This window comes from Physella acuta, unplaced genomic scaffold (genome assembly GCF_028476545.2).
Source record: "Physella acuta isolate Inbredline_101_S28 unplaced genomic scaffold, ASM2847654v3 ptg000015l, whole genome shotgun sequence".
Lineage (NCBI taxonomy): Eukaryota > Metazoa > Mollusca > Gastropoda > Physidae > Physella > Physella acuta.
The window spans coordinates 265,430-408,914 of record NW_026731535.1 but is presented as its reverse complement, the minus strand read 5'-3'; the positions used below and the strand labels follow the sequence as shown (position 1 = coordinate 408,914).

At 37.7% G+C, this 143,485-nt stretch overlaps 11 protein-coding genes, 2 long non-coding RNA genes and 1 other non-coding gene across 17 annotated transcripts in view; 8 read left to right on the top strand and 6 right to left on the bottom strand.

The window, feature by feature from the left end:
- The window catches only part of LOC131936456 (uncharacterized), a 4,273-nt gene extending 2,937 nt beyond the window's left edge, over positions 1-1,336 (top strand). Inside the window, exons 3-4 of the long non-coding RNA XR_009386064.1 lie at positions 18-136; positions 1,207-1,336. This is a non-coding gene — a long non-coding RNA (uncharacterized LOC131936456). The remainder of the gene's footprint in view (positions 1-17; positions 137-1,206) is intronic.
- A 21,310-nt stretch (positions 1,337-22,646) lies between these two features.
- On the bottom strand, positions 22,647-22,831 carry LOC131936716 (U2 spliceosomal RNA). Its single transcript, XR_009386086.1, has one exon. It is a non-coding gene; the product is annotated as a U2 spliceosomal RNA (small nuclear RNA).
- A 21,209-nt stretch (positions 22,832-44,040) lies between these two features.
- Positions 44,041-52,682, top strand: LOC131936651 (L-2-hydroxyglutarate dehydrogenase, mitochondrial). The gene is made up of 9 exons (XM_059293697.1): positions 44,041-44,190; positions 45,006-45,136; positions 45,626-45,777; positions 45,954-46,085; positions 46,557-46,760; positions 47,144-47,311; positions 47,806-47,963; positions 50,596-50,727; positions 51,070-52,682. The coding sequence occupies exons 1-9, from the start codon at positions 44,051-44,053 to the stop codon at positions 51,263-51,265; spliced, it is 1,413 nt and encodes a 470-aa protein (XP_059149680.1). The 5' UTR covers positions 44,041-44,050; the 3' UTR covers positions 51,266-52,682.
- Positions 52,683-52,731: 49 nt separating this feature from the next.
- LOC131936617 (THUMP domain-containing protein 2) lies at positions 52,732-57,882 on the bottom strand. 2 transcript variants are annotated; one of them, XM_059293691.1, is made up of 11 exons: positions 57,802-57,882; positions 56,234-56,352; positions 55,786-55,921; positions 54,807-55,363; positions 54,618-54,695; positions 54,178-54,230; positions 53,907-53,994; positions 53,733-53,804; positions 53,527-53,641; positions 53,088-53,208; positions 52,732-52,958 (listed from the first exon to the last, which is right to left on the bottom strand). In XM_059293691.1, exons 2-11 carry the CDS (start codon positions 56,333-56,335, stop codon positions 52,733-52,735), a joined length of 1,548 nt encoding a protein of 515 aa, XP_059149674.1. In that variant the 5' UTR covers positions 56,336-56,352; positions 57,802-57,882; the 3' UTR covers position 52,732. The 2 variants fall into 2 exon arrangements, with proteins under 2 accessions (XP_059149674.1, XP_059149665.1); XM_059293682.1 differs by lacking the exon at positions 57,802-57,882 and adding an exon at positions 57,729-57,741 and having other exon boundaries at positions 53,527-53,656.
- A 91-nt stretch (positions 57,883-57,973) lies between these two features.
- On the top strand, positions 57,974-71,812 carry LOC131936596 (uncharacterized). 3 transcript variants are annotated; one of them, XM_059293671.1, is made up of 12 exons: positions 57,974-58,025; positions 60,199-60,680; positions 61,247-61,306; positions 61,680-61,768; positions 61,919-61,946; positions 62,445-63,318; positions 63,435-63,612; positions 63,829-65,210; positions 65,533-65,584; positions 65,728-65,826; positions 66,734-66,924; positions 67,128-71,812. In XM_059293671.1, the coding sequence occupies exons 2-12, from the start codon at positions 60,242-60,244 to the stop codon at positions 70,318-70,320; spliced, it is 6,585 nt and encodes a 2,194-aa protein (XP_059149654.1). In that variant the 5' UTR covers positions 57,974-58,025; positions 60,199-60,241; the 3' UTR covers positions 70,321-71,812. The 3 variants fall into 3 exon arrangements, with proteins under 3 accessions (XP_059149654.1, XP_059149646.1, XP_059149639.1); XM_059293663.1 differs by having other exon boundaries at positions 57,984-58,025; positions 60,204-60,680; XM_059293656.1 differs by lacking the exon at positions 57,974-58,025 and adding an exon at positions 59,812-59,893.
- A 355-nt stretch (positions 71,813-72,167) lies between these two features.
- Positions 72,168-76,543, top strand: LOC131936674 (isoaspartyl peptidase/L-asparaginase). Its single transcript, XM_059293719.1, has 6 exons — positions 72,168-72,619; positions 73,297-73,439; positions 74,247-74,407; positions 75,016-75,155; positions 75,507-75,617; positions 75,918-76,543. Exons 1-6 carry the CDS (start codon positions 72,433-72,435, stop codon positions 76,118-76,120), a joined length of 945 nt encoding a protein of 314 aa, XP_059149702.1. The 5' UTR covers positions 72,168-72,432; the 3' UTR covers positions 76,121-76,543.
- An 843-nt stretch (positions 76,544-77,386) lies between these two features.
- LOC131936635 (putative ATP-dependent RNA helicase DDX49) lies at positions 77,387-79,558 on the bottom strand. The gene has a single exon (XM_059293696.1). It carries the CDS (start codon positions 79,171-79,173, stop codon positions 77,755-77,757), a length of 1,419 nt encoding a protein of 472 aa, XP_059149679.1. The 5' UTR covers positions 79,174-79,558; the 3' UTR covers positions 77,387-77,754.
- Positions 79,559-84,915: 5,357 nt separating this feature from the next.
- On the top strand, positions 84,916-86,731 carry LOC131936700 (uncharacterized). Its single transcript, XR_009386084.1, has 3 exons — positions 84,916-85,004; positions 85,588-85,733; positions 86,546-86,731. It is a non-coding gene; the product is annotated as an uncharacterized LOC131936700 (long non-coding RNA).
- A 1,905-nt stretch (positions 86,732-88,636) lies between these two features.
- Positions 88,637-100,520, bottom strand: LOC131936688 (palmitoyltransferase ZDHHC22-like). Its single transcript, XM_059293741.1, has 3 exons — positions 100,155-100,520; positions 89,466-89,680; positions 88,637-89,027 (listed from the first exon to the last, which is right to left on the bottom strand). The coding sequence occupies exons 1-3, from the start codon at positions 100,504-100,506 to the stop codon at positions 88,716-88,718; spliced, it is 879 nt and encodes a 292-aa protein (XP_059149724.1). The 5' UTR covers positions 100,507-100,520; the 3' UTR covers positions 88,637-88,715.
- A 2,582-nt stretch (positions 100,521-103,102) lies between these two features.
- LOC131936450 (melanin-concentrating hormone receptor 1-like) lies at positions 103,103-109,242 on the bottom strand. The gene is made up of 2 exons (XM_059293442.1): positions 109,130-109,242; positions 103,103-104,024 (listed from the first exon to the last, which is right to left on the bottom strand). The coding sequence occupies exons 1-2, from the start codon at positions 109,240-109,242 to the stop codon at positions 103,103-103,105; spliced, it is 1,035 nt and encodes a 344-aa protein (XP_059149425.1).
- A 6,548-nt stretch (positions 109,243-115,790) lies between these two features.
- LOC131936679 (putative palmitoyltransferase ZDHHC24) lies at positions 115,791-118,453 on the top strand. Its single transcript, XM_059293731.1, has 3 exons — positions 115,791-116,194; positions 117,537-117,751; positions 118,011-118,453. Exons 1-3 carry the CDS (start codon positions 115,843-115,845, stop codon positions 118,383-118,385), a joined length of 942 nt encoding a protein of 313 aa, XP_059149714.1. The 5' UTR covers positions 115,791-115,842; the 3' UTR covers positions 118,386-118,453.
- A 312-nt stretch (positions 118,454-118,765) lies between these two features.
- On the bottom strand, positions 118,766-123,846 carry LOC131936665 (UBX domain-containing protein 1). The gene is made up of 11 exons (XM_059293705.1): positions 123,705-123,846; positions 122,829-122,882; positions 122,568-122,641; positions 122,185-122,278; positions 121,938-122,069; positions 121,594-121,713; positions 121,266-121,337; positions 121,099-121,150; positions 120,890-121,006; positions 120,005-120,185; positions 118,766-119,790 (listed from the first exon to the last, which is right to left on the bottom strand). The coding sequence occupies exons 1-11, from the start codon at positions 123,755-123,757 to the stop codon at positions 119,750-119,752; spliced, it is 990 nt and encodes a 329-aa protein (XP_059149688.1). The 5' UTR covers positions 123,758-123,846; the 3' UTR covers positions 118,766-119,749.
- A 1,726-nt stretch (positions 123,847-125,572) lies between these two features.
- LOC131936587 (uncharacterized) lies at positions 125,573-137,955 on the top strand. The gene is made up of 2 exons (XM_059293643.1): positions 125,573-125,736; positions 135,292-137,955. Exon 2 carries the CDS (start codon positions 135,313-135,315, stop codon positions 137,305-137,307), a length of 1,995 nt encoding a protein of 664 aa, XP_059149626.1. The 5' UTR covers positions 125,573-125,736; positions 135,292-135,312; the 3' UTR covers positions 137,308-137,955.
- A 2,205-nt stretch (positions 137,956-140,160) lies between these two features.
- On the top strand, positions 140,161-142,871 carry LOC131936444 (apolipoprotein D-like). Its single transcript, XM_059293429.1, has 5 exons — positions 140,161-140,303; positions 140,665-140,792; positions 141,376-141,479; positions 142,079-142,183; positions 142,687-142,871. The coding sequence occupies exons 1-5, from the start codon at positions 140,166-140,168 to the stop codon at positions 142,869-142,871; spliced, it is 660 nt and encodes a 219-aa protein (XP_059149412.1). The 5' UTR covers positions 140,161-140,165.
- Positions 142,872-143,485: the final 614 nt, after the last annotated feature.

Genomic DNA, 143,485 nt, shown 5'->3' with positions numbered 1-143,485 from the left:
TTTTCATCAATTTTCAGGTTAATGACATAATTCGCGTTTGGCTAGTTACGATGTACACGGTGTTGGTCTTCTCCCTGGTGTCACGTGTTAATGTCACATGGACCACTGAGACCACTTAGTAATCTTTTAAGTGAATGTAAGTCATTTGTTGTATCCTGCTGTCTTTGTGTTCATTCTTTTAAGTGAATGTAAGTCATTTGTATCCTGCAGTCTTTGTGTTCATTCTTTTAAGTGAATGTAAGTCATTTGTATCCTGCTGTCTTTTAAGTGAATGTAAGTCATTTGTATCCTGCTGTCTTTTAAGTGAATGTAAGTCATTTGTATCCTGCAGTCTTTGTGTTCATTCTTTTAGGTGAATGTAAGTCATTTGTATCCTGCTGTCTTTTAAGTGAATGTAAGTCATTTGTATCCTGCTGTCTTTTAAGTGAATGTAAGTCATTTGTATCCTGCTGTCTTTGTGTTCATTGCACGGCGTATTCAAATGGTAGAGCGCGCCATCACTGAGCTAGAAGTCACGTGGTTGATCCCGAGCACTGTTCGCTCTATGAAATATTGGTACCTGACTTTCAGTGTTTCTTCCAGGCATCTCTTAGGTGGGGCTAAGACCCCACCCCACCCCCCCCCCCCCCCCTCCGAAGAGAATCTACCGCCCCTCGAACGAAATGGACTTTATATAGAAAATATTTACTTTTAACATGGTCCGCCCCCCCCCCCCCCGGAATTTTAGTCCTTCCCCCCCCTCCCCCTAGAACAGGGGTCTCCAAACTACGGCCCGCGGGCCGGATGCGGCGATCTTTCAGTCCACGGAAAAACGTTAGTTGGTGATGGCTGAGGAACTTTGCACAGAAAAATCAAAGACATGCCTGGAACTAACTGGCCCCCGAACTGAAATTTGATAGTCAAAGCGGCCCTCGGACTGAAAAGTTTGGAGACCCCTGCCCTAGAAGAAAAAAGTCTGGAAGACACACTTCTGACTTTATTGAGCAGCAACAAAAACCGCTAGTTATATCCCTGCCCCATCTGTAAAGGTCAACAGGTCAACTCTACACCATCAGCTATCACTTACTTCATGAAGCAATACGTATCTTTCTTGAGAAGACTGCTCTAAGTAACACACTCATACAAACATAGACGTTCAATACATCATCACACACTTGAACTTGTTGAGTTTTCATGTATTTGACAAGACCCCCTCCTTCACTGCAGGTAGAGCCTATCACCGTGTTCTAAACACCCTGACGTCATGACGTCCTAAGTCAAAGCCCTGTCGGTGGATTTACATGAAAAATAGATGAATAAACAATGCTAAAGGTTTTTTTTAGATGTTGTGTTGTTGTTATGTAAAGGGAGTACCGAGAGGTGATCGTATTCATTCATCCGTGCATCCTCGTTGGGACAAGGAGGTTTACCAAACCTGAGCAAACCAATTACACACATAAAGAGTTCATTATTATTAAACTAAAAATGAAACTTGTTAACCCATAGTTGAATACATTTATTTACATATATTAGACGATACGATAGTTTACAGGGTTAATATATAAGAAACGTACAACCATTTTCTACCACCACTCCACACTTTGAGTACCGGAACCCTCGGGCAGATGAGGCTCGTTAGCTGGGGACGACCACTCTTCTAGGAGAGACAAAGCCAAAATTAAACAACTGCTGCCTTGTAGTTTGTTCTTGGTTGGACAAAGGCTATGGAAGCAAATCCAAAAAAGAAAAGCAGGCTGAAATCGGAGTAAATGGCCTCAATGGTGCATAACCAGTTGACACGTATATTTAATTGAGTTGGAGGGGATCCCTTCCAACACTAAAATTAAGAACGAAGAAGAAGAAAGAAATACCGGTACTCACAAACAACCCAGCCAGATAGACAGCAACATGACAGGAACGGGCAACAGAACAGCTTTTTGCTGACAGCCTAGGGTGGGGATGGGGGGCACAATGCGTTTATGACGGGTTGCATCAGACTTGCTCATTAGGCAAGGCTGTAGAAGGGGGACGGGCATTGAATGGGGTACCAACCAACAGTTATTTAAACGTGTATTCTACTGCAGCATGCTACCGATGATCTGTATCAACAGGGTAGCAGTACCAGGTAGCTATGGCAACAACAGAGCTTGAATACGATCTCTGTGAGTGAATGGTTTACACTGCTGTTCCTATTCGAGTTGGAGAGTATTAGATTGCTTCTTCTGTATGCCATTATGAACCTTGCAAACTTTAAACCGGTTGGAAAATTAAATCATACGGCATAGATTTAAATAAATAAGTGAACTCTCCGCCCCAGATGACTCCTATTGTTGTGGCGAACTCTTTAAAAATTGCCCAGTTTCATAGTTCATTAAGTTTTATAACTCACTAACATAACACATTGTCTTAACTGATATTGTTTCTCTTTACAAGAAAATGATTAAACATAGAAGCAAAAAAATACTGTTTAGAACTACTTGTGCTGATCTAGAATTTCTCTAAGTGCTGCTATGTTTTGGGCGACTCTCGTCTCCCCAGTCGAGATCTTCACCCGATGACAGAGTGCAAGTCCGAGTCAGCAAAGGTAGTTCACAAGTTGATCTCTTTATCCAGACGACGATTCCTCCCCTCCACCTCCACCTCCCCTCCCCCACCCCCGGCCCAAGGGCTGCATGGCACCACCTAATCGTCTAGAGACTGGAACAAGAATGTTCCTGAAAATTCACGCGATGCAATTTGTCCATCTGAAACACGGATGTCCGGCTGCCGGTCTGTCCTCACTTGTCCGGCACGGTCAAAGAGCAATTAATTAGATTACAGAGCCGGCCTTGTGTGGGGAGGTGGCGGGGGGTGTAGGGGTAACAAAGGCAGACGTGATTCAGCTTCCGAGTCTAGGTGTAAAATGTATCGGGAAAAAAACATTTTGTTTACAAACAGGATAGCTTTGAACTATAAACAACTATTTTTTTTTATTCTTGTGCACTTGGTGGAAATGTAAACAAAAATGATCGTAGAAATATTTCTCTGGTTCAAGGGAAAGAAGAAAGCTTAGAACTTGCGGCACCCTAGCATTTCCAGGGGGTGGGGCTGCAGGTAGGACGATGGTTGTGCGGGGATGGGTATCGGGTGGTGGGTGAGGTAGGGTGGGGGTTGGGTAGTGGCATGTTCAGCCTTCTTGTTGTATAACACTGTTTTATGTATCCTAATTAACACCCCCACATCCCCACCCCCACCCCACGTTCTTCCAGCCTTATCTAACTTCCCAGGTTACCTTGGCCTAAAACATCTCCTTGTTACCGAGCCTGCTTATTGAATTATACCCCGCCGCCACCGCCCTACCCCCACCTCCCTTCATTAAATCGGGTGCACTTAATGTCTTTGTTTGCCTGGACATGGGGTTCAAGAAAAAAAACCGCAGCAGACGCCCCTGTCCGTAAAAAAATCATCCTGTCTCCAGGAGCCGTTGATAACAGATGCATCATTACGGCACGGTCATACAGGTGAGTGTAAGATAGACCAGGCTCGTTGCCAGGGGCGTTGACAGGTTTCCTTAATTGGGGTGGGGGGGGGGGGCGAGAGGCAACAAATAACGGTAAAATGTAACCGCTTCATTCGGTTAAATTTTAATTTTATCTAAATGAAAAATATATCTTTTAAATGTACAAACGTCCTTAAAGAGGGGTCTAAGATGGATTCGGGGGTCCGCTTCTAACGCCCCCACCCCCTACCCAAAAGTATCCACGCCTCTGCCCATTCCTCTAGTGATAGAAACTAACAAGACGGTCTCGCCAATTTTTTCCTGTCTGGACACAAGGACGCCCGGCTAGCCCCCGGCCCCAGTTTCAAATTTATGTCTATGAAAAAAATGTGCAAGCAGCATTAAAAGGTTGATAAAAAGCTCACGAGGTTTTTTTTTTTTTTTTTGCGTTATCATTTTAACTCAAAATTTGATTAGGGCGTGTAATTATCTTAATGCTTTCAATAAGCAAGGGCGTCTCCGCTATCATTTTTATGCACCTATGTCGGCTAAAACTGAAGGGAGGTGGGGAGAGACTGTATTAGATGGATGAACGATATTGTTTGGGGAGAGGGGAGTCTTTGTTGTTTCCATAAACCAAGCCTACTCTGAAGTAACAAAAACACGTTTTGAAGTTATTCCGGGATTACTAGCACGAGCAATAATTAACTAATCCTGGATTAATAGCACGAGCAATATTTAACTAATCCTGGATTACTAGCACGAGCAATATTTAACTAATCCTGGATTAATAGCACGAGCAATATTTAACTTATCCGGGATTACTAGCACGAGCAATATTTAACTAATCCTGGATTAATAGCACGAGCAATATTTAACTAATCCTGGATTACTAGCACGAGCAATATTTAACTAATCCGGGATTAATAGCACGAGCAATATTTAACTAATCCTGGATTACTAGCACGAGCAATATTTAACTAATCTGGGATTAATAGCACGAGCAATATTTAACTAATCCTGGATTACTAGCACGAGCAATATTCCCGGGACTGGTCCACAGTTCGGGGTCAGCCTATCATGCAAATTTAGGGCATATTCCTTCATGAGTAAATGTTTCTTTTTTTTAAATTGTGCTTATGTTTATTCCAAGTCTCGTACAACTGTGTATTCTGGTGTGGTTTAAGTTGATGTTTTATCAAAGTATGGCTTAGTATTAAAGAGAACTTACAGATTTAAGGGCGCATTGATTGCAGTCACTACAGTCTAGAAGAGTTTTCTTACGCTACAGGTTTTATACTAGACCACACGCTAAATGTGTTGTTGAATGCAGGTTTTACAGCAGTCTTAACATACAGTATGTGCTTGTTGAATGAAGGTTTTGTAGCAATACAAACATATAGTATGTATTTTTAGAATAATTCTCTCCCTTGACCGTAGTTTACTTAAGTTCTCTCCCCTGGTATATGCGAAATTAAATCTTTTCCCCCTGATACAAGCGTGACATACCCATAAGTTTGACATAACACTAGATAAATATGCCTGGCGTGACGCTAGATTACATGTCTCACATTTGTTTATTTCCTCATTCACCTCCCACTCCCCCCCCCCTCCCCACCCCCCTTACACCCTTCACGCGTGAGGTAAGAAACGGAAAACCCCGACACATGAAATTCAAAGCGAGGTCTAAGGGAGGTAATTAACTTTTGGTTCCGGGTCAGACGACACGCGCGCAGACGTATGTGGGAGGACGACACGTATGTCGGTCGCCCACAGGAGCGACCCCTGGTTCGGATCAAATATTGGTTCGTTATTTTATTCTCCACCCCGCACCTCCGTCTCCCCCCCCCCCCCACGGGCTTATCATGACAACGGCTTTGCACGCGCTGCTCCCTTTACGGTCAACCCAACTCTGGGGTCAGAGGTCAGACAAACCAGGTTAAACGGTTCCTCTCCCGTGTCATTGTTCCTAAATATCCTCAATATCCTAAATATATTAAATGTCCTCAATATCCTAAATATCAAATATCCAAAATGTCCTAAATATACTAAATATGCCCAATATCCTCAATAAACTCAACATCCTTAAAATCCATAAAATCCTGAATATCGTACATGTCCTAATATCCTAAATATCCTGAATATCCTCAAAATCCTCAAAATCCTTAATATCCTATACATCCTAAGTATCCTAAATATCCTAAATATCCTGAATATCCTATCCTAAATATCCTGAATAGCCTATCCTAAATATCCTGAATATCCTATTTCTTTATCCACTCATCAATCCCCTTCCCCGGACCGATCTGTCTAGAAAAGAAAAAAAAACCCACCCCATCCATCTACCCCTCACCCGTGGAACAGACCAGAATATCGTCTCTCTACCCCACACCTACCCCCTCTTTTCCTCTCCCCACCCCAGTCGAACCACCCCATCCCGCACCCCCATCACTAATTTATGGCGGCCCGGGTTAATCCAACGCCGTTACGTGTGTGCCGCTGGTATTACGTCATGGGATGAGTAAGTCACTCGGACACCGTGTACTCACATGCGGCACCCATGCACGTGCCGAGCGCGTCAGCTGACCTTCATGACCGAACATGCGGGGTCATTGGTGAGCGGTCCACTCACGTGACCACTAACACGACAGTCTAGGACCGACACTGAATATTGTTCATGAGCCTACTCAGCTATAACAAGTACCTAGCGTATATCCGGCTGTGCATTTTGTTGGCCGTATAATCCATTTAGATCACTTACCAGCTATCTCAAATTAACTCTACCTCACCTACTAATTGGAATTTAAGTGTAACGATCTAGCACGTATGTCTTATGTCATAAATGGCCATGTTAAACAAATCTGCATGAACTAAAATCTCTCTACGAAAATGTTAACTAAAGCTAACAGCTTTTGAAAGCATCATTAGATTAATTATATCAACAGAAAAATATGCGCGTGAAATTATCTTAAATTAATTCAATCCAGCTAGAGCGTCAACCCATTTTAGCTTTTGTATTCACAGTTAGAGTTGTGTTTTTATAAATATATTGAATGGACTTTCAGCGAAAAAAAACAGCAAAACTATAATTTGTTAATAGCTCAAACCCACAATGAAAAAGAAACACAACAATGGTATATTAGGATAGCGTAGAGACTCCACTATTTAAATACAAGAACTCTACTTCCTCAGTTTAAATAGATTATTTCATTTCTTACAAATGAGGACTACACCAGTAAGATTAAGTGATATATTTATTGTTCAAGTACTTCACTTATATAATCGTGCACATTACTTTTATGACGAGTACTTTAATTATAAGACCGAGTACTTTCGTGGCCTTGAACTCTACTTATATGACCCGGTACTTTAGTTAAACAACACAGACCTGGCGCAGACGATGAAGCTCACGTGATACCCTCACCGTAAATTACAACAACAACAAAAAAAAACACGGCCGCCGGTGAAATTAACTGGCTAGATACACGCGCGCAAGAATTTATTTGTGTCGCTACATCATATCGGCCGCTTACAGCTATTATAAGCCAATTTTTTTATCTTCCTTTTATCGCGATGTACGCATGCGCGAGCCACGCAAAAAAATGGCCCTATATTTGAGATATGGGATGAGACTGGGGATGCTGTATCTTCCACCGTGAGTCAACGTGAATGTGGGAGAATTTTTATTTAGCTTGCACGTTTTGTTGCAGAATTTAATTATAAAATAATTAACGGTTTGGCTTTTTATATACCTAACGACCCAGCATAGTGCAAATGTCAGAAAATTACTTTTAATATAGATAAATGTGTCAATTATTGCTGGATAACATTATACTAGGATTTTTAAAATAACATCAGCTCTCCTATACGTCAATATGTTCTTGTATAACAACACGGCTTTATCTAGGCCTTACTCTCTAAGCAATGTCCTACTTATGGAAGGATATTTGGTAAACAAAAACAATATTGAACAACTGTAATGTACGAGTAGAAGGAGGAGGGGGTAAGATGTGTTTTCTTTTAAAGTAAATCAATGTGTATTACTTTAATAGTGTGCCTTTGTGATTTTATCTCCAAAAAAAAAAAGATTTAGAAAATGCTGCACTCTTGTACTCGATAACGTAAGGACGGTCTTCCACGTTTTGTGAAACCTACCATCAGGTAGTAATAAAACTGTACTTGGGGAGGGGGGGGGCTATAGCAGCTAACCAAAATAGTTTTCTGTATTTTGCTATTTAAAACCCGAAACAAACAATGTCAATGAAATCAGTATGTTATATGTTATATGATAATTTTTGAAAAGTCCACTTGCCCGTGTATTTTAGACGAAAAAAGTCATTGTTTTCTATCTATCTATATACTACTAAAAGTCAAGTTTGTTTACATGTTTGAATATTTATTTGTTTGCCTGATCGAAAATTGTGATATGTTCGACTCTATCTGGAAAGCTGTAAAATAGTATGCAGGTAGAGAATAATTTTTTAATGCAGACAGACTGTTGATCACAAATTTATTTAAAGACGTTAATTAATTTATTGATTTATTCATAGTTAAATTAACCGTATTTTTTTAAAAATGTTAATACTTTGAATAAACTTTGTGGAGATAGTGACGTCCCTTGATGTGTTTACTTTTTGGTTCAATAAAAATGGCGGACCCCATCATAGACTTTGTGGCCCATTCAAAAGTTTAACGCGTTACAAAGCTAATTTTCTGCCGGCTATAACTTAAACAATACGTCCGTTTGCTGTATTTATTACGTTCCAACACTTATATCAATTTTCAACTGTCTTTTTCATTTAGTTTTACGATAAATTTCTCTAGATCTAAAGATCAGATGTCGAAGGAAAGTTATGAATCTAGCTAGCCTAGATCTAGCCTAGATCTAGGTCACTACTAGACTTAATGTAAATTCTACATCTAGAATCTATTTCAGGCCTTAATACATCTAGAATCCATTTCAGGCCTTAATTATTTTATATAAATCTTTGTTTGGCTAATTTAAGATTAAATTTAACTAGACTTAGATCTAGATCTATGCGCGGAGACTCAAAAGTATAGTATAAAAATTCATTTGTGACGTCACGAGTGAATAGCTAAGTTGGTAGCGTAGCCCGCTCTCATGTGGGTGGCACAGGTTCTAGACCAATATGTCAATGAAATTTTTTTCAATTTTTTTTTTTAGATGTGAATGATAAAGTTGCCTATCTGAACTTGGCAGGATACAGGGCAGGTGAAGTAGAGTTCATCTGTTTCTTTGTCCTAAGCATATGAAAAGATAGTGTGGTCAAAGACATGCTCGGCTGGAATCGTTTTTTAAACGATAAAAACATGTCTGAGACTTGGCGGGACACTGGGCAGGTGAAGTAGAGTTGAGTAGGTCACATGTGACGTCAGTATATGAAGGGATAGTCCGAAATCGGTGTTTTCGGTGTTTTTAAAAGATAAGAAACATATTTTTGAATGTGGGGTCTGTTTTTTGTGACGATAAGTGACACTGCAGTAGCGTAGCGAGGAGGGGGGGGCGGGAGGGGAGGCGGGGGGGGGGGGGAAGGGGAGGCGGGGGGAGGTGGAGGGGGGAAGGGGGGGGGCGGGGGGAGGTGGAGGGGGGAAGGGGGGGGCGGGGGGGACATATGTTGGGGCGCCAAAATGGTTTGGAAAAATAAATTGAAAGGTTGAGGGGGGTTCAAATCGAAAGTTTGAGTGGGGGGGGGGGGGTGCACATCAAAAGTTTGAGGGGGGGGGGGTTGAAAATCGAAATCTTGGGGGGGGGGGGGGGGTTAAAATCGAAAAGTTTGTCCCCGGGCGCCGGGAAGGGTCGCTATGCCTCTGAGTGACAGACGTGATGTTTTTTTACGGATGACCCCCGAAACCCACAGTTATCCAACGGATGACGGGTATTCTAGTATTACTTAAAATGTTAAGGAAGGCTAAATCTGGCAAGTTAGGCTAGCCCGAGCTCCAAGTTTGGTCGCGCGCTTGAAAAAAATCCGGAAAGGTTTATTGTGTTTGGATGCGAGGGTTCATTTTTCGCTGCACCCCGGGTTAATTGGGTTTCTTTAATGATTGACTGCCGAGTAGCACTGGGGGTCACATATATTTTTCCTGGGATCTCATTTTACCCAGTTTTTTTTTAAACATGGGATGGAATCATCAAGAAGTTTTCTGGTTCAGGGACGGGGTACATATTTCCTCCATTTAGTGGTTGATGGGGGAGGGGGTGAGTCATCGCAATAGCTATGAGTTGCTTGATTATATTACGAAATACTTAAAGCATAATATATTCATAGAAGTGATTTTTCTTTGCTAAAAGTATTAGACAAGTAATTGATTAATTTTGATTAATCACGCAGCTTTGAGTTCTCAAAGATACACGTCAAAATATGTTTTACATTTATTTTTATTTTATATTTCATTTATACAGTAGTTTGTTTTTTATAAAGTTATTTTAAATGTAATTTTTTAATATATCTCTTTTTTTGCATATATAAAATTATTTTAAGACGAAAATATTTTTAACTACAATAATTAAAATGGTGAAAAATAATCATTGAACTGATTTCCACGTTTATCCGACTTTTATTTCTAAATATTTTCTATACTAAAAAATGCTAAATATAGTTTTTTATATTTAAAAATGCTTGCATATTACAACGCTGAGATGTGTTTTCTTATTCTAATATCAAATTATTTTCATGTTCAAATAATTCTTAAAATGTACATATTTAAAATAATTCCTGAATTAGACAAAACCCTCCCTTCCTACAACTCCCCCCCCCCTCCAATCACCGGAGAAATAATTATGATATTAATTATATACTAGCCTTATATAACTAAGAACCTCATATACCTTAGGATAATTATCTATGTCTTATTTCTGATTCTCCGACCTTAACTTATCCATGTCCCTCGTCCATAATTTTACTCCTATTCGACATATCCTTGTCTTTTCTTGATTCTCTCCCATTATCCCTGTCTCATCCCTGATTCTCTCCCATTATCCTTGACTTATCCCCGATTCTCTCCCACAGATGTATCCCATAGTCTTATATCCCCTAGCTGTCTAGAGTGACAGGAATGAAGAACACGATCTAGTCCATAATAGATGAATCCCGCGTGTTTTGGAAATTCCCAGAGAATCGCCTCGAGATAAAATAATTCAATTATTTAAACTTTGATACAAAAACAAATCGATCATTCGCTTCCGGTTATAAATCTCCCAACCTCAAAGGTTTTTGTGTTGATTTTCTTGTACGACTTTTTGTTTTCGGGATTTAGTCTACGTTTTAAATGTCTATTTTATAGTTCAACGTCTTTTTAATGTCCAGTGGGGTTTTTTTTTTCATTACTATTTTAATTCCAAGGACATTTGAAGTTGTTTTTGTTTTGTTATAAAGTAAATCATCACACTTTCGTCAGATAAAATGGCTTCTAAAACCAAATGTAAAAAACATTTTTACGTGTTTGAGAAGACCTTCATGTGCCAAGTTAGAATAAACATTAGTAGTAATGTAAGACTACTTTTCTTTTAAAACTTATTCTAAGGGTTTTTCTTTCAGACATTTTTCTCCACTGGGTTGATGGGAGGAGGGGGGGGGCGCTTGAAATTTTCTAGAATGTGAGGCGGGAGGGGCAATGTTTAAAAGTACTTATTATCTATATAAATGTAATGTTGTTTCTATTTCCACCCCTCCCAATCAATGTCTAACTCTAATATTTTGATCTTGGAATTCTTGGTTTCTCTACTGATTAGATCAAAGACTGTCTTAAAATTTTGAAAACTTCACTGCATTGAGAAATAAAACAAATATAGAATATTTTCTTATAATAACTTTTAAATGCGCTGATTTTTTTTTTAAATAATAAAACTTGTTTTCCTTAATAAAATCATTGTTATATTACCGTTTATCTCGCGAGTTTTACACAATGATACCAACATCTTTTGTCGCGCGAATTTAACGCTATGATACCAGATATCTTTTGTCGGATACATATTGTCTTGCTTCTCTACAGACACCGCCAATCCTGGGAATATGTCCTTGACTTTCCAAACTCTCGAATCGCCATCAATCTCCAGTTATTAAACCAACGCGACAAAAATGCCAACAAGACAAATGTCACCACACCCTGAATCTGGCATCTGGGATGTCGGGGTCAATGGGTGCAATTGTCCTCCACGACCCTCCCCTCCCCACAGATTAAATGAGGCCAATCGTTTATTTTTTATTTATTTTTTTAAATCGTGTTTTTAAACGCCTTCCTGAAACCACAATTGCCTAGACATCTATCGTCTACTGGGCATTCGACAAAAATACAAAACTCCCAAAAGCAAAATCATTATTGCTTAGATTTTTTTTATCTACATTATCCCAATCCTTTCTGTCACATTTTTGTTTTTAAAAAGCAACAATAATGTGAAATAAAATTGGATTTCTTAAAAGCTTTCTTTAAAAACACACACGATTCTATAAATATCATTTTTCATTAACCCATAATCTTCCATTATCATTGCCGGTGTTATTTTAAAAATAGAATTAATTGTTTCGTAAATATATCGTGAAAAAATTGGGTCAGTAGTGTTACAGCGAGAGTGCACATAAAGAGATTAACAATATGGGTGACGCGTGCTTACAAAATGTCCTAGTATCGACCTTGACCCATGGCTAGTCATATCGACCTTGACCTCTGGCTATTCTTATCGACCGTGTTATGTTGCTAGTCATGTGGGTCGCGACCTGTGGCTAGTCATATCGACCTTGACCTGTGGCTAGTCATATCGACCTTGACCTGTGGATAGTCATATCGACCTTGACCTTTGGCTAGTCATATCGACCTTGACATGTGGCTAGTCATATCGACCTTGACCTGTTGTTAGTCGTATCAGCCAAAGGTTAAGTATATATGTGTTAGATCGTGAAAAACTAAATAGAACGACACATTTTGGACAACTTCTAGAGCTACTAGAGTAGCACCACAAGAGTAGCACCACCAGAATAGCACCATTAAAGTAGCACTACAAGATTAACACCGATTAATGCAGAGTTTCAGCTTCAAGTACACCGATGTGTACATCCAATGCCCTATTTGATGTGTACATCCAATGCCCTGCATGATGTGTACATTCAATTCCCTACTTGATGTGTACATCCAATGCCCTACTTGATGTGTACATCCAATGCCCCACTGAAGATACCCCGTCAATTACAGCCAGACGTAACACGAATTGGTGTATCGACCATCAGAATGAAGCTGTTTGGCCGACCTATTCTAGTTCTTATTTCACGTCTTTTACGAGCACAGAGGGAATTCCCATACCAAGCACTCACACACACACACACACATACACACACTAACAGCAACACTCAAACAAACCTAAAAAAAACATCCCACTACAATGACGACTCCTGATTTCTCCTCACGTTTTCCCTACAACATGAAAACGAGGTTAGTGCGAGCTGTGATGTCATGGGCCAGGGGAGGTAACGCTGAATAACCTATTGATTTGATGCACAAGTTTAGCCAGGCTTGATTTTTACACAATTATACATCGCATAAAAAAAACTTTTAACGCCTGCTGTGGATTTAGATCTAGGGTGTTTGCTGTATAATAAAGAGAAATGCATATCTTTTAGTTAAACAGAAATTGTAATGAATAACATTCAGTAAATCAAGCATATTGATATGAGCTTTTTTCTTTCTACATTCCTTATTACATTTTGGCCATAACAGTTTCTTTTTGTTTTTAATGTCACTAGACTTGTATTCGTATAATTTAATATTTGACATCTTTTATGTTACGATTACGATTCGAATAAATGTTAGATTTATGTTAAAGACGAGTAGTTCCAATTTTTTAGCGCAATTTCCATACGGACAATTGCGATTATTAACTCGTCATTTCTGGATGGATGAATGAATGAATGGATGGATGGATGTGTGTCCGCAGCTTTAAGTCGTATCTCCTCCTCAACGAAGCAATATCGAGGACTAGTTCCAAAAGCAAATATGTTAAGCAAGTTCCGAGGATGATTGTGGGCCAAAAAAAATTCCGGAATTCCTTCCTGGATTTCCTGGAAAAGCCAAAAAACCTCGAAAAAATGCAGTTTTTGGCGCATGTCTCGGCAACCAGATTACTTAGCGACTTGAAACATTTACCAATCGATTCCTGCCATAATTTAGAACAATATTGCCGAAGAAAGTTTTCAAAAATATCCTTTCGTTCGGTCACAAAAAATTAATTAAGAATTTTTAAACTGAGCATCGTGTAGGCCTAGGATGATATTTTTAATTTAAACTGAGCATCGTAGGTTTTTAGCGCAAAAAAATATCCTTTCGTTCGGTCACAAAAAATTAAAAATTGTTATGGATAACATAAGGAAATTGCGCTTAAATTGTCATTAGACTTTTTATTAACTTGTTTTTAACATATTGACTTTTCTAGTATGTTGCTGTGGCTAAAACGCGAATTCGAATACCTGTAAACTATATCCTATAACACGAATATGGGTACTAATAATTTTTGTCCCAAAACACGAGTACGGGTACCTATAAATGTCCTAAAACACGAGTACGAATACCTATTAATGTCTTAAAACACGAGTACGGGTACCTATAAATGTCCTAAAACACGAGTACGGGTACCTATAAATGTCCTAAAACACGATTACGGGTACCTATGAACTATGAACTATTACGTTTTAAAAACACAACTCGGTTAACTCATCTTTCAAACGTCCCCTGCCATCGTTCAACATTTCTGCTGGCTTTCAAGTTGTCTTTTGTTGTGATGGGAACCTGATCCCCGTGACGTCATCTGACGAAAGCTTACACCGACATTCGATACCTCGAGAATGCCATAATTGCAGCGTTTTGAATATTTTTGTCACGTTTCTTTTCAAACGCCGATTAAGTTTTTTTTATAAAACCTTGACCTTTACCCCACTGTGGTGGTGTTCTAGTAGTACGGCGCCAAGCCGAACTTCATTATAACCGGATCAGTTGCGATGAATTGGGGAGGGGGGGGGGGAGACAGAAATGGGGGGGGGGGGGACTGACCGGTGTGTCCATCAATCTAGTGTCACGTGACGCAACACACACACACACACCGGTGACCTTCTGTTAACCCTTGAGATGCCAACACTCAGATGACTTAACCCCTGTCCTAGATTTGAACCACAGTAATGTAATAGTGTATTAGGCGCGATTCACGCAGTAGTCGTGTCTTGGTTTTTTGTAAGCTAAAAGAAAATTGATGCGGTTGTTTTATCTACTTAGAACTCAGTAATCAGATCAATACAAACAGTTTGTTTGTTTTCTAATACATATTCTAGAACGTAGTAATCAGACTACACACACGTTTTTATTATCTACTCAGTAATAAAGCAATCAAGCTAGGGAAAAAATGGTTTGTTAGTATTCTAAAAAAATCGATCGATACAAAATAACGACGGGCGAATGCTAATAGTCTTACGATTCAATGAGTTTTTCAAAACTTGATGAGAAGCTGGCGTCTAGGAGGTACGCAAGTACCGGCTGTCTCCAATGATGTTTATTTCAAGCCGATTCTTCTAGAGAAGATTAAAATTATTTTTTTCCCCTCTCCACGCTGTAATTAATAAAGATATTAAAATCCCAAACCGCCTAAAAAAAAGTTCAACCGTCGGCATAAAAAAATATTCAATTAAAATTAGAGTTCATAATTCCCTTAATACCCCTCCCCCTCTTTTTCTTTTTCAGCTTTTTTTTCTAATTTTTTCTTCACTTACAATATCGCTTTCGATCTCGTTTATTTAATTAATAAACTCAAAAGATAAAAATTCCTATAGATCTATACAAGCAGTAGCATTGTATCTTTTGTATGATGTTCTAGTTGCTGTTGAGTGTAAGAGGTTATCCCCCCCTCCCCCCAATTCCAGGCAACCTCAGCGTGAGTCATTAAAAGACATCAGTTAACGTCCGTCCCATCAGTGCCGGACAAGCAGACGGATGGCTAGTGGCAGCAGAACCAATCGGAGAATCCCTGACCTGCATTCCATTCAGTTGAAATGTAAAGAGGGAGAGGAGGGGGGAGGGGGTCATGAGCTGTATTTCACGTGCCGAGAGTGATCAAGTTAGTTTTAGAGAAACCGTCACAATTTGTGACAAAACCAGTGTGACGTAAGCCTTATTTCATGCATGTAACAAATGAAGCTTTAACCATAACAGCTTCATTAAATATGTATACATATATATATATATATATATATATATATATATATATATATATATATATATATATATATATATATATATGTAACTGGGGTAGGCCTAACTACCAGTTACAAATGATAACGAACGAGAAGCCGAGACACGGTGTTGGTCTGATGCAACCGATAACAGGTGGCTTATTGGGTCGGGCTGATAACAACCTCAAAGCCAAGGCGTGCTATTTTGGGAAACGGTATTCAGACGGCCTGTCAACTTTGATGGATAGGACGCAGATGTTATTTTACGGTCTGTACGTTTGAACTACGCAACTGGTGGTCGGAGATCGAGTACAAGTATCGATTACGGAGGAATACAAGTACGGAGACAAGTACGGATACAAGGCATAAATAGGAGGGCACGGCAGGACTCGCTCTCTCTTCCGTCGTCGTCGCTTGCTTTAGATCAGTCAGTCTGTGTGACATACTCAAGTTGGTTATATTGTGTTAAGAAGGACAATAGACATGTGGATTCAGTTATATGAAGCCTAGTGAGGACTGTTAGGGGTCAGTTGATTCAGACTATTATTGTGAAACATCTCTGTTGATTCATTGTGTTATATTGAAACATTTCTTGATTCATGTAATAAAAGGATCAATAGCGAACCTGCATCTTCGAGTCTTTCTACTGTAGTCGATGTTGTGTAGCATGAGTGGTTCAACTCGTTACAATTGGCGTTGTCGGGCAGGATAGACTCGGGAAAGGTCACATTGGGCGTTGCGAACAGGATAGATGCAACTAGCCTAGGTCACATTTGGCGTCGTCGGCAGGATAAATGTTCGCTCGTCACAATTGGCGCTGCGATCAGGATGAATTCAACTAGACTTGCCGTTTAAGGCACCTATAGTCAACCTTGTGCATAACTGTGTTTAGTGTGTGTGTGAATTCGGACATTCAGGAACTGTGAAAATTGAGGAACGAGGAAAATTTTTTCATACACACACGGTAAGAAAGAACTCTTTTTTTTTAGTACTTAAGGAAGAAAATGTCTACTCTGGACGAGAAGCAGACCCATATAGTGGTCCTACCCAGAGAGTCCCATATTAACAAATTTTACGGGGACGGAGATCCAACTTTAACCAACAGGTTCAGTGAAGAGGTCAAAGCGGCCTGGGCCTCGAGACATATGTCACCGGAGGAAAGATTAAGACTGCTGATGGGCAGTATAGGTGAAACGGTTAGGGCAGAGGTTAAGTGCCACGATAGGACCGTCCAATCAGATCCAGATAAGGTGCTAGATCTGATTATGGAGACCTTTGGGGAGAGACGGTCGGGAGTGCAACTGCTATCGGGATTCGTGGGCTTAAAGCAGAGAATGGCGGAGAGTGTGATGGAGTACTCACACAGGATGAACAGGGCCTTTGATTTGGTAAAGGGCAAATCACCGGACATTGATGTACGCCTACTGAGGGACCATTTCATCGAGGGGCTAGCAACCCCGATCTTAAGGAGAGAGTTGAAAGAGGAGGTCCACAGAGACCAGCAGTTGACCTTCCTTCAGGTCAGGAACTCAGCGATCCGCAGGTCCGAGGATGAGGACCAATCGAACTGTTCGGTGGACAAAGTCTCTGTGCCTGAACAGAGACAATCCCCACCCACAGGGGCCGACACGATGGAGACCATGATGGCTCAACTGTTGGCCCACCTAGAGAAGGTTGACCAACGCTTGAAGTGGTTGGAAAGCAGGTCAACAGCTGAGAATCAGGAAAAGAACGGTACAAAACAGGGACGGGTTGGACGGCCGCGTCCTGCCAAGCCATCACTCCAATGGACGGCAGACGGTCGACCAATTTGTTTGTCTTGTTCACAACCCGGACATATGGCACGGTACTGCCAGGGAAACGGTCGTCCTCTGTAAGGCAGGGCCAGGCTACAGAGGGGCGAGGTTATGGCCCAAGAAGCAAAATGATGGGAGTCTGTCCCGAAATGGTGATTACGATTGGGGACATCGCGGTGAAGGCAATTGTGGATACAGGCTCCCAGGTGACGACAATCACGGAAAATTTTTACACCAAATGGATGAAAGGAAAAGACCATAGGTTGAGGTCTGACACAGGCATGCGCCTAACGGCAGCTAATGGACTAACCATTCCATACTGTGGTTATTTTCTGGCGGATGTCGTGGTGGCAGGACATAGGTTGAAGCAGGTTGGGGTGTTCGTTACGAAACACAACCTAGAGACAAATGTGTCAAATATACCTTGCCTGTTGGGCATGAATATTCTTGGCCAGTTGCCAGAATTTCTTACAAATATTGTCGGATCGACCACACCAGGTCGGGGATCCAAGTTGGCCAGGTTTGCCAAGACCAGAGGAAGGATATCAGTCCCGGCAAACACGGTCAAGGCAATCACATTACAAATTGGTGATAGAAGCGTGAAGGGTGATGTGATGATAGAACCATGTGGCGCCGCACTGAGGGCAGGCGTCGTGTTACTGCGGACATACACATCAGCGGAAAACGGACTAGTTCAAGGGTTGGTAGCTAATGTTTTGGATGAGGAAATTTTTATACCGCCTAACACTCTGGTAGGAGTACCACAGAACGTCGAGGTACAAAGGTCGGCACAGTGCATCGAACTGATCAATACCAGTAGTAATGAAGTAACAGTTAGGTCGGTCAATGTGACGGCCGAGGTGAAGAAAAAGGGTGGCCGATCATATATATTCCCGGAAACTGAAGACCCAAAATTAAATGAATTACTGAATAAATACAGGGATGTATTTGCCTCGTATGAGGGTGATTTGGGGTACACGGAAGTAATCAAACACCAGATACCCTTACTACAAGACAAGCCGGTGGCGCAACCTTATCGAAGATTACCACCGAGTCACTACTCGGCGGTGAAGGCACACCTGAATGATCTACTAGAAAAGGGAATTATTACAACTAGTACAAGCCCGTATGCGGCACCGATTGTAGTGGTAAAAAAGAAGTCAGGGGAGATAAGACTGTGTTGTGATTACCGGAAATTGAACAATATCACAAGAAGGGATGCATTCCCCTTGCCTCGTATTGATGAATGTCTTGATGCGTTGGGGGGAGCAAGATTTTTTTCTACCTTGGATTTGGCTAGTGGCTACCACCAAGTGGCCATGCACCCCAACGATCAACATAAAACTGCATTTATTTCTCCACTGGGACTGTACGAGTGGACCCGTATGCCGTTTGGTCTAACTAATGCACCTGCTACATTCCAGCGAGTAATGCAGAGTGCTATGAGTGACTTTCTATTTCAAATAATGTTGGTGTATTTGGATGATATTCTAGTTTACTCAAAAACTTGGGAGGACCATCTAAAAAGATTAGAACAAGTGTTTCTCCGTCTTAGGGAGATAGGAGTAAAGCTGAACCCAGACAAATGCTGCTTTGGTTTGAAATCGGTACATTTTTTGGGTTACGTGATTTCGTCGGATGGCATCGCCACTGACCCAGATAAAATTGCAGCTGTTAAAGAATGGAAACAACCAACAACTACGGTAGAGGTCAGGTCATTCTTGGGCTTTGCTTCCTATTATAGAAAATTTGTGCCGGGTTTTGCAAAAATTGCCGCACCATTGCATGACTTGGTAAACAAAATGACAAAGAAACACAGTAAGGAGAAAAAGAAAGGTAAAACACAACTGATAGGTGAATTATGGACTGATGAATGCCTGAACTCGTTTAAGCTATTGAAAAAGGCTTTGACAGACGCGCCGATATTGGGATACGCGGACTTTGACAAACCATTTCGGCTCGAAATTGACGCCAGCTCTAAAGGTCTGGGAGCTGTGCTATCACAACAACAAAAGCAAGGTTTCAGGGTTATTGCGTATGCCAGTCGAGCTCTGAAGGGATCAGAGAGAAACATGACAAATTACAGCGCCATGAAACTAGAACTTTTGACATTAAAATGGGCTGTGACTGAGAAATTCAGGGACTATCTATTAGGTGCTAAATGTGTGGTATACACTGACAATAACCCCTTGAGTCACCTAAAGACAGCAAAGTTGGGATCCATCGAACAGCGATGGGCAGCAGAATTGGCACTCTTTGACCTAGAGATAAAGTATCGCCCGGGGCGGTCCAATGGCAATGCGGACGCCTTATCAAGGAATCCTTACGAGAGACCGGGTGATGAGGAGGAAACACTGACAGGAATATGTGAGGTCAGAGCGTCAACAGATATCCCTCATGGGGTACAAGTGATGCAGAACGGGCAGACCGGGGTGGAGCACATATCCACGGAACCCGAACATATGGACAGTAGTGATTTTAATTGCCTTAATCACCAAAAGATAAGAGATGCCCAGAGAACGGATAGTGGCTTACAACCGCTATTGAAACACGTCCAGGAACAAAAATTCCCAGGAAGGAGGGAAAGAGAACAATTTGGTCGAGAAACAAAGAAAATACTGAGTCAGTGGAACCGTCTCAGTATAAAGGATGGTGTTCTCATGCGGAGAATTCATGACCAAATTGATGGCACAATACACCAGGTGGTGGTGCCGGGACAATTACGAGGAGAAGTGCTAAGGTTGGCACATGACAGGGCAGGACACCAGGGTCAGGACAGAACCCACAAAATATTACGACGGAGGTGTTACTGGCCCAATATGGAAATGGAGGTCAAACGCCATTGTGAGGCTTGCGTGAGGTGTCAGCATGCGAAAATGCCAGTTGTCAAAATGAGACAGCCATCAGGACACCTACTAGCGACAAAACCACTAGAGATTGTGGCTATGGACTTTACGTCGTTGGAGCAATCATCGGATGGGACGGAACATGTGTTGGTAATGACTGATGTATTCACCAAATGGACTGTGGCGGTGCCCACACGAGATCAGACTGCCAAAACAGTGGCAAAGGTCTTATTACAACATTGGTTCATCAAATATGGCATACCAAGACAATTACACTCTGACCAAGGAAGGGCTTTCGAGTCAGAAGTAATTAACCAACTGTGCAGCCACTACGGGATCAACAAATCTAGAACAACCACATTTAATCCGAAGGGAAACGGACAGTGTGAACGGTTCAACCGCAGCATGCATGATTTGCTGCGTACGCTAGAACCTGAACAAAAAAAACGTTGGCCTGATTTTCTCCCAGAGTTGGTATATCTATACAACTGCACACCCCATGCCACAACCGGCTTTACGCCATACATGTTGCTGTTCGGACGAGAGGCTCGACTCCCTCTTGATTTGTTCCTAGGAAAAAGGGAGAGTATGACTGGCTCATACACCGCACTGGAATATGTGAATGAACATATGAGAAGAATTAGAGAAATGTACAGGGTAGTACAGGAAAGACTAGAACATGAATCTCGGCGAAGGGAACCGCCGATACAGACGAAGGACCCGCCACTCAAACTGAATGACAGGGTATTACTGCGTAGCCACCCGTTAGGCAGAAACAAAATCCACGATCTCTGGGGACAGGAGATATGGCAAGTCGTGGAGATGCCTAAAGCAGCAGGTGGCCCCTTTAAGATAAGACCCATCGATCACGCCAAACCGGATCGGTGGGCGAATATTGCTCAATTAAAGAAATATTGGAATAGGCAAGAAGAGCAAGTACACACAAGGAAATCCAAGACAATTAGGGAACCGGAAACTATAACGGAAAGTCACATACCCATTCCGGAACCATATCACCATCAACAGAACAACAGCGATACGCAAGGGGAGGATACCGGCAACAATGAGGATCCCGGTCCCTCCAGAAGCAGAGAGACAGTAGACCATCAGATAAGTGGTCCGCGGAGAAGTTTAAGGAACAGAAGGAATACGAAATTTTTTGTCAGCAACCATCAATTCTTTCATGGTCGCGCTGGTATGAGAACAGACTGTTCAAAGAGCTATAGAAGTGAACTGGTGAAGGCACCAAATGGAAAGGGTGGATGTGAATTCTAGAACTGTTTTGTGTCTCAGAAAGATGGTGTAGACACAGTTGATATGTGAAATAGGTAGAACTGTCAATCGTATACGAATGGAACGTCGTGGACAGTGAGTGGAACAATAGATTTTTTTTTTACGACTGTGCGATTGACTTTGGAGGAGTGCACCTGCCAGGCGTTGTTTGTGGTTGAAAACACACAAAAAAAGCAGGGGTGGATGTAACTGGGGTAGGCCTAACTACCAGTTACAAATGATAACGAACGAGAAGCCGAGACACGGTGTTGGTCTGATGCAACCGATAACAGGTGGCTTATTGGGTCGGGCTGATAACAACCTCAAAGCCAAGGCGTGCTATTTTGGGAAACGGTATTCAGACGGCCTGTCAACTTTGATGGATAGGACGCAGATGTTATTTTACGGTCTGTACGTTTGAACTACGCAACTGGTGGTCGGAGATCGAGTACAAGTATCGATTACGGAGGAATACAAGTACGGAGACAAGTACGGATACAAGGCATAAATAGGAGGGCACGGCAGGACTCGCTCTCTCTTCCGTCGTCGTCGCTTGCTTTAGATCAGTCAGTCTGTGTGACATACTCAAGTTGGTTATATTGTGTTAAGAAGGACAATAGACATGTGGATTCAGTTATATGAAGCCTAGTGAGGACTGTTAGGGGTCAGTTGATTCAGACTATTATTGTGAAACATCTCTGTTGATTCATTGTGTTATATTGAAACATTTCTTGATTCATGTAATAAAAGGATCAATAGCGAACCTGCATCTTCGAGTCTTTCTACTGTAGTCGATGTTGTGTAGCATGAGTGGTTCAACTCGTTACAATTGGCGTTGTCGGGCAGGATAGACTCGGGAAAGGTCACATTGGGCGTTGCGAACAGGATAGATGCAACTAGCCTAGGTCACATATATATATATATATATATATATATAAAGAATGAGGCGACGAGGCATTTCATGCATGTAACAAATGATGCTTTAACCATTACATTTTTTTTTTTTTTTTTTTTTTTTTTTTTTTTTTTTTTTTTTTTTTTTTTTTTATTTTTTGAATGGGCCATTCCCGGAAGAACTGCAATACCGGGCCGACCCGTGGCGAGAGCGGAGCAAGCCCCGGGCATCCCGCCGAGTACCAAAAATCAGTTTAATATCGTAGTGACTCAATGAGCCACGTATCAGATATTAAGCTGATAAGAACAGATACTTTTTTTTTTTTTTTTTTGAACAGATACTTTTTTTTTTTGCGTTTAATGGTGAGCATGTTAAAATAAATACAATGCATAGCATTACATAAAAGAGGTTCAAGTAAATTTCTTACTGTTTCCTTTCCTTATACAAAACGTCTAAGGTTAAATTACATTATACAATATTCAAAGCTCTATTTATGTCTAATACAAAACGTCTATAGTACATGTTACTTGTTATTTTGCCTTCTTTGGTTTTGCATTTTGGGCATCCGGATGCAGGTTTCTTGTATGCTCCCGTATTCCCTCTAGTGGGAGGGTTACTGTGCATATGTTACAATCGTACATTTGTATGCTGGGGTGGTTTTCTTCGTAGTGTCTAAGTATGTTCGCATATGGTTGTTTGTCTTCACAAACTTTGCACTGCTTGAATTTTAGATGTCTTGAGTATTCGTGCGTATCCAGTTCCCATTCTGTTTCGAATTGTTGGGTGCAGAATTTGCACTGTGTTATGTCGTGAGTTATCCTTGTGGGTTTAAGGCTTTTTGTTATTGGTTTAGTTTCTGTGGGGCTGTCTTCTTTTTTTCTTTTGGAGCTTGTGTTTGTGTCCATTTCTGGCTCTGTACTGAGTTTGTTTGGTTTGCTGGCCATGCTTGGGGATGTAAGTATTACCCCTTTAGGGCTTGGTTGCGGCGTGGTTATTGTAGCAAAGTTGGGTATAACGATTGTTGATGTAGTAGGTTTGATGATTGGTGGTTTCGTTGCCTTTGTATCGGGGCTAGTTGGCCTGCTTGGTATTGTTGCTGGTTGGGCGGGTGGCGTTGGTTTGTGAGCTGGAGGCTGTTTTTTGGGCGGCGTTTTTGGGTTAGATGCTGCGGCTTCGATTGAGGGGTGTTGCTGACTGCTTGGCATGGGGTCTTGTAGAGCGGATGGCGCTGTAGATTCAGTTGGTGTTTGATCGCTGGGCGTTGATTCTAGGTTGAGGATATGGCATTGATTGGTCCAGTGTGCTGTTGATGAGCAGTGTTGGCAAGCTTGTTTTCTGTCTTTGATGGCTATTAGCATGTTAAGTGTTTTGTTTTTGTAATTTATTTGGATGTAGTGAGGGATGTTTGTTGGGTTGTCGGTGTATAATGAGAAATTGCGGTTGGTAGTGAGGGGGATTGTGTGTATAGAAGGTTCTTTGGTACTGTAGGGTTGTAGTGCTTGTATGAGTGTGCGATCGCTTAGTGTGGGTGGGACCCATCTAAGGGTTCCGTTGATTCTGTTTTTTTCGTGTAAAGTGTAGTAGAGTGTGTAGGGGCCGTGTGTTTTGTGTGTATTATGTAAGGTGGTGACGTCGAATTCTGATGAGGAGAAGTACCAGGTGTCAGTGCGTCCGTAGTTGAGGAGTAGGATCTGGTGATCACTTATGAGCTGGCGTAAGATGTGTCCTCTTAAGTTTGGATGACCTTTTGAGCTTATGGTGACTTGTATAGTAGGTGACTCAGCAGGAAAGAGTTCCGGGCAATCTTCGTTCGGCAGGTTCAGGATGGCGGTAGTGGCTGAAAAGGGTTGGGCCCTGGATTTCATTAAACCACCCGAACCGTAGTCCGGGTGGCTCCTCCCCAAGTCTCTCGACCCAGGGGGAACATCCAAGGGCGCAACCCCTTTGCTGGCGTTGACAATATTTGCATAAGTCATAGAACTTGAGTATGACATTATAGGATGTTGGTATAGGTTATCACTTGGTCTTAGCCAAAAGGCCGAGAAGCGATCACTTTAAACCATTACAGCTTCATTAAATCTAATATATAAAGCTCAGTTCTGTAACGTGTGGCAAAAAAAAAAAAGTTTGTCGTTGACAGTTCTACGGATTTAAGTGTTAGATTTTTTATCGTGCTCAAAGTCTAAATTTACGAGTCAAAAAATTACCATTGAAAGTCTTTAAAAACAATTTTCATTCTATTTACTTAGAAGAATAATTTTCAATTATGAATGCGACATAAAATTTTTAAAAAGTGTATCGACGTTTATAAAATTTCTAAAATTGTGTCGGAAATGTATTGACTGCACAGTTACTTCCCTTTAATAAAAAAAATTCTTAAGAAGAAAGAATTAACATTTTATTACTTTGTTTTTGGTGTTAAGAAAAAAAAAATAATTACATAATTAGCGGGGATTGATTAAGTGCAATGTCGTTAGGTATTTTTAACACTGCCTTTTATTTATTCTATACACTGAACATACTGTTCAATAATAATTATTTTTTTTAAATCAATAACATTTAATAAGCCAGGTCCTACAAATCCTATACGTTTATTTCTTTCCATTTACGGATAAGCTTGGAGTATTATCATTTTTGTTCACTAAATTGAAACAGGCGCGTCCGCCGGCGCCCCTGCACGGTTCGATTTGGCACCCTGGGCTATCATGTGAGCGCTATGCTGCATAATTTTGTTTTGAACAGTGCGATAGACTATGGATAAGAAAGGTTACTATAGTCTTTAAGTGAATCAAATCCGGGCGTCCTCCGGCACCCCGACAGGGTGCTATTTGGCGCCCCGGGCCTTCCGGTGTACACTATGGTATCTACGTTCGCGTGAGTTCAAAAGACTATAAATAAGTTATGCACTATAGGCGTTTACTAAGTTCAATCAGGCGGTGACGTCATGGTGCGTCCTCTGGCGCCCAGACAGGGAGCTTTTTGGGGTCCCGGGCCTCCCGTGTTCGGTTTCACGCCTACGTTCATTAAAGTGAGTGCAAAAGACTATGAATAAGTTGGGGTACTATAGTCGTTTATTAAGTTGAAGTAGGCGATTCAGCCCCGTGAGCACTTTGCGTTTATATTCGCGTTTGTGTTTTCTTTGTGTTTAGGTTGGGTTTGCGTTAGTGGTTGCGTTTTGATTTGGTTCGTTTTTGTTCTTTCTTTTTTCGTTTTCGTTTGTGTTTTATTTTCATTGGGTTTGTGTTTGTATTTGTGTTTGAGGTTGGTTTTGCGTTTGGATTTGGTTTGTTTTCGTTTGTTTTTTCTTTTGTGTTTTTTTTCTTTGGGTTTGTGGTTGGTTTTGCGTTTGTATTTGGTTTGTTTTCGTTTGCTTTTTCGTTTGTTTTTTTCTTTGGGTTTGTGTTTGTGGTTGGTTTTGTGTTTGGATTTGGTTTGTTTTCGTTTGCTTTTTTCTTTGTGTTCGTATTGGTGTTTGTGGTTGTGGTTGGTTTGTTGTAAGTTTTTGTTTTCGTTTGTATTTGTAATTGTGTTAGCGTTATGTTTGCGTTTTGTTGTTTTGGTTTTGGTTGGTTGTGGTTTGGTTGGGCAATGCCGGGTTTATGATGATTACTAAACACACAGGTAATGGTCTTTAACAGAAAGGTTTTTCACAGAAGCCAGAGCAGGGCCTGGCCGGGACGGCTAGTCTAATATATAAAGCTCAGTTCTGTAACGTGTGGCAAAAAACAAAAAAGTTTGTCGTTGACACTTCTACGGATTTAAGTGTTAGATTTTTTATCGTGCTCATAGTCTAAATTTACGAGTCAAAAAATTACCATTGAAAGTCTTTAAAAACAATTTTCACTCTATTTACTTAGAAGAATAATTTTCAATTATGAACGCGACATAAAATTTTTAAAAAGTGTATCGACGTTTATAAAATTTCTAAAATTGTGTCGGAAATGTATTGACTGCACAGTTACTTCCCTTTAATAAAAAAAAAATTCTTAAGAAGAAAGAATTTACATTTTATTATTACTTTGTTTTTGGTGTTAAGAAAAAAAAATAATTACATAATTAGCGGGGATTGATTAAGTGCAATGTCGTTAGGTATTTTTAACACTGCCTTTTATTTATTCTATACACTGAACATACTGTTCAATAATTTTTTTTTAAATCAATAACATTTAATAAGCCAGGTCCTACAAATCCTATATGTTTATTTCTTTCCATTTACGGATAAGCTTGGAGTATTATCATTTTTGTTCACTAAATTGAAACAGGCGCGTCCGCCGGCGCCCTTGCACGGTTCGATTTGGCACCCTGGGCTATCATGTGAGCGCTATGCTGCATAGTTTTGTTTTTAACAGTGCGATAGACTATGGGTAAGAAAGGTTACTATAGTCTTTAAGTGAATCAAATCCGGGCGTCCTCCGGCACCCCGACAGGGTGCTATTTGGCGCCCCGGGCCTTCCGGTGTACGCTATGGTATATACGTTCGCGTGAGTTCAAAAGACTATGAATAAGTTATGTACTATAGTCGTTTACTAAGTTCAATCAGGCGGTGACGTCATGGTGCGTCCTCTGGCGCCCAGACAGGGTGCTATTTGGGGTCCCGGGCCTCCCGTGTTCGGTTTCGCGCCTACGTTCATTAAAGTGAGTGCAAAAGACTATGAATAAGTTGGGGTACTATAGTCGTTTATTAAGCTGAAACAGGCGATTCCGCCCCGGGCTAGACTCTGAGCACTGTGCGTTTATGTTCGCGTTAGTGTTTTCTTTGTGTTTAGGTTGGGTTTGCGTTAGTGGTTGCGTTTTGATTTGGTTCGTTTTTGTTCTTTCTTTTTTCGTTTTCGTTTGTGTTTTATTTTCTTTGCGTTTGTGTTTGTATTTGTGTTTGTGGTTGGTTTTGCGTTTGTATTTGGTTTGTTTTCGTTTGTTTTTTCGTTTGTGTTTTTTTCTTTGGGTTTGTGGTTGGTTTTGCATTTGGATTTGGATTGTTTTCGTTTGCTTTTTCGTTTGTTTTTTTCTTTGTGTTCGTATTGGTGTTTGTGGTTGTGGTTGGGTTAGTTGTTAGGTTTTTGTTTTCGTTTGTATTTGTAATTGTGTTAGCGTTATGTTTGCGTTTTGTTGTTTTGGTTTTGGTTTGGGTGTGCAATGCCGGGTTTATGATGATTACTAAACACACAGGTAATGGTCTTTAACAGAAAGGTTTTTCACAGAAGCCAGAGCAGGGCCTGGCCGGGACGGCTAGTCTAATATATAAAGCTCAATTCTGTAACGCATGTTTGTCGTTGGCATTTCTACGGATTTAAGTGTTAGATCAATTATCGTGCGCGTTTGTCTAAATTTATGAGTTAAAAAATTACTATTAAAAGTGTTGGGAAATCATTTTCATTTTTCAAATTATAGTAATAATTGTCGGCATGTTCATTAAACACAAGTTTTAAAAAAAATATCATCTTTTACAAAAATTCTAATTATGTTTTTATTTAGTCCTATAGCGCTTACTTCCCTTTGATAAATTAGGCAAAACACAATTACTTCCCTTTATGAAACCATAGCATTAGTTGAAAAGCATTTACTTTTTAATTACTTTGTTTTGGTGTTGGGAAAAAAATAATTACATAATTAGCGGGGATTGATCAAGTGCAAATGTTTTAGGTATTTTACGGATAAGCTTGGAGTATTATAATTGTTCATTAAATTGAAACAGGCGCGTTCGTTTAAGTGAGTGCAAAAACTATGAATAAGTTGGGGTACTATAGTCGTTTATTAAGCTAAAACAGGCGATTCTGCCCCGGGCGTTTATGTTCGCGTTAGTGTTTTCTTTGTGTTTAGGTGGGTTTGCGTTAGTGGTTGCGTTTTGATTTGGTTCGTTTTTGTTCTTTCTTTTTTCGTTTTTGTTTGTGTTTTTTTTTGTTTGGGTTTGTATTTGTGTTTTTGGTTGGTTTTGCGTTTGGATTTGGTTTGTTTTCGTTCTTTCTTTTTTCGTTTTTGTTTGTGTTTTTTTTGTTTGGGTTTGTATTTGTGTTTTTGGTTGGTTTTGCGTTTGGATTTGGTTTGTTTTCGTTTGCTTTTTCGTTGTTTTTTTTTTTGTTGGTATTGGTGTTTGTGGTTGGGTTTGTTGTTAGGTTTTTGTTTTCGTTTGCTTTTTTGTTTGTTTTTTCTTTGTGTTTGTATTGGTGTTTGTGGTTGTGGTTGGGTTTGTTGCTAGGTTTTTGTTTTCGTTTGTATTTGTAATTGTGTTAGCGTTATGTTTGCGTTTTGTTGTTTTGGTTTTGGTTGGTCGTGGTTTGGGTGAGCAATGCCGGGTTTATGATGATTACTAAACACACAGGTAATGGTCTTTAACAGAATGGTTTTTCACAGAAGCCAGAGCAGGGCCTGGCCGGGACGGCTAGTCTAATATATAAAGCTCAATTCTGTAACGCATATGTTTGTCGTTGGCATTTCTACGGATTTAAGTGTTAGATCAATTATCGTGCGCAGTTGTCTAAATTTATGAGTTAAAAAATTACTATTAAAAGTGTTGGGAAATCATTTTCATTTTTCAAATTATAGTAATAATTGTCGGCATGTTCATTAAACACAAGTTTTAAAAAAAATATCATCTTTTACAAAAATTCTAATTATGTTTTTATTTAGTCCTATAGCGCTTACTTCCCTTTGATAAATTAGGCAAAACACAATTACTTCCCTTTATGAAACCATAGCATTAGTTGAAAAGCATTTACTTTTTAATTACTTTGTTTTGGTGTTGGGAAAAAAATAATTACATAATTAGCGGGGATTGATCAAGTGCAAATGTTTTAGGTATTTTACGGATAAGCTTGGAGTATTATAATTGTTCATTAAATTGAAACAGGCGCGTTCGTTTAAGTGAGTGCAAAAACTATGAATAAGTTGGGGTACTATAGTCGTTTATTAAGCTAAAACAGGCGATTCTGCCCCGGGCGTTTATGTTCGCGTTAGTGTTTTCTTTGTGTTTAGGTGGGTTTGCGTTAGTGGTTGCGTTTTGATTTGGTTCGTTTTTGTTCTTTCTTTTTTCGTTTTTGTTTTTTTTGTTTGGGTTTGTATTTGTGTTTTTGGTTGGTTTTGCGTTTGGATTTGGTTTGTTTTCGTTTGCTTTTTCGTTGTTTTTTTTTTGGTATTGGTGTTTTTGGTTGGGTTTGTTGTTAGGTTTTTGTTTTCGTTTGTTTTTTCTTTGTGTTTGTATTGGTGTTTGTGGTTGTGGTTGGGTTTGTTGTTAGGTTTTTGTTTTCGTTTGTATTTCTAATTGTGTTAGCGTTATGTTTGCGTTTTGTTGTTTTGGTTGGTTGTGGTTTGGGTGGGCAATGCCGGGTTTATGATGATTACTAAACACACAGGTAATGGTCTTTAACGGAAAGGTTTTTCACAGAAGCCAGAGCAGGGCCTGGCCGGGACGGCTAGTATATATATATATATATATATATATATATATATATATATATATATATATATATATATATATATATATATATATATATATATATATATATATATATATATATATATATATATATATATATATATATATATATATATATGTATGTATGTATTTAAAAAATGAGGCGACGAAGGGATGCCATTAATAAGACAAAACAAAAAGCTCTGCATGGTCTAATTAGAGGCGGCGCCACACTGCAACAAAGTTTACACTAGCTATCCTGTGGGGAGGGCGCATGGTGTGCAGGTAAGGTTCCTCTTTCTTCAGGTAGCCTCATGCGAGTGCCCTCACGCCACACTGCCTTCTAAAGGTAGCCACATCTGAGTTACAACACGCCACACCTCTGCCTTGAGGTAGCCACAACTTACCACACACAACACCTCTGTCTTGAGGTAGCCACAATTTATCACACACCACACCTGTCTTGAGGTAGCCACAACTTACCACACACCACACCTGTCTTGAGGTAACCATAACTTACCACACACCATACCTCTGTCTTGAGGTAGCCACATTTTACCACACACCACACCTCTGTCTTGAGGTAGCCACACCTCTGTCTTGAGGTAGCCACACCTCTGTCTTGAGGTAGCCACACCTCTGTCTTGAGGTAGCCACACCTCTTTCTTGAGGTAGCCAGACCTCTGTCTTGAGGTAGCCACACCTCTGTCTTGAGGTAGCCACACCTCTGTCTTGAGGTAGCCACACCTCTTTCTTGAGGTAGCCACACGTCTTTCTTGAGGTAGCCACAACTTACCACACCACACCTCTGTCTTGAGGTAGCCACAACTTACCACACCACACCTCTGTCTTGAGGTAGCCACACCTCTTTCTTGAGGTAGCCACACGTCTTTCTTGAGGTAGCCACAACTTACCACACCACACCTCTGTCTTGAGGTAGCCACAACTTACCACACCACACCTCTGTCTTGAGGTAGCCACACCTCTGTCTTGAGGTAGCCATAACTTACCACACGCCACACCTCTGTCTTGAGGTAGCCACACCTCTGTCTTGAGGTAGCCACACCTCTGTCTTGAGGTAGCCACATTTCCCCCCAGTGAAGACAACCTCGTGAATCATCTCAGTGCTAATGATAATGGCACGTGCGTAACTGGTTAATTGCGCCGAAGGTCTCGCGCGAGGCGTGAGACTGACGAGGCCCCCTGGTGTGGGGACGGATCCCGCTGGCGGCAATGAATTGGGGTGTGGAGGAATCTCGTCACGTGACTCAACTAGTCATTTTAGGATTTCACACGCGCTGTAGTCTTAGTAGGCCTACTCAACTTGCGACTTTTTCTTTTGTGTAGTACAGAGTTAACTAGTTCATTGGTTAGTAGTCAACTTGCGACTTTTTCTTGTTAACTAGTTCATTGGTTGTTGTAGTGAAGTTAATCAGTACTGTAGTCAATGTACATGTACAATAGTTTTATGAAGCATATTATGTCTATCTACTATGTCTGCCTGTAAATCTCAGTTCTATGACTATAGACTTCACTATTAAGACCTAAGTACTATGTTTATAGACCTCAGTACTATGTCTATAGTACTACGTCTGTCTATTTAAGTGTGTTATATCTATAGACATAAGTCTTATGTATATATGTTTTGTGCTAGATCTATGTCTAAAGACCTTTCTGCACTTGATCAATTCTCCCGTGAACTTTGAGCACTGTGAAATAACCATCGTGTCCTTACACAAAATCTCGTTACATAAGCTCTAATTAGTTAATATATAACTCTAATTAGTTGATAGGTAAATAAAACTATCGAAAAAATAGATGATTAGAATCTTTTTTCCATTCAATGATTAATGAAAATGAAATGATTACTTGAATTCTATTTGTATATTGATCTAGATGCCAAAATTAAAGATTTGAAATTAAATGTAAAAGACGTTCATGATTATTATGCAGAAGTACAGAAAGCTGGTATTAAATAGTTGAATCCAGGAGGGCGGGGTAGTTTTGGTATACTGAAGTTTAGGTTATGTAGGCCTATACGTGTGTTGAACAGGGAGTTGGAATATGAGTGTATTCAACAATAGGATAAGATGTGCGTGTATATTTTATCAAAGGTTGTGGGTATTTTAGCGAAGAAGTGTGGTGTGTGTATTTAACAAAAGATTGTGGTGAGTGTATTTAACAAAAGATTGTGGTGAGTGTATTTAACAGAAGATTGTGGTGTGTGTATTTAACAAAAGATTGTGATGTGTGTAATGAATTGAAGATTGTGATGTGTGTATTTAACAAAGGATTGTGGTGTGTGTATTTAACAAAAGATTGTGATGTGTGTAATGAATAGAAGATTGTGATGTGTGTATTTAACAAAGGATTGTGGTGTGTGTATTTAACAGAAGATTGTGGTGGTGTATTTAACAAAGGATTGTGATGTGTATATTTAACAGAAGATTGTGGTGTGTGTATTTAACAGAAGATTGTGGTGTGTGTATTTAACAAAGGATTGTGGTGTGTGTATTTAACAAAGGGTTGTAAGTTTGTTGAGTACTAAACAGAACCTTGAACCGGCACCCAGGTATGATTTGTGACAGCCGAGTCCATGATTCATGAAGGCACCTCCGTCTACCGGTGGGGGGGGGGGGGGGGGGAATGTTATGCACCTCCGTCTACCCGTCACACGGTGTGGGGGGGGGGGGTGTTATGAAGACCCAGACAACCAGAGGCGTGGAATGTCTGCAATGCCAGACCAGTCAGTCTCTGACATTCATGTATGGGTTATCTGCCGCTCTAGACTGGATCTGAACCTGTATCTGTAGTATCGCCGTCAGATATCTGAGGCACTCTTTTTATTTGCTGGGCGGAATTTCGGAAATATTAACCCGGATATTTTCAAGGTGTTGTGTGGGTATTTTGGGGAACGGTAGAAGGCATGAATGGAGGGGAGGGAATATCTGAATATCTGGTGCATCGTTCTTGGAAATTTATGTCAGAAATTTTCAGGTGAGAAAAATGTAAAAATAAAACTAGTACAGAGATGTTAAGAGAAAAGTCAATGTCTTGTTGGATACATAGCATCGAATTGCTGATACAAAATTAATAATTCAACAGACGGACAAATAAATAAGCTTTATTTTTAAACTATAATTTCTTCCCTTGGAAGTAAAATTTCTATTCATTTATTTTTTCATTTCAGTTGTCTGATTTACGTGGTATTGTGTTTTATAAAAATGGAAAACTTGGTTGTATCTTCCCATTTTTATATTTTACTACTACAACTACCACCCAAGTACAACCGAAAATTTGGTTATCAATGACACCCCCCATGATAGATAAAAACACCTTGTTGCCTCATAGATTGTCATAACCCCACGCAAACCTACCCCGTCTGACACTAGGGTTTATGGAGATCATTCAGGTCATTACAAAGTCAATACAGCAGCAACGGTAAAGCCATTGTCTTAGTTTTTATGTGTGTATCGTTAGCTTAGATCTGATGCTTTTACTGATGATGTCGATAGAACACAGAGCAAGGAGGAATTATGGCAACATATAACCGACATAGATGTGATGTATCTGTCAGAGCGCCAGTGTAAAAACGTGTGGATTACGTCGTGAGATGGCATTGTTGTGATGGTGTATGTCATGTTTGATGCGGGGACAAGACATCTTTATACCTGCGGTAAATCCAGGTGAGGGCAGGTTATCGGTGCAGGTATTTGATGTAGGTTTCTGGTGCAGGTTTTTATAATGTTTCTTGTGTAGGTTTTGGTTTAGATTTGGTGTAGATTTTGGTGTAGGTTTCTGGTGTAGGTTTTTGGTGTAGGTTTCTGGTGTAGGTTTCTTGTGTAGGTTTGGTGTGGGTTTTTGGTGCAATGTCTGGTGCGGTTTTCTGGTGCAGTATTCTGGTGTATATTTTTCTCCCCATCAAGCTTCTGTAAGCTCCATAGAGTCAACTATATTGTTTAAGCTAAATAGAGGCAACTATTTAGTGTAAGCTCCTTAGAGACAACTATATTGTGTAAGCTCCATAGAGGCAACTATATTGTGTAAGCTTTATAGAGGCAACTATATTGACTTCAGACCCCCTTTTCTTTTTGTCTACATTACCGTTTTATTCCTGCATGGAATGCCTTTCAACCTTAATGAATAAACCTGGGTAGATGTATACAGAAAAAAATAACACAACTGTCACTGTTTTGCTTTTCCTTCTTATCTTTTTTCTTCTCTATTTATAAAAAGCTTATAAATCGTATCACCCAGACAGACGAAACGATTCGTTAATTAATTACAATGTAATTTACACTTGTACACTGGCCAGCGTCACATCTACACGACGACGTGGAATTAATTAACTAATTACACTAAGTAAACAAAGCTCAACCTCCCCTCTGGCCGACCCATCGATTTGGCTGGAGATAGATGTCGGCTGGGGGGGACGGGCAGATCACGTGACCGGCGTCTGGAACTAGTGGTGAAACTAACTGTTGACCCCCTCATCACGTGACTTCCTGCCTGGGCTGGCATAGATCCTACAGTGTGTGCATAAGTCTAACCACCCCCACCTCCCCCCTCTGTTGACCTTCACCTATATTTTAGGAAAAATTTAGTTCTTATGACCAGGGTTTCTTTCAGGCAACTCTCCTGGGTCATCTGGTCTACTTTTTGTTCTGCCAGGTTGTGTAGACTGGCGAGACCGACGCTATATCCAGCCACCCCCACTCCCACCCCCACCCCCGCATCTAATTGGTGTCAGACTGGGTTCAAAATAACACGATAGCTCATTTGTCTGTTGATGTTAGACTCACTAACCAGATGATGCATCCACATAGGCATACACATCCATTACATACTGACATTAGACACATTATATATTTAGCCGCATTATATACTAGACACATCGTATACAAGACACATCATATACTAGACACGTTATGTTTAAATCACTTAGACATAATTATACATAGCTAGACGTTTTTAACCAAGTACACACATACTTAGAAGTAAGATTTATACTTCTCAATTATCGTTTATTCCGGTGACCAGGGACTACGAAGTTCTTCACTTTCTCCACCCTTCACCTCCCCATTCTCCGTAACCCCTCCCATAAAATGTTAGAGGGTCATCCATAAATGACGTCACGCTTTTTAAATAATTTTTATTTCCTCTCCACCGTCACAAATCGTCACAAAACTATTAACCCCCCCCCCCCTCCCCCTCCCATGAGTATGACGTCATTTATGGACGACCCCTTTTTATCATTATTAAAAAGTGAGTACCCCTCTGAACTGTGTGGCATAAAGCACATCTTCCACACCAGCCACGGGACATCTGAACTTAGCCGCACTACGAGGCTGGGGCGAGAGCGGCTAATTAAGACGTGCACGTTTTCAATTAGGCGCACGCTCCACGCGCGAGCCGCATCTTTACACGTCAATTAAATCAAACGGCTCATTGGAATAATACCTAGTATTTTATTTTTGGCGATTTCCTCGAGTTAAACATTGTCGTCACTAATGTGTACATCCCGCTTTCCAATGTTTCCTTCCTTCACACATACCCCCACCCCATCACACACAATTAGCACCCCCCCCCAATACCCACCAGTTGCGTGACGCCTACAACAAACGCTTGCTTAAACTTTTAAAAAATTTAAACTTTTTTTCCCTCTCTTTTTTATTTATTCATTTTTTAAGTCTAAACCAGCGCCGCAGTCGTTCCTGATGAAAAGCCTTTAGAAGAGTGATAAATTTGTATTAATTTCAGGAGAGAATTTTTTTAAATGCAAATCAAAGATTCGTCATCGGCTTGAGCTCCGAGTCCTGTGTTCCTATATCACCCGGCCACGACCGCGGTCACAAATCAAATGAACCATTACTTGACGTCACAAAATGACATCATTATGGAATCGATGCACGCGCTTTTGGGGCGTGAGTTACGCAACAAGCGCGTGGCTTTTTTATAGTAAGGCGGGGCGGGGTAGAGGGGAGGGGGATGGAAGGAGACGAAGGCGATGCTGTAAGTTTTGTCGTCCATTCCTTCAGTGCCATCGCCCGTGGACGATCCGTCTAGTCAAGGGCGTGGTTGATTAGCTGCACTCACACGAATTATCTCTGACTCATGAGCCCGTTTCGTTAATTGAATCCGGCCAAGTGAAGAAATGGGCTCACCCCCCCCCCCTCCCCTACCACCCCCCCCCCCCCCCCCCTTGCCCAAAAGAAACCTGATGCCTCGATTAGTCTCTTTAATAAAACCGGCTCCTCTCTAACAGTTCCTTTCGCCTGTCCCAGGGGACAAAAAAATCCCGTCCGTCCGGGGAAAAATGGACCCCTGGTTGAAGCGGAAAGGAAATGGGGGTCTTATCGTTGGAGGGAGGGTCGAGTTGAGCTCTTCTACAAAATTACTCGTAGGAGGGTCGGGATCTGAACGTGGGTCGGGCCTTAAATTGAATCTTAATCCAGTTAAAAAAACTGAATTGGATTTATTTTTTTTAATAGTTTCAAGTGGCAGCTGAAGTTTGGGACGAAAAACTTCAGCACATGGGGGCTTTAGACATTTTTTAGGCTTTTGATAATCTGTTACGTTGTCTAGGGCTTATGGGCTTGTGTCATGTTGGGCTGTAGGCTTTACGGCAATGTAGGTTTTGTTCTAGGCTCCAATATAGGCTGTGCCGTATGTTGCGACCTCCTTTCAAACCACTTAACAAAATCCACAAAGTTCAAAAGTTTATTGAGATCACCTTTATTCACAAATCAGTGTAACGTCTCCAATCCTTGTCGCTACAAAAAAAAAAAAAACAATCCTAGGCCTAACTATTGTTCACCCCAGCTTTTTTTTTACCCACATTCAATCTTGGGCTAACAATACATCAACACCCCGGGGTTAACTCAACTCTCACACGCACTCTCCCATACGATCGCGACTATTCTAATGTATTCTAATCTAACCTACCAATGCCCCGTAACACCTAAGACGCTACAACATTGTTCCATTATATCAGTAGCCTAGGTGTTCAACTATTCACTGGGCATCACGTCACATATAGAAAGAATCTGAGCAAATAAACTGTCCACTTAGGCAATCACTAGCCCTCTTCCTTGGACGTGGGGGGAGGGGGGGGGGGGGTAGTTATGTTTAGTTTTCAAGAGAAAATAAACGATAATTGAATTATATATGTATATATTAGATGTGTGTGTGTGAGTGTGTGTGTGTGTGTAATTGTGTATGTACCCATATTTTATCTATGATGAATGAGGTGGGGTATAGATGACAGCCATTTGCTGTCTGACACGCTGACAGCCAGCTAGAACTATTTGCTGTCTGACTGATACGTTGACATCCAGCTAGAACTATTTGCTGTCTGACACGTTGACAGCCAGCTAGAACTATTTGCTGTCTGACACGCTGACAGCCAGCTAGAACTATTTGCTGTCTGACACGTTGACAGCCAGCTAGAACTATTTGCTGTCTGACTGACACGCTGACAGCCAGCTAGAACTATTTGCTGTCTGACACGTTGACAGCCAGCTAGAACTATTTGCTGTCTGACAGCCAGCTAGAACTATTTGCTGTCTGACACGCTGACAGCCAGCTAGAACTTTTTGCTGTCTGACTGATACGTTGACATCCAGCTAGAACTATTTGCTGTCTGACACGTTGACAGCCAGCTAGAACTATTTGCTGTCTGACACGCTGACAGCCAGCTAGAACTATTTGCTGTCTGACACGTTGACAGCCAGCTAGAACTATTTGCTGTCTGACTGACACGCTGACAGCCAGCTAGAACTATTTGCTGTCTGACACGTTGACAGCCAGCTAGAACTATTTGCTGTCTGACAGCCAGCTAGAACTATTTGCTGTCTGACACGTTGACAGCCAGCTAGAACTATTTGCAAGTCGACATTGCTAATCATCGCCCCATCTCTTTATACTTGTGATTGATGAGGTGTCAAAGTATTACTCACTTCCTGCCTCTATCACTGCCCGGGACTAATGAGGCACACGCTGGTACTACTACTCGCCCACCCCCCGGGGAAGAAGTGTTTGGGGTGGGGCACGGTGGGTACCTAAGTGAACAGAAATTATACGACAGAAAACACAGCTCTTTAAGAATGGTTTTGACAGCGATATTCTTGGCCTTGTTGAATAATTTAACATCTCTGTTGAAAGATGGTCCAGAGTGTCAGAATTTGAAGAGTCTGACCTGATTTACGTCATAAAGGTCACGTGACCGTGTGGGGTTGTAGACACAAACTGGAAGCGGGCGATTGTGGACGTGAAATTACTGTATTACATTTTCCTGGATGGATTTCTAAAATATTGACGCGAGATTAAATAAACCGGGAGTGATCTCCCCTAAACTTTCTCGAATATTCTTATATAAAATAACAGGGTATGGGAACTCGGGCTATAGACATGATTTTTAATCCATTTTAAATACTTAAAGTTTTAAAAATAGAATAAAATCTCGTAGACAAATTAATTGCACACCAAGTGAACGCCAAATAAAAAAGCGCATAATAGTGCGCAATATTATTATTACTTTTAAAATTTACATTAGTTTTTTGAGAAATCGGAAATAGCGTAAAGTACTACTTCCAGTCAACGGAAATGACTCAAAATTTAATAGAAGGTAGAGAATTAGATATTTTACTTACGTATGAAATTTCATTTATCTATCTGAAATAGTACTCAAGTTATAGGCTTTTGAAAAATTCAAAGTAGGAAAAGTACCACTTCCGGTTATCGGAAATCGCTCAAAAGTTGATACGGATCTACGATTTTGATTAAATACTTATATATGAAATTTCATCAACCTAGCTGTAACGGTACTCAAGTTATCGTGTTTACACACGGACAGACAGACAGACACACAGACACACAGACAGACACACAGACATACGGACAAGATTGCAAAATTATGCTTTTCCGTATCGGTGAGGTGTGAAACGTCGAGATTTGTAAAAATCTCGACATTTTTTTTTTTTGCACGATTACAAGACTTTCTCTATACTTCGTATATACGAGAAAGTAAAAAGTACATGTACGTTTTTATAACATTTTAATTTTGCGCATATTGGTTGATTCAAATACGTTATTGCTTTGGCTAGTGCTTGTAGATAAAAGACTAACAACAAAATGTTTAAAATGTGTGAGAATTCAGACAAGTTGAAATAGAAAAATAAATTCGCCAAATGTTTTGACATAATTCTATATTATTGAACGCTGTTTAATTAAATTAGTAAGTTAATCTTAATTCAAATAATTCATTCGATCTTTGGCCATTTTAAGAACCTGCAGTACTTTAGTTTATATTTCGTCAATGTAAATCTTAAACCCGTATTTTTTAACGGGTTCACTAACTAGTCAGGGCCACCGTCACGTGTGCGTCTATTTTTAGCCTCCCCAGTGTTGACAGCTGTAGAGTTCAACCAATGAGAAAAGCAAAACAAACTTCCAACCCACGTTTAATGCTCAGTAAACCACTTTTTCCCTCCCCGTTTTATATCACAGTGGTACAGCAACACCTGCACGGGGATGTAACATTCGTAATTCATTGCTGGGCCTCGTTACGCTTATTTATTTTATGCTACATTCGTCATTCAGCATCGTGGTTCGTGGTTTTTTTTAATTTAATCTATTGAAACGTGTTTTGCTTCATGTCGAATGTAGGAGTGGTGATTGAAAATTTAGATTTTTGACGTTGTGGTAACTTCGTGTTTGTTGGCATTTTGTAAAAAATTTCCCGCTCCACAAAATACATCTGTTAGAGTTTTGATGGTCAGCCATGTTGTGTTCAAAACGAAATATTTTAAACCAGCTCTTATTAATGACGGTTCTCTAACAGTTTTTCATATTTCTTAAACTACCGTGCTAAAAATATCAATTGAATTGTTTCCCCTTTCTTAGTCTCAATGGGATCAGTGTTTCTTCCAGACTTTTTTCTCCGGGGGGGGGGGGGGGGGGCACTTGAAATTTTCGGGGGGGGGGCGGTAGACTTTCTTCGGGGGGGGGGGGGGCGGACACTGTTAAAAGTATATATTTTCTATATATAAATATATAAATTTCATTTCGTTCGGGGGGACGGTAAAAAATTTTCGGGGGGGGGCTAAGCCCCCCCCCCCCCGAAGAGATGCCTGGAAGAAACTCTGAATGGGATATAACCAATAAATAAAATTAATAATTAAAATGAAGTCACACTCGTAGGGGGGAGGGGGGTCCGTAATTTTGTGACGGTGTGTGATGAGTGGGAGGGTAGGGGTTCCGGCTTTTTGTGACTACGTGTGACGGAGGGGAGGGGGGGAGGTAAAAATAGTCCCAAAAAAGCGTGACGTCATTTATGGATGACCCCTTGTACTACTACACAAATCATTGTTAGTCACTTTTTAATACTAAAACTTTAATTAGCCTGTGCGAATGGTTAAGATGAATTCCATCAAACAATTATCGCCACACATCGTTTAACGATTTGTTTCAAACGTCCGAACCAACTAGCATCAACTAAGTGTGACTGTGGCGTCATGTGTGAACGACCCCAGCATCAAAATATAAACATACAGATGTTGGTGGTAGTTCACCCTCCTCCATTGTCGCTAAAATGACAACCATTTCACATGAAGTTACAGCAGCTACCGAATAACCACTCATGTTTGTGTGTTTGTGTATGTGCGTCGCTGATCAGTTGTAATCGACGCTGATAAAAAAAAAATTAGGACTTGAACGTTTTGAGTTTAGATCGCAGGCTCGGGTCTGTGCCTGAGTCCACCCAGCTCTAATGGGTACCTGAATCACATTAGGGATACTAAAGGCGGTTGGGAATAGTGCAGACCACAATATCCCTTAATATGCAGTGGTCGCTGAAACAGGTAGGGGTCGGCGTGGTCGAGTCGGTAAAGCTCATGGTTGCTAAACCGAAAAGTCTCGAGATCGAACCCTCGGGCAGATGAGGCTCGTTAGCTGGGGATAGCCACTCTTCTAGGAGAGACGACTCCAAAATTAAACAACTGCTGCCTTGTAGTTTGTTCTTGGTTGGACAAAGGCTATGGAAGCAAATCCAAAAAGAAAAGCAGGCTGAAATCGGAGTCAATGGCCTATATGGCGCATAACAAGTTGACACGTAACGCTTAATTGTGTTGGAGGCGTGGTCGAGTCGGCAAAAAGCTCATGGTTGATAAATTCGAGTTCAAACCCACTGGCAGATAAATCTCGATCCCCTTCAACACTAATAATTAAGAACGAAGAAGAAGAAGAGCTGAAACAGGTGAACACTACTTCACCTAACCTAAAGGCTGTAATTTTAAAACGGTATCTTTTGTGTTTGCATTGTTTCTGTGTTTGCGTTTTCTTTTGTGCTTGTGTTGTGTTTGTGTTTTGTGTTTATTAAATAAAATTATTTTGACAGTGTAATATTACCTCTCGTTATTAAGAGAAAAATACAAGTGGGTTTCTTTTCTAATATAAAAAAAAATTGTGTTTTTTTAACCCAGTATAAAAAATAATCAGGTCACGGATAATGATTCGTGTGATAATCAGATCAGTGACAACACACATGTAATATTTATAGTCCCTCGTTGAGAATCACTTCCGGTTCACTGAACTATTTCCATCCAGCCGATAAGAATGGAAGCTGGACGGAAGCGGGCTTGTCCTCATTTAGCTCCCAGGCGGGCCATGATTGGATATATACATCCAGCACTGGATAACTATCCAGCACTAAGCCAGTTATGTGTACTGGGTGCAGATGAGATAAAAAGTGTTGTTTGGTTCCACGGAGACAAGTTTCATGTTCCTGTTTGTTAAATAAAACAAACCTTCCACATACATGCAAGATACGCTCTATTTGCTCAGATCAATGCTGTAAGGAGTGTTTTCAGCAGCCAATAAATGCGGTGATGAAATTAGTACCAAATAGAGGCCGATATGTAGAACCATAAAATCAGCACCAGAGGCCGCGATATGAAGAACCATAAAATCAGCACCAGAGGCCGATATGGGGTCGTCCATAAATGACGTCACACTCGTAGGGTGGAGGGGGGGGGGTCCGTAATTTTGTGACGGTGTGTGATGAGGGGGAGGGGGGGGGGTGTTCAGATGGTGTGACGTCACTTTTTTTGCATTATAAAAAAGCATTGTTAGAAAACGAGTTTTAGCCGTCATTTCGCGTTTTAGAAAACGGTTTTAATAAATTATAATAGGAATTGATCAAAATATTCTATGTTGACAGAATTCAGACAAGATTTTGGAAAAACATGGGGTGGTTGTGACGTCATTTCAGGGGGGGTCTGGCTTTTTGTGACGGAGGGGAGGGGAGGAGGTAAAAATCGTCCAAAAAAGCGTGACTTCATTTATGGATGATCCCTATGTAGCACCATAAAATAAGCAGAGACCGACATGTAACACCGTAAAATATGCACCAAACATGTGGCACCATGAGAAACAACTAAAATCATTTTATCATGAACAGCGAATTAGTTGATAGATTTCAATAAGGGTCGTCCAAAAATGACGTAACACTCGTAAGGGGAGGGGGTGGGTCCGTAATTTTGTGACGGTGTGTGATGAGGAGGGGCTGAGGGGGGGGGGGTTCAGATGGTGTGACGTCACACTTTTGCATTATAAAAAAGCTATGAAAGAAAACGAACTTTTATTTCGCGTTTTAGAAAACTGTTTTAATAAATTGTAATAGTAAATTATTTAAATACTATATGGTGACATAGTTCAGACAAGATTTTGGAAAAATATCGATGTTTCAAGAAAAATTCAACTGCAAATTTTGAGGTGGATTGTAGGGGGGTCTGGCTATTTGTGATAATGTGTGACGGGAGGGGGGGGGGAGTAAAAATAGTCAAATAAAGCGTGACGTCATTTATGGATGACCCCTTAGCTAGAATAAATTAAGCGGCAAAATGTATGCAGTGAAAAAAATTCTTAAATTTGCATACAAAATCTTTATAGGTCTATATTTATTTTAGACTCCAATGTTTTGCTTTTTTTTACAATAAATGTTTTAATCATTTTATATCATGCTCATTATAACAAGAATAAGGAGTTTCTGTTTGGGAACCTAAACAATACACGGAAAATTAAGCTTCTAAGTAGTTATATAGAGAAGCTCCCCACTGTGCCTATGATTTTATCGTTGACTTCTCGCTGCTATTAGAAACTACTGCCTTTTTTTAATGATATAATTAAATTAATTTCTTCTTTACGAAATTGATATTTTTATAGTAATTTATAATGTGGATAATTGGTCCCTCATGCAGATTTTTTAAAATCATACTTCACTATTCTGAGAGAGAAAAAATAAAGGCACATTTTTTTTCGTATTTTCAGTAGAAGGAAAACCATTTCTACATGTATATTTAATAACCTGACAATTTTCCGTCGTTGTTTTTAATTAATTGATTACAAATTATATAATACATGACAACGTGTACGAAATTAGCATTAGTCAAAGAGAGACAACTCAATTATTGACCTTTTTTTAAACAACTGATTATTACCTTCCTTTAATCTTGTTACAAAAGACGAGAGAAGATCAGATTGTTACAGTATGTTGTTTACAACAATTATCTTTATTGTCCTGGATATAAAAATGATGTTACACTGTTTTTGGCATTTAGTTAGACTTCTCATCTCATTTGTAACAATAAAGCACGTAATGGCATTCATATGCAACGACAACGAACTGCAAATTTACAAGATCAGGAATAGAACTACTTGAATAGGCATATTTATCGATAAGATAAGCCATACCCAAAACATACGTGAAGCTGTCATGATCATAATTCAACCCTAAGCCTAAATGCATACCCTAACTAAACCTAGCCGTTACCTAAACTAAAATAAGCTACTGTAATTATTAATTAAATTAAAAACGATCTGCTCCTGTTAAAGTTAAACAACTTAAGAACAACAAAATGTGGCCTTATCCACTCCCACAACTCCACCTTATACATTCACAATAATGTAATTTTGCATGCTTTAACATAAAGTTCATAAAGCCTGATATTCTAAATGTGGAACGACCTTGTTCACTTAGTGTTTTGTAGTTAGGCCTATGCTACTTAGGCAAAAAGATATCGTAGGCAAAAAAATATCGCTAAACTCTATCCAAGGGAGATAACAACCAAATTGCTTTTCATTCTGTACTGAAAACATGGCTGCATCAAGTAAAATTTTTCGCAGTGTTTATAGCACAATTCGCTGTAAAAAGCATCTAAATATTTCTAATTTTAGGAATGCCTCAAATGAGATGTTATATATTGTCAACGGACGATGCATGTCAACAGATGCACGGTAAAAAATAGTCTTGAGATAGATTTTACATAGGCCTGCTTCGAGAACTTAAGAAGTGCTGATCTACAAAATTCAAAGATCTTCTTTATGACTTTAGTTAGGTCAGGCCAACTCAGTTAGTGAGTTACTGACTCAAGATCTAGATCTCTAGATCTAGATATCTAGATCTAGGTACTTTAGGCCCTAAGTTTAACTTAAAATCTTAAAGTAGTTAAAAGATATCAAGATTCTAAAAGCCCCAATAAATAATTTAGGCCTGCCTAATTAGTAGGCCTAATAAATTAATAATAATTAAATTAATTATGAAAAATAAAAGAATAAAATAAAAAATTGATTTAACTTTAGCTTTAGGCCACAAGTTTAAATTTATTAAAGTAATAGATCTACTAGATCTAGATCTAATAGTAATGCTAATACTACTATTCTTCAGACTAAGCAAAGCAACAAGACTTAACACTTAAGTAAAAAATTAAACATAGAATAAGAAAATTAAATTAAGATAGGCCTAGGCCTAGTATTAAGTATAAAGTATAAAATAAATAGAGTCTAGATTCTAGATCTAGACAGCCGCAATTAAGTTTATTAAGAACTTTCTAGAGTTAGAGCCAGAGAGTCAAGAGTTAAATTTTTTTAACTTTGGAGTTTTGGCTCAGATTCTCAGATCAAGAATCTTAATTAATCTTAATCTTTATTAATAAGATAGTCCAGTCCCATTATACTTAGAGCCTGGAATCTGCACAATGGGAAAAGCTGTAGGTCTAAGCTATCCAGCCTATACACCTGTATGCCTAATCAATCAGATATTTTTCAAACAGAAAGAATGAACAACATGAGTATGATTTGGTCATTGTCGGAGGTGGGATTGTTGGTACAGCCACAGCGCAAGAGTTGTCAGCTAGACATCCACAACTCAAGTTGGCCATTTTGGAAAAAGAAAATGATTTAGGTTTGTATTAGATGAACAGTTACTGCAGTAGATTTGTCCTGGTATCTTTTATTTTACATGCCATAAACAAACAAAACAATTTTAACACTGTAATAGCCTATTTACTGCTCTATTATATTGAAATATTTCATGTTCAATTAGTGCGCAATTGTTTTTAGTCATGCAACTCTGTTGTATTTAAAAAAATTGAATACTGAAGAAAAAAAATCATGGATCGCTACTTAAATTCTTGTAAAGGTATTCAATACATGATTTAGTGACACACATTTATCTTTTTAGTTATTTGAATAATAGTTCCCTATTATATATTTAAAGAAAATCATTAATTTTCTTCTTTTTAGTGTATTACTACATAAAAGATTGTTATTAAAATGTTTTGTATGCATTTTTTTTTATTAATAATCACATTTTCCAAAAGGTTTTATTTTGTTCATAACTGGAACCTTAAATTTACTCTCAAAATTTTAACTTTCCAATTTCCATTCTCAGCTGCTCATCAAAGTGGCCATAACAGTGGTGTCATACACGCTGGTATCTACTATGTCCCTGGAACATTGAAAGCAAAGTTATGTGTAAAAGGCATGGAAATGGCATATAAATATTGTGATAAGCATCAAATTCCTTACAAAAAATGTGGCAAAGTAAGATTATGCAAACAAATCTTTAATGAAGTTATCAAATTACACATTTTATTAATTAATTCAATATGTATAAAAATATCAATATTCAAAATTGTCTAAAAAAATGTAAGTAAGGTTAGCAGATATTTAGCTAGTTGATATTTTTCTAATAAATTGTTTGTTTCAATGTCTTGTAGTTGATAGTTGCCACAGATCCTAGTGAGTTACCCAGGTTGGATGTTCTAATGGAGAGAGGGCTGAAGAATGGTGTGAAGGATATTAAAATGATTGGACCAGAGCAGATCAAGGAGATAGAACCCAACTGTGTGGTACAGACATTGTTTCTACATTCACAAAAACAATTTCTTTTTTATTTTTAAGGACTTATAGATTGATAACTAGCAACCTAAAAATACTTCTAAATTCACAAAACATTTTTATACAAACAGTAATGTCCTTCAACTTCTAAAGTCACAAAACAATTTATTTAACTTTAAATATCATGGATTGATATTTACAAGTTCATTAAAATTCATGAAACAACTTTATTTTTTATTTTAAGAAGATATGGATTAATAATTACAATGCAGGATGGAATGTTATAAATTATGAAAATTGATTACACTTTACAATACTTTAAACCTATTAGCACATCAGGTTTTATGAAAAAAAATTTAATTTAATGTAATTTTTTAACTTTGCCGATATTAAATGTAAATACAAATATGACTAATTAGTAACACCTATAAAATAGATTAAGCTTTAATGTTTTTCAAAATATTTCACTATTGCTTCTGCAGGGTCTCAAAGCTATTCATTCACCTCACACTGGCATTGTGGATTGGGGCCTTGTGACCAAGTATTATGGAAAAGAGTTTGAGAAACGTGGTGGAAAAATCTATAAAAACTTTGAGGTGACCAAGTTTTTAAATAAACAGGAGAGTAAAGAGGGAAGCAGCACAGGCCTGACACACAGTGTGGAAATACACGGCAATGGCCCTCAGGTATTGGTTTTACTCTGTTCAGTTGGTGATGATTAGGATTAACTGCTTTAGTACCCTTTTGAAATTATGTTCACTATTTAGATGAGGTTATGTTCACCTTTTTTTATTACCTTTGTACATGTTGTTAGCACTATGCCTAGTTTCCTTTACTTCCACCCAACTTTTATCACGTACTCCTCAAAGCTGGATTGACTTAAGAGATGTCTTACTGACTCTAGCCCATGAATCAAACTCAAAAATTTTGTGTTAGCAGTAATGTGCTCTGCCACTTAATCATACTACCATATTACATGTTCTAAATTGTTCTTATTTAAGCCTGTAAAGGGATGGAAGCGAGTGTAAAAATACTATTTCTTCCATATTACAACATTTTTATTTCCTAGAAACCAGTGGTGACCTGTCGCTATGTCGTGACCTGTGGGGGCTTGCATTCAGACAGACTGGCGGAGAAGTCCGGGTGCAATCCGGAGCCTAGAATTGTGCCTTTCAGGGGAGAGTACCTCTTGTTAGCTCCAGAAAAGTGCAACATGGTCAACGGAAATATTTATCCTGTAAGCTATTGTAAAATATCCTGACAACTAAAATATTTAAGAATTAAACCTTAAAATATAGTAGACACCATTTTAAGGAATAGATAACAAATCAATGAGCATTTAATAACATCAAATTAACAGTGTTTTCTCTTAATATAATACACAATGTCAAGACTTTAAGTTCACAGATTTCTTGTTCAGAAAATAAAATAAGCAGAGTTTCTTCCAGGCATCTCTTCGGACTTACCCCCCCCCCCCCCCCCCCGAATGAAATTAAATTTGTATAATTTATATAGAAAATATATACTTTTAACAGTGTCCACCCCCCCCCCCCCCCCCCCCGGAGAAAAAAGTCTGGAAGAAACACTGAAAATAAGTGTTTCAGAAGTAACATATTGAGACAGGCTTTAAGTATACGTGTTTATAAAGTAATTCAGTCGCAATAACACAATCTGATATTGAGAAACGGTTAAATATGTTTTAGAACATGAAACTTTTGTGTTTGTGAACAGGTACCAGATCCACGTTTCCCATTCTTAGGAGTCCACTTTACACCACGTATGGATGGCAGTGTCTGGTTAGGACCTAATGCAGTTTTAGCTTTTAAAAGGGAAGGTTACGGATATACACAGTTCAGCTTATCAGATTTTACTGATGCTGTCAGCTTTAGGTAAGGTTGGCTGTTTGAAGTTTTAAAATACTGATTGTAATTATAGGAAAAGACAAGTTTTTTGGAGAAAATATTTCACAGATGAGTATTGTAAGTCACCTTTTAGATCTGATGGTCATTGAAGCAGAATGAGCGAGAGTTCAGGTGTCTCTTTGTACTTGGTGGTTGAAAGAATAGTGAAAATAAAAAGTAAAGCCCCCACCCCCTTTCAAGCCTAACTATTCACTGAGAAGATGAAGATTGTATGTTTCCTGTTCCATAACCTCGCTATATGAAGAGATTGTGAAGTCAACAGTATGCCAAGGCATCTGTACTTTCCCTAATTTGAGGTACCCTTCAGCAGGGATGTGACTTTTCCGAATTTTAGCGGAAATCCGATTTTTCCGTTTCAGTTGCGTTTTTTTTCCTCCGCTGATTTTATTTTCGCCGAATTTTTCCGTCGACTTTCAATTTTTGTTGATTTTTTACGAAGTTTTAAAAATTAGGAAAAAAAAAACGGAAATGTCTTCTACGGAAAGGGCCGACATGCTCATTCCACTTATTCGTATTTAAATTTAAATCGACAACTACTGTACTTAGGTCAAACGGACACTCGAATATGCACATTTCTTTTCGATTGGTCGATTGCGCTAGGTATGACGGTGCTTGATCAAGATTAAATGTAGATTAAGATTCGGAATTTCGGCAGACTTACGAATTTTTCAAAGCACAATTTTTTAGTCCAAATTTTCCGCTGATATTTTTAGTTAACTATTTATCAAAAACACGGGAAAAGGTAATCTAAAATAATGCAGTTATTCAAATGAAACTTACATCTCTTAAGCCTGGTAATCTAGCTATCGATATCGCCTAATTTACCTATCGGTATTTTAACCCGCCTAAATCTAGAGTTACTCTCTGATTCTATTTTATTTCGCAATCTCAATTTAATATGGAAATCCTTGCTAAAATTGACTATGAGGACTAGACTAACCCTCCCCACCTCGTACTAACGGTGGCTCTTGTGACCTCACCTTGACCCCAAGTACGTGTTCGGTACTGCTTGTGGGGGAAAAAAATGACGTCACAGTCAATTTCAAATAGCTGTTCCTGCAATACGTATGCTTCGTAGGCCTACAGATTTAAAAAAAAAAATACTAAACTCAACGTGACTACGATCGTGTCTTGTTTGTGGAAGAAAAAATACGTTCAGAGGTCTTCCATAAATAACGTCACACTCGTAAGATAGTGTAACGTCATATTTTTGCATTAAAAAAAGTAATGTTAGAAAGAACTGCATTTTAGCCGCTATTACGAGTTTTAGAAAACTGTTGTAAAACATAGAAATTGAATAAGATACCCTATGTTGGTCGACCTCAGTCAATATTTTAGAAAAAAATCGATGTTTTAAAAAAAATTCAAATTCAATTCGAAGGGGGGGGGGGGGGGGGGCTGAGGTGTGATGTCATTATAGGGGGGGTCTGGATTTTGTAGGACAGAGGGGAGGTAAATATCGTCAAAAAAATGTGGATGACCCCTAACAATTTACAGCTATTCCAAAAAAACATAAATATCGATGTGGCTTGGCTATCAAAATGATTTACTTTCGTTCACACGTCAGACCCTTTCTAATTTTAGCTAACCTGGTCCAGTCATTTTTCCATCACATGAACCTAAAACTTTCAAATTGTAACTAATCTTAATCTAGGCTCTTTACAGTTAAAGACAAACAAATATTTTTACCAATCCAATCTTTAAAAGAATATAGGGTATTAGGCCCCCTATTTAAAATTGAAAACAGGAGTACATCTAGAATCTACACCAGATTAGTAGGCCTACAGTTTAAATTAGCTTAATGGTAAAATAAAACTTAATAGCTACTTTTGGTACATTGTAATTTTTAAAAAGTTGTTTATTAGGTAAACATTAAATTGCAATTAGACAAGACTTTCAATGTTATTTTAGAGTAACATTAACTTCTTGTATTTAGAATATTAACTTCATAAAACAATTTATTAGTACAGTAACAGTATGAAGCTGCGTAACCGCGATAAAAAGTAGATAAAGCATATTGAGTTATTATCCGAAAAAAATTTCCTAATTTTTTTTCCTGGTCTGGTCACATCCCTGCTTCAGAGCTGTATGGGTTATGGGGTGGCCTTCAGACTCAGGTCTGGATGGAGATAGCAACTTTTGTGTAGGCAGTTGTAGCTCTATCACCCGACCATGCCGTCCCATATAAAGGATCAGTGTGGTCAGTGATATGCCCACTTTTAATCATGCTCTATACCTCCCAACAGTACTTATCACCTGATGACCATAAATTTGTTTAAGATTGTGAAATAATTGTTTTTGTGTGAATTCTATTTTTAAAAATAACATCATTTAATTGAGCTAAGTTTCAAATTTTAGGCAGTGGGGGGACTTTGCAGCGGAATTGGTGCGTAATATTAGACAATTGAAGTCTATTTTATGGCTGCTTTATTTATTTTTCCAGGCCACTTGCTCACTCTATCCACCTCTACTTTTAGGAATATTAACCTTTGCTCTTTATATTCTGAGTTTTTTAAATTGTTTAGGTTAAGTCTATCATTTTCTGAAACATTTCTGAGATAAGTCTTAGTTTATGAGTTTTATATGAATTCATTTTCAGAGGGCTTAGAAAGTTGGCAATGAAACATTTAAGTTATGGTATTCAAGAAATGTACAAGGGTATCTATATCAGAGCTCAAGTGAAACAATTACAGAAGTTTGTACCTTCACTTAGACCACAAGATGTTAGTAGGTGTGTATTGAAACTGAATTAGATGTTATTATTCACTAAAATACAACAAGTAGTTCTGGGTACCAGAGGTTGGTATTTATATGTTCTGGTAGAGCTTATTGGTAAATAATTATTTAGGTTGTCTCACATAAAATGTAAGGAATTCATTTTTTGTTAGGTAAAAATGTAGGTTTGATGCATTAAATAGTTGCTCATAACTATAAACTAGAATTTTTCACACTTCTTTTACATAGGTTTTTATGAGTGTCAATTTAAAAATAATTTAGGTTATTTTTAAACCAGGCATTAATAAGGAAAATCCCAAGTCTATAAATAGAAAAATAGCTGATTTATTCTATACAGGGGACCAGCTGGCGTGAGAGCCCAGGCATTGGACCGTGACGGCAAGTTGGTGGATGACTTTGTGTTTGACAGCGGATCAGGTGACTTGGGCAGTCGAGTTTTACATGTCAGGAATGCTCCATCCCCGGCTGCAACATCCTCGCTGGCCATAGCAGAGATGGTGGCAGACAGAGTGGAGGAGCAGTTTAAACTGTAAAGATGGGGGCTAACAGGATCTGCAGCAGTTTAAGCCTTAAAGATGGTGGATAACAGGGTTTGCAGCAGTATTAAACTGTAAAGCATTTGGATTTAAAAGAGAAGTCTTTCAGGGTATTACTTTAACAGAATTATATATATTTACCATACTGCTGTTGTTTTATAAAATTTATATGAAAAAATTGTTTTGGGTTGTAAATGTATAGGCACTAGATAGCATTCTAATTAATTGTAAAAATAAGAAATTTATTTAGGATTTTTTTTATTGCTCATTAACATACTAAAGTTTCAACAAATAAAGAAAACAATGCTATCATTTTATAGTATATATTTTTTAAATTTGTTCACTTTTTATAATATATATATAGATGAAGCTCCATCTTTTTAAAAATTTAAATAATCTTCAAGAAGATATTACTTTGAGCACCTTAGTTTTAATGGGTTTATTATCTTTTTAAAATTTTTTGCTGTGTATTTTATTTAATGTATGGGCTGTTCACTTGGCTTTGGATGCAACATTTTATAGCTTTGCCATTTATGTTTGATATGATAGAAACATTTTCTATTGATCCAACAACTGACTTTGTTATATGTATGTCTATTTTGTTTTCACAATAACAATGTTATTTTTATTGCTTTCAAAAGGCTGTTATATATCAATTTACTGTATGCAATTGTTATCCAGCATAATATCTGTTATCTTGTAAGTTATTTCAAAGTTTTGCACCATTTTGTAATACTAAACAGGTTTTCTTATTCTTATATTTTTAATGAATTTGGTTTTTATTATATGTGATGAACCCAGTTTTTCTTCATGTGAACTTAAAAGACTATAGATCTAGATTGGACTTGCACTTAGTTTGCTTAATTTATGTATGGACGTAGACTTACATAGAACTTGCAAGTCCTCTCCCACTTGTTTGTATGAAAACTCCGAGTGGTAGTTTAGATCTGACAACTTCCCTCCACTGGGATTGTGTCATTTTATTTCACAAGCTGTAATTCAGTAATAGAACATTACTCATGGTGTTACTGATTTTAAATGTTGAGGAGTTGAAATATGGCGACTTGGTTGTGTTGGTAAATTTCTTACAAATCATCTTTTCAAAGATGAGTTTTTGCTCAAATACTTTTCTAAGTTAGACTACTTATATGAGTTATACTTACTGCCGCATATTTATTAGTTATATAAATTTGTGTAGGCTACAGCTGATCTATTTTTTTTAATGCACTGCCTGGTTTACAAATTTAACTTAATTTATTCACTTTTTTTATTTGTATGATCAGCAGTGAGTTGCTAAATGGATGGGGAAAAATGTATTCAAATTTAAAATTATTTTGGCTATTTGATAAATTTTTTTATTTATTGCAATTAAACAGAGGGGAATAAAAGTCATCTAACACACAGCTGGTTTTGTTTGTGAAGCATAAATTACCGGTGTAAAAAAAAAATAAGGTGTGTGTAAATTTAAATTTTATTGAATACAACAATACAGGCTTCGGTCTCTCCAAGTTTAACATCGTGAGTAGACAGTACAGTCAAAGGCAACAACTGATGGTTAACTTCTTGAGCTTGGTCAATGGCTTCTAAATTATCTTGGTTAAACTTCTCAGAGAGTGGTAACTTCAGTAGCAACATTTTTTTTATGTCTCGACTTACTAAAAGCACACACCTTCCTCCTTGTCTCAATACCCTAAATAAGAAATTTTTTAAAATGTAAAATCCGTGCCTTAATCCATCTTCTGTAATTCTTAACTTTTTTAAAAAGGCTTATTTATCCCAGAATAGAAAACAAATAGTCAAAATTATATTTCAAGATTACCTGCAAACTTCTCCAAGAAACTGCATGTAGAAAGATTCTGTGTTAATTGTCAACAAATACTTTAGGTTAAAAGGTGCATCACAGATGACAATGTCTATGCAATTATCTCTGAAAGGCATTGCTGAAACATGCAGTGTTAAACATTACAACTTGACAATGTATTATGTAGATATCAAAGTTTTTTAATACTCAACATTGATCAGAATTTCTAAAATTTCGAACAAGCTATCACTATCTTAAATTATAAAACAGTATTTTATTGCATGCTTAGTTGTTAAAGTAAATTTTCAGAAACTCTTTATCTTTTGTAATAAAAGATCTATGTCAGAAACATTTTTTTCAAACAAATTACTAGAAAAAATCTTTTCAAAGCTTACTCAGTGTACTTGATATATTCTAAGCATCTTAAAAATGTGTACCATACTTTATAAAAGCTTACTTAGACTGTCAGCCATCAATATGGAGATATTATGTTCCTTTTTACACAAGTGTAAATTCTGAGTGGCCACTTGAAGCTGAGATAGATCAGTATCACCTCCTATGTAGCTTGCTTCCTTAGTGTAAAAATAGTTCAACATTATAATCCAAATAAGTCAAATATCAAAATACAGCTGTTTTTTTTTCCACAACAAATACCAAACTCACCTGGAATTCTAAGCCAGATTCTAATAAAATGGTTGCTCTTCCACACATAGGATCTAGTACTATATCACCAAGCTAGGGTAAAAGCAAATGTTTTAGCTCAGATAAATAAATGATTATACAAAACATTTTTTTTGAAAGAAAAATACGAAACAAAACATGGCAGAGGATTTTTACCTGTACATGAGCCAGATGATACATGATCCATGCTACTGGTGCTCTCAGTCCTGAAGCCACAATATAATCTCTTTTAGACAATGGGTATCTATTTGATGTAATGTAATGTGACATCTTGCATCATTTAAGTTAACATAGTTGTTAATTTTTTTAAACAACAGAGTTCAAGATAAAACATGTCAGTAAAGCTGAATAAAAAAATTATTCACTTGCTTTAAGCTAGCTGACCATTACAATATACAAATGAACTAATGCTTATGACTAGATTTACCTGGACATGGGGATACCTGCTGTAACATAACCATCACTTATATGCACACTAACCTAAAAACAGAAATGTTTCCATTAAGTACATAAATCCTTTATTCTAATTAAATCAGGGATACTATTGAAATTACCACAAGCCTGTTTATAAAATCATTTAACTTAACTGGAGCATTGACAAGTTAATTCCATAAATAATAATCAAACCTCCAATAATTAAAAACAAACAACAGTTAATAAGAGTCTTAATCTACAAAATGATTCAGTTTTTCTTTTATTCTTTTAACAATGAGCCAATAGAGCTTGTTTAAATTTAAACCAATGTAAGTGTAAGGATAAAAAAAAAAAGTTTACAAAAAAAATTATTTTAATATTAAAAAGACAGCAGCTAAAATGAAATATGAGAAACCGCAATATGGTTTATGGTTGTCTAAAAGTAAAAGAAACCTCAATATCAGGGTGTCTGAGATTAACCCTCCATCCAGTCACTCTTGCCACTCGCCACCCTATGTCTTTAGAAAGTTTCTGAAATAAATGGCATAACTGTTTTATTTTTAAAATCATAAATTTTCATTCATCCCTATTAAAAAAAAATAGTTTTACAGCTTGTAAATAGAAGCAAATAAACATGTTTACCTGTGTATTTAACCATCTGCTGACTTTCCCAGAACATTTAACACAAACACGAAATGTTAAGAAACCTGGCTTGTCATCAGAACTATGTGGTACTGGGTTAGTAACCAGCTTCTCACTGCATGCTGAAGAGTTCTTATTTTCTGCTCCGGTGTTGACTTCTGTGACCAGGTTTTTAGAAAATGTTGGATTTGACTGTATCATTTTTTCAGCTCTTGTTTGAATGTCCAACCCACTGTCTGAACATTCACCGGATTGTTGTATTACATCATTTTCTAAACATACTTTTTTATTTGGTGGTTCCTTCACGCTATTACTTTCCATATTTGATACATTCTGTTCTGAACAGATCTGTTTATCTGAATGCAAATGACCTTTTCTCTCTAGAAGATTTCCCTCATTTTTATCTAACTGTGCTTTGTTTGAATGAAAACTGTCAACTGCAAACAAACTGTTTGGAACATGAAGGGCTTGTAGCTGGTTTAAAGCCAAATGAATAGCAGAAAAATTGTCTGGCCTTGAAAACTCACTCATTAATTTGTCCAGGAACACTTTTTTATCTGGAAAAAAAAGATTTAAAACTAATCCAAAAGAAAATGACAAATGATTTTACTTACTAAAAAAAATGTAAATGTTTCAATTACTGTTATTGAGTTAGGCCTACATTTTTAAAGAGGAGTGATTCCTAACATTTTTTATCGGACTTTTAAAGTATAAAAAAGTATTCTCCCCTGAAAAATCATGCAACATAATTCATAAAAAATAAAACATTAACATTAAAGATGCTGTACTAGGCCTCCTGTGCAGGACAGTAGGCTACACAATTGTTACTTTTACAAAGTGCTAAATGTAATAAAAACTTCAAATCCTAAGCCACATAAAATGTTTCCATATTATTACATTTTATTATTTTGTATACAAATGAAATATTTCCTTAAACAAATGAAAATTGTATTAAAAAATTTTTTTTTACGTTTCTTACTTTGGATAAAATTAGAATTGTCGTAGTCTGTAATGGCTATGAAAGCTCTTTCAATGGACTTCAGGGATAAGATCTTTTCTAAATCTAATTTCTTGTATGGGATCCGAACAAACACTTTGCCATCTCGTCGATGTGTCTAAAACAAAACAAAAAGATATTCAAAATGTGAAATATTGTGCTGCTTCTACTAAACAGTATTAATTGTGGACAAAACTATTTGAAACAGAGGTTTTATACTTAATGGGATGATGGGTTCTCAGATCATTACAGGAGTGGAGTCAACAGCAACAATTTAAGTTTAATATTTTTTATCCGTTTATCCACAATAGCACACCGGTGTCGCAACATCTAGCGTCTTATTACAAACATTTACATGTTATTTTTCCCACACGTACTTCCAGTCATTCCCTTACAGCTCACACCACAACATGAGCATTAACTCAATTACTTGGGTACAAGCTGTTTTCTTTTGAATTTCCATTTCAGCAAAGGCCTCTGTTCCTCTACCTGCAGTGATGTATATCCTTACAAAATTCTCCAGCCTTTCCATATTTTTAACTTTTAGACCTAAAAGAGATTAAAATAAAATGCAGATAATATAGGCCTCCAAAATCTTGAATAATTATAATTGGATAGAAAAATATAGTCTTACAGTATATACACAGTTCTGGCTAGATGTAGTAGTCTGTAATACGAGCCGACCTGTGGGTCGTCCATAAATGACGTCACACTTGTAGGGAGTCCGTAATTTTGTGACGGTGTGTGATGAAGGGGAGGGGGGGTTAAGAGGTTGTGACGTCACACTTTTGCATTATAAAAAAGCAATGTTAGAAAAGGAATTTTAGCCGTTATTTTGTGCTTTAGAATGCTGTTTTAATAAATTGTAATAGGAATTGATTAAAATATATGTTGACAGAGTTCAGACAAGGTTTTTGGAAAAATATCGTATTTTAAGAAAAATTCAACTGCCATTTTGAGGGGGGGGGGGGGTTGTAGGCTGAGGTATGACGTCATTATAGAGGGGGGTCAGGGGCATTTGTGACAATGTGTGATGAAGGGGGAGGGGGTGGGGGTAAAAATTGTCCAAAAAAGTGTGACATCATTTATGGACGACCCCCTGCTGAGTAGCATTCTCCGCTATTTAGTTGTTTTATTTTCTACTTTTCAGTAATTCATAATTTGTGAATACAACACTATCTCCCTTTCCACCCCCCCCCCCCCCCCCCCCAACCCCAGTGAAAGCAGCTGTCCGTGATGACAGTTTACAGATGACAATGAAAAGATCAAGCAGAACTTTTTACCTCCCCTTAGTTTCAATTTGTTTAAAAACTAAATTATCTGCCCCTAGTATATGAGCCCAGATAGCATTGCACATTGCTTAATCCTTCTCTAGGATTGTTAAGGCACAATGCAAAAAAAAAACAACAGAATAGCGACTAGGAACAGGCTGGGCATAGGCCATTAACATTCACATTTTATTAATTAGGCCAATATGAATAATCTCAGTCTGAGTATATCATTATTATTCATGGATTAGGCCCTATCTGTAGAATGTTAGTATTACTAATGAGCATAGGCCATTAACATTCACATTTTATTAATTAGGCCAATATGAATAATCTCAGTCTGAGTATATCATTATTATTCATGGATTATCTGTAGAATGTTAGTATTACTAGACTTTAACTAGATGTAGATTCTAGTAACTATTAAAATAAGCAAATAGAATAATGGCATAATAGAACAATAGATTGAATAGATTCAATAGAGAAATAAAAGACTAAAATAATAGGATTTACTGATTTAGGCCTAAAATCTAGATCTAGATTTAGCTAGATCTACTAGAAAAAAAGAATCTATCTAGATCTAGATCTAGATACTTAATAAAAAAAATTTTGATCTAATGGTTTATATTGATTTTTAAATTGTATAGGCTTATACACCCTCTAGATCTAGACTAGATCTAGATCTAATCTAGTCTAGAATTCTAGATCCATAGGTCTTTTAGACTTTTACTTCTCGGCTAAAACTAAATGAATATCCTAATTTTTATATATTGGTAGGTTAAGCTAGAATAAGAATTTTATTTTATGACTACGAATCCACAAGTGTTTTATTGGATTCGATTTCCCGATTTTAAAGGTAACGATACTTATTTTTTTCCGGCTCTTCAATAATAAAGATAAATATATTGGATCCTACCATTACAGACAAAACGTTGAGTTATTTCCGACGATGTGGTAAAACAAATTATAATCATTCATACATTAAATAACTCATTTTATTAAGTAGCTGCATGAAGTTTGTTCTTTCCATGTAATTGCACTGCATAAGCAGGAGTAGATGCACACAGGAAACTCTTTAACATAGATTAATGCTTGAAAATTTAAAAGCAACATCCATGGGTTCAAACAATTTTTTAAAAATTATCTCCCATCTTGAAATAATTAAAGGTGGCGCTAGTTTCGTATGTTATTTTTTAGGCCTATATTGAGAAATTAACTCAATGTTTATTTCATAATAATATAAATATCTAGTTCTAGCATTTAAATAGGCCCAATATTTTTATTAAATCTACATGCACACAAGTAGTCACAAGTTTGAATTAAAAAATAAAGTTTAATAGGCCCCCTAAAGTAGCCTAATAGATTAAAATAGATCATGGACATGGGCTCAGAGCTAGATTTCTAGATCTTCTACTCTACTGACTACTGACTGTTTCTCTCTCTAACCTAGTCTAACTGCTATGTCTACACTCTACCTACTCTTCTCACACTACTTAACTGTACTAGATCTAGACTAGACTAAGTAATTTTAGATCTAGATTTCTAGAATCTAGGTTTATCGGGCTTCTAAAAGTTTTAAAAAATCCTTATGCCTCTGTTCATACTCATAGGCTCAAGCTATAACTAAAATTACGGGAGAACGTTTATACCGGTGTTCGATAATCATAATGGAATCTTCTGTAAAAAAGGGATGTTAGGTTACTGGTAGTTAAGTAAATACACACATGGCTGACTAATGTCAATACTTACCCTGTCCCAATACTATTTTTACTAACCATACGCCTAACCCTAATTTCTAACCATAAAATTAGTCGAGATTACAATACTACTAACAACCCAACACCCTTTTTTAAAGAAGATTCTATTATCGGACACCTGTATCTATAATCATCCAAAAGTACGTTTAACAAAAAAGCAAACAATGTCTTGACCTGATGTCTTGTCCTCAAGATTTTATCTCTGTCCGTGCTACCTTTATAAGTTAGTTCATTTGGGTCTATAGTATCGATTTAAAGAAAAAAAATAATAGGTGCTAATCAATACTATTGTCTTCTTATTACGCACTATTCTTTTTAAGGTATAAATTCCAGTTTCTTTGCCTCTGGAGAAGAATTGCATGATCAGTGTAACATTTTACATAAACTTAAGCATTTTTCTTCACAAGAATATTCGCATTCATGTTTTACCAAATGGTTTTAAAAACATAGTATGCATTTTAGCTATGACTAAGGACTATGACCAACCTAAGTCTTAAGGTTTTGTAGCACTCGTGGTGGAATGCTAGCTTTTTTCATGAGTAGCACGGGAAACAAATACTCTTATATCCATTATGTCTCTTTGTCTATCAGATTTGGTTTTTAGAACATGGTTTGCTTTTTAACTATGATCAATTTAAGGTTTTATAGTACTTGTGGTTAAATGCTAGCTTTTTTTTTTCATATGAGTGGCATGGGAATCTCAGTACTCTGCATCTCCATTTTGTCTCTTTGTCTATCATATATGGTTTAGAATTGAATTACCCATATAATAAGAAATTTGGCTATGTGTGATGTAAGAAAATATTTTTTAAATATGGCCCAAGGCTATTTCCTGTTGGTTGGGAATAGCCATATTAGGGCTGTTCACAGTCCAATTTCATTTCACGTAAAAGCTTTCGACAACCGTGGATTTTATTCATGTTTTAATATGTAGGCTATGTAGTCATTTTAGAAGTTTCAGCTTATAACAAACACTTCAAGGCACTTTTTAGAAGAAAAAAAATTCTGGCAAAGGATAATGACTATATTTGCAAAAAATTATTGTTTATAAATTGATTTTTTTTTGTGAGAAACAACTTTTTTTTCCTAATAGAAGAGGTGTAAAAATGAAGTTATTTAAATATTGATTTAACTTAAAGAAACTCTATTTCATACACCCTTTACCATTAAAGTCAGATGTTGTTCAATATTTTTTAATTAGAATAATCCTTATTAAAACATTTATGTGCCAGTACCAAATTTTCAGTTATGATTAAAGCTATTTAAGGTGGCATATTATTTTTTCATCATACTTACTCATAGGCCTAATTAATAGTTAATAGCTTGCTATTGCTAATGAATGTAACAATTTTAAATTTACTTTTTTAAAGTACAGATGCTGACCTGTAAAATCACATCAAGCTAATAATTGATATGGAAAAGACTGGAACAGAAACTCCGTCTAACAAACAAGAAGAAACATGTAAAATTGAAATTACAGATAGTGAAGAAAATAGTAAAGAAAGCTGTAATGATGACAATTCTAATGCTGTCACAGACGCACCAGGTGCTAAGGATGATATTGACATTGCTGATGATGAGAGCATTTTAGTCATAGATGTTGAACAAACAGATCAGCTAGAAACACTGGCTAATGTGTCTTATCAAGCTGATAAGCTAGAAACATTGGCTAGTGTATCAGCTAGTTCAAGTATTTTGAAGACAACTCCAGGCATGAAGAGTAACCAGCCATCAGCAGTGACTAGCAGTTCATCCTCCACATCAGTTAGCCAAGTCTCTTCATCTTCACAATCTTCCCAAACAAGCATTAATGCAAAGGAAAAAACAGTTGATATCCCTTTGGCACCCTCAGGTATCAAACTAATTTAAATTTTTTGGTCGAGGGTGGGGGGTGTACTGTAAGAGGTATTCAAACTTAACAAACAGGCACCTTATAATTTTTTGTTTTTAAAAGTGATGCTTTCTTGGCTCTGAGAAAATAAAACTGAAATGTAACTTTTTATTTTTTTAACTGCACAATAAAAACATTTGTATTGATATCAGCATTACTTTGTCACATTTTAAAAGTAATGGTTTTATAAAAATAAATCTGTTAAAATACAGTTAATTCATTTTATTTAGATGTAGTTCAAGAAAATTCCTTTGTCACCAATGTTCTTTTAAAACTCAGCTTGATATGGGTAGAACTAGAACTTGGCCTTTTTCAATATTTTACTAAAACTTGTGTTTAAATTTATAAATCTAGTGACACTATTTAAAAACCTGAAAGTTTTAATTCTCTAATCTTGTGTAAGGTTAGGGTGAGAAAGGATAACTCAGTTCAAAACCTTGGTAACTAAGGTGTCAGTGTAAACTGAGTTATTTAATAACTAAAAATGTATTTTGAATGTCTCAAATGTCTTTATCTTTCTTATTCAGATAGTTTAGATGCTATAGATGAAGACTGCTCTGAATATTTGAGAGAACCCTTCAAAAAAGGTATAATTCTTTAATAAAATTTGCTGTAATTTTCTAAAAATCATAGATTTCTGTTTTATAAGCACTGTAGGTATTTTACTTCTCTACTATTTAATTTTGATATAAATGATTATCTTATGTTTTGCCTTAATTTTTCTATTATCACTATTGTTTTTCCATCTTATAATAATGATCTTGATAGGGAAATATTTTACCAACCCAATGGCATTTTTCTAGTTCATCACAGTTTTAAAGTTCTACACAAATATTTTTACTATAAAAGTCAAGTTTAAAATAAGTTGCATTTAGAATTATTTTTTTTATATTTGAATTAGTGAAATGTGCAGACGCAGAGAGTTTATAATAAACATCATTCATAATTGGTTATTTTAAGGTTGGAAAAGAGAGATAGTATGGCGTAATACATCTGTAAAAAATAAAACATTTGATGTTTACTACTTTCCTCCACGTGGCAAAAAACTGGTATGTACACTAATGTACAGTGTAAACTGTTGAATATAATAACTTGTAGTATAGTTAAATGTAGCAGAAAATGAGTATTCTATTATTATGTTTTCTCTTAAATTATTCAAATTGATGCATTGATTTGTAAGGGTTGTTTTTTTATTCTAGAGATCTATGGTGGAGGTTGCTGTTTATTGTGAGTATATTTTGAATTTGTAGCATTGACATTTTTAACAAAAGCTTAGATGTTTGTTCTTATTAATTAAAAAAAACCATAAATGTCGACATGAAAACATATTTTGTGGCATAGACAAAAAAATCTACATAGTGATATAAAAATATCATCTGAGCTGTCACCTACACAAACAATTTACTCACCAATCATGATGAAAAAATACTCACCTTTATTTCCATTGTGAGCTCCGTTCAGGTCATAAGAAGATTAATAACTATATTTCTATACAAACCTAATATGAATACATTTTCACTTTGTGTTATATATTTTTTAAAGTGCTCTTGTTCCTCTCATTCTCAGTACATTTCACTTCTAAAAAGAGTTCTTAGACTTTGCTCTTATGATGATTACTGCTGTAGAAATTATCTAAAGCATCTTAAAAATAGTGTACTGATGCTTTCACAGTAAAGCTGTTTTTATTTCCTTGTTCAGTAAAATACTTTGCTTTTTTTTTTCCAGTGCTGGAGCATAAAATTGTTGATCTCACCCTGACACATTTTTCTTTTAAACGCCGAACTCTGTACAAACCACCATTTGAGATTGTACGTACCGCAGGGAAATCGACTAAAAAAGTGGCAGAAAAACAGTTGTTGGAGAATAACCCCGCACCCAAAAAAAGGGGTAGAAAGCCCAAGTCATTGACTTTCAATTCAAGTGCTGACTCATCAATCCCGACAGTACATTCAGAAACAGCTGCTGTTGAAACATCTGAACCTGTGTCTGATGTATCCAATGTTTCTGCCCAGCATTCAGATGCTCAGCTCACAGACAAAGAAACGCCTGCTAAACCGAACACCACACCAAACACTTCCACAATTCAACAAAAGGTTCATCCACTTTACACTCCTGGTAAAAGAGGAAGGCCAAGAAGTGTTTTCAAAATTAAACAACCGACTCATCCACCTCGTAAAAGAGGAAGGCCAAGGTTAGAAGACTCAAGGCCAAAAGTAGTAGAACCAACGCCTGTATTGGCAGAAACAAAACTTAAACTAGCAGCACCAAAGCCTAAACTAACAGACTCAACGCCCGAAGTAACCGATTCAGTGCCAATACAGACAGATTTGACACCTAAGGTCATAGAGTCAACGCCTAAAACTAAAGGTCCTACTTTTAAAAAATCAAACATCAATATAATCAAAGCTGGTGCTGGACAGACACAGCGACAGAAACGCAATGATGATGAGTATTTTCAGAATATTTTGGGGGCTCCATCTCAAGTTATAGCATCTTTTCTTCGACAAGAACCTGTAAAACGACAGATGGAAGGCAGCAATGGCCAACCTGAAGCCAAAAGACAGTGCCTATCACAACCATCACAATCTGCAGATAACTGGTATTGATTTATTTTAAAAAATTAAGTATTGTTATAGTTAATATTAAATATTGTTTATACTTAACAAGAGTGAATAACCTTTTTACACTAATGAGATGTTCTGTTTGTTATTTTAGCATAACCAAAGAAATAGAAACACAGACAGTCATAAAGGAGTGTGCTGAAAAATTGTGTTCCACACGTTGTCCAGGACTAGAAGGCATTATGCCACAAAGGCTATGCAGTGTTTGCAGCTGTTTTTATCATTTAGAATGTGCCAGAAAGAGCAAAAATTTTACCAACTTTATGTGTTTTGTAAGTACATACACAGTAGATCATTGTTGTTTATGAAAAAATCCCATTGGACAAATCTCATTTAAAATGTTAATTAGATTCTTTGATTAGATGTTTTTTCAATAAACTAAACACAAGTTGTTTTTGTATTTTTAAAAAGACCCATACTTTAGTACCCCATATTTGTTAGTTAATTAAAATTGATTGTCCAATCTTTATTTTTTTTGTTTTGAACAGAACTGTGCTAACAGAGCAGTGAAAACATCAGTATCAAAACCTCTTCTACATCAGACAAGTATGCCTCAAACTTCAAACCAGATTCTGCTTCCTGTTTCCATGCAGAATAATCTCCCCATGTTCTCTGTCCCTAACCTCATGACCTCGTTACCTTTCTATGCCACTACAACACGACCTGGGAATATGCCCACCACTCTAATATCAACACCAGGTCCGCATGGGACTACTGTAAGGCCCAGTTTCTTCTACATACCATCCTTACCCCCTCCACCACCATTAGCTCCCAGGCCTAACTATAACCTACCTTCAAATGAACCAGCAAATGAGAGACAGCAAGCACCTATGCTACTTTTTCTACAAAATCCTGATGGGAAAACTTCAAATAGCCTATTTTCCAATACAGCTTTGACAGTGCCAGTGACTTCTCTTCACACTGCTAATCAGGCTTTGGCTGCACGCTCTGAGTCACCTGAAGCCTCTGCTTATAACAACAGACTTGGTTCGCAACACAAAGAGGCACCCCGTCCAGTTTGTAGAACAACATCTCTAGACTCGTCCAATGACTCAGATGACATAGACTTCTGTCCACCAGTTTCCTTTGGTAAAGCAGATACCTCTAATGCAGACGCACCTAGTTTTCCAGCCTGTGACACTATTCGCTTGATTTTAAAAAATTCAATTCTGTCAAAAGGTAATGACCAGGCAAAAAATCAGGGTTTGTTCTCTGGGATGGAACCATTACCTTGCTCTAGCTCTGAATCTTCTGTGGGTTTAAGATCATTCCCCATTAGAAATGCTGTAAATAATGGATCTCCTATGGCCTGCAATGACTCTGTAAGACAGTTGAAAAACTCGGATTGTTCTGTTGATGTTGTGACTCCAGAATCAACGGCTAGCAGCGGGTTGTCCCCCTCAACTTCAATGCCTAATTCTGTTTCATCCTTCAAGATACTGAGGCAGGAGATTCAGGATAAAGAAGACCTGAATAAGATATCAGTTTTTGAGAAAAAGTCCTCCATCGCTCAGATGCTGGAACTGCCTCCCAATGTGGCAGAAACTCTAGATCTGACCAAACCTTTGGCATTAAAGATAAACCAAGTTGAACTTGTTGTGCCCCCAGCTTGGGTGAAAGACTATAAGATCATCCTGCCACCTCGAGCTTGTGAACTCCCAAGAAATCCTTCGTGTGAATTGAATATTTTTGTATCTAATGACTTGAACACACTTTCTTTTTCCAAAAATCTTGAATCCAACAAACAATTTCAAGCAATAGTTCGCAAGAGACAACAGAAATCATTCCTAAGGTCATTTAAAATGCTGCAGTCAAGTTTTACTATCATGATGAGGGTATTTAGATATTTGCCCTTTCAAGATCTTCTCAGGTAATTTTCATTCCTGTTAGTTGTACTTTTTAATTTTATCTTCTCTTAAAAATCATTTGCAAAACAATCTAGTGTTATGTTGGTTCAAGTTTCAACCATTTGAGATTTTTGTGTAAACAATGAACACACTTATAGCTAATTTAAAAATCATACACAAAGCTATATGTGATGATAGTTAGAATACATATGCCATTGAGTGTTAAAACTGAAAATCCATTTTGATAATATCATTGTGTCCCCTTATTTTTCTCAAACCTCAATCACTTTCTATTGGTTCTTACATTGTGCAACAAGTTCATTCCTTTCTTGTCAATTATTTCAGAGCAAGTAGAGTTTGTAAACTTTGGAGAACATTTGCTTTACAACCAGCTTTAGTAAGTACTTCCTTTTGTTAAAGCTTTAGGCCCATTCATTTCAAATTGTCTTGTTTTTAGAATTTGTTTAGTAAATGTAATTGTTGATATGTGCATTAAAATAAATGACAAGGTGGACTTCTCTAATCGACCAAATTTTTCAGTGGAAATTCACCTATTTAAATGAAACCTATGATGCGATTTGTGTGAAGGACTGGAAGGCAGCTTCGGAATTTCTCAACAGGATGGGAGTCAAAAAATTAGTAAGTGTTGAAACCTACAACATTGGTTCTTCATGATTCAGTCAGTAGTCTGTCATTAGCAGCTCTGCCATCCAATTAAAATATTTACAGTTTGAATTTCGGCCTTATAAAGATGTGTTACTCAGCGACTAGTGAAAACACGCTTGTTCCACATCTTAGTATTTATTTGTAATGTTTGTATTTAGGCAGGTCAAATTAGAAAGTTAGACACAGAACTCAATGTTACTGCCAATTATTCTTTGACATACAATACCTGTTATACCTATTCCTTTGAAACCCCTGCTGAACAAAGAGCTACAGTTACACCTCTCCACCACAGCCCATTTTGTTTGAACCCAGCAACCTTTGCTTCTCCACTTCACTGTCCAACATAGCTTTGGTCGTCCCACTTTCTATTCCCCTGGGAGTTCCAGTCCAACACTTGACTTGTGATGTTGCCCATTTCACTGGGGCATGCCTGATTCATCCCCACTTCCTGGCTTTAAAATCCCTGTCAATAGGCTGTTGCTTTGTGGTTTGCCACTTTGGCATTTTGTCTGGCTACCTAATCTTAAGGGTTTATCATAAACATCTGTCTGTGAATGACTGTAGCCTGTCAGTATTTGCGGTAACCTTTCTGGTCTCTGAGCCCTACGGCAACACTGCTTTAGCATTTTTTGTGAAGGTTCCTATCTTGCTCCATATTGAGTGTAGTGAGTTAAAGGCACATCTAGCCTGGTTGATATGGGTTTTGTATGTCCTCGTCCGCTCCCCCAATTATTCTTTACTTACTTACGTATTTGGGGGTAGTCAGCCCTGAGTTTTTAAAAAAACTTGTTCTGTTTTTAATAGAAATAATAGCTTAAAAAACAAGTGATACTTTATTTACAAGCTAAAATATGTTTATGATATGAAATCCATTTTTTAGAGTATCAAAGGATTAGACACAAATGAACTGGATGCTAGTGATGGTTGGACTGTAATACAAGAAGCTCTCCCTATCATCAAAACATTGGATCAGTTGTACTTTGAGCGTGCTCCTGCATCTGTCTTGGACAGGCTTACAGAGAAGATGCCTAACTTGTTCCACCTGACTGCTGGTGTGATCATAAACAGCAGGTAAATACAAAAATTGATTTAAAACTGTTTTTAAGGTATCTGTCTTAGTCCTTTTTTTTCTGAGGCTACAAATGCTTTCAAACAAAGGCTAGGTTGGTGGTTGGTTTGGTTAATATTTGCTATGTTGATATGTCATTGCGGTTTTGTGTATACAATAGTAATAGTTTACTAACAGTACTAAAAAAAAATTATTATATTCCCAGGGATAATGTAACTAAAAAATCAGCTCCTGAGGCGTCAGAGAAATCAATTGAAAACATGACTCTGGCAGTGGATGCTGTGTTAGCTGGTTCTCTGACAACTCAGGTAGCCTCAATGCTTTATAAAGTGTCAGAGCTGGACCTTATCCAATTGACTCGCCAAAAACAAGGGTTTGAACTCACAGAGGAAGAGAAGAGAGCTGTGTGCTTGTGTTGTTTACGTCTGAGCAGCATGGGCTTCAATGTGACCAGCTCCACCTTTATTTCTAAATGCCATGAAATGATAGCCAGGAGGTTCACAGGCAAGAGATCAAACAACTGCCCCATTCTAATCCCTGACAGCTTTGGCAAGGAAATGTACAACCAAAACGCACCTCTGTTGGCCACACATGTTTTGTTCAAGAGCACAGACACTCTGAGGGACAGCCTAGTCAAACATTTCTCATCCCTCCAGAGGCTGTATCAGAGCTTGTGGATTCGCCTCAATCCTTTAGCTGACCAAGTATTGACTTTTGATGTCTCTGTTTTTAAAATAAAAACCGTTGGCCCGATGGTGTCCAAAAAATTGAAAACTGCTGTCAGCACGTTGTCGCTGTTTTCATTTTTTCAACTCTTTCCAGTTCAGGTAGTTTTACCTGCAGGAGAGACACCACAGGTGTTCCATCCTGACCTGATCATGTCACAGACTAAAGACGGCTTTGCTTCAGATCATCTGGTCACCCAGTATTTAAAATGTGCTGTCAAAAAAATTACATACAGACCATTGGTTATTCTATCTAATGGAAGTGATGAGCTTTTCAGTGAAAGTTTCATTAATGATTGTATTGAAAACTCCATTTATTTATTTCATGTGCCCTCAAATGTTGAACAGTATGTTTTTCCTGGTAGTTTTGGGGGTATTCTCAAATTTATAAAGGGTCAATATAAAACTGATTTCTCAGATCCAAAAAGGTTTGTCAACTTAGCTATAAAAGTCTTAACTGCCAACAAAGGCCAGTTTTATGAAAGTTTGAAGCTTGCCATGAAGATCAGTGGCGCATACCCTTTCAACCCACAAGCACCCAGCAAGTTTCAGAAGTTAAATCTGGAAAAGCCTGTGGGTCAGCAGACGGAGGCAGCCATGAGTAGCTGGACTTTTGATGATGTCAGCAGTCAGATGAACAAGATCATCACAGATGACCTGTATGGGCCCAGCAGTGCCAGCACACCCACTGTGGGCGCAACAAATATCAAAGACATATTTCTGGAGATCAGTGAGACTAGTGGTTCAGAGAGTGAGGCTGAGGTTCCAGTTGCCAAGAAAACTCTCAGTTCTCAAGCAAGCAATAATAGTAAGGTAGACAGCTTGAAGACTGTCCAACCTGGCATGGGATCTGTTGGGGTCCAATTAATTGAGGACAGTGACTCAGACACCTCTGAAAGCATCTCACCTGGTCTGACACCTGTTGAGGTTACCCCTCCTAGCCAGACACCTGTTGTTCCTAAACAAATTAACAATGGTAAAATAGAAAACTTGAAGAACACTCTAGCTAGCCAGAAATCTATGGGTACTAAAAATGAGAAGAGTAAACCAGACAATGAGTGTGTACCAGCTGGGAAGAAATCTGTTGGTCAGTCTGATGAGGAAACATTTGAACAAGATGGGGACATGAGAGAAAACAACAATGTCTTGAAACGTTTGGCCAAGCAGAGGGTAGCAGAGAAGCTGGTGCTGCTATCTAAGAAACGACTGTTGAGAAAGGGTATGAAGGTCACCGCGCTAAAACGGCCTGTGAAAAAACAAGCCAATTGCGTTGACACCAAAAGTAAACAAAGTCAACCGGTTAAAGATGAATCCAAGACTGGGGCAACTCTAAATGTTAACAAGAAGAGTAAGAAAAGCACTGAGCAGAAGATGTTTGAGTTGTATCAGTCAGCTAGGAGCCGGCAAACTACAGGCAGCAATGAGGAGACTGCCCAGAGTGTAGACAGTACTGTCATGCAGAATTTGGAGGACACCATCAGTTCTGTCATAGCCCAGAGCAGGGCAGAATTTAATGAGAAGGCCCAGAAGGCGCAAGCTAAGAAAAAACCTGACAAAAGTCAAAAACCTTCAACTGATGGTCATGATCACATTGAGGTCAAGGCCATTAATGATACAAGTATTATACTAAAGGCACGCAAACTGAAAAAACCTGTGGCCAAAGAGGTGGATGAAAGTGAGGAGGAAGAGGCAGTCGAGAGCATGGATGAATCAGAAAGTGAATCCCAGCCACAGAAAAAGAAGAAGAATAAGAAGAAGAAAAGAAAATCAGAGTTGGTTGAGAAACAAAATGGTCATGTGGATTCTGAGAGTGCTGGGGAGGCTGAGAGTCCAGTTAAAAACAAGAAAAAGAAGAAGAAGAAGCACAAGAAAAAGTCAAAAAACAAGGAGTCCGAGTCTGTGGTGGAGCCGGGGAAAGAGAATGTTATCACTGAGTATTTGAACCATGACGTTGAGATCACCATCCCCACCAGCAGTGTTGTTGTCTTAACTGAGGACCAGGAGAGGCAACACTTGTCTTATGTTTCTTTGTTAGATCACGACTACATCAAAAGAAGCGACAGCATCGTTCCCCTAGAGCCACCATCCAAAACACCCAGCCTGACTGACGTTGCGTCCCAAGAGAAGGCCAGTACTGAGAATGAGAAAAGTAAAGAGAAGGGTGAGGACCAGAGCTCAGACAGCAGCAGTGAGGAGAAAAGTTCCAGTGACTCTGACAGTGACAGCAGTGAGAGTGACAGCAGCGACTCTAGTGACAGCAGTGAGAGCGCATCCTCCAGCGCCAAAAGCAGCGACAGTGACAGCAACTCGGAGGCCAGTGAGAGTGAGGCTAGCAGCAAAGACGGCAGCGATGAAGAAACTAGTCCTGCCAGCAGCCCGGCCAAACCCTCCAGGTCTGGAAAAAGGAAACGGTCCAGCAGTTCGGAGAGTTCCAGCTCAGAGGAGCCTGCCTCGGGAGACAGTGAGAAGGAATCTGAACTGGAAGAAGATGACGATTCAAAATGTCAAATGTGCATGCGGGCTGCCCCGCCGCACTTTAAAGATAAGACCATTGATTGGGTGGACTGTGATGGCAACTGTGGTCGCTGGTTTCATGTCATATGTATCATCAGGTCTCAGTCCAAAGCTGACCCTAAGCATTATGTTTGTCCGTCATGTAAATATGACCACTGATTGGGGTCTAAAATGGGCGGGTTGATATAGGACAGGTCCTTGTGTGGACCTCACAGCTGCTGCTGTTTACAATACTCACATTGTGGCTCCTATGGTGGCCTATAGATGGGCTGCTGACTGCTGGACAAGACTGTCTTCAGACTACCACTACTGGTATGATCAAGATATAGACAGAACTCATCAAAACAGCAGCTAAATAATCAAGAAACAAACACTTTGTAAAGTGTGTCTAAGCTTGCTGACTAGACTTTGCATCTGAGAATAATGGATGTATTTGTAGAATACATAGGATTACAAATGTAAAGTTGGATCTGAATTTTTTTTTAAACCTTGTGTTTTACTGTCTCTATAAGTCAAACAACCTATAGACAAGTCTTCAAAGCTCCAGCTTATTTCACCTTTGGTGCCAATCTGGAAATTACATGAACATATGTAAATTTTATGAAAATAGGATTGGAAATTTTGTATCTTCTTTTGTATTTGTTAATGTCAGCAAGTTTTCAAAGTGTAATGAATATGTCTGAAGGATAATGTTTTTAATGCTATCATTAACTAGATCTTAAGTGTGCTACTTATCTGGACAAAAGCTTTTGTTTCAATTGTAAAAATGGTGATTCTTTTTCTTAATTATTGACATTTTAAATCTAGTAATCTGACCTGTTATTTTTATCTTAAAATATCCATAAATATAATTAGTTACATCTTGATAATTAGATGCTTTGTTTTCCAAGGATTGTATGAGAAAGCTATTTGACTACTGCAAAAAAATGGTGGTTTTTTTCTGTCAGCTTTTGTTAAGAGGTAATTTTTATTTGTGAGAAACTGAGCAACTTTTGTACATTTCTGTATATAATTTACAAAGACATTTTTAATTAGAAAGATTTGAAGATTCTTAATCCCTTGTAAATTACCCAGTGTCAAAAATAGATCATGTCTAAAGAGGGGAATTTTTTTAAACAGAAGAAATGCTACATTTATGGAACAAATGTATTGTGAAAAAAATTAAAACATTTTTTTTTTATCATCCTGTATTTAAACTCAAGTACACTAATAATAAGAAAATGCTGAAATTTTCAAACTTTTTTTTTTATTGATTTTTATAGATCAAATGAAAAATGTGTTTATTAAAATCACCAAAATGTATGAATCATTTTTTGTAAATTACAATCATTACTGTGTTTTCATTTGAAAGAATTTTGTCATTATATCTTCAGTTGTTGGAAATATTTTCAGTCACATCTACAAATTAGCAGCTTTTCCCACTTCTAGTATGAGTGCATGCAAGGACTTTATATGTGAACACTTTTCTATTGAGTAAAAAATTAACTTATTGTGATAAAATTTAGCATTTTTAAACCATTTCATACATAAATGTATCCACTTTGTTGACCTTTTTCTGTTGAAAAAATACTGAGCCTGTACATAGATGAAATGAGTTTTTCAACCTTGTTGACATGAGACATTGCCATAATAAAACATGTTTGACACACACTGAACTTTGTTGTGTTCGTGGTCTTGTTAGTTAGCTACATCTGCTCAGGTTTATTTTAAATTTCTTTTCCTTGGGAATATCAAAGTAAACGTGCTACTTTCATTGATTTTATGAGGTCCTGTATCTAATAATAGTATCAGCTCCCTAGTATAGCTGTGAGGTAGGTTTTACTACAACACAGCTGTTTCTCGTTACAAGGTGGGGGGGGGGGGGCGAACACAGCTCTGGTTTATAGAGGTCACTTGACTGACGTTGTGTTATCCATAAAGATGTACTGCGGCACAGCTGTTCTACTTCTCGTGTGAAAATATTTTCTTTAAGCAGACATACAAAGAGCAACAATCGGTCTGTGTTCCTTCATTATAAGCCTGCATTACATTTGGTTATACGGCAGGCATGAGATAGGTTGTCATTAAACGGTTCCGCTTCAGGACTATAGCACGATAACAAAGTTCTACTTTCCCTTTTTTTTCTTTAAAACTTACACAAGAAAGTTTAATTTTGACCGTACCGGCACTGTGTGTGCTGTGCTGGTCTTGACTCTAATCTAGGTTAGAAAAAGAATACAAGTTACTACTTGAAGTTAACCAACAGCTTTGTTGTCAGCTGTCTGAGCTAAGATGGAACCAGCTATCATAGTACACGGCGGAGCTTGGGCGATACCCCCGGAGTTCACGGAGAGGAGCTTGGCGGGGGTGAGGGCGGCCTCGCTCAAGGGCTACAGCGTGCTGAAGGCTGGGGGCAGCGCGGTGGATGCCGTCGTTGCCGCCGTCACCGTCATGGAAGACGACACCGTGTTCGATGCTGGTAGGTTATTTATAGTACAGCTCTGTTTCACGCCGGCCATTTAACACGCCATGCTTTTCCGGTGAGGGGGGCGCACTGCCCAAAGCACGTCTACCCCCCCCCCCCCCCCCGACGATGTAGAATTTATTTGTAAATATATACTTTAACCAATTCCGTCCCGAAAAAACTTAGCCCCTCCCCCCAGTGTTTCTTCCATACTTTTTTCTCCGGGGGGGGGGGGGGGGGGCACTTGAAATTTTCGGGGGGGGGGGGGGGGGCTGTAGACTTTCTTCGGGGGGGGGGGGAGGGGCGGACACTGTTAAAAGTATATATTTTCTATATAAATTATATAAATTTCATTTCGTTCGGGGGGGCGGTATAAAATTTCGGGGGGGGGGGGCTTGGCCCCTCCGAAGAGATGCCTGAAAGAAACTCTGCCTCCCCCCTCCCCGGGGGGGCACTTGATATTTTCGGGGGGGGGGGTGGACATTAGTAAAAGTGTATGTTTACTATAAAAATTCCATCTCGTTCGGGGGGGGGGGGGGGGGGGCGGGTAGACTTTCTTTGGGGGGGCTCCAAAGAGATGCCTGGAAGAAACTTCCCCCCCCCCCCCCCCCCAACCATATTGAAAAAAAAATTTATTAACAAAATGCCAATAATCAAATGATGAAAATACACAAAATAATCCTATCTTGTAGGCCATGGAGCTGTCCTCAACTTGAAGGGTGATGTGGAGTTGGATGCCATTGTGATAGATGGCAGCACACTCAGCTCTGGTGCAGTGGCGGGTGTACAGGACATGGCAAATCCCGTGCAGTTAGCTCATCTGGTTATGGAGAAGGTATGCCTATCACTGGGTCACGCTCATGTAGTAGGTTATATACTATGGCCGTTTGGGTAGGGTTACAAGTTACAGCCTGTTATGTTGGAGCGACAGTAGCCAGTGTTTCTTTAAGACATTTTTTATCCAGGGGAAGGGGTGTGTATACTGGCTTATGTATTTAAATTGTATTTTTTTTATTAAGTTCGGAGGGGGGGGGGGGGGGGTTGGACGTACTTCGGAAGAAATGTCTGAAACAGTGGCCCTCCAGAAATTAAAGGTCATCCATAAACATCGGGCTATATTTAGCCAAATCTATTAAAATGTTCCTCAACTTTTCTAACCCTCAGAGGCTTAGCGACCCTTACCGGCGCCCGGGGACAAACTTTCAATTTGCCCCCCCCCCCCCCCCATATATTTTTTATATTTATAATGCACCCCAGGACATATGTACCCCCCCCCCCCCCCCCCCCCCCCTCGCTACATCTCTGCTAACCCTAATTAGTTTTCTCAAACATTTTCATTTTTAAGAAATTGGGAATGTTCATCATCACATAACCACCACTACCACCTCCCAACACTTTCAAGTAGGCCTTCCTGATATGGAATGTCCCTCCCCTTACTTAAGCTTAAATAGTTAAAGTATTGAAATCACTCAGTGCCCTAGCAATTGGTCAATAGGTTCAGACTGAGTCAAACTATTTTCATCATAATTTGTGTTCAATGTGCATGAAGAGCAGGTAACAAACTAACTTATGAAAGTTTCCTTGTGAGTCTGCCAGAAAAATTAATTTATATACTGATTGAAACACGTCTCCACAAATACAGACAGACCATTGCCTTCTGGTAGGACTAGGAGCCAATGCATTTGCCGAGGAACAAAACATTCCCAGACTCAACAAGTATGAGCTCGTAACAGATGAAGCAAGGGCTGAATGGGAGAAATACGTCAAGTTCTCTACAACAGTCAATGCTTTGTTCTCAGCTAGGTAGGCCTGTAGATTGAGTTGTATTTTCTTGAAATACCTCTAACACATTAGTGTCTTATGGGTTGTTTTAAACAACACTGTGCTTTTTAAACCATTAACTCCTTCATCCCCATGATATAGAAAGCCAGACTCTTCCCCTAAAACAAAGTTACACCTCAGCCTACTAACCCCTCAGAGGTGTAGCTAGGGGAGGCCACCGACCTTAGAGGTGCGCTGAAACAAAACCTGTTAAAGTGATAGGGATTTGGTGAAAAAAAAGTACCCCCCCCCCCCCAATAGAAAAGTCAGGGCGATTTTTTGACAATGTTAACAACTGTACTATACAAATGAGGGGGGGGGGGGCAGAAAGTTGAAAGTTCGCACCGGGCGCCAGAATGGGGGTGCTACACCTCCCCCCCCCCCCCTTCTCAGAATAGCAAGTTTTTTTTCTTTAAAACGAGTTCTTCCACACAAAACACAACTTTTTAAAATGCAAAAGTTTTTCATCACACTTTCTGAACATGCAAGGCCAGACGCATCACCTGCTAAGAGTGTGAAGTCTTTTATGGTCAACCAGTTCATCCCTGCTTAACACTAATTTAACTATAATTATTGTTTGTTTTATAAAGACAAGAGACGATGAAATACCCTGGCTGTGATACAGTTGGAGCAGTTGCAATAGACAGTAAAGGAAACCTAGCTAGTGCCACCTCCACAGGGGGAATAACTGCCAAACGTCCAGGGCGTGTGGGAGACACACCTATTATAGGTAGACAACTATTGCTAGCTGTAGTAATGACAGAGGGAGGCGTGATCAAGCACATGATTACTAACATTGATTAGATGAAGTCGAGTTCAATCCACAGGCTTGTATAGTATATCACTGAGTTCACTCAGCCATGGCAAGTACCTGACATAGGTCAGGAAAGTAAAGGGGGCTGGGCATAGTGCTGACCACACCATCCTTTCATAGGTATAACTTAGCATAGATATAAATCATAGTAACTTGAGTAACATATTAAAATTTAAATCCTCTCCCCCAAATACCATCATACATTATTATAACAAGAGCTTGACATTTTTTGATACTTAACAAGTTGATACAATCTGTTGCCTACAGGAGCTGGTGCTTATGCTGACAATGAGATAGGAGCATCTTCATCTACTGGGCACGGGGAATCCATCATGAAAGTGAGTCTCACACGCAGAGTTGGAGAACTCATAGAAAAAGGTATTTTTCAATTTCCATATAACTATTACTCATTTTACTATGACTGATAGCAAATGAAGATATTTTAAGTGTAATGCTTTAACTTCTTTCAAAAAGGTTTTGACCAGTTATAAGAAGAATAATAGAGTACACTTTGTAAAATGGTTGTTCAAAATATTTAATTTACACTTTCAAGTGTGATACCTAATCCCAACATTGTTTAGCAAGATTGTAAATTTACTCTATTAACACAATTATGCTTAGGTTAATGCTTAATATTTTCCTATTTCATTAGTAACATTTATTACATCACTGTAATAGGTTTGACAGCTGAGCAGGCATCCCAGGCAGCATTAGACTACATGAAAACAAGAGTAGGGGGTGCTGGGGGTGTAGTCACCATAGACAAGGCAGGCAGTGTAGCCCATGCTTTCACCACCAGCAGAATGGCCTGGTCTCAGGTCACTCAAGAAAAACTCTCCTATGGAATAGATCCAGGAGTTGTGTTTAGTGACAGTCTGTGAGTGTGAAAGCACTGGATTCATTTATTAAACAAGCCAAGAATGTTTTGTATTGTTCAATTATGCACTTACACAAAAGAAACGTCAAAATCGTAACCACCAGTATTAAAGTGCCTACACTTAGGGATCACCCTTTTGAGTCTTCCTCAAAAATTCTGAAATTCAGACCTCCCCCCATCCCCCATATGATGTGGACGTCTGCAAAAATGTATTCCTTCTGAAAGCTGTCTTTCAATATATTATTTGAAAACAATGTATTGTTCATGAATACTCTGCAATACTAATAACTTATACAGTGATTTATTCTTTTTGATAAAGTGTTATCAAATAATATTAAATGTAGAATATGGAGGAATGTGTTTAGAAAAATATTTTGTTTAAAAAGTATAAAATTAAATGGAATAAAGATCTAACTCTATGAAAAGCATTATATTTATATTGAGTTTTTTCATGTCCATCAAAAACTTAAGCTCAATATAAAATATTTGTATGTTCACTATTGCATCTAAGGGCATAAATTATGTAACACCCGGAGGGGGTTGGACTTAAGTGTCTGTGATGGTAACAATCATATGTTTGCATTTCTTAAAAATAATTATTTAAACTGAATTGATCAATATCCAACATGGATCAAGCTTAATATATATTTAAGTTTTTAGAAAGAAAATGCCATTTCAAGTAAACAAATTTGTAAGGTTGAACTGTGGCATTGTAAGGGGGAAAAGGGGTGTTCTGAAATTTAGTGATGATGGGGTAGGTAACCCCTCTGTAGAGGCGTCATACATGGATGACTCACCACCTTACTTAAGTAGCGATCAAGACACTGTGTTTGAAATGTTGATAAACATTCATGAATAGACAAAAATTGAATTTGATGTAACTTGTAAAGTTATAAGTTATGATTTAGTATGAGTAAAAGAAAATCAGTTGGGTAAAATTGTGGGATGACATTTTCTGGCAGTCCAGATCACCAATTGCTAACCAAAAATCTGCCCAAAGATGACAGGTACCTGACCCACATTAAGGAAAGTAAAAGCAACTGGGCATACAATTGATAAACAGATGAACTCTACTTCATAGGCTGCATTGACTGCGCTGAAACTACTCAGATTTCCAACATGAAAGTTAAAACCCAATAGCAATTAATAAAACTGCTCACATACAAAACAATTTTTTCATGCAATTTGAATCTTCAATGACATAAGTAACAGGACAAATAAGCCCACTCTTTCCAATTTATAAGTATTTATAAAAACGCAAGAAGTAAGCAATTATCTCATGTAAATTTATTAATAAAATGTATTTTATTTAACATACACAAGTTGTTGAATAAAACGATGTTTTTGTCCAATTCAAGTTTGTTTAATTAAATTTTAATAATGTTTTGATGATCTAAGAAAATTAACAGAAAAAAATAATCAACAGTGGATAAAGCAAATCTTGTGATGAAAATAACACTTATTTACTTGTACTACATTTATACCCTTTTTAATTATACCTAATAGTAGTGCCCGTTCAGTCACAATAATTAAAATATTTATTGTACACACTCTTGATAACCTAGCTTAAGCTGCAATTGGGTAACTTCTTCAGATTAAATAGCCAACAAACATACAAATTATAACTGTTTTCAAAAACTATTTATCAGTAACAGCACAAGCAATATTTTTCTTTTTAGAAAATCTGTTTTTGAATTTTTCTTTTCTTTGTTGTTTCTCTGCATCTTTCTGTTCTTTTGTTTTTCCATCCTTACGTTTGAGAATCTTTGCTAACCTTTCCTCTTCTTCTTTTTCAGGATCCCTTCCCTCTAAAATAAGCTTTTTTCTTTTATTAATCTGTCTTTTCTCACCAAAGTCTCTTTCATCCAAACGTATTTCTGCTTCTCTTCGAGATACAGCAACTTCAGTAAGAAGCTTCATTACTTCTTTCTCATCAGTTGTATGTTCTGTCAACTTTGTGTTTATGTAGGATTCAATAGATTTCGTGAGATGGACATCAAACTGGGTGACGAGAGTGACAGCCATGCCACCACGACCTGCTCGAGCTGTACGACCCACACGATGAACGTAATCTCTTGGACGATTAGGTACGTTGTGATTAATGATCAGGTCAACAGTTGGAATATCCAAACCTCGACTGGCAACATCAGTTGCAATCAAGATTTTGACTTGATCGGATTTAAATTTTGTCAGACCAGATAGACGAAATTTCTGTGGTAACATTGAGTGTAAAGAAACACAAGGAAATCCTAGATCCTCACACATCATTGCAAGAATCTGTGCATATTTACAAGTGCTTGTAAAAATGATAACTGAACTTTTTGGATGTTCTGTTGTGTAAGTATCTAGGATATGCATGAGATAAGCATCCTTAACATCTGCATTCATTAGCACATAGCGTTGATCAAGTTCATCAACAGTCATTACATCAGCAGACTGAGACCAAGAAAACACTTTCTCTTTAGAAGATTCTTGAAGTTGCCTAATGGCTGGGGTCATAGTTGCACTAAAAAGAAGTGTTTGTCTTTTTTCTGGCAACTTCTTAAAAATGATCTCCAGCTGTTCTGCAAACCCAGTATCTTCAAGTAACCTATCTGCTTCATCCAGGACTAAAAATTTGATTTTCTTCAAACTAAATGTATCACAACTTTCATAATGATCAGCCAAGCGACCAGGGGTTGAAACAACTATGTGAGGTTTAACAGTTAAATCCTGACCTTGTCGAACCATGTCCATACCACCAGTAATGACAGTTACATTAATGTTTATTTCTTTACCCAACACTTTAAATTGATCAGCTATCTGAAAGGCAAGTTCACGAGTAGGTGTAAGAACAAGTGCGTATGGACCATACCGATCTTCTGAGAGTTTTTGTAAAATTGGCAAAGCAAAAGCAGCTGTTTTGCCACTGCCAGTTTTGGCACACCCCACACAATTTTGTCCCTCCAGGATAGGTGGTATGCAATTCTTTTGAATTGGTGAAGGTTTACTAATCCCCATCGCCTCGCATTGTTTCCCAAGCCACTCATCCAGACCTAAATCGTCAAATCCTGCCATTGTTAGATCTAGAAATTAAATAACTTCACAATATAAACAGTTCCACAACTAAGACAGTACAACAGTAGTTTTGTTTTCGCAAGCAGCCATGTGTATTGCCGAAGTGGTTTATGGGATAGGTAAACAGGAAGTCAGCTGTGACATATCGAAAACAGATTATTCTTTACTTGTAGATGTATTGTAAACTATACACTCCCTGTTTCAACTTTGATTTTGTTCGTGGTCTCGTTAAGCTTGGATCTTAAAATGTCTCTTTTCCACTGTAGATATCTAATTTTAGCAGACTTCCATTTGTAACCAATAAATACGCCAAAGCCAAACGATAATAAACACAAAAATATAGTGTCCTTTCCTTCTAACGCCGCGGCACCCATGGTGATGTTGAATACTAGATTCTACTTCGATAACCTTGATAATCGAATATTCCTTACAAAGGGAAGTAAACACAAAATAATTTTCGCACCAGTTTCGCACCGAATTAGGTTTGCCTAACTAACTTTGTTACTCAAAATACATTTTATTTAATTAAAGATAACTAATGTTTTTAAAATTGAGTTAAAAACCGTTTATAATAAACCTTTTTTTTCTATAAAATAACTAGCCTTTTTGGCTAGGCTTTGAGCAATTTAAAGCGATGTCCAAATTTAAATGTTAATGCACGTGTCGTATGTAGAGTATGTGTTTTAAGAAAAATTAAAGAGCATTAGGCTACATATTACATATTATTGATACGCTCAAAACAATAACAGCACGTGTTTTTGAAAATTAACCCACACATTAAATACCATTCCTTGTTATCACGGCAAAACACCATAACAATAAACATCAGTCAAACCATTAAACAGAATACCGCTTGTTACGTAGTTTCACTCTCTCGGTGAGCAACATAAATTAATATACAAACATAAAATATTGGAATAGTAAAATCAGTACAGTAGCGTAGCTAGGGGGGGGGCGGGAGGGGGGACATATGTCCCCGGGCGCCGACCTTAGGGGGTGCCAAAATGGATTGGAGAATAAATTGAAATGTTGAGGGAGGTGCACATTGAAAGTTTGAGGGGGGGGGGGGGGGTGCAAATCGAAAAGTTTGTCCCCGGGCGGCGGGAGGGGTCGCTACGCCTCTGAATCAGTATCATGTAAGAGTAGGCCTATATAGATTTTTACATCGTAATAGCAAACATTTGCAAAGCGTAACATTAAACGTAAACTATTTTTTAATATAAGAAATTGTAACAGACCATGTATACATACATCACGTGTATACTACAAAAATAAAAGCGACCAGAACGTATTACATGTTAAATAATATGCACAGAATTATCACTAATATTAATATTTATAATACCCAACTTAAAATAAGCTGATAACTAAAATCCAAAGTTAATTTTATCCAAAAAGTGACAGGTTTTACCTGGATGTTACCCAACACTGAACCCACCCGGTCATTAGACCCCAGATCAATTAGCTCCTCTCAATTACCACCCTGTGTAAATACCCCACTAAAGAATACATATTATAACAATAACCATCTCCAGTTCCCTAACCCTATTTTGTAATTGAAAAACAAATGCTTATCCTTAATCTTCACGTTATCTATATTCTTTATAATATCGTTATTGTTACCGTTACCCTAACCGGTGAGTTACCGTTACCCTAACCAATGGTAACTGTCAGGGGGGGGTGACAGGACAAATGATCTCAGGACAAATGATCTCAGACAAAATATCTCACGGACAAATGATCTCAGGACAAATGATCTCAGGACAAATGATCTCAAGGACAAATGATCTCACGGACAAAGGATACCAGGACAAAATATATCAGGACAAATGATACCATGGACTATTGATCTCAGACAAAATATCTCAGACAAAATATCTCACAGCAAAATTTTAATAGTGTATTTAATAGTTGATCTGAAATGTTTTTTTATACACTGTCATACGATTTTGTTTACTATGTTTATATTGTTTATAGGCCTATATACTAATTGTGAGAAATGTTAGCCGTATACATTTGTCATATTGCACTAAAGATTTTAAAATTGAGATTACTAATATAGTATGCGAAGATTAAAGACATTTTTCAATAGACAGCGTAGGTGGGCTTGCCAAAAATGAGACAATCCTATTATGTCAGGTGGACGAAACTACATCAAAAGGGAATGAAATAACAATAAAGACACACCTTCGTATCAAGGTGGCCGCCCGCTTTGATGGCAGAGACATGCCTTAAGGGAAAGACATCCGCCCTCCATGGACAATACAACTAGCATCTAAAGTCAATAGTTATGCGTCGGTCACACCTTAGTGATCAGGTGACCAATACTTATTTAAACGACAGCAGTAATCGCGGAGCTAAGTATGTGTAGTGTGCATGCAAACAAAGCAGCAGTAGTGGTGATTACTCAGCTATGGCCTCTTTTGTTAACTGGTGAATTTATAAAAGCCATAAGTGGAGCAGCAGACAAAGAGATTTGGAAATGTGCAGTTAGAAAATGTCGCGCAAGAGTTCACGTAATATTGGAGAGGTGTGATCATAACGGTGTACCAGCAAAGAAACGTAAACGTTATGTTTGTGTTTGTGATCCAATAAAAACAATAGTTTTACGTTATGAAAATGAAGACATATTCACACTTTTAAAAAAAATATTTCGCGTGTTTTTGAACATTAATGTTGTATAACTACCGTTACTTTATTTGTTTTATACATTATAGTTTATTATACCTTTCAGGCTAAAGGAGTAATATTGTTTTAATTTTTACTTTTTCACACAAATGCTATTACAAAGGTTAAGTTTAATAAATCTTTTGATGCTTTGTTAAGCTTAACAAATTCACTGTATTCACAATTTTTCTTCGTAAAAAAGTAAACAAAACCATATTGACAGTAAATTTTAAAAAGTTCAACTAAAATCATCGAACATACTATTAAAATTTTGCTGTGAGATATTTTGTCTGAGATATTTTGTCTGAGATCATTTGTCCTGAGATCATTTGTCCGTGAGATATTTTGTCTGAGATATTTTGTCTGAGATCATTTGTCCTGAGATCATTTGTCATGGAACCTATATGGGGGTAATTAATTTCCTGCACTTTTTGGGTTGGTGTAGTGTTCTGTGAGGTGGGGTAATTGGACTGGTGGTAATGACGTTGTTTAAATTGACACGGGGGGGGGGGGGTAATTGATGGGAGGGGGGTAATATCAAGATTTTTTTTAAGCACCTCCTACCAAATTGTGTAACGTTAAGTAACCTCTCATTAGGCCACAACACCTCTGTATTTTTTTTGGGCTTTGCACCCCACCCCACACAAACCACGACCAAATTTTAATTTAATACAACAAAGTAGGGCCTATGGATTTTTAAAACAAAATCGCATCGTTTTAAAGACTGATGTTTACAATAAATCCTCAAGATAAGATGGCCAGACAAATGTCAATGGAAAACCAGTGGCAAACCACAAAGCAACAGCCTATTTAGAGAGGGATATTAATATATACGAGCCGCCCGCGGTGTATCATACGCCGCTATTAAGTTGTTTTATTTTCTACTTGTCAGTAATTCATAATTTGTGAATTCGACAGTACCAATGCTGCCACTGAAAATATTTGCTTTAAATACTATCAGTTGGTCGTTAAGGACGACCCCCCCCCACCCTCATTTCCCCCCAACCCCTACCCTACACCCCCCCCCCCCACCCGTGAAAGCAGCCTCCTCTTAATTACCTCCCCTAAGTTTAAAATAGTTTCAAACTAAATTATCTGCCCCTAATAGGAGTCACTAAACCCGGCTCTATGATTGTAAACATTTAGCGTGAACCACAGCTCACCAGACCATGTGGGGGTGGGGGGGGGGGGTTGATTTATGCCTAGTGAAGAAGAGAGGGGACTGCAAGGCGCGCTTACAGCTTGTTTTCTAGCGTCTCCGAGAAGAGAATTATATAAATAGATAGATAGATACACGAATACACACACATAATTTATCATCAGCTGTTCATGTGATAAGGACACTGTTAATAATTACAATGTTGGAAGTGGAAACTCTGATGTCTCAAGTATTTTGTGAAGATTTTAGGACAAAATTATTCCAAAGATATTTTATTGACGCATCAATCTTGCCAGCATAGCTCGTCGAACAAATAACAAAATTCACCCAACAATCAACAAAATTCATCACGCAATAACCAACAAGATTCATTCCACAACCAACAAAATCCGTCAAACATCTAATATTCCTTTCACTCAACTAGTAGTCTTGATTTACGTGTCAAGTTTGAAACTAATAGGTTCGGTAGAAGTGTTTGAGAATTCGCTCGTATGTTCCGAACAGTCAAAAAAAAAACAGCAGACAGAGGAATCCAGTTAAATAAAAGCTTTTAAAAAGTACAATTCTAACTATATTTAAATACGAAGATAAATTCTCTGTTTTTAATGCACTTTTCATTCATTCCCCCCTTCTCCGGGTTCTCCATAAATCAAAACATTTGTCAGGATGAAGATGCACATGAACCTGATAATAAAGATTCATGTTGACTGTGTTCAACTTTACTTGTTTTCACAGAATAAGTAGAAATTATGTAATTATAGATGTTATAATTAATATATTGCATTTATATAATTTAGAATATGCATTTAGCAATATAAGAGTGTATCTACATAAAGACACTCAAAAGTAAGTTAGTTACACGCAAGACTGTAATTGACTACATTACAACACATGCGTTTCTTATCACATTTGAGTTACATCATTTTTTTATTGCATCCCACTTCACAAACTAGGCTTGACTTTAGTTCAAGGTTATCTTCTGCGCCTCTCGTGGTGTTACCTGCACGCGTACACTACTTGCTACTAGATTCTAGTGTTTGTAGTAAACTGTACTGTAAACATTTTTTAAAAATCACCTCATTGATCTGATATCGATTGCTTAACCTTTATAATTTTTTTGCTTTAGAACGTTTAATTGTAGGCCTACGTTTTCCGGGTTAAATATTAAATTGATGAAAAATAACGTTTCTAAATGTGTTGTTACATTATATTTAAATTTGCAAACCCAAAATGTGAATGCTTACAGTAAATTCCCATATCCCTCTATCGCTTACATTTTGACACGCAGCTAAGGACACCTAAAGGTTACAACTAAAACCTACTTTAAAAAGTGAATATGGCCTTCCAAGTTTTATACTTTTGTATTTTAAGTATCAGTTGTTCGTCTTACAAGCAAGGCTAAGCCGCATTTGGAAAAGTTGTTTTTTTTTTTTTAAAGCAAGAATGAAATTTTCTCCAACATATTTGAATACAAATAATTTAATGTAAGGGGCTTCGAATGTATCTAAAAAAATATAACCAGTGATTAAATTTTGTCTGACTGTCCTGATTTGAAAAAATTTCAAGTGGCTGTCAAGCTGGTTTGGTCGTGAGGGGGTTAATGGGAAAATATGTAGGCCTATAGCAACATACAAGTTCAGAAGAAAAATACATAAAAGGCATTTCTTGTAAGTGTATTTAGAGTCATTTTCCCACTGATTGTGGGTTTAATAGTATTTAGAGCAAATTTAGCGAGTTTGAAATCCCTGAAATTCCGTAGATTTTGAAGTCGGTACAATTAATAGGCTACTTGATAAATTCGTAGAGCTTAAATACAAGATCCACCTGTTCGCTTAGATATAGGTTACTCTACTGCGATCAAAGTACACCCACCTGTAGGATTAACGGTTCAAAGGTTAGACGTCCTGTTATCACCTGACGATATATCGAGACCAAACGATCTTGTATCGTCATTTGACAGTGAAGGTCGACTCGCACGGTGCAATCAAATCTCCCCCAGCACAAGGTAAGAGAAGCCACGATTCCTCTAGATATAGATCTAGATCTAGTTCTTCTTTTCATACATCTTCATGATTTTGGCAACCTGATTACTTTAATCACGACGTTAAATCGTAGACATGATACTTATACTTATTTCAAACCTTTTTTTTAAATAATCAGACAAACAGCTTAACATTTTAAAAATTCTTAATTTTGGTGGGTAAAAATAATATTGTTGCATTTAGGAAAATTAATTTACAATAGTATTTACAAGTTGAAATAGTAGCTTATCTTCCCTCTTTAGTCTTTTAAATTTGATGTAATTTGCTATTTGATACATTTTAAGACATAGATGATGATAAGAGGTATCTAATTTGGCGTTAAACAGGTAAACAATGGTGTAGGCAAGATTTTATTATGAGGAAATGGTGTTTCATTAAATTTAATGACATTCACAAGTTCGCCAATGGCTTAATGTGAGACAGCACATTTTGGGGGTCCATGGTGAGGGTTCTAAGACAAAACCCTTGACACGCCACCTGTGGTAAACTTTAGAAACTACCTTCCCCTGTTACTAGCATTGGCACAATTTTTTTCTCTGTCCTCAGCTTCTACAATGGCCCTTGAAGGTACTCACTCTACAACCACCGTTGCCCTAGTTGTCGCAGCTAGCGCTGTTGTCGCATTTTTGGTGGGCTACAAACTCGGACAGAAAGGTTGCTGTTCAAAGAAATGATCTTTTAGCCCGTTTTAGGTACGTTGACTTGACTTTATAAATAGTGTTGCTGATAAAATGTTATTTTTTAAAGTGTTGTTTGACTTAAGAATTAAAAAAAAAAGCTTTAAAAATACATTTAGGATCAACAGAATTTGTATTTCTTTGGTCACCTTTATCTACTTATCGCTTTAAATTATTGATTAAAAAAGCTAACTCTGGATACAAGGTTTTTCATCCGCCTCAAACACACACAAATATTAAAAAGCTTGATTGTGATTTAATCTTATTTAGGCTAATTTAAATTAATGAAGATTTAAAGTGTCACTAAATCATAGTATATATCAAGTAGTGAGACCATTCTAACAAAATAAATTGTATTACTCCCTAAAAAAATTTAAATAAAATTAAAGTGTATTAGGCCTACTCCATACCCAAACTCCATCTTTGTATGTGTAGGTTATCAGCAACGTGCTGCCCTGTCGTGGACCTACATTTTTAATCTTTCTTTCCTACCATAGATATTTTAGATATGTAGACCCTGGTAGATATATCAGCGTTGTGTAGCCCTATTGTAGCCCTATCTTAGTTCTACGTGAAGTCCAACACTTAAATTAGAGAGATTTATCGTAGCCCTACGTGTAGCCCTACACTTTTAACTCTGCCAGATGTACCAGTGTTGTGTAGCCCTAGTGTAGACCTATCCTCGCCCAACGTCGTCCTACACTATTTAACTTTCCCCGATGTAGCAACGTTGTACGGCCCTTATTTAACAGAGCCGGGCGTAATGATCCACCCAGCGTGGGCCATGTCACGTAGACTTGTCTAATCTTGGGATTATCTCTTCACAGGTCAAGCTGCTATTGCGTGGATCGAGTATGTGGCACATGAATGCAGAGGACACACGAAATGATATCTGTGATATAAAAGCTCTATGACAACGTGTGAATGATTGCAGGCGGATGAATTATTTTTATGAATGAAATACTTTCTTCGATATGTGACGGATGGTCTAATACAATTTTTAAGTAAAAATATTTGATCGATTTCTTTTTATTTGATTAGTTAGTGTTGTTGTTATTCAATGTGCTGGGTGTTTTTTTTTTACTTCGACATGAATGACATACGGCATTACTTGCTGAAATTGTGGGCGTGGCTCGAAGATTGTCCTACACCCTGTGGTTAGTGGTTCAGCTATAAAATTACGTCACACTCAAATAGGTAGGGGATATCGTAATTTCCTGACGATTGTGAGAGGGGAGGGGGGTGGGGGTCAGATAGTGTGGCGTCACACTTTCGTATTTAAAAAATACTAATGTTAGAAACTGAATTTTAGGCGTTATATCGCGCTTTAGAAACTGAGTAAATTCAAATAGAAAACATTATCAATAAACTCTGTGTGCTTACCGAGCTAAGTCAATATTTTAGAAATAAATCGATATTTTAAAAAATAAATACTGCAATTTTTTAGGGTGGTTGTAGGTTGTGTGACGTTATTTTAGGGGGGGGGGGTCTGGCTTTTTGCAACGACGTGTGACAGAGTGGAGGGGTGGGGTAAAATCGTCAAATAAAGCGTGACGTCATTTATGGATGATCCCTTAGCTGAAATTTAAAATCACGGGAAATCTCGTTTAGCGGATTAACTTTACTTTCTGATATTTAGCCTGGTAGTTAAGATCACCAATATCCCCCCCCACACACACACACACAAACAAACACACAATTTTCCTGCTGCACTGTTACGGTAGTTAACTAGTCAGAAAATGTCTATAAATCGATAATTTGTGAGTTTCTGCTTTGCTGTGTCGACCGTGACAGATCGCTGCTGGGTTATTTCCCCTAGCACACAAGGGAAATAATCAATAATTTACACAATCAATAGAACTTTCAGATCGAACTCCTCACTTGAACAGGGTATATTTAGCATAGATTAGCTGATAGTTCTTGTCAAATTTTTCTGACACTTTCCCACATTGTTTAGCCGTTGCTCCTCTGTAGACCGGTCAAATTGTGTTTGAGATCGTCAATTATTGACGTGCGCGATTTTAGAATATTTTACCCCCACCCCCTGTGGCCCTCGTCACAAAAGGCCAATCCACCACCACCCTTAAAAACCACTATACTAACGAAAAAATAACTTTTAAAAAATAATTTTGTCATTAAGAAATATATAATAAACGCTGCGTCAGATATTTTAAAGCTCCCCTTCTTAAGTAACGTAACGCCACTAAAAATTAACTTATATCGTACCTTGATTTGTGACGTCATGTGGACACAGCTATATCTGGACCAAATTCGAATGTTCTCGTCTTTGAAATCAAATCAACATTTAGATTTATCTTTTAAATGTATTTCTGCAGCATGACATAACATTTATAAAAGTGAACAGTAGATGAGTGTTCAGTATTTTGTAATAGTTCAACGATAGGTATAAACATTTGATAAAAATATGAATTTTTGTGATACATTAACACTTAACATTTGAAACATTTGTAAAAAATTATATACTTAAAAAAAAAAATTTCGCACCAGAATAAGTGGTTCCCTTTGGCTTCTGCAATTTAATTATTTTAATCGGTACTTCAACCGTTTTGGTTTAGAGCTTATTGCATAGCATAGTGCCGGATAACAACATTCCAGATCATATTTCACTCAAATTGATGCTTGATCAAGTTCCTCGGTGGTGTAGGTGGAGGGCACATGACACCAGCAGCGTCACAAGGCGGGATCTCAGGGTGGTGACACCATTTGGGGGGGGGGGGGTCGGCACCAAATCGAAAAAATCGTAAAATATACTGTAAGTACAAAGTTTTTAAAATTAAAATAATAAAATGGGTGAGATAACACCAAACCGAAAATGTAAAATTGTTGGGGTTGGGGGTGAAACCCTCATTTACCGCACCGGGTGACACCCGACGACCTAGCGACGCCACTGCATAATACTTAACCCATCTCGGTATAAAAACAAACACGCCTGTCATCAATTAAAGCTGAAACTTAAACATAAACACTCTCGTCTGTTTAGTCGTCTGCGAGATGCGGTCTCACAGGCAGGAACAACGTTAGCACAAACTGCAACGGCGTTCCGAAAACGGTCTTGAAATTGTCGTACACAGTTCGCTTTTGGTAGAGTGTTATCCCTCTGGATGCCTCGTAAGACGTCTGCCCTTTGAGTATGATGTACGTCTGGCAGCTGATGAACCCCACGGAGGCGAACAGCGAGACGGTGCTGAGGTACATGTGGACCAGGATGCAGAAGTAAAGCTTGGGTGCCTGTCCGGTGACCGTCTTCCACATGGCCACCAGGGGGATGAAATAGGTCAGGTTCTCCTGCTGGAAGAGCCAAATGAGGTCATTGGTCAGGTGGTTTCTTTTACCAATATATATATATATATATATATATATATATATATATATATATATATATATATATATATGCTTATATAGGCCTAAATATAACATTTTAGCATAAAGCAGCAGTATCCAATATAGCAGTCAGTCATTGGGGTGTTTTTTTTAATGATGCCTCAGACACACACACACACACACACACACGAATACACACACATATTTTATCATCTGACTTTTTTCTCCGAGGAGGGGTGGACATTTGAAACTTTCGGGGGTGGGGCTAAATTAATTCTCCGAGGGTGGGTGGCGGACAGCGGTAAACGTGCTTCTGGGGGGAGGGGGTTGGTTCGGTGCTCCATAGAAGAGATGCCTGAAAGAAACACTGTTTATCGTACGTGTAAAGATGCTTAAAATGCTGACCTTGCTCAAATAACTACTCTGCATGTAGACAGCGTAGCTACAGGCGCAGATGACGTAGAGGAGAAACAGAACAAAGTGCCTCTGGTTGTAATGGCCGACACAGGACCCGGAGAAATAGCAGTGGTGGTCCCGTCTCAGCACGCAGTGCTCACACAGGGTGCAGTGGTGGGACCGGGGCGGGGCGTCTTGGTTACAACGTGAGCACCACTTCCAATCTGGGGAACAACAGCAACATTTAGAATAGAACAACAGCAACATTTAGAATAGAACAGCAACAACATTTAGAATAGAACAACAGCAACATTTAGAATAGAACAACAGCAACATTTAGAATAGAACAACAGCAACATTTAGAATAGAACAACAGCAACATTTAGAATAGAACAACAGCAACATTTAGAATAGAACAGCAACAACATTTAGAACAGAACAACAGCAACATTTAGAATAGAACAACAGCAACATTTAGAATAGAACAACAGCAACATTTAGAATAGAACAACAGCAACATTTAGAATAGAACAACAGCAACATTTAGAATAAAACAACAGCAACATTTAGAATAGAACAACAGCAACATTTAGAATAGAACAACAGCAACATTTAGAATAGAACAACAGCAACATTTAGAATAGAACAACAGCAACATTTAGAATAGAACAACAGCAACATTTAGAATAGAACAACAGCAACATTTAGAATAGAACAACAGCAACATTTAGAATAGAACAACAGCAACATTTAGAATAGAACAACAGCAACATTTAGAATAGAACAACAGCAACATTTAGAATAGAACAACAACATTTAGAATAGAACAACAGCAACATTTAGAATAGAACAACAGCAACATTTAGAATAGAACAACAGCAACATTTAGAATAGAACAACAGCAACATTTAGAATAGAACAACAGCAACATTTAGAATAGAACAACAGCAACATTTAGAATAGAACAACAGCAACATTTAGAATAGAACAACAACATTTAGAATAGAACAACAGCAACATTTAGAATAGAACAACAGCAACATTTAGAATAGAACAACAGCAACATTTAGAATAGAACAACAGCAACATTTAGAATAGAACAACAGCAACATTTAGAATAGAACAACAGCAACATTTAGAATAGAACAACAGCAACATTTAGAATAGAACAACAGCAACATTTAGAATAGAACAACAGCAACATTTAGAATAGAACAACAGCAACATTTAGAATAGAACAACAGCAACATTTAGAATAGAACAACAGCAACATTTAGAATAGAACAACAGCAACATTTAGAATAGAACAACAGCAACATTTAGAATAGAACAACAGCAACATTTAGAATGAATGTTTAAAACAGCAACATTTAGAATAGTTGTTTAACACAGCAACATTTAGAATAGAACAACAACATTTAGAATAGAACAACAACATTTAGAATAGAACAACAGCAACATTTAGAATAGAACAACAGCAACATTTAGAATAGAACAACAGCAACATTTAGAATAGAACAACAGCAACATTTAGAATAGAACAGCAACAACATTTAGAATAGAACAACAGCAACATTTAGAATAGAACAACAGCAACATTTAGAATAGAACAACAGCAACATTTAGAATAGAACAACAGCAACATTTAGAATAGAACAACAGCAACATTTAGAATAGAACAACAGCAACATTTAGAATAGAACAACAGCAACATTTAGAATAGAACAACAGCAACATTTAGAATAGAACAACAGCAACATTTAGAATAGAACAACAGCAACATTTAGAATAGAACAACAGCAACATTTAGAATAGAACAACAGCAACATTTAGAATAGAACAACAGCAACATTTAGAATAGAACAACAGCAACATTTAGAATAGAACAACAGCAACATTTAGAATAGAACAACAGCAACATTTAGAATAGAACAACAGCAACATTTAGAATAGAACAACAGCAACATTTAGAATAGAACAACAGCAACATTTAGAATAGATATTTAAAACAGCAACATTTAGAATAGAACAACAGCAACATTTAGAATAGAACAACAGCAACATTTAGAATAAAACAACAGCAACATTTAGAATAGAACAACAGCAATATTTAGAATAGAACAACAGCAACATTTAGAATAGAACAACAGCAATATTTAGAATAGAAAAACAGCAACATTTAGAATAGAACAACAGCAACATTTAGAATAGAACAACAGCAACATTTAGAATAGAACAACAGCAACATTTAGAATAGAACAACAGCAACATTTAGAATAGAACAACAGCAACATTTAGAATAGAACAACAGCAACATTTAGAATAGAACAACAGCAACATTTAGAATAGAACAACAGCAACATTTAGAATAGAACAACAGCAACATTTAGAATAGAACAACAGCAACATTTAGAATAGAACAACAGCAACATTTAGAATAGAACAACAGCAACATTTAGAATAGATGTTTAAAACAGCAACATTTAGAATAGAACAACAGCAACATTTAGAATAGAACAACAACATTTAGAATAGAACAACAGCAACATTTAGAATAGAACAACAGCAACATTTAGAATAGAACAACAGCAACATTTAGAATAGAACAACAGCAACATTTAGAATAGAACAACAGCAACATTTAGAATAGAACAACAGCAACATTTAGAATAGAACAACAGCAACATTTAGAATAGAACAACAGCAACATTTAGAATAGAACAACAGCAACATTTAGAATAGATGTTTAAAATAGCAACATTTAGAATAGAACAACAGCAACATTTAGAATAGATGTTTAAAACAGCAACATTTAGAATAGAACAACAGCAACATTTAGAATAGATGTTTAAAACAGCAACATTTAGAATAGAACAACAGCAACATTTAGAATAGATGTTTAAAACAGCAACATTTAGAATAGAACAACAGCAACATTTAGAATAGATGTTTAAAACAGCAACATTTAGAATAGAACAACAGCAACATTTAGAAGAGATGTTTAAAAGGGGCTTTTGTTTCTTTAAAAAAGTCGGTTACATTTTGTATTGTTGATGGCATGTGTAAATCACATCAGCTATTGTAAGCGGCATTCTTTTACAATAATTTAATGTACGACTGCTGAGGTTAAATGTTAGATGCAGAATAATAATCAATACAATTAATTTTTTTCTTATAAATAATGGCAAAAAAAGTTAAAAAATAATGTGATGATTTTTTTTTAAATAACATGCATTATGATTTATTATCTTTATATATATAAGTCTCTTCTGGGAGGCGCTAGAAAACAAGCTGTAAACGCGCTCCCTACCACCCCCACCCCTACATGGTCTGGTGAGCTGTGTTCACTCTAAATGTTTACAAGCAGAGCCGGGTTTAGTGACGACTATTAGGGGCAGATAATTTAGTTTGAAACGATTTTAAACGTAAGGGGGGGGGGTAACTAAGTGGAGTTTACTTTAACGGAGGTGGGGGGAGGAGTGGGGGGGGGGGGTATCGTCCTTAACGAGCTACTTATAGTGTTTTAAAGAAATATTTTCAGTGGCAGCGTTGGTAGTGTCGAATACACAAATTATGAATAACTGAAAAGTAGAAAAAACAACAACTAAATAGAAGCGTATGATATGCCGCGGGTCGGCTCGTTTCATATAATATGCGTTATCATTTATCGTTTCAATGTTTTTCAAAGTACCATTATATAGCCCCTATATATATATATATATATATATATATATATATATATATATATATATATATATATATATATATATGTAACTGGGGTAGGCCTAACTACCAGTTACAAATGATAACGAACGAGAAGCCGCGACGCAGTATGAAATCTGACGCAACCATAACAGGTGGCTTATTGGATCGGTCTGATAACAATCTCAAAGCCAACGCGTGCTATTTTGGGAAACGGTACGAGAAGTTTCAGAGGAGCTGTCAACTTTGATGGATGGGATGCAGATGTTTTAGTGAATCGGACGGTACGTCAGAAACTGCGACATTAGTATTCGGATACATCGATTACAAGTATCGATTACGGAAATGGAGACAAGTACGACTACGATTTCAAGGCATAAATAGGAGGGGACGGCAGAACTCGCTCTCTTCCCGTTTCGAGGCTCTTACCTCTTTCATCGCTCGCTTAGATCAGTCAGTCTGTGTGACTATGTCAAGTCGGTTATAGAACGGGTTAGCCGTATTGTGTTAAGGAGGATTATAGACATGTGGATTCAGTTATATGAAGCCTAGTGAAGGACTGTTAGGGGTCAGTTGATTCAGACTATTATTGAGAAGCATTCCTGTTGATTTATTGTGTTATTATGAAGCATTTCTTGATTCATGTAATAAAGGATCAATAGCGAACCTGCATCTTGAGTATCTATACTGTGGTCAATGTTGTCTAGAATGAGTGGTTAAACTCGTTAACACGTGGCACTACAGGCAATTAGGTCTCATTACATGTGGCGTTGCGAGCATGGTAACTGTTGGCTCGTTACAATTGGCGTTGTCGGCAGGATAAATGTTCGCTCGTCACAATTGGCGCTGCGATCAGGATGAATTCAACTAGACTTGCCGTTTAAGGCACCTATAGTCAACCTTGTGCATAACTGTGTTTAGTGTGTGTGTGAATTCGGACATTCAGGAACTGTGAAAATTGAGGAACGAGGAAAAATTTTTCATACACACACGGTAAGAAAGAACTCTTTTTTTTTTAGTACTTAAGGAAGAAAATGTCTACTCTGGACGAGAAGCAGACCCATATAGTGGTCCTACCCAGAGAGTCCCATATTAACAAATTTTACGGGGACGGAGATCCAACTTTAACCAACAGGTTCAGTGAAGAGGTCAAAGCGGCCTGGGCCTCGAGACATATGTCACCAGAGGAAAGATTAAGACTGCTGATGGGCAGTATAGGTGAAACGGTTAGGGCAGAGGTTAAGTGCCACGATAGGACCGTCCAATCAGATCCAGATAAGGTGCTAGATCTGATTATGGAGACCTTTGGGGAGAGACGGTCGGGAGTGCAACTGCTATCGGGATTCGTGGGCTTAAAGCAGAGAATGGCGGAGAGTGTGATGGAGTACTCACACAGGATGAACAGGGCCTTTGATTTGGTAAAGGGCAAATCACCGGACATTGATGTACGCCTACTGAGGGACCATTTCATCGAGGGGCTAGCAACCCCGATCTTAAGGAGAGAGTTGAAAGAGGAGGTCCACAGAGACCAGCAGTTGACCTTCCTTCAGGTCAGGAACTCAGCGATCCGCAGGTCCGAGGATGAGGACCAATCGAACTGTTCGGTGGACAAAGTCTCTGTGCCTGAACAGAGACAATCCCCACCCACAGGGGCCGACACGATGGAGACCATGATGGCTCAACTGTTGGCCCACCTAGAGAAGGTTGACCAACGCTTGAAGTGGTTGGAAAGCAGGTCAACAGCTGAGAATTAGGAAAAGAACGGTACAAAACGGGGACGGGTTGGACGGCCGCGTCCTGCCAAGCCATCACTCCAATGGACGGCAGACGGTCGACCAATTTGTTTGTCTTGTTCACAACCCGGACATATGGCACGGTACTGCCAGGGAAACGGTCGTCCTCTGTAAGGCAGGGCCAGGCTACAGAGGGGCGAGGTTATGGCCCAAGAAGCAAAATGATGGGAGTCTGTCCCGAAATGGTGATTACGATTGGGGACATCGCGGTGAAGGCAATTGTGGATACAGGCTCCCAGGTGACGACAATTACGGAAAATTTTTACACCAAATGGATGAAAGGAAAAGACCATAGGTTGAGGTCTGACACAGGCATGCGCCTAACGGCAGCTAATGGACTAACCATTCCATACTGTGGTTATTTTCTGGCGGATGTCGTGGTGGCAGGACATAGGTTGAAGCAGGTTGGGGTGTTCGTTACGAAACACAACCTAGAGACAAATGTGTCAAATATACCTTGCCTGTTGGGCATGAATATCCTTGGCCAGTTGCCAGAATTTCTTACAAATATTGTCGGATCGACCACACCAGGTCGGGGATCCAAGTTGGCCAGGTTTGCCAAGACCAGAGGAAGGACAGCAGTCCCGGCAAACACGGTCAAGGCAATCACATTACAAATTGGTGATAGAAGCGTGAATGGTGATGTGATGATAGAACCATGTGGCGCCGCACTGAGGGCAGGCGTCGTGTTACTGCGGACATACACATCAGCGGAAAACGGACTAGTTCAAGGGTTGGTAGCTAATGTTTTGGATGAGGAAATTTTTATACCGCCTAACACTCTGGTAGGAGTACCACAGAACGTCGAGGTACAAAGGTCGGCACAGTGCATCGAACTGATCAATACCAGTAGTAATGAAGTAACAATTAGGTCGGTCAATGTGACGGCCGAGGTGAAGAAAAAGGGTGGCCGATCATATATATTCCCGGAAACTGAAGACCCAAAATTAAATGAATTACTGAATAAATACAGGGATGTATTTGCCTCGTATGAGGGTGATTTGGGGTACACGGAAGTAATCAAACACCAGATACCCTTACTACAAGACAAGCCGGTGGCGCAACCTTATCGAAGATTACCACCGAGTCACTACTCGGCGGTGAAGGCACACCTGAATGATCTACTAGAAAAGGGAATTATTACAACTAGTACAAGCCCGTATGCGGCACCGATTGTAGTGGTAAAAAAGAAGTCAGGGGAGATAAGACTGTGTTGTGATTACCGGAAATTGAACAATATCACAAGAAGGGATGCATTCCCCTTGCCTCGTATTGATGAATGTCTTGATGCGTTGGGGGGAGCAAGATTCTTTTCTACCTTGGATTTGGCCAGTGGCTACCACCAAGTGGCCATGCACCCCAACGATCAACATAAAACTGCATTTATTTCTCCACTGGGACTGTACGAGTGGACCCGTATGCCGTTTGGTCTAACTAATGCACCTGCTACATTCCAGCGAGTAATGCAGAGTGCTATGAGTGACTTTCTATTTCAAATAATGTTGGTGTATTTGGATGATATTCTAGTTTACTCAAAAACTTGGGAGGACCATCTAAAAAGATTAGAACAAGTGTTTCTCCGTCTTAGGGAGATAGGAGTAAAGCTGAACCCAGACAAATGCTGCTTTGGTTTGAAATCGGTACATTTTTTGGGTTACGTGATTTCGTCGGATGGCATCGCCACTGACCCAGATAAAATTGCAGCTGTTAAAGAATGGAAACAGCCAACAACTACAGTAGAGGTCAGGTCATTCTTGGGCTTTGCTTCCTATTATAGAAAATTTGTACCTGGTTTTGCAAAAATTGCCGCACCATTGCATGACTTGGTAAACAAAATGACAAAGAAACACAGTAAGGAGAAAAAGAAAGGTAAAACACACCTGATAGGTGAATTATGGACTGATGAATGCCTGAACTCGTTTAAACTCTTGAAAAAGGCTTTGACAGAGGCACCGATATTGGGTTACGCGGACTTTGACAAACCATTTCGGTTAGAAATTGACGCCAGCTCTAAAGGCCTGGGAGCTGTGCTATCACAACAACAAAAGCAAGGTTTCAGGGTTATTGCGTATGCCAGTCGAGCTCTGAAGGAATCAGAGAAGAACATGACAAATTACAGCGCCATGAAACTAGAACTTTTGACATTAAAATGGGCTGTGACTGAAAAATTCAGGGACTATCTCTTAGGTGCTAAATGTGTGGTATACACTGACAATAACCCCTTGAGTCACCTAAAGACAGCAAAGCTAGGATCCATCGAACAGCGATGGGCAGCAGAATTGGCACTCTTTGACCTGGAGATAAAATATCGCCCGGGGCGGTCCAATGGCAATGCGGACGCTTTATCAAGGAATCCTTACGAGAAACCGGGTGATGAGGAAGAAACGCTGACAGGAATATGTGAGGTCAGAGCGTCAACAGATATCCCTCATGGGGTACAAGTGATGCAGAACGGGCAGACCGGGGTGGAGCACATATCCACAGAGCCCGAACATATGGACAGTAGTGATTTTAATTGCCTTAATCACAAAAAGATAAGAGATGCCCAGAGAACGGATAGTGGCTTACAACCGCTATTGAAATACGTCCAGGAACAAAAATTCCCAGGAAGAAGGGAAAGAGAACAATTTGGTCGAGAAACAAAGAAAATACTGAGTCAGTGGAACCGTCTCAGTATAAAGGATGGTGTTCTCATGCGGAGAATTCATGACCAAATTGATGGCACAATACACCAGGTGGTGGTGCCGGGACAATTACGAGAAGAAGTGCTAAGGTTGGCACATGACAGGGCAGGACACCAAGGTCAGGACAGGACGCACAAAATATTACGACGGAGGTGTTACTGGCCCAATATGGAAATGGAGGTCAAACGCCATTGTGAGGCTTGTGTGAGGTGTCAGCATGCGAAAATGCCAGTTGTCAAAATGAGACAGCCATCAGGACACCTACTAGCGACAAAACCACTAGAGATTGTGGCGATGGACTTTACGTCGTTGGAGCAATCATCGGATGGGACGGAACATGTGTTGGTAATGACTGATGTATTCACCAAATGGACTGTGGCGGTGCCCACACGAGATCAGACTGCCAAAACAGTGGCAAAGGTATTAATAGAACATTGGTTCATCAAATATGGCATACCAAGACAATTACACTCTGACCAAGGAAGGGCTTTCGAGTCAGAAGTAATTAACCAACTGTGCAGCCACTACGGGATCAACAAATCTAGAACAACCACATTTAATCCGAAGGGAAACGGACAGTGTGAACGGTTCAACCGCAGCATGCATGATTTGCTGCGTACGCTAGAACCTGAACAGAAAAAACGTTGGCTTGATTTTCTCCCAGAGTTGGTATATCTATACAACTGCACACCCCATGCCACAACCGGCTTTACGCCATACATGTTGCTGTTCGGACGAGAGGCTCGACTCCCTCTTGATTTGTTCCTAGGAAAAAGGGAGAGTATGACTGGCTCATACACCGCACTGGAATATGTGAATGAACATATGAGAAGAATTAGAGAAATGTACAGGGTAGTACAGGAAAGACTAGAACATGAATCTCGGCGAAGGGAACCGCCGATACAGACGAAGGACCCGCCACTCAAACTGAATGACAGGGTATTACTGCGTAGCCACCCGTTAGGCAGAAACAAAATCCACGATCTCTGGGGACAGGAGATATGGCAAGTCGTGGAGATGCCTAAAGCAGCAGGTGGCCCCTTTAAGATAAGACCCATCGATCACGCCAAACCGGATCGGTGGGCGAATATTGCTCAATTAAAGAAATATTGGAATAGGCAAGAAGAGCAGTTACACACAGAGAAACCCAAGACAATTAGGGAACCGGAAGTTATAACGGAAATTCACATACCCATTCCGGAACCATATCACCATCAACAGAACAACCGCGATACGCAAGGGGAGGATACCGGCAACAATGAGGATCCCGGTCCCTCCAGAAGCAGAGAGACAGTAGACCATCAGATAAGTGGTCCGCGGAGAAGTTTAAGGAACAGAAGGAATACGAAATTTTTTGTCAGCAACCATCAATTCTTTCATGGTCGCGCTGGTATGAAAACAGACTGTTCAAAGAGCTATAGAAGTGAACTGGTGAAGGCACCAAATGGAAAGGGTGGATGTGAATTCTAGAACTGTTTTGTGTCTCAGGAAGATGATGTAGACACAGTTGATATGTGAAATAGGTATAACTGTCAATCGTATACGAATGGAACGTCGTGGACAGTGAGTGGAACAATAAATTTTTTTTTTTACGACTGTGCGATTGACTTTGGAGGAGTGCACCTGCCAGGCGTTGTTTGTGGTTGAAAACACACAAAAAAAGCAGGGGTGGATGTAACTGGGGTAGGCCTAACTACCAGTTACAAATGATAACGAACGAGAAGCCGCGACGCAGTATGAAATCTGACGCAACCATAACAGGTGGCTTATTGGATCGGTCTGATAACAATCTCAAAGCCAACGCGTGCTATTTTGGGAAACGGTACGAGAAGTTTCAGAGGAGCTGTCAACTTTGATGGATGGGATGCAGATGTTTTAGTGAATCGGACGGTACGTCAGAAACTGCGACATTAGTATTCGGATACATCGATTACAAGTATCGATTACGGAAATGGAGACAAGTACGACTACGATTTCAAGGCATAAATAGGAGGGGACGGCAGAACTCGCTCTCTTCCCGTTTCGAGGCTCTTACCTCTTTCATCGCTCGCTTAGATCAGTCAGTCTGTGTGACTATGTCAAGTCGGTTATAGAACGGGTTAGCCGTATTGTGTTAAGGAGGATTATAGACATGTGGATTCAGTTATATGAAGCCTAGTGAAGGACTGTTAGGGGTCAGTTGATTCAGACTATTATTGAGAAGCATTCCTGTTGATTTATTGTGTTATTATGAAGCATTTCTTGATTCATGTAATAAAGGATCAATAGCGAACCTGCATCTTGAGTATCTATACTGTGGTCAATGTTGTCTAGAATGAGTGGTTAAACTCGTTAACACGTGGCACTACAGGCAATTAGGTCTCATTACATGTGGCGTTGCGAGCATGGTAACTGTTGGCTCGTTACAATTGGCGTTGTCGGCAGGATAAATGTTCGCTCGTCACATATATATATATATTTATATATATTTATATATATTTATATATATATACACACCACAATATAAGATGTAAGTTTACCTGTTTTAACGACGTGCTTATGACTCCCACTGACGCCCCGAGTCACCACATTACGGCTCCCGTCCCTCAGACAAAACCAGTGCCAGGCAGTTTGAGCAAACAGCCAGAGGGTGACCGCCTGAGCGCACCTGTAGCTGGTGCAGCTGCTGTTGGAGCACGCCCGCCCGTCCTGGACGAGGTGGTGGGAGGGGATGAGCACGAGCAGACCCTCGAGCACCAGGGTCAGTGTGTTGACCCACACGAAGGACACGGCGAAACGGGTTATGGTGGAGTCCTTGGCTTGGAAATTCCGACTGTTGTAGTGGTCCTGGAGCTTTTCTTTCAAGGATCTGTTTGGGTCCGTCTTCGCCATTTTTTAAGTTTCAATTTTTTTTAAACTTACCAAACAGGCTTTGAGGTGTTTGCAGCTACTTTCATTATATTCCCCCGTGTAGAATTAATGCTCCAGCGTGGCTGTTTCAAACACGAACAGCACCGAGTGTCTCGAGGTTAGTTGGATCGATATTTGGACCTGGGTGGAAAACTGCAGACCATTTTAAAAAGGTTGTCACGTGACCAGGAAAATTCCCCCCCCCCCTCCCTCTTTCTTCGCTCACACCCAAACACGACCATCGGTTCATTAAAAGTATGGACGTGTTGTGTGAGTGTGTGTGGGGGGGGGGAGGGGAGGGGAGAAGCTCACAGTCATAAACAAGATATTTTAATTAACTGTCAGCTGCCAATTTAAAATATTTTTTTTTAAATCTAGGATGTAAGTATCTGTTTCAAATGTAATCAAAACTAAAATTAAAATACAGATTATTAATACGAAAGAAGAAGCTAAACATAGATTATTCCATGGTTTTGATGAAATATGTAACGTGATTCTTTAGACCGCATACTCTCTGGCTATGTTTTTCAAAGAAATAATGATTATCCCACCATAGAGGACACGCAGTGTTTCTTTCAGACTTTTTTCTCCTGAGGGGTGTGGGTGGGGGGGGGTGGACTAAATTTTCCGGGGGGGGGGGGGGCAGACACTAATAAAAGCATATATTTTTATATATTTTTTCTATAAATTCCATTTTGTTCGATATTCTTTTATTAGAGTTGTGACAGTATGATTTATGTAGAGAAAACAAATATTTTAGTTATTATAATCCTCATCAATATTTATCCCAAAAAAATTTTGATTTTGAAAAAGGGGTCATCCATAAATGACGTCACGCTTTTTTGGACGATTTTTACCTCCCCCCTCCCCTCCGTCACACGTCGTCACAAAAAGCCAGACCCCCCCCCCCCTAAAATGACGTCACACCTCAACCTACAACCCCCTCAAAATTGCAGTTGAATTTTTTTTAAACATCGATATTTTTCCAAAATCTTGCCTAAACTATTACAATTTATTAAAACAGTTATCTAAAACGCGAAATAACGTCTAAAATTCGTCTTCTAACATTGCTTTTTTATAATGCAAAAATGTGACGTCGCACCATCTGAACCCCCCCCCCCCCCTCCCCCTCATCACACATCGTCACAAAATTACGGACCCCCCCCCTCCCCCTACGAGTGTGACGTCATTTATGGATGACCCCAAAGAACTGTTGTTAGCTGTTCAGTGTAACCATAACAATAATCATGTGACTTTATGTCTATTAATAGAACGCGCGGGCTTGTTGAAACCTACCTTATGTTAGCGAGCTAAATAAACTGACATATTATTAACGGCACACTAGACAGGTTTCCACTGAAATCAACAGCGCTACACATAAACACGAGAAGTTTGTCCTAGTTACAAATAATTTGCTGAAGCTTGAAAGAACAAAAAAAAAAAAAAATCACCATCCGTTCCGCTTTACCGGCTTTTACCTGGCGCGGTACTAAAAAAAAAAAATAATAGCTTAGCTAGGCTAACTTACTTCGAGTCAGGAAAAATCACAACCGACCCAGTTTTCGATGGTTCACACATACACACTGCCGGGTCTATCCTGAAAGTAAATTGAAAGTTTCAGCGTGATACACACAGCGTTATTGTCCGCGAATCAATCGATAATTACGTGAACGTGCCTCCATAATCCCGTTCTGGCGGTTCTTAAACAGTGCTGAGGATTCAAGCACGCTAAGTCGCACACGAGAAGGTCACGCAGTTCGGGGGTACTGTGACATTGTTCTGGGGGGAAGGGGGTCGTACGTAAATGACGTCACGCTTGTTCTTCTTCTTCCGATTTTATCCCACTTCCCATGAAGGTCACTCATTGTAGCAAAAACTCGGGATACCCTAACATGACGACACACTTCAAACATCCCCCACCCCCAACTAAACAGCAATCTAATTTTAAAATATTAATTAAGCATGTTCAGTATCAGCTGGTAGTTATATATATATATATATATATATATATATATATATATATATATATATATATATATATATATATATATATATATATATATATATAACCACAACATTGGTTAGCTGTTTTACCCTACAGCGAGTATCCCAGATACGGTACTGTCACCTACAAAACGGGAAACTACCCCAAGTGTTGTAATGCAGTAGTCGACTGCCTATAAAAACAGGATAAACCAATCAAGATGATTAGTTTGCTGAAAGAAAAATAAATACACTTTAACAAACTTCACGTATAAATGACTTCATGTTTATTAAAATGAATTTCTTTTAGAACAGAGCTAAACAGACAATACGGTGTTTAGTTTTGTTTTCTTTTTGCTTTTTTTTTTTTTTTTTTTTGTTCCGTATGTTAATGTTAATAGTTTAATGGGAGACAAATACTTTTGTGTAACACTGTTCAGAGATATTTTTGTTACTCTAAACAGTGAAACCAAGGGAAAGACAAATGTGGAATGAAGCGTGAATATTCTCTACCTCTTGGTTGATGATGGCGCTGGTAAAACAGTTATAAAAGTTTTGTTTTTTTTAATTTTTTTTTTTTTTTTTACTTTTCGCTTCAACATTTTCGACCACGTCGTACGAGAGACTTGTAAGTCTCGGCAAACTTAGAACTCATCGTGATGTAGATGAAGAAGTTGACGCAGGCGTTGACCTGGTACATGACAGGGACCAGGAACGAAACCAAACAGTAAAAATTCCAGGACAGCTTGCCTAGGTAATACGCCAGGTAACTGTGGAGGACGTACTCCGGTACCAACACCATGAAGCTGACGAGACAAATAACCAACAACATCTTTACGACTTTTAGCTCCTTTTTCTGTTTGGATGTTTTGTTTGACAGTTCGTGAGTCTTTATGCGATTAAGTTGAAAAATAATCAGACTTGAACAGATAAAGATTAAGATGATTGGCACTGTGGTCGTCGTGTTGTTTACAAAATAATTCACATAGTCATCAATAACTTGCTTATTGTTGAAATAAAAATCTGTTGGTATGACAACGGCAACGGTCTTACTCACAGTTGGAACAAACACCCATCTGTAAGTAAAACGGTAGTAGTAAGGCCAAACAGGAACAGACCCGAACAGGTATAAACCAAGCAACATCCATTTGACTCTGTAAGGTGTGAATATACGAGATACGTGAAAGGGAAATAACACGGCGATGGCTCTTTCAACTCCTATAGCTGTGACGTGGAAAATTGTGATGACAAAACACACAGAGTTGGGCATTCCGATAACCAACGTTATAAAAGTTTCAAGCGTTAAAGCGAAATAAGGATCAATATGTTTAATCAGACTAGGTAGGCGTACAAAAATCGACGTGAAAGAATAAAAAAGATCCAGCGAAGACAGAGACAGCAACATTATGCTGGTGGTTTCCTTCAGGTTGTGTCGTGACAAGACCAGCAGGTTTAAAATGTTGACCACAACTCCAAGGACACTCAACGGTATGCCTAAAGCAACGTTGAGACATATTTCCAGAATCCACATGTGGTAGTTGTCGATGGGCAATGAATCGTTGATCTCCATGATGGAGAAACTTCAATACAGTTCACAATAAACCACTCAATTCTACCTGAAAAAAACATTTATATATATATATATATATATATATATATATATATATATATATATATATATATATATATATATATATATATATATATATATATATATATATATATATATATATAACTTTTTATCGACTAAGATTAATCTATTCGTAGATTATGCAGCACTTTCCTCCATATTACCCCAATCGTCCCCTCCCCTACCCAGACACGTTCATACCCTTGGCATAAAGCCGAGATGTAGTAAATATATAGCTCTATTATCAATTACGTGGTCGCGGCCAGGATAATTTTATGTCGTCTCATTTTTTTCCCGAAACACTGAAGCATTCCAGTTGACAAATTTATAACCGCTTCAGAATTGTGTACAATAACAATTAGCAATTCAAGATTAGTGAGGTTTGAGAAATAATACCGACGACGATATTGAATACTTAAAATGTTGAATTAAGTTGCAAGTACCCATATACCTTCCTACCGATTTTACATTAAATACAATTTCCAGGTTAATATCTGTTGCCGTTGATGCCTCAGGGTTAATTTTATTTTTTTACGATAAAAATTTATTGATAAATTGCGACAATTTAAAACAATAACTTGTCAGCTGCAAGATATCATGGATATCTTTGTGTGGAAGAAAATGTGTCGTTTTTGTTTATCCCTTTTTGTCGAGGTGTAGTTAGAAAGTGAAATAATAATCTATGTGTTTTAGACCAAGAATTTAAAAAGTTAATGCTTCAACATCGGGGCTACATAAAGTTTCAACAGCTTTATTGCAGAAAGTAATGGGTTGTTTGTTTATTTGTTTGTTTTTGTAAAATTTAATTTAAAGAAAACATTTTTAAAATGTAGTGTCCATACTCGGTGTTTTTATTTTAGTTTTTAGTCACAATTATCTCAAGAAATTATTTTTCTTTGTTTTCAGTGGTTTTTTAAATTTAGGTTTTAGTCACATTTATCTATAGAATTTTTTAAAACCTAATGTCGTACTCATTGTTGTTGTGTTGTTGTTTTTTTTCGTCACATTTTTCTAAAGAAATTCTTTTAAAACTTCAGGTCACCACTTCTAATTGACAGGGCTTTTTAGTTTAAACTACTTGCGTATATAAACGTTATATTGCATTGGGTAAACAATTCTAGCAACTAATTATTTTATAGACATTCGAGATATATTTCCGTTGTAGAGTGAATTATTGTTTTAAAAGTGTGTTTTTCATAATTTCCCGAAAGATTCGTAAGTAGCAGATGAAGTACTCAGTGCTCTTTACACACATTTGATATCCTAGCAGATGTTTTGTTATCCATACAACATATTTTACCTCATAGCAGGTATTTCTTGACAACTCATGTTATATCAAAAATAATAATTTTTTTATCCCTGCAACATGTTTTAAATAAGACAAGATATTCTTTAACAGAAAAATTTGTTTTTTACTATTTTATTCAGTTATTTTGAATTCTAAATGTAATTTATAGAAATACACTTAATTTAGTAGTTTCTAGCAACTCATTTCTTTTTTTCTTTTTTTTTCTTTTTTTTGGGGGGGGGGGGGGGGATTTACTCTGATAAACGTAGCATTGAGGAGTCCAAAATAAAAAAAAGTTCGATTTTGGGTTTTTAATCATTAATATTTTCTTTGATAAGATCAATATTTTAGGTCATAATTTTAGGTTATAATTAGTATGTTATACACCCTTGCTTGAAACGTAATTTTAGTTTTAATTTTTTCCTCTTTAACAGACTGTAATAGATCGTTATTTGTAATTGACATAATACCTTGATTAAAACAAAACAAAATGTTGAATGGATTAGGCCTATATATTTAAAACAATAAATAATTTAAAGTAGAGATACAATAGCATTATCAGGTAATACGTTAACTTTAAAATAGAATATTCTTTGAAAGAGCTAACTCTTAAAAACAGAATAATCATTAAAATAGTTAAACCAAGGTAAAATCACGATATAGCGTCGGAAATTATTGGGTAATGTTCGTTGAGTTTCGGTAACATTCATTACTGTAAACCATAGTTTATTTGACCGTTGAAAGAAAAATAAAGTCAAGTGCATTAAATGAATGTTTTAACTTAATTTAATGTTTAACTGACAAAAAATTAGCAACAATTAGTAAATCTAAATATTATTAATAAAGTCGAGTGTAGTAATTAATGTTTTTTTAAGAAACACAGAAAAAACCTGCAGAAGATTTGCGACAACCAGCTCTAGATCTAGTTCTGTTAGTAAAATAAGACGATTAGATTTACTAAAGTTAAAAAAAAAGTAGTAAGAAGAACTAGAATAATGTTTAGTAGCAGCAATAATTAGCACATACACTTAAAATTATTAGAAATATAAAATAAATAGCAAAACAGTATTTAAAATACAACCAAAATCAATCCTTGCACATTTTTAAACATTGTGTATTAAAAATAATATGGCGGCAAGTAAATGATGGTTTACAGTATTTCCGGTGGTTTCCGGAACGGCTCGACTGACTACGCCATGGTTTTACTGTTTTTTACTGCTATACAGTTCCGGAATAATAACCGACGCTATATCGTGATTTTACCTAAACCAATATTATAGGAACGATAAATCGTGACCTTTTTCCGTATTTTTGAAGATATAATGATTCAATTTGCCCAGACATTCTTTTATTATTTCGATTGTTAAACCCAAGTTTATTAGCTAAATTCTCACACTGTTTCAACGTGAATATTTTTGTTTCACTACCAACACTAAAATGGGTTAATATATAAATATTTTTTAAATCAGTGCCCGTAATTAATACGCAACACTTTTAACACTACAAAAAAAAATGTTCCATAAAATTACTTTGAACTCGAGTGTAACGTTTTTGTCCTGCACACCGGGAAACTTTTACTCTTTTCGGTTTTTTGTTGACGTTAGAGCAGAGGCTTACGAACTATTCGATCTGTGTGTTCAGATACCACTTTATGTTCTTGGAATTCTGGGGAATATTTTCAACATCGCAATATTATTTCAACAAAAGTTGAAAAATTCATCATACGTCATCCTGACGTCACTGTCTGTCTGCAACTTATTTTATTACGTCACAACCCTCGCCATGAGGATGGTGAACGTCCTGACGTCTGCCACTGACCACGAGTTCACGTACGGGTTGTACCTGGTGTCCAACGACGTGGGTGTTGTAATCAACGTGTGTCATCTATCAACACTAGCCATCCTGCAGGCTACCACTGTTTTATACCCTGCTACTAGACACTTGCTAAACCCTAACACGACTAAACTAATAGTGGTAACTCTAAACATTTGTATTATTCTAAATCTCTCTTGCAACTTGCATCGCCAATCTTATACATGGTCTTTTCTTTCAGAAACCAGACATTTTGAACTAGATCTAGTGCCTAACATCAACTTAAATTATAACAATGAAAATTATGTTTTACAACACCTAACATATCTCTTCATAAGTCTCGTGATATTGACACCTACCATGATATTGATTGTAACTTTATTTAAAATTAAAATATTACTAAGAAGGAAATCTAGAAAGCTGCCAGATTTAAAGCGTAACAAGAAAGTAAAAGTTTTCAAGGCTCTCCTTATTGTTTGTTCGCATAGTTTTATTTATTTATTAATTTCAATATTTACACTACACACTGGATGATGTATTATGTAAAAGCGTTTCTAGCGATTGACTATTTACTATTTAGTACTAGTATTACTTCAGATAATTTTCCGTAGTTATATATTTTCTTTGCCTTTTTGAGATGCTTGTTTTTTTTGTTTTTTTACATTATATCCATTATTGTCAAACTATGTTTGCGTGCGTGATTGTTCATGTAACTAAAATCAGATTACTTTATGGGGTAAAACCAAATCAAGTAAAAATTGTATCGAAGGCATGTACAAATAATATCAGGTGGTACCAAAAAAATAAACGTTAAAGAAACGACCAATTTCAGATCCATGTTGGTTTATTTTGCTTCGTTCTGTTTTAATTTTATACGAACTTCTAATGTTTAAGATAATCCACCTCCATATTCCTGAATCTCTTTTATCAATTTAAAACTGTAGGCTCTAAAGTTGTTTTTTTTATTACTTTTTTTACGGAGTATACAGAAAGTATTGTAATCGTGCAAAAAAAATCGATATCGAGATTTTGACGAATCTCGACGGTTTACACTACACCCCTCTGAGTCGGAAAAACGTGTTTGCAAATTGGTACGTCTGTCTGTCTATAAACACAATAACTTGAGTAACGTTTTAGTTATGTTGAAAGTTCATATGTAAGTATTGTATTAAATTTGTAGTTTTGTGTCAACTTTTAAGAGATTTTCGGTAACCAGAAGTGGTACTTACTACCTTTTTGTTTCTCAAAAGCAAATAACTTAAGGACCATTAAGTTAGGTGGACGTGATTTCAAATTTTGAAATATCTTTGATGTCTTTGATAGAAGTTGTACTTTAGTTTATTTCAGTGTAAACATAATAATTTGAGTACTGTTTTAGATAGATTGACGAAATAATTTCATATATAAGTATATGATATTATACCTAGATTACTTTTAATTTTAAATTGACATCAGATAACCAGATGTGGTACTTTACTGTAATTCTTGTTTCAAAAATACTAGTAAATTGAGTACCGTTTTAGTTAGGTTGACAAATTTATACACCTATGTATAATCTATTTTTCTCTTAATTTTTATTTTATTTTGAGTGATTTCCGGTGAGCGGAAGTAGTGATGTACGCTATTTTCCATTTCTCAAGAAAGATCACTTCTACCAGCGTGATTTGTTTCAAACCTTTCAAGATTCAATGATAATGCACTGTGGCATAAAATGTGACTTCATTAAATGTTTAATTAACTTATTTTAAAAATGTATTAAAGTTTCTTTATAAAGTAGTATTTTTCCGCTCTATTATGCACACGTTGGATATGTTCATCTGGTGCAAAATTACTTTTTCTACTCGATTCTATTATATTTTAATACTTTAAGTATTAAAAAAATTAATAAAACAAATCCCAAAAGCCTGATTGTACTGGGAGTGCATACTTTACTGTTAAATTGGAATATTCGAGAAAGTTTAGGAGATAAAGTTCCGGCTTTATTATGTACAAAACCATTAGTCATTTAGCCTTAAGGACTGAAAGGTTTTATAACATTACCTAGTAGCCTATAATACTCCACTTTCTAAATATTTTTTTAATTTAAGTTCACCATTATACACGAATGGTTTGTAGCTTCTTTAGAGTTTTTATTTTACGAATTTAGTTTTCAACTACCAATGATTTTGATTTAACTTTAACAATGATTATTCGCTATTTCGCTGTGCTGATCAATCATAATTTAATTTGTTTTCTCTATTTTTCTTAATTGCGCAAAAGTATATTAACATTTTTTATTTTCTTGTTTAATAGGTCTACGATAAAAACAATACACTTGCATGTTTTACTCAATTTTAAGACAAGCTTTTTGATCGCCGGGTTTAGCTGTTCGATAAGTTTTGTAAATCATGAATCAATATTCTGCTAGCGTTCTATAAGTTATGGGACGCGTATTTTAAAAAAAAAAATTGCTAAAAATGTATTAATACATTTTTTAAAACACAAATTATGTTTTATTTGGAATTTGAAATTTCGACTATTGTATTTGTGTGTTTTGTAAAAAAAATTAATTTAGAAAGAAGATATAGCGCCGGCTTTGCTAGACTTGTCAAAATCTCGGAAAAAAAAAGAAATAACGCGCACACAAAAATGATTATTTTCTTAAATATTAACATTGTAAATGCAAAATTCATTTGAAAATTGTAGCAGTACCATATTTCTATCTAATAAAAAAAATTAATAGTAACATTTTTTCTACATCATTATATCAATTGTACAACAAACGTCCAATTTATTCAATTTATGTTTTGAAATGCCTCTAAATATTCTTGTAATTCTGGGGACCATTTTCAACATCGCCATAATAGCACGTCACAGACGAAGTGTTACATCAGACGTCATCCTGACGTCACTGTCGGTCTGCAACTTGTTTTATTACGTCACAACCCTGGCCATGAGGATGGTGAACGTCCTGACGTCTGCCACTGACCACGAGTTCCCGTACGGGTTGTACCTGGTGACCAACGACGTTGGTGTTGTAATCAACGTGTGTGGGGGGGGGGGGGGGGGTTCTATTGTATTTAATGGGGTGGAGAGGAAGAGGGACTTATTTTTTTGAATACCTGGTAGAAATGGTGGGTGGGGTGGGAAATCGTCAGGGAAGGGGGGTGCAGAGCGTGAAATGGCATAAAACGTAGTTAATGTGACTTGTTGCCGTCAACTAATTGCTATTTGCAACAATAGGTCAACACAATTATCACGCTCATTACATAACCAAAACAGAAAGCCGACACGACACAAAGGCAGTCGTTGACGCAAAACGTCAACAATACACAATATGGAGGGATAAGGTTAAATCAGGAGAAGCCGAAAAAGGAACCACAAAAAAAAATGCAAAACATGCTGTGACTAAACTTTATTTTATAATTAACATTTCTAGATCGTATTTAACTTTTTTTTCCATAAGTTGAGGTTGATGTGTAAATTACGTAATAGTATTTTACTTGTTAGTGTTATAGATCATAATGATACTTGTAACCAAAAAAATGAAGAAAAATAAAGACACCCATTAACAAATTAAAAAAATTTACGATTCTCAACAATTACAATTAAAATCAAAATACTTGTTACAAGACATTTTGTGCATTTTTTGTGACTTTATTTCTGTGACTTTTTTATCCAATTTTTTTTTCCTATGTGACTTTTTTCTGTGACATTTTTTCCTACCAAAAACTGTGACTTTTTTTCTGAATTTTTTTTTTCCTGTGACTTTTTTCAGGACTGATGTATGTATTTTCAAACTATTTGGGCTCAGCGAGACTTAAATTTCGGCAAAATCAACAAAGTATTTTAAATAAAGTCGTCCATATATTTTTAATATGGATTGAAAATAGCAACTCATCTATGCGATCATTGATGTATGTATTTTCAAACAATTTGGGCTCAGCGGGTCACTATACCATCTCTTCACCCCCATGCCCTAGTTGACCTTTTTGTTACTGACCAGGAAGATAAGAACTTTGGCATAGTACGAGTTGTGGGGTAGAATGTAAATTCTAGCAATACATTGACCAATGCTCTGAACCTATGTAAAATACTTTGATGTAGATTGGCACATTGACGTAGGGGGAGGGGTTGAGGGTGGTATGGGGTGGGCTGGTCAGGTGATTAACGCGCAATAAAGTGAATAATAATAATAATAACGCGTTAAGTGAAGATATTTACACTAGCCCAAATGGTCATCCATTTTTTTCGGACGCGTGTGTTCTGAAGGAGTGGGGTGGGGATGGTGGTCGGGTCATTGTTGTCATCCACATGTTGAAATTCTGCGCAATAACCTGATTCTTTAACAAATAATAAATAATGTAGCAACGACTAAAATGTGTCACCTGTCTGTGAATGTGTGTGTATGAAGGCGGGGAGAGTGGGTGGAATACAGGGTTGGCTATTTCATTTTGTGAGGGGGTGTTGGTGGGTTGGCGTAACTTATTATTTCCTATGAAGCCAGTATGCTTTCCAAAATAAATAAAAATTCCTTTAGATTATATTATTCTCGTAGCATAACAAACTGCTTGATGGAAGAAAATTACATTTCGCAGATTGTGACATGAATTAGGATATGGCTAGAATGGAGAGGGGGTGGGCTGGAGAGCGAGAATCAAGTCGAATCAAACACAATTCAAACCACTTTTAATTGATAGTATAACGAATCATAAATTTACATAATTGAAGGGTTAATAGTATAAAAACGAAACGCATTTATCATTTTGTTTAAATGACATTTCTATAAGCTTTCAGTGTGTGTGAGTGTGCACTTAGCAATTCATGGAGTGTATGCGCGTACATTTTTTACCGATTAGTGATTTCAGAGCGTAATACACGAAAGTAGTAAATCTGGCGGCTTTAGTCTTTTAACACAATGCGACATATTTTTATATGAGTTAATGCAATCATAATAGTCTGTAGGAAGATGTTTATATTAATCGTGATTGATTTTAATTAAGTTATATACATATATATATATATATATATATATATATATATATATATATATATATATATATATATATATATATATATATATATATATATATATATATATATATATATATATATATATATATATATATAAGGCTAAAACAGCAAAATGTCTGTTTTTGGACGCTTTTTAAAATGCAAGTTTTACACTGTCTTAACCCCCTTCTCACACAATTAACGGTGTGACGCCATTTATGGGCGGCAACTTAGGGCCAGAGTTTCTTCCTGGCATCTCTTCTGGAGGGGGGGGGGGGCGAACGAGATGGATTTTATATAGTAAACATACACTTTTACTAGTCCCCCCCCCCCCCCCGAATTTTTCAAAAGAAAAAAGTCTGGAAGAAACACTGCTTAGGGCCTTCTATTCTATTTTATTTTATAAATATTTTCTTGTTGCTGTTGTTAGCCTTGAAAAACCAGTTTAATATAGTACAGCCTGATCGATATTTAAAACAACAAAATTGGTGTGTTTAAAATTTTTAAAAATTGGCTGTGAAGTAAAAGCTTGCTGTAGAAACGTTCGGTTGTTCATACTGTCGTTATATGCCAGGCTTAAAAACAATTATTATGGCTTGAGGCTCCAGTGCTCCACCCCCCCCCCCCCCCCTCACCAGAGGCGTATCCAGGTTTTCGTTGTAGGGGGAGCGAAAAGATCGAAAAAGGCGCCGAATTTTTAACACGTTCTATATACGTGTATTATATATATACATATATATATATATATATATATATATATATATATATATATATATATATATATATATATATATATATATATATATATATATATATATATATATATATATATATATATATATATATATATATATATATATATATATATATATATATATATATATACTAGCTGTATGTCATTACTTCGCTATGAAGTAAAATAAATTGAAAGTAGCACTCTGAAGAAATAAGAAAAAAACACACAATGTAGGCCGACAAAACAAAAATTGTATCAATCTAAACAAATATATATATATATATATACACACTACAACAAAAACAATGAACGTAACACAATCTGTTTTGTAATTCTTGTAAAAAAAATTTCTTACATAATAATTCCTGGGAAATTATTTAAGACAAGTGAAATAGGGGAAATAATCACTCTCTTAATATAAAAATGTATATATCTACATATTTAATTATAAATGTCAAAACAAATAAATTATTACTTTAGAATATAATGAAATTGTTTAAGACTATTCGTGTTTACAAAATGTTTTTTTCTATAATCAGAATTTAATATATCGTCATCATAAATGCTAAAGTATTACAGCATAATGAAAGTTTTTTAAATCAGAGTTGGTATAAAAGACGCTTTTCGATATATCAGTATTAGTAAAGCATTCGGAATAACAGCCTACATTTAACTAAATATCGGTGTTTTAGTTCAGATCATATATTTTAATTAACTACTGCTTCTTTGTGTTCTAATGGGTTAGATCACTCCATTGATCACACACCTTTTTACTGGTAATTGCAAAAGCAATATTCCCAGAGTTTTACGTTTAAAAAGCTAATTTTCTGGCGGCAATGTACTTTGGTACATCATTACGCGTTTTTCTACATGTACTTAACAGATCAGTTCGGGGTGGGTTGGGGGGGGGGGTTCAAATTCATTCACCACTGTCCGTTCACTTTAGGTCAATTATCCAACCCAGTGTATACCTAGGTGTGACATTAATGTCGCTCTACACTATTGTGGTGGTGAGGAGTGTAAGGGGGGGGGGGGGGAGATAACCAACTCAGAGTGAACATAGCGTCAGTTTTTAGATGACTGTTCTAAACATACATATATATTACACAAATATATATTACACAAATATATATTACAAAAATTGATTTAAATAAGTAGCAGTGGTATTATGACAATATTTTTTTTACAGAGTGGTCTATGGGGGAGGGGGGTTGTAACTGTTTCATATAATATGTAATCGTAATCACTATCGCCCAAACTGTAAGAATACTACTACTTCATCGTGATGACGTTTTCGACCTTGTCAAAATTTCCCCAACACTACGCAGTTTGCCAATAAGTAAATTTAAATAGAGGTGCCACATCAGTTGTATTGGTTTCTGTATTGTAATTTCTTAAAGATTAATCACACGATTCAAACTGTATATATAAAGTAATTATGTGTGAAGTTGTATGTATAACTTTTTCTAATTCAATTATTCGTAAGCAAATACATTATACAGTTGCCTTAAACTTAACACCCCTCTTGCCAAGTGGTACTACCGTAGAGGTTTTTTAAACATTTCAATGCATCGTAATGGTTATTTTTAGAATGGCAAACTGATGCAGCTGTTAATACGTGTTGTAAACGTAGACACTCCTAGACTAGTACAATAATGCTTAATTGCTGCATGAGAAGAAATCTTGTGATTTACATAGTTGTGCCGACCAAAAATATTTTTTAACAAATATCATTGTTTAAAACGTTTTAAAAAAACCAGTTTAAAAAGTTTCCAAAAAGGCGCCACTTTGCTGAAAATGGCCAGAGGGGGAGCGGCCGCTCCCCCTGCTCCCCCCCTGCGTACGCTACTGCCCCTCACCCATTTAAACCGGCCCTGTGCAAACGTGTCCTTGAACCCGAACATGTGGTCTCACCTGAACCAGGTCCTATGGGTCCCCTTTGAACCCGGTCCTGTGGGTCCCCAATGAACCCAGTTCTATGTTCCCCATTGAAGCTGGTATTATGCGTCCGTTGATGCTTCCATTTGAATCCTGTATTACAAAAAACTATTCAAATATTCACTTTCCTCACAATTTATTTAGATTTCTAAGTGTTAGGTGCTCAAATAAACATATGTTCAAAAACATTTTTTTAAAGTTTATGCTAGATCAATCATTAGATATCCTATATAGATCTAGATCTAGATCTGTGTAACTAGAATCTATATTATTTATTATTTTATTAGCATAATCAATTTGTATTTTGAAATTTGAAATTTTGTTTGATGCCATTAAATCATAAGTGACATTTAATGAATAACAAAACAAATATAATATAAAATACAAACACGAACAAATGAGTTCAACAATATGTGTGCATATATTTTTAAAAACATGTTTTTGGAGTAAGGGAAAATAGTCGTTCATTTTTTTAAAGTGCAAAGTATAGAATAAGAAATACTCCCGTGTTATTGTTTACTGAATCTAGGCAACCTGCAAAGAGAGTGGTTTCCCTGTCCGTTCATGCTTTCGTTTTTGAAGCAAAATTAGAGACATAGGCATCTAGATTATTCTAGATCTAGTATCTAGATCTATATCTAGTATACTTAAACTACCATAGTGAAGTTGATAAGTAGTTTAGTTTTAACTGCATATTATTAATTAGTGATTACATTTATTTATTTATATTTATATCATAATACATTAGGCCTATTAAAATACAAATTTGAAATACATTTACCGGCACTAAAAACAAAGGCAACAAATAAATAAATAATATTAAATTAATAAGTATAGTTAAGTATAGTATAGGCCTATAAAAAATAAATATTTAATATACTTTAATAAAAAATTAATATAGTCAAAATATCAAAATAGCCTAAAATAAATAAAATAAGCATGGAAGAGAGACGTCGACATATCACTCTGAAAGAAAAGCTTACAGAACATTATCAAAAACGTGATTTTAAGCCAAAGAAATCATCAGCATCCACATATGGAATGTTGTTTTACTGGGGAGTGACTGTCAGTTTACTATTAGAAGGCGTGTTAATCTTAATTCCAAACTATTTTAAGACAAATAGTTCTGAAAATTCGAACATGATTAACTATTTTTGTGCACAGCTTGTTGCTATAGTGCTGGCTATAGAATCTATTTCAAACTGGATTTTATCTCACTTTTCCTCTCTTCATTATGTGAAAAGGGAAACAAAGGACAAGTACTATTCCAACGCGACGGAAACTCCTCCAGGTTGGATTTATTTTGAATATTTTAATACACAATTAATTTCTGATGCAATTATCATCTTTTCCAATAGGTTTGATTAAAAATGGCAGTTGTTTTTCAGTTTGCTGCATCCCAATAATTAACAAACTAACACAGTTTGTGATCATTAAAGTAAATTCCTCTTTAGATCATGCAATCCATTTGGCAGGTGAGAAATGGAATTGGAGTTCATATGTTTCTTTATCTCAACTAATGAAGAGGTGGTGTGGTCAGCACTATGCTGAGATGCTCAGCTGCCTTTACTTTCCCCAATGTGGGTCAGGTACCCATCAGAGCTGGTTGGACTCAGGGACGTCATACAATCACAAGTCTGAACAGAGATCCGAACTTGAGATCTTCAGGCTAGCAGCCAAACACTCCACCATTTGGCCATGCTGTCACACGGGAGTTAATTAGGCCTATCTTAAAGCTACCCTATAATAATCTGAACACACATTTTTTCTACAAAAACTAATACCAAGTAACCAAGTAGCTAGGTAATAAAAATTGAATGTTTTTTAATAACCTTTAACCATCTCTTATGGATTTTCCTCCACTCAAACTTGTTTGCTTCTACCGTGCCTTGACTCTAAGCTGCAGTAGGCCTGATTCCACATTAATATTATCTATCCATCTGAGCCTAGAACTGCCTCTTCATTCATCTTGGAATTTTGCAAGATTTACCGTAAACATTATAATTCTTATTGAATTAAGGTATGGTCCATAAATAGTCCATAAATAGTCACACTTTTAAGCAGATTCCCCCTCCCCCCACTTCTCTTTTGCTGTGTTTGTCCAGAGGCGTAGCGAAGGGGGGGCAGGGGGGTACATATGTCCCCGGGCGCCGACCTTAGGGGGCGCCAAAATGGGTTGGAAAAACAAATTAACATCTCATTTTAGGTGCAGTTTTGCATTATAAATATAAAAAAATATATGGGGGGAGGGGTGCAAATGAAAAGTTTGAGGGGGTGCAAATGGAAAGTTTGAGGGAGGGTGCTAATTGAAAATTGAAGGTTTGTTCCCGAGGCGGGCGCCTAATTGAAAGTTTGTCCCCGGGCGCCGGGAAGGGTCGCTGTGTTTGTCAATTGATATCACAAGATTCCATTCACCTTGACCCCCTAAAAAGCCATAAATATAACTAAAACCAATTTGTAAAAATAATTTTCAACCTCTTTAAAAAAAAAAGGCAAAATAAATGCTGTCACATTTTCTTACACCCCCCCCCCCCCCACAGGAAGTGTGATTTCATTTATGAAAACAACCTACTAGTCTTCCACACTGAATAAACTCATTAACACTTATTTGTATTTATATGAATGTTTTTCAGGATGGAAGCCGTGTATTATTTGTATGCTTGACGCCCCACCAAGATCACATCATTGCACACTTTGTAACCACTGCATCCTCAAGAGAGACCACCATTGTTTTTTTACTGGGAGTTGTGTGGGTTATCACAACCAGCGCTACTTTGTTGTATTCTGTTTCTACAACTGCCTTGCTCTTGCTTATGGAAGCTGTTTGCAATTGATTCTTCTCAATGAGGTTATAGTATTTACAATTATATAAGTATTTCATGCAATAATGATAACAAAAATTGCCTTCATTTAAGTCAATACGCCTTAACAGGCTTAATGAGGTAAAACCATAAACAATCATCATAATATTCACATTATGAATAACTGTATTGTTTTGCTTAAATAAATGTTCAATGTTTTCAAAAGCATTTAGTATTTGTTAAAAATAAGTATTCAGATGTAGGTAATATTATATACTAAAGTTATATGACCTATTTCACCCACAGGAAATTCCTATTTTAAGTGAGGCAGCCATCTTTTATTTGCCACCAGTGGCTTTATGGCAGCTTTTCACTGGAACTACAACAGTCATGCACGTAGCCATCCTTTTTCATATGATCATCGCCATATTCTGTTTCGTAGTCTCATTCCTTTTCCTGGCATGGCAGCTGCTAATCATCTGCCAGGGTCAGACTTCATACGAAGCATGGAAACAGATTTCTGTGTACCAGAAAACGTCCCTGCTGGACAACGTGTACTCCTCGCTAGGGAGTCCTTCACAGTTTTTACTTTGTCTTTTAATACCAGGACATAGATGGATGCCAGAGGATGGGATTCAATGGACTACAGAAACTAAAGCAGGGAAAAAGCATTCATTTTAGTTAGAATCTATCATCTCCTACTGCCTTGTACTTTATGCTCGGTGTTGAATAACTAAATTTATTTGCTCAAAGAGTGATCATATATAATTAATGTAGTAGACTGGAGAATAGATTGATTTCACAAAAAAGGCTTCAAAGGATTAAAAATTATCTTATAAGTACCTGAATCTTTATTTTCATCAAACATGATCCAACAAAATGCATAATAGGGAAAATATTGATTTGATAAGACAAATAGTAGTTAAATGTTGACAATATCCATAACAGTTAGATTTAGATTTTGCAGCAGAAAATTAAAGAAGTTTTCTTACAATGACCATATTTAGTTAACTGTAACTGGCTTAACTGTTGGCAAATAAATGTTTTAAGCTATTAATGTGTTTTTATTTTTTTTATATCTAATACAATGGGAGTCTCTACTAGTTATAATCTGACATTATAAATAGAAATACTTTTTAAGATTTACAAAAAACTTTTCTTTCTAAATTATAAATAAGTAATTTTTGCAGAGTACATTTTACATATTGTTTTTTTTTAATTTGTTGCACTTATATTAAAGAATAACATCCAACTTTAAATGTCACATTGTATTTCATCTTTGTAAATGCATTCTTTTGATTTTACACATATATCACTAATATATTTTATTCTATGCAAAGCACTTATGTAAAACAAGAAATAAAATTGTAAAAGAGAAAACTGCGTTATTGTCATTAGTTTTGACACAGTTCATTAAGACTTCAAGTCTTATTTAATCAAAGCCTGCACTTTTTGAAAAAAAAACATTTTCAACAATTTAGCAACATAATAAAAATGGATTCAGCAAATCAAACAACTATTCCATTTTCCGGAGAATGTTTTTTATACAATAAAATACCTAATTCTATTTTCGTATACACAGAAAGCAGATCTTACTATAAGAGGTTGGTAACTGTGACAAAATATAACTACATTCCCATACTGCTAATTATTTGTTCAGGCAATCACATTTGGCACAACTTTAAATCAAAATATTTTATTAGTTTTAACTACTAAAAAACTAAGAAAAAATTAACATAACAATTTGATTTTTAAAAATTAAATGTAAAAATTAGGTGCTTTTTTTTTGGTATGGGTGTTATGGGACTAGAACCCACTGTGAACAAGATTTTGACTTGACTTCAGTTGATGGAGACTGGATTTTTCACAAAATATAAGATCTGACGACACCATTCAAAGAAGAAAAAAGTTCCACTGTTAACAAAGTTTCTAATGGACCTTGACTTCCATGGAACCCATAAACATGAGCAGTAAATGATGCCAACACAAAACCATCCACACCAAATTTATGTAGATCTTAAGTCTTCAAAAAACAACAGCCATTGTTATTTTTTGGTAACCATCAGGACTGAAGATGGTACTAAACCTGGGGAAATATAATTTTAGTCACATAGAGATTATTACTATATAATGAACACAGAAGAAATAACCAATTTAAACTAAAAAATTACACATTAAGTAAAGCATTTTTAATGCAAGGTCGACAGTTTATCTCTATCAAATTTTAGAAGTCTTTAACTAATGCCACAAAGAGGAAGAACAAAATGTAAAAAAAAAAATCTTCTATCATTTAGACTAACCTAGAAAATCTAAAGGCATATCCATATCAGCAGAACTAAAAACTTTTCTTGGAAAAGAGGTCATTAGGCTAAAAGGTCCTTGAGCATCTGTTCTGTTCATTTCAACATACAACCGTACTGCACTGAGGGGCTCTTTAGCACCAAATGTCTGTGTTAGGGCTTGGCCATTTGTAAGGCGAATCTTTAGTTGAGAAAGGATTGGGTTTTTAATTTCACTTGTATGTAGTATGTAGACTTTACTGCACACTAAAAACTTACTTATGGGACTGTTAACCTGAAAGTCTTGAGTTTGAATAATTCATTCTTATCTGTGGAACATTCTTGAGCCCATCCAACTCTGATGGGTACCTGACTCACATTAGGGAAAAGTAAAAACACTTTGGGCATAGTGCTGACCACACTATCCCTTCATATGCAGAGATCACTGAAACATTTGAACTATACTTCACCTGCCACATGAACCGTTAGCTTCCAAAGGCTAATTTAGTTACTTTAAACACTTAAAAAGAACTACACATTTTCAGTTTAATGACTTTACTAATTTTTCTTTTACTTTATGACTAGTACTCTTATAAAGCTACTATCCATTGATTAATTTCTTATAAAAGCTTAACTAAAATCATAAAATTTACAAAAAACTGTATTTAGGAACAAATAATTTTAGATTAGACTTTCAAGCAAGTTATTTAGAGAGCAGGGATCTTCTTTGTTTTTATTTACAACAAATCCCGCATTAATTTATTCCAATATCACAAGTGACAAAACTTAAGCATTTTTACAACTGTACACTTTGCTATACCAATTTTTATATTACAACAATAAACACGAAACAAGCTCAGCAGAAATAGTTATTCAATAGATAATCTCTAGAAAAAAATACTGCACCTGTAATTTACATTCAGAATATTCTTTCGGTGGCTGAACAGGTGTAGGTGTATTGGATGGTGAGGGTGAAGATATTGCTGCAGGTTTCACCGGAGTTTCTTCTTTCTCTTTAGCCAGCTACAGAAGTAGAAACAATAATCTTAAGTGCCTTAAAAATCAAGGGTAGGCCTACTAACTATGATACCAAAGTATTTTTTAATTTCTCGTACCTTAGCTGCTCGATCTTGTTTATCCTTTTCAATCTGATCCTTAACTCTTTGCCTAAAACAAGCCAGTAAAATATTAAAATTAGTTTTGTAGTGCTAAATTGATTATCCTAAATTGGAGAGGTTAAATAAAAATGTGTGCGTAATGTTAATAAATAGAAAAAAATAACCTTGCAAGCTTCTCTTCATTTTTCTCTCTTCGTCTCTCTTCAGCAATCTTCTTCATTTCAGCTTCTTCCAGCCTGGTAAAATGTTTTGGTTACATTTTAAATTAAACACATCTTTTACAATCATCATAGATAAATTATTTAAAAAGCATACTTGATTTTTAGTTTATTTAAGAAAAACTAGTTTGACTCATGTCTTAGTATATTACAATTGTGCTGTAATGAAAAGTCTATACATACAGAGCACTAATATAATAAAACGCATACCCAGAACTACTTATGAATTTTACATGTTTTATATTTGAAGTAACCTAATATGCAAAAGACTTACTTTTGCTTTGCTAATGAGAGATCCCGACCTTGGTTACGTCTCATTTTTTCTCTCTGTATTTGTTCTTTTTTGTCCTGTTCCTCTTTCTCAAGACGCTTCTGTTTCAGCCTTTCCTGCAACCTGAGTTTATTAAAAATTGTTAGATATCTTCTGATATTCAAGAAAATTTAGATTGTTATTGTGTTAAAAAATCAATTCTGGACACTAAATTTAAATAAAACAAGTTAATCATAAAAATATCAATTTTTTAAAAATCTAAACATTATTCAAAAAACCCATGTAAAAATACAACTTAATTTCTAGCAGTTCAAAAATAAAACCATTAAAAAAAGCCAAATAATTACTTGGCCATTTGTTCCCTCTTCTCTTCATCTGTTAGTGGTTTAACCTCATCTGTACTCTCAGAGAAACTTGAGTGCTGAGTTCGGGCAGCATGAGCTTGCATTTCTATCTCACTTTTTAGCAGTTTCCCACACCTAGAATTATATTTTAAAAAGTGTTACACAAACTGGCCCATGAATTAAAAATCATTACTAAACAAAAACATCACAGCAATGAAACATTTTCTCAATTTCTCATCAACAGACTTACTCATCACATTTCAAGGATTTGGGTTGCTCTGCTTGATCTGTACCTTCAGTTTCCCCAGGACTGGTTTCACTTGTCTCAGCTGCTGCTTCTTCAGCTGAGACAGTTACATTCAATATAACAAGCCAGCAGAAACAATAAAAATTTAATTTAAAATGTTCCAGAATCAACTAAATCTAATAAGCAGAATAGACTGTTAAATTAAGGTTCAAACTTCTGTTTGACTGAATCAACATTTTAAAGAAAATATTGATGCAGAAATTTTTATTTATGACTGATATGGAAATGACAAAATTCAGAAGATTTAATTTAATCCTTTAATTTCTTTCAAACAAAATTTAATGTAATCTAGGGACAAATAGAAGTTCATAAATTAGGCATAACACCTTTTCCAAGAATATTATCTTTTGGTGCCTCCACTGGTTCATCTATATCAGGGTCATCTGAATGTGCAAACAGCCTATATTGTGAGAAATGTTTAATAATTTAAAGTGTACATTTTTTTCATGTTGATAAAATTTGAAGAGTAGGCTAAAGTTAATGAATAGATAACTTTTAAATTGGATGTTGGGACTATTTTCAAACAAAAATTTTAAAATACATCTTTTGTAAGAATATTAAAATAATATTTCACAATGACAACTCACCAATCCATGGCAAGCTGGACACCTTTATAGCCAGTTTTAGCAAGAGCTCGCTGTCTAGAAAAAATAAACCCACAAAATAAATGAATAAATTAGTAATGAGCTTTTTAAAATTCTATGTAATATGGTCTCATTATTATGATAAACAGTTTTTTTTCCAAATAGCATCATACCATCCCAGGTATTGGTGAATACCCTACTTAGTATATCTATTCTGATATTTTAATTTTTTAATAGGCTTTTTTTTGTAGGATAGTTATATTTTATATCAAGTGATATTTTTTGTATTGTAACTCTGGTCTTGGCCCAAATAGCATTACTTGAGGGGGAAGACCCTGACATTTGAGATGATACTTCATTTCTCAGTTAATGTTAAACAATACAAAAAAGGGTGGGGGGAGGGTTTAAAAATTTAAAATCAATGCAATTTCAGCATTTAAGTCAGCTGGTGTGCCTGGCTGCTATGAATTCAACTAACCTATGGTAAGGTCTAACTCTATAACCTAACCTGACTAGCTAATCTAACTGCCCTGAACTGTAGTGACTGTAGAAGTAGAGCAGCCTGTAGTAATCTGTACACTACTGTACAGTAGGCAGTGTCAGTAAGTGAGTGTGCGTTAGGGACTGTATGACCATTACTATTGATTACTATTTATTGAACTGTAGGCTTAATGAATTCTTATAATCTTTCTTATTCGGTGAGTTTTATTATTTTTGTTTGATGACATTTCAAAATTACAAGTTGATTTGGAATCATCATGGAATGGAATCAGTCTCAGACTCTCAGACACTGAGGCTGATGATTCAGATCGGATCTGGTAGATTAGAATCTAAAAATAACTTAAAATCCATATAGAATCTTGATCTAAATAAACTTACGCTCGATGGGTTGGAAAACCCATTTCAACAAGTGTTTCTACATCTGTTGGCATCTTAGAATAATAAACTATTTGTACAAAAAAGTGTCTGGAGATAATTTAATATTATATTTTACTGGTAATCTTATACATAAGGAGATGTTGCTTCCACTAAATAACAGCAGTAAAAAATATTGCTTTTTCTCTCTAAAAAGCCGGATATAATAATGATGAGGAAACAAATATTAGATTAAGATAAGGAAAGTGTCAAATTTTTAAAACTATCAAAATCTTTATTAATATATTAATTAATGAACTAGTAAAAAAATCAACGATAAGGAAAATATATATTTTAACCAGTTTCTGACCCCCTGGAAAATCGGAAGATTTAGTCCGCCCCCCCTGGAAATTTAAAAAATGTCTGAAAGAAACATTGCAAGGCACATGTATAAAACTATATAGGCCTATATCTATATGGCTTTTATTTATTTATATTAATACAACAAAAATAGAAAATAGTTGATTGATTTATAAGCCTAAAAGTATTTAGAAGCTGTCTCAGTTATGTACATAGTTTCTTCCAGGCATCTCGCCCCCCCCCCCCCCCCCCGAAGAAAGTCTACCGCCCCCTCCCCCTGAACGAGATGGAATGTATATAGTAAACATATAGTTTTACTAGTGTTCACTCCCCCCCCCCCGGAAAATGTAGACCGCCCCCCCCCCGAAAATATCAAGTGCCCCCCCCCCCCTCCATTCGGAGAAAAAAGTCTGGAAGAAACACTGGTTGTGTAGACCACCTTCTCTCCCCCCCCCCCTGATCGTTCTAAAAAAACTCGCATAGAGATGCCTTTGGATGACTCTAACACAGCGTTTACACCTGCAAGTATACATGTTCCGTGGGGAAAATGTTTCCAAATAACATCAACTTTCTGTTCGTTTTTTTTTTCACTAGACATGTATTGTATACAGGGGTCATCCATAAATGACGTCACGCTTTTTTGACGATTTTTACCTCCCCCCTCCCCTCCGTCACACTTCGTCACAAAAAGCCAGACCCCCCCCCCTAAAATGACGTCACACCTCAACCTACAACCCCCCTCAAAATTGCAGTTGAATTTTTTGTAAACATTGATATTTTCCCAAAATCTTGTCTAAACTATTGCAATTTATTAAAACTTATCTAAAACGCTAAATAACGTCTAAAATTCGTTTTCTAACATTGCTTTTTTATAATGCAAAAATGTGACGTCGCAACATCTGACCCCCCCCCCCTCCCCCTCATCACACATCGTCACAAAATTACGGACCCCCCCTCCCCCCTACGAGTGTGACTTCATTTATGGATGACCCCACATGTAGAAAGTGTAAACGCGGAATGAGGAATCATTACAACAGACGTTACACTTTTAAAAATTATATTTACCTACCATCACCGACACACGTCATCACAAACTGCCAGCCCTCCCCCCAATTTTACGTCACAATTCAGCCTACATCACCACACCACTCTCAAAATAGTAGGTTGTTGTTTTTTTTTTTAAATATCCTTTAAAGTTTAATTAAAGTATCTTTAAAATCTTTTAACAACGCTAAATATTAACGCAAAATATTCGCTTTATAAGAACATCAATTTTTAAAATGCAAAAGCGTATATTGTCCCTTTTTTTGAAACCGTCACCGAACCCCTCGTCACAAATCGTCACAAAATTCCGACCCCTAACAATACATCCTTTGTATGAGTGTGTTGTGGTCGTCATTTATCGACGAACCCTAAAAAACATGATTGGAAAAAAAAGCTTCGCGGAAATCAGTGTAACTCAATGAAGTTGTCATTGTAAATCCGCGAAGAAAATGTTCCTATATTTAGCGCCTTACTCTACAGAAAGATAAATAAATAAATAGATCGAGGCCTATAATAACAAGTCTGTGCTAGAACTAGATTTAGTTATGGTGTCTCACCAGAATTATAACAACACAGCATATTTTTGCTATTCAAATTTATTTTCTCTAGTGTTTGCATTTCAAAAATAATACACATTTTGTTTACAAGCAAGGTTAGTACTCAGAACTGTCTACTATTACTACTATTAGGTCTAAGTCTATATATTAACGTACGTATAACGGCATCGATATATTTATGTTATGGTTGGGAGATTTCCTCCTACTTTACCGGCTTATCGATTTTTAAGTTTTATTACATTTTATGTTTAGCTAGTCCTAAATCTAGGCAGTTACAAGATTATTAGTCGTTATATTTCATAGAGTGGTCATTTGAATGTATTGATATTAAAGTCGCCGTTGGGATTTTAGTAATATTTACTCAATTCACCACTTTTCTGCCAAAGCACGATAAGGGGGCGTGGTATTCAGGCTTTGGACCTGTTAGTTATCTAAAATAGGTTATGTTGTTATTGGCCTTGGATTCTTGAGGTACCGCTACATTTTGTACACTAAATACAAGGTATTTCATTGAACATAGAAACGAGCATTTAATAATTTTGTTCGAAATATTAAGGGGTCGTCCATAAATGACCTCACACTCGTAGGGGGGAGGGGGGTCCGTAATCTTGTGACGGTGTGTGATGAGGGGGAGTGGGGGGGGGGGGGGGTTCAGATGGTGCGACGTCACACTTTTGCATTATAAAAAAGCAATGTTAGAAAACGAATTTTAGATGTTATTTCGCGTTTTAGAAAACTGTTTTAATAAATTATGATAGGAATTGATTAAAAATACTCTATTTTGACAGTTCAGACAAGATTTTGGAAAAATATCGATGTTTTAAAAAACAATCAACTGCAATTTTGATGGGGGGGGGGGTGTAGGCTGAGGTGTGACGTCATTTTAGGGGGGGGGGGGTCTGGCTTTTTGTGACGATGTGTGACGGAGGAGAGGGGGGAAGTAAAATCGTAAAAAAAAGGCGTGACGTCATTTATGGATGACCCCTAACCCATAGACTAGAAATATAGTTTAAACATTTACATTTTTTTTGTAATTAGATACTTTAATCGGTGGTATAAATTAATATTAATGTTGTCTTTTTTTTACAATATTTTTGCTGGATATTCTCGTGCCTCTCCTTTCATTTTTATTTTGTTATTGTTTTTTAATGTTAATAAGAAGAAAAAAATTATGTCCAGGTATAGCTTTTTAGCGAGGCTGACAAAATATTTGTTGATATCCAAAGATTTTTCAGAAACAAATGCCAGCAGACTAGAACTAGAACAAGATTTCCCGGGCTAAGCTTGGAAGATGATTGTAATCAGTCATGCAGAACGTTCTGTCGGATTTTTTTAGCATGGGTTCTAGATGTCTTATATTTCGGCTCGTTATCTCCTCTTTGCTGGGGCAGTCTTAGATACGATTATAAATTTATTGTTTTACTGAAAGCAAAAAGTAATACAAGCCATCAAAGCCTTTTGGTGATAGTCGTTGATTGCTGACTTACTCTCTATCACGTATTTTTGTTGTCTCATGCAAACGTAAACAGACATAAAAATAAAACAAAAGCAAATGATAAATTTGAGATACGGTGAGAAAAAAAAATATACATAAAGCATATGTAAAAAACTAATATACATTTCGTCTGATCAAGCAAAAATGTGGATAAACAAATTATATAAAGTGCTTGTTTAAACCTCGACTATAGACGAATTTAGTTAGTATTTCCCGGTAGCCTATACATGATAGGGCTTTATACGATCATTATCCATAAAGCAAACAATACGTATTGTATATATATATATATATATATATATATATATATATATATATATATATATATATATATATATATATATATATATAGTATGTGTGTGTGTAATTTATATGAATGTATAATTTACACATATCAATTCAACATATACATAATTAAAAACTTGACATTTTAAAAAAATGTTAATGTTATTACCAATGTAGAGATATAAAGGACATGTGTCACTACTTGACTCCCATAACAGTCATTAATTATTTGTTACTTTCACTCTAAAATGTACAGCTGTCCTCTTTAAGACCCCCTGTTGTGCCGTTAACTCTCCTATATGTATCAGCTGACCAAATCCAGATATGGGTACCCTAAGCTCAACACTGCACATAGCCATGACAATAAATAAACTCCACAAAAACACTCCAATCCCAGTGTAGTTGAATCCCTAGTTAGTTCCATAATACACGTGTTAGTATGTTACAGTGCTAGTCAAGAAAATGAACCCCACTAAAACACCACACAGCCCCCAACTGTATATGAACCCCGAGTTAGTCAAACAGTGCACATTATGGTACATGTCAAGAAAATGAACCCTTACTAAAAACCCCACCCAGCGCCAATGTAAATGTAGTTGAACCCCGAGTTAGTCCCACAGTGCACGTATTAGTACGTTATAGTACTAGTCAAGAAAATGAACCCCACTAAAAACCCCACCCAGCGCCACTGTAGTTGAACCCCGAGTTAGTCCCACAGTGCACGCATTAGTATGTTATAGTTCTAGTCAAGAAAATGAACCCCACTAAAAACCCCACCCAGCGCCACTGTAGTTGAACCCCGAGTTAGTCCCACAGTGCACGTGATGGTACAACCAGCCTTTCATGCCGAGGATGAAAATAAACGCTCCGCTGCTCCCTGGACAAGTGGGGGCGGTGTACGAGAACCTGGTGTCCAGTCCTTTAACCTTGACCTTGTGCCTCCACTGTCCGATAGAAACTTGTTTAAACCCCCCATGAGGATGGGAGACGATAACAGTCAACTTGTTTTCCAGATCGGCGAAGTTGCCATATCTTCTGTTCACCGTATTGAAAAGTTCCATAAAACGTGACCAGGTTTTTTCAATTTTTTCGACCAACTCGGAATCATGCGTCACACAAACCAGATTGCTTCTATCTTCCTCGACCCACACCTCTCCAATGTCGCACCCCTCGAGATTATAAACTTTGCTTTTTTCATCATTATAGTCCACCCAACACACCACCTTTTCCGCTTCGCTCTTGTCGTAAATTACATGGGTTGCTGTGACAATCATAATATACGCCCAGGTTTTTTTCGGCGTTTCCGACAACTTGCACGCCGTGCACGGGCAGTCTTTACCATCCTGGTCCGAGTACTTGGTCAGCCCCCACACCCTGCCACTCCCTAATCGCTGTAACGTGCCGCCCCTGTGTTCGTAAAACGGATACGGACTCTCCGCCCCGGGGTAAAACTGTGGCCTATGTACACTCGTGTGTCTCACGGCCAGTCGAACGGTCAGTTGACCGAGGCACTCAATGATTTGAAATATATCGTTGTCTTGGTAACAGTCGGGCAGGTTTTCGATGCTTAAGCTGCTGAATCTGATGTAGCCTTCGTGTCCTGGGTTCTTTGTGCACTTTTTAAACGATTTCTCTTGGTCGTGTTCTTCATTAGGCCCACAAAACTCTACCTCGTGTTGTCCTAGAAACAATATTTAAACATATATATATATATATATATATATATATATATATATATATATATATATATATATATATATATATATATATATATATATATATATATATATATACATATATATATATATATTTACTCTATATATTCATATGTTTGTGTCTTTGTACTTTCTGGAGAGAGATATACATTATTTGCGGTATCGATATATTTGATAGCCTAGCAACACCGTAATCAATACAATCTGCAAAGGTACATACCGTGAAATAGGTTCGGTATTTCGTCATGGTCCATTTGGTGTGCACTATTCTTTGTCCGTAATGGTAGCTTCAGTCACCCTGTAGCTGGGGAAAAAAATGTTACACGTGACGATAATATTATTCATGTTTGTTTGGGGAGGGGACGGGTCGTATAGCAATAGGGGGTAAATGAACATCGAGTTGTGGGGTTTTATTTTGGGAAAATGAGTAATCAAATTCAACCGGATTCAGATAAATATGTGCAAATGTGACATTTCGACGCTCCACCCCCCCCCCCTCCATTAGGTTAGGATAGGCTTGGGCTAGTGTTAGGGTTAGTCTAAGAAAATGATATTTATGATTTTTTTAGAACGTTTAGGCCTATTTAGAATTTTAACTCAAATAATGAGCACCTGTTCATGTTTAGATCTACATTTAGTGTAGAAATGGTTTTTTTTTCACAATTTCGTCATAGTGTAGAGGAAATACGCACTTGCTTATATCCTATCACATCCTGTCGAGGAAATAAACACTGTTCTTATTTCCTCACAGTTGCTGTAGCTAATCCAATAATCTGAAAGAACCGACTAGCATCAGGACACACCATTTATCCCAATCAGTAGGGGTCGGCGTGGTCGAGTCGGTAAAGCTCATGGTTGCTAAACCGAAAAGACTGTGAGGCTCGTTAGCTGGGGACAGCCACTATTCTAGCCACTCCAAAATCAAACAACTGCTGCCTTGTAGTTTGTTCTTGGTTGGACAAAGGCTATGGAAGCAAATCCAAAAAGAAAAGCAGGCTGAAATCGGAGTCAATGGCCTCAATGGCGCAAAACCAGTTGACACGTAACGCTTAATTGTGTTGGAGGCGTGGTCGAGTCGGCAAAAAGCTCATGGTTGATAAATTCGAACAAAGTCTCGAGTTCAAACCCACTGGCAGATAAATCTCGATCCCCTTCAACACTAATAATTAAGAACGAAGAAGAAGAAAAAAGAAGATCCCAATCAGTAGCTATGGGACTTTGGTTTGGAATAATCAGTGAAATGAATTGCGGATGTGGAAAGTGCCAGTCTACCCAGTCGCACTTCAAATTCATTAGAAATAAAAACATTATAAATTTTAAAATTTAATAGTTTCAAATTTTAATGGAATTTAGTTTTTCGCTACCTTTGTCAAAGCTTAAGTGCTTTAGAAAAAATTAATTCAGAAAGTTATTTTTTAACTTCTTTACCAAATTTTAGAGTTTAAAAATTGCACACTACGCCACGAGTAATTACTAAAGCGGATGTAGGCCGTTTGTTTGACTTTAAAGGGGGGGGGGGGTAGGGTTATGGTATGGTTATGGTCGTTTCAATCATTTATAGGCCTATTACTGAATAAACATGGATGTCAAAGAATAACTAAAATTAACGACTTACTTTTAATATTAATATGAAGCCTGTTTCGTGATACTTTTAGCAAATGTTTCGAATTCTTTTTAGCCAGCTTGTAACAGATGAAAAGATTTCCTAGTGGCCGACTGTTTCAAAATCTCACAGCGTGTGGCAGACACCGGGGGTACCGGGTATTTTAACGGTCGACTTGCACCGGAAAAGCAATGACGTCAGAGAGTTGGAGGACCAAGCGTGCCAGGAGGGGGGGGGGGGGGAATAAATTTTAACCTTTGAACCATTCCCATTTCAAGATTGTTCGAATCTTTAAATACCCCAACATCGATTCTAATTCGATATATTGATTAGACCAGGGGTTCCCAACCTTTTTTTTACTCTAGAGCACATTCTAAAATATCGGTAGGGTGGCGGGCACCACCTATTTTAAATCGACAAACTCCTTCCAGGGGCGTAGCGACCCTTCCCGTCACCCCGGGACAAAACTTTCGATTTGCACCCCCCCCCCGTCAAACTTTCGATTTGCACCCCTCCCCCACCCCCCAAATGTTCGATTTGCACCCCCCCCCTCAAATCATTTTCGATTTGCACCCCACCCCCTCAAATTTTCTTTTTGCACCCCCCCTCAAACTTTCGATTTCCATCCCCTTCAACCTTGCAATAAGGTTTATGAAAAAAATTCTGTCTTAGTCGAATAGTGAGAGGCGGGCACATACGAATCGTTCGGCGGGCGCCATGGCGCCCGCGGGCACGGGGTTGGGAACCCCTGGATTAGACCTTGAGCTAAACGTACGGTAACATCGGTTGCCTTTTTATCTAAGCAATAGTAAACTGCAGCTTAGGGTGAGACTTCATGACTTTTCACATTTTTAAATTATATTTAACACATAAGGGAAAATAGCATATTAAAGGATATATATATATATATATATATATATATATATATATATATATATATATATATATATATATATATATATATGGAATTAGGCTCACACCTGGGGACCTATGTATTAGGTTCTCACTTTACTTGGATTCACTTAGATGGCGTTTTTAAACAACTCCATGTACAGACATTAAGATTATTCCTATCTGACCTTCCGTCATATAGTGACTGACATACTGACATTATAATTTTAATATTATAATGTGCAGTCCTTGTGACCTAAAATGGGGGGGGGGGGGGGGATCTTTATGTATTCCGAGGTATTATACATCAGCTTAAAACCGTGCCTCATTTTAAACCATGACACGGTAGACTTTTTTTTTCAGCGCGAACTATTCTTGTGGAAGGCGACGCAAGACCAGCACGTATCCGGTTTCAGTGGCGTAGCGAGGTCGGGTGTCACCCGGTGCGGCACTTAATGGTGTCACCCCCCAGAGGCGTAGCGACTCTTCCCGGGGACAAACTTTCAAGTTTTCGATTTGCACCCCCCCCCCCCTCAAACTTTCGATTTGCACCCCCCTCAAGTTTTTCTCTATATATTTTGCTATTTTTTGCCTTGGTGTCACCCCCCTAAATGGTGTCACCCGGTGCGGTCCGCACCCCCCCCCCCCTCGCTACGCCCCTGTCCGGTTTCCTTTTTTTACAAGAAATCCAGAGGCACTTTACGGTACTAATTTAGGGTAAACTAGAATACCTGGTAGACGTCTTTGAACAGGGTAGCACAGCCCAGTAGCGTAGCGAGGGGGGGGGGGGGGCGGGGGGACATATGTCCCCGGACGCCGACCATAGGGGGCGCCAAAATGGGTTGGAAAACTAAATTGAAAGGTTGAGGGGGGGGGGGGTGCAAATCGAAATCTTGAGGGGAGGGGGGTGCAAACCGAAAAGTTTGTCCCCGGGCGCCGGTAAGGGTCGCTACGCCTCTGGCACAGCCCCTATGACTACATTTAAAAAGTTATTTAAAAAAACAGCTAGCTGTTAAAGAGGCAAGGAGTACTTTAAAACGTAGTCAATTTAATTTGTTATGTATAACTTTATTAATGTGTTATTGTAAATATTAGTGTTTGGGAAGTGTGAACATCACACTTTTTAAAAAATTGAACAAAGTATTTGGACAGACGTAACTAGACAGAAAAGACCAACTCTGAGCAACACAATGCCTGTTCAGTTTCACCAACAGAGAATACTATCTCGTCCATGTTGATTAGACTTACAGACCTATTAGAAAACATAATAAAATGGTAGGAATGTTAATGTGCTCTGATTATTTGTTTTTATAAGATATATCTAATAATGTTTAAATTAATAAATCTAGTCAGGATTAGGAGTCATCCATAAATGACGTTACGCTTTTTAAAGACGATTGTTACCTCCCCTCCTCCCTTCCTCCCCCTCCGTCACACATCGTCACAGAAAGCCAGACCTTCCCTAAAATGACGTCATACGTCAGCCTACAATACCCCTCAAAATCGTAATTTAATTAATTTAAACATCAATTTCTTTCTAAAACAGTGTTTCTTCCAGACTTTTTTCTCCGGGGGGGGGGCACTTGAAATTTTCGGGGGGGGGGGGGGGCGGTAGACTTTCTTCGGGGGGGGGGGGGGGGCGGACACTGTTAAAAGTATATATTTTCTATATAAATTATATAAATTTGGGGAAGAAACTCTGTTCTAAAATATTTACTGCGCTCGGTCAACATAATATATTAAAAATCAATTTCTATTACATTTTTTTAAAAATACGCGAAAGGTCAAAATTAAGTTACTAACATTACTTTTTTAAATGCAAAAGTGTGACGTCACATAATCAGAACACCCCCTTTCAGTTTTCAGCGCACAAAATTGCTGACTCCTCTCCCCCGCTTTCGTGTGTGACGTCATTTGTGGATTCCCCTATTACGGAATTCCCTTTTAAACCAAGTTGAACCAGTTTTATCAGGTTTCAAGTGGAAATACTAGATTAAAAATAAACTGACTATGATACTATAAATACATTTCGGACTAAAAGTCTTACGGAAATCCCCTTGACATTTCTATCTAGCTTTTTTTTTTTTTGTGGTTGTTTGAAAAAATTACTAGATCTAGATCTAGATCTAAGTAGAAATTCAATACCTAAAATTGTCGTTATAGTTTACTGTTTTTAAGGGTATTGGGTGGGGTATATTAACAGGTATGTTGAGGTTTGGGTTGGGCCATAGTCACCTCTGAGGCTATTTCCATGCCCGTCCACCCCTTATTCTGTGTGCCAGCGAGGAGTGTAGTCTGCCCGAAAACCGGTGCTTTATTTGAGAGATTTTTTTTCAGCACCCATACTCAGCACCAGTAGCGTAGCGAGGGGGGGTGGGGCGGGGACGACGACATATGTCCCCGGGCGCCGACCTTAGGGGGCGCCTAAATGGGTTGGAAAAACAAATTGAAAGGTTGAGTGGGGTGCAAATCGAAAGTTTGAGGGGGGGGGGGTGCAAATCGAAATCTCGAGGGGGGGGGGGGTGCAAATCGAAATCTCGAGGGGGGGTGCAAATCGAAAAGTTTGTCCCCGGGCGCCGGGAAGGGTCGCTACGCCTCTGCTCAGCACCCAAATCTAAGTGTAGAGCTAGAAGAATTTTCCTGATATTTTAACTTAATGAAAAGAAACAATAAAAATAGAGTCGCTGTCTCACCTTTATAAAGAAGACTTTAAAACAAAATTAAAATGAGTGGAAAGACCTGTGTTCCTGAAGGAACAAATGATTTATTTATTTATGGTTTGAAAATTAAGATATAAAGCTAAACATGAAATAAATTACGATTTTATGCGACATTGTTACTTTAGTTTAGCATTGGCCTAAATCTGTTTTATTGACCCAGGAATCCCAGCGTGTTTTAATTTAATGTACATTTCCGCCGCTCTTAAAGGGGGGGGGGGCTTGTTTTAAAGGGAAATAACTCAATTATTCGCATGTTTGAACTAGGCGTGAGTTGTGTTCAGACAGTCATTTCTTTTTAACACGGTCGTCTTTTTGTTTACTTTTTACGTTGTGTTTCACGTGTTACACATGTGTGAACAAGTACTGAGATAAATCCCAGTGGAGGTTGAGCTTTACAAGCGTGCTTATGAGATCTCACAGCTGTGAAATCTTTGTGTTTTATCCTACACGTAGATGTATGGTTTGTTTGTTGCACCAAGGTAGCTGGTTAGACTGTCTATTAAATGTAAAATATATACATAGTGCCTGAATACATTTTTGATATGTGTGCATTTGTTATAGTTGATGTAATAAACAATGCACAAACAATATAGTCTCGAATTTGTATTGCCAGAGGCGTAGCGACCCTTCCCGGCGCCCGGGGACAAACTTTCGATTTGCACCCCCCCTCAAACTTTCGATTTGCACCCCCACCCCCCTCGAACTTTTCATTTGCAACCCCCCTCAAACTTTCGATTTGCACCCCCCCTCGAACTTTCAATTTGGCGCCCCCCCCCTAAGGTCGGCGCCCGGGGACATATGTCCCCCCCCCCCCGCCTCGCCTCCCCCCCCCCCCTCGCTACGCCTCTGTGTATTGCTGACGACCGACTCATTGTATTTACGTTATGAAAAATCCTGCTTTATTTAAGTTTTTCTCAAATCTTGTTTGCCTATTGTTACAGACTAATTACCAGCATCTCACCATGGCCAAGCCTGACCAAAAACACGCCATCAAGAGACTGATGCACGACCAGGAGGAACTGAACCGCGCCCCGGTCGCCAACGTGTCCGCCGCCCCCCTGGACGAGAACATGTTCGAGTGGCACTGCAACATCCGGCAAGACGACATCATCTACCACCTCATTTTGTTCTTCCCGCCCAACTACCCCTACAGCTCCCCGAGCGCCGAGTTCGTGCCCGTGGGGTTCCGCTACAACAGTGGCGCCACCATGCCCGGCAAGAAAGGGACGAAAATTTGCCTCAACATTTTCTCGGATTTCGCCACTTTCCACACGGAGTGGAAGAACGAGAAGGGGCTGGGCTGGTCCCCTGGTTACACCATCCAGTCCGTGCTAATGAACGTCGTGTCGTTTCTCGGCGAGACGAGATCCGGCGACAGCGACACGTTTAACTTGACTCTTTCTAAAAACTTCAACTGTGCCGACTGCGGTCACAGCTACAGCAAGCCCTTCCCGTCATTGGATAGCCCCGGTCATGTGACCAGTGACGTCAGCACGGGTAAAGCCGGTAAGGCTAGCAAAAAGGGGAAAACTAAAGCGAAGGAGATTCCAGTTGAGGCGAAAGAAGAGGAAGGTTCTGCTCAAGTTATTGATTACATTTCCAAAGAAAAGTTCCAAGTGCAGAAACCCAAATCGTCTGAAGATCTTTTCGGTTACGGTCTGGTCGTCTCCGGAAACAAATGGCGCCCGACCTTGACCTCCCCGTGTGAGTTTTTAACCGGCAGGTCGTTCTACGGTATGAAAAACGCGGTAAATGTGGTCCACAGCGTGCTGAAGGAAGAGCTGAAGCTGTTCCTTCCTATGTACATCCACCCGCTGCACGGCTCGCAAATCAAAGAAGAGTTTGAAAAAGCCATGAAAGAAGTGGCGGCCATCATGCCGAAATACGACCCGAAGACATCTCCGATAGAGGATTTAGTTCTGAAAACTATCCCCAATCTGATGAGCGCCACTGTTGTTGAGTTTTCAAAAGGGACACAACACACGAGCGACAATCACCTAAACGGCTATTTTGCCTTACACCGTCTTCTGCTGTGGGCCATAGATACGTACCCGGCGCTGCAAGACAAGATTGAAGAACAGATTCAAGATTACGTCGAGAACGAAAACAACCGAACGAAAGACAAAGTCCCGTACATCGCCGAATGGCTGATGCTGGTTCCCGGGTCTGTGAAGTACAAATGGCAGGACGTCGCCGACGCTTATCTCAGCGAGTCGTGGAAACGAAACGTCATGTGGTACGTCAAGGACGACGAGAAACTCGGCTACCTTGACACGGAGAAAGACTACCGGATCCGGGAGACGTTCCGGCTGACTGACGTGGGCAGGAAGCATCTGGCGTTCCAGGCGTCCTTCATCGACATCGCCATGCCCCGGGGGATGACCCGTCAGCAGATCATACAGAGGTACGACGACAACCTCGGGTTCCCCAGTAAAGAAATGGTCGACGCCATGAAGGAGGCGTTCTCAAAAATCAACAACGAGATGGAGAACTACCAGGACTGGTTTAAGATCTTGAAGCTTCCCGTCCCCACGGACGACCAGCTGTTCAAGACAATGGTCGAGTCGGTCAGGTACGCCATAGTGACCGATGGCTACCACTGGACGTTCGCCAAGACGGGCGGGGGCTGGGGGAAGGTGCTGAATAAATACAAGAAGATGATCGAGGAACACAAAGAAGGCAAGACCAGAAAGACCGAGGACGACACGTCTGCAGACCCCGAGCCGCCTTCAACGTCAGCCAAAGGAAAAAATAAAAGGAAGAATGAAACCCCGAAAGGTGGGAGAAAAGGATGTAAGAAAACGAAAGTAGAAGAGGAAGCGGATGCAATGGACGATGAAGAGGTCGCACCGGTACAGCCCGTTAAGAAGGCGGCACCAAAAACAACAAGAGGTCGCAAAAAGAAAGGAAGTGACGACAATGTCCCAGCGGCCAAGACGAAGTCAAAAAGAAAGTAGGATTTATAGTGGACTGTCTGATTTATAGTGGACTGTCTGATTTATAGTGGACTCTCTGATTTATAGTGGACTGTCTGATTTATAGTGGACTGTCTGATTTATAGTGGACTCTCTGATTTATAGTGGACTGTCTGATTTATAGTGGACTGTCTGATTTATAGTGGACTGTCTGATTTATAGTGGACTGTCTGATTTATAGTGGACTGTCTTGATGGTTTTGTTTACTTAATAGTGGACAATCTAATGATTTTGTAAACTAGATCCGTTTTTAATATTCAAGAAACTTGTTTCTATTTTTTCCAATGTTTTAATTTTAACACGGTTACAAGAATAACGTTGTGATCAGGTGTTGTTGTTTTTTTTATTAAGGCAGATATTTCTGTCAAAACATTTGTTCGTGTGATATTTTTTTCAAACCCGCTTTTTTGTGCTACCTAAAGATATCACACGTATGTATATAATGTATAGTTGTTTTACAGATAAAATCATTCTGTGATGTTTTATGTTCTTTAAATTATTTTCCTGCTGACATAAGATAACTTTCTCGAATATAATGTTTTCTTTTTTAAAATCATTTCTCTCATTTACTTTTTAAAAGTATAACTTCATAATATTTTAGTTTTACGATGTTCGTTGTTTTTTTTTTCTCATGAAATTAAAATAAAATTAATAAACCAAAAAATTTGTATTAATTAAATTATTTATCAAGGAAATCTAATCAAGCTATTCTCCAATGTTTGTGATCCCACGATGCTAATTACGAATCAATGCCTTAATGAAAATAAAATTCATAATAATTAAAACAGAACCGAAAGAAATAGTATTTGTATCATTGTTTTATTATTAGTATTTAAAAATATTTTTAAAAAACCCATAAAAATTGGAATAATATTGGAAAAAGAAATGTTTTAAAGTATGATAAAATTATCCTCTCTTTACAAAAAAATGTGCTTAAATCATACTACAACATGTTGTAACTTTAACCAAAAGATCAGTGCACTATTTTCTAAAAATGATCCCTTCTCCTGGAAGGACCTATATACTATATACATTGTTGTGATATCAAATATATACTCCTTTTTTCTTCTTTTTTTTTTTTACATTTTACTGTTTGTGACTGAAAGGGGCGGGGAAAATATAGTAACCTTGACCTCTCTTGACTACCCACAAGACATGACAGACAAACAAGGACATCGGCCACGGGGAAATCTTTCCCTTCCCTCATTTATCAAACCTTGATTGTCCTGTAAAGTCAGGGGCAATGAACTCCAGGACACCAAGGCTCACAATAAAGGGAGAGAACACGATTCTACAATTAATTTGATTAAAAACACGAAAAAATAGAAACAGTTTACACACGATTTTAATTGTTTTGTGTATATTATATTTCAGTTCGTCTCCTAAAAAAATGTCTAAAAATTCGTTAAAGTATAAGCTATACAAAAAGCCTTTAGCCACGATATAAAACAATCACACGATATGACTAAGCAGGCTGTACCAGGAAGAAGTGTGATTTGTGAGGGTGGGGGGGGGGGGGGAATATCTGTATACTTCTTTGTACTGCATTGTTTAAAAACTCCCCCACCCCACCAGATCGCATGAGTACAGAACAAAGCACTCTTGGGGAGAATTTGCATACATCGGTTTAATTAACTAAAATATTATAACCAGTCCAGTTGAAAGCAAACATAATGGAGAGTTATATTAGTGAAGTTTTATGCGCTTAGCTATCTGCTCACTTACTCATACTCTTCACGAGTAATTAAAAAAGAAATGGTAATTTTTATAACCAAAGTTTTAAAGTAATTCGCGTGATTTTCCGGGGTAAGGTCTGGATCTTGAAGAGCTGCCCTCGTTTCACATTGCATGAGAACCTTCTAACATGAAAATAAGTATACACGTCACCGTCATCCAAGCAATAATTTTCGTCAGCATATAACCTCAGAGCCAATATCATACGGCTTCAAAATCATCACGATACAGCTTTAGTATCAATACTAATACTATACATTGTCAGTATCAACAACATACAGCTATAGTATTAACGCTATACTTGTACGGATACATTACAAAAAGAAAGTCTTCAATACATTTATTATTCTTTTAATTGAGTTTGCCTTAAATATGAGGTGTTAATTAGTTCATCTTTAAGTTTTTCAAAAGTAATATTCAAATTTTCATAGAATGCTGTATGTAGAATATTGTCTTGGTCTAAAAATAATGTTTATTTTTAAACAGGCATAAATAGATATGTGCATACTTTTTAAATGTCGAAAATATCCTTATTTTTTAACGAGATTTATTGTCCCCCCCCCCCACCCCCTTTTCACACTCACCATATCAGGCAAACCTCTAGCTACCCCACCCTCCAAATTATTACCCCCCCCCCCCCCCTCATCTCCTCCCAGCCATCCCACACACATTTAGTCTTCAACTTCCCGATAAACAGATTTATTTGGACGTTGATGGATGGGGCCATGTAAACAATAAAACGACTTGAAACATCGGTCACCTGGACACAGTGAGTGGAGAGTGACTCTACATGTAGGTAGTTCTAGCAGTTCTAGCAGTCCAAAACATTCGTTGTTAGACCAGAGAATCTACACGTAGGTAGTTTTAGCAGTCCAAAAAATTGTTTTTAGACTAGAGAATCTACACGTAGGTAGTTCTAGCAGTCCAAAACATCGTTGCTGAACCAGAGATCAGAAAACTACTTGCTGGAGTAAAAGCAATATTCCCACTAGGTGGAGCAGAAATCGGGTCGTTACTTGGTGGAGCAGAGCTCGCTCTGGTGGAATAGAGATCACATCCCATCTTGGTGGAGCTAAGGTCAACGCCACACAAAACTAAGCTCTAAGATGCTGTGGTCAAGGACGTGTCTTGTTCTGGCCGTGACCTGCCTGTCCATGTTAGACTTGACCGTAGCGTCCACTGTTGTCATGGCTGCTGGACACTGTCCAAGTCCCGGAACACAGGCTGACTTTGACATGAGCAAGGTAAGATCCCAGCGTTACTGTATACAACAACAGGACGATGTTACCTTTCAGGTCATATTTTTTTTTAAAAAGTAAATTACCCTAAAAAACTAACAACTAACCGTCAAAAATATTTATTTTTAAATATAAACATCTTCAAAAAATTTATTACTTATTTTAATGAATAAAATAACGTTATTAATACAAAAAAAATTAAATTTTTAAAGTAAAGATCTCTTTAAAAACAACTCACCTTGAAAAAAATTACTTACGTTCAAATATGCTTTAAAACCTCTCACCTATTATTCCACCTATATAATACCACACCTGATATTCCACCTGATATTCTACCTTAAAATACCTCACGTGATATCCCCCTCAGTTTGCAGGTGTATGGCATGAGCTGGAAAGTTTTGACCGCAACTCAAGTGTCTGTGTGTCCATATTTTACTCACAACACGACAACGAGACGTACAACGTTTCTAGTATAGGATACATTGAGAGTCTAGGGTGAGTTGTTTTAGGATAATTGGAGAGTCTATGGTGACTTGTTTTTGGATAATTACAGAGTCTAGGGTGAGTTGTTTTAGGATAGTTAGAGAGTCTAGGGTGAGTTGTTTTAGGATACTTGGAGAGTCCAGGGTGAGTTGTTTTTGTGGAGAGTCTAGGGTGAGTTGTTTTTGTGGAGAGTCTAGGGTGAGTTGTTTTAAGATACTTGGAGAGTCTAGGATGAGTTGTTTTTGTGGAGAGTCAAGGGTGAGTTGTTTTTGTGGAGAGTCTAGGGTGAGCTGTTTTATGATAATTGGAGAGTCTAGGGTGAGTTGTTTTAGGATAGCTGGAGAGTCTATTGTGAGTTGTGATGTGAGTTACGGTGATGTGATTTTTTTGGCATATTGTTTTTAACGAGTCTTCTGGTTTAATAAAATCTTTAATTCTCGCTCGTGAATAGCAGAATTCTATCCCTTGCAAAAAAAAAAAAAAAAAAAAAAAAAAATCCTTCGTATACCAGTGGTCCAGCGTATGTTATTTAAAGTCACATTAGACCACGGCTGTTGTAACAAATTAGGATTTATTTTCTTTCTTCTTCCTTCAGGAATGACAGTACCATCCATCGAACGCCAATCACCATCAAAGCCAATGCTTATGCTCCTAATGCATCAAGCCCTGCTGAACTTCGGCTAACCTACCCGGGATACAGTAAGTCATTGTAGATACAAATCAAAGTCCGCAGCCAAATACACAAGTTCAAATAAATATATAGGCAATTTATTCGACTTAAGTCAATTATCGGAAAACCAAAAGAAATTTTAAATCTTTAATAATGTGTAGTTTCTAGCAAAGGCGTCGCGAGTCGGGGCGGGTGGGGGGGGGGGGGGAGGGGGTGCGGACCGCACCGGAAGACACCATTTAGGGGTTGACACCAAGATTTAGCAAGGGATGACTTGTAGCACAAGATGACTAAATCATATTTTATTAGTAGCCTTAGTATCAGTGGCGTCACAAGGCGGGTGGGGGGGATGAGTTCAGCAGCTACACCCCGACGAAAAATCGTAAAATGTACTGTAAAAAAATGTTTTATCCAGTTAAAATAAGAAAATAGTTGGGGAGAGGGGTGACACCAAACTGATATTGAAAAATTGTTGGAGTGGGGTGGGATGAAACCCTCGGTTACCGCACAGGGTGACACCCGACGTAGTAACGCCACTGTCTAGCATTGTTATCATTTTCCCGGGTATCTTAACGTTGGATTTGAAAAACTTGTCTCACTAAAATATTTTCCCCCATTTTTTTTTCAGACACAACAGACGGTCAGCCCAACTATTTCATCGTCTCAACGGATTACGTCACATATGCCGTCATTTATTCCTGTAGCTCGTATTTCGGCGATACGATTAACATACGTGAGTCAGCACTTGTGACGTCATTTATTTATAGTGACGTCACTGGTAACATGACTCGTAACACCATTGTAACAGCATTTGTGGAAACTGAAAACACACTTGTGACACCATTTATGACATCACTTGTGACAACATTAGTAACACTATTTGTGATATCATTTTGACTTCATTGTGACATCATTTGTATCATCATTTGTGACATCAGTTGTAAAATATTACTTGTAACATGACGCGTTAAGTGTTTGGGTAGGAATTGATTGGCGGTGGGGTGGGGATGGGGGTAGATCGGTTGTAGGTTATAAATTGATGTGGTAGGCTATCGATGGGTAGTGGATTATGAATTGATGTGGTGGGGAGTCAGTGGGTAGTGGATTATGAATTGGTGTGGTGGGGAGTCAGTGGGTAGTGGATTATGAATTGACGGAGCCTTAATTTTTTTATAATCCCTGCTTCACAAGAGCCTTGTTTTACACGTGTCATCCCAAGTTTTCTCCCCTCGTCAGATGGCGCGTGGATCCTGACACGTGACCGGGGCGTGGCACCCAGCAACCTGACCCAGATCAAGGACGAACTGGCGGCGGCTGGTGTGTTGGTCAAGAACTTCGGCCCGTCCAACCAGAGCAACTGTGAGGTGGACACGGCACCCCTGACACCCCTGGCACCAGAGGCCACGACACTCGCGCCCTGAAGATCTGTCGTCTGCTGTGTCTCAAGACAAACATCTTCAGTAGTCAACATGACATATACACGTTTTTAAACTTCTCATTTCATGTATTATTTTATCATGTCTAGCATAACTATAAGTACGTTTACCTCTCATAAACAATCAACTATATCATTGCATACATCTGTACATATTGAAAAGTCGACGTTACATATTTTAAGCCATTTTAAAAAAAAATAACACTTTCTTAATCACAACCCTACCCTAGTCCTAACCTTAATCCTGATTATGGCCTAATCCTTACTAAAGTCAGCAGCAACATCAACATGGTTTAAGTCCTCAAGTATTATAAGACAGTATTGATCTGCTTTTTTAATAAAATGAAATCAATGTCTGATAATTCACGAATCAACCAATATAAATTGAATTATTTCTTTACACTTGGATGTTTAGCTGTTACTTGTACTTTTATTTTTCAATTTTCACCAATCAATACGTGTTTACAAAATATTTAAACATTAATTTTGTTCTCCAATGAAATGCAGTTATACAGGTCTATAAATAAACACGTATTATTATATTTTTTATTTGCTGATGAAAATCGATTTGAGTGTTGAGTATTTTTGCCATTGTTAGTG

Coding starts and splice junctions, on each gene's coding strand:
- LOC131936674 (XM_059293719.1), top strand. CDS start 72,433: ATGGAACCAGCTATCATAGTACACGGCGGAGCTTGGGCGATACCCCCG. Junction 74,408..75,015: donor AATGCTTTGTTCTCAGCTAG/GTAGGCCTGTAG, acceptor TGTTTTATAAAG/ACAAGAGACGATGAAATACC. Junction 75,156..75,506: donor GGGAGACACACCTATTATAG/GTAGACAACTAT, acceptor TGTTGCCTACAG/GAGCTGGTGCTTATGCTGAC.
- LOC131936665 (XM_059293705.1), bottom strand. CDS start 123,757: ATGCCAACAGATGTAGAAACACTTGTTGAAATGGGTTTTCCAACCCAT. Junction 122,279..122,567: donor AGATAATATTCTTGGAAAAG/GTGTTATGCCTA, acceptor TAACTGTCTCAG/CTGAAGAAGCAGCAGCTGAG. Junction 119,791..120,004: donor TATGCCTTTAGATTTTCTAG/GTTAGTCTAAAT, acceptor ATATTTCCCCAG/GTTTAGTACCATCTTCAGTC.
- LOC131936444 (XM_059293429.1), top strand. CDS start 140,166: ATGCTGTGGTCAAGGACGTGTCTTGTTCTGGCCGTGACCTGCCTGTCC. Junction 140,793..141,375: donor GGATACATTGAGAGTCTAGG/GTGAGTTGTTTT, acceptor TTCTTCCTTCAG/GAATGACAGTACCATCCATC. Junction 142,184..142,686: donor CGGCGATACGATTAACATAC/GTGAGTCAGCAC, acceptor TCCCCTCGTCAG/ATGGCGCGTGGATCCTGACA.
- LOC131936587 (XM_059293643.1), top strand. CDS start 135,313: ATGGCCAAGCCTGACCAAAAACACGCCATCAAGAGACTGATGCACGAC.
- LOC131936688 (XM_059293741.1), bottom strand. CDS start 100,506: ATGGCGAAGACGGACCCAAACAGATCCTTGAAAGAAAAGCTCCAGGAC. Junction 89,681..100,154: donor TAAGCACGTCGTTAAAACAG/GTAAACTTACAT, acceptor GTTGTTCCCCAG/ATTGGAAGTGGTGCTCACGT. Junction 89,028..89,465: donor AGAGTAGTTATTTGAGCAAG/GTCAGCATTTTA, acceptor TGGCTCTTCCAG/CAGGAGAACCTGACCTATTT.
- LOC131936651 (XM_059293697.1), top strand. CDS start 44,051: ATGGCTGCATCAAGTAAAATTTTTCGCAGTGTTTATAGCACAATTCGC. Junction 45,778..45,953: donor CTTACAAAAAATGTGGCAAA/GTAAGATTATGC, acceptor AATGTCTTGTAG/TTGATAGTTGCCACAGATCC. Junction 46,086..46,556: donor AGATAGAACCCAACTGTGTG/GTACAGACATTG, acceptor TTGCTTCTGCAG/GGTCTCAAAGCTATTCATTC.
- LOC131936679 (XM_059293731.1), top strand. CDS start 115,843: ATGGAAGAGAGACGTCGACATATCACTCTGAAAGAAAAGCTTACAGAA. Junction 116,195..117,536: donor CGCGACGGAAACTCCTCCAG/GTTGGATTTATT, acceptor AATGTTTTTCAG/GATGGAAGCCGTGTATTATT. Junction 117,752..118,010: donor AATTGATTCTTCTCAATGAG/GTTATAGTATTT, acceptor TTTCACCCACAG/GAAATTCCTATTTTAAGTGA.
- LOC131936450 (XM_059293442.1), bottom strand. CDS start 109,242: ATGACTAATGGTTTTGTACATAATAAAGCCGGAACTTTATCTCCTAAA. Junction 104,025..109,129: donor ACAATCAGGCTTTTGGGATT/TGTTTTATTAAT, acceptor GTGGATTCTGGA/AATATGTCTCAACGTTGCTT.
- LOC131936596 (XM_059293671.1), top strand. CDS start 60,242: ATGGAAAAGACTGGAACAGAAACTCCGTCTAACAAACAAGAAGAAACA. Junction 60,681..61,246: donor TATCCCTTTGGCACCCTCAG/GTATCAAACTAA, acceptor TTTCTTATTCAG/ATAGTTTAGATGCTATAGAT. Junction 61,769..61,918: donor CTCCACGTGGCAAAAAACTG/GTATGTACACTA, acceptor TTTTTATTCTAG/AGATCTATGGTGGAGGTTGC.
- LOC131936617 (XM_059293682.1), bottom strand. CDS start 56,335: ATGGAAAGGCTGGAGAATTTTGTAAGGATATACATCACTGCAGGTAGA. Junction 55,922..56,233: donor AGAAAACAGCTTGTACCCAA/GTAATTGAGTTA, acceptor GTTTTGTTTTAG/ACACATCGACGAGATGGCAA. Junction 53,657..53,732: donor AATCTGGCTTAGAATTCCAG/GTGAGTTTGGTA, acceptor ATAATGTTGAAC/TATTTTTACACTAAGGAAGC.
- LOC131936635 (XM_059293696.1), bottom strand. CDS start 79,173: ATGGCAGGATTTGACGATTTAGGTCTGGATGAGTGGCTTGGGAAACAA.